The sequence below is a fragment of the Coregonus lavaretus genome, assembly GCF_964263955.1.
Source record: "Coregonus lavaretus genome assembly, chromosome: 1".
Classification (NCBI taxonomy): Eukaryota; Metazoa; Chordata; class Actinopteri; order Salmoniformes; family Salmonidae; genus Coregonus; species Coregonus lavaretus.
In genome coordinates this window covers 74,015,310-74,159,488 of record NC_139988.1, presented here as the reverse complement: position 1 = coordinate 74,159,488, position 144,179 = coordinate 74,015,310, and the positions used below count along the sequence as shown (strand labels likewise).

Below are 144,179 nucleotides of genomic sequence, written 5' to 3'. Positions count from 1 at the left end.
TCTAACTACGCCACAATCCAAATAAATGTGGTTAATATTGTGTCTATCAAAGTAATCAGACCAATTATTTGACTACATTTAACTTTGACTATATGTAACTGCTTTGCTTTAAACTTCTACCACAAAATTACGTTTAACCTTTTCACGCGTGAGTCCGAATATCTCTAACGGTGGCCCCAGCATTCGTTTTTTTAAGCGCGTGATGTCAGAATGCACTCACTGTTCCAAAATGTGATTGTTACGCAACAGGACAATTAACCCACCCTGCCCTCAAACCAAGGCATGCTGCCTACTAATTATCTATAGGCTATGTTTCAACGTATTAATTTCTAATTATTTCTAACCAGTTTTATTTTCTAACAACAGTTTGAAATGAGGTGTGTTCCGCCTCCTAATTAATTCACATAGAAGTAGCCCATTTCACTGTTGACGACAATTTACGTTTGAGGCATTACTGAGCTGGACAAACTTCTCTCTTTGACGAGAGCCCAAGCACTTATCCAGTGTTTCCCCAGATCAAGTATGCAGACATTTGCGCATCTCCAGTCAGAACAGAACTTCAGAACGTGATAGATTGTAATGTGTGTAAAATACTTTTTTGAAGGTTGTACTTATTACGATGAGCTAATGCTAAGCTAATTGCCAGCTATGTGTGGCGCCATGTTTGTTGACATCATACAATGTATTCTGGTTGACACATAAACGTCTGTCAGACCAAAGATGTTATAACAAAACAAGGTGAAGGGATGGTTCACTTGTCTTTCGAGTAAACTCTCAGAAGTGAATGATGGAAGTGAATGATGGTACAAGACATACTGCAAACAGACCCATCTCAACTCATAACCTCTTATCTTTGGTTGACACGAAAAAAACTAATTGACGGTGCGCACAAACTACTAATCGTCTGATTACTTTCGATTCTTAGAAAGTGTTTTACTCAATTATTTCGAACACTGGTGAGCTCACCCATGATGTGATGAATTGTAAATAGTCATTGCTATTAGCTAATTCATATTATGGTTTCTGTCAGCAGAGAGTTAGCTAAATATGACCACTTTGTGTTAGGTCACGCTTTCCTTAGTTAGCGCTATGACTAATGTAGCCTACATTTTCCTGTTTGGATGAGAATTGTGTTATGCTGTCGCTACTTATTTGAATGAATTGCATCCAAAAATAAACTGCTCACATTGAGGACATAACATTGTAAAGACTCTGTTTGTGCAAAATGTTTCTGTAAAAAAACAGTGTGGCCAGCTCAAATGCTGACTGTTGTGTCAATCATAACTGGATGTTCTAAATAAGTGTTCTAATCACACCAGTTTGAGCATACGCTGCAGGGACCACTGTAGAATGATCACACCCGTGTGTTTGTACGTGTGAAGGGGTTAAATAGTTAAAGCAAGTGCCACGAATTGTACTTAATGTACAATTGCCATGTAGTTATTATTATTATTTAGAACACTAATCCTCTAGAAAAACTGTTCAAACATAGAGACTGGTTGGGTCCAGTGTACTTACATACAACTTTTTAAATATATTTTATACTTTTTAAGTAATACTTTTTTTGTAAAAAAAATAATTGTGGATGACACTGTGGATTACATTATTTTCCTGCACAACAAAAAGCCACAGATGTCTCAAGTTTTGAGGGAGCTTTTGCCAGAGAATTTAATATTAATTTATCTTCAATAAGCCGCCTCCAACGTTGTTTTAGAGAACTTGGCAGTATGTCCAACCGGCCTAAACTGCAGACCACGTGTATGGTGTCGTGTGGACGAGCGGTTTGGGGATGTCAATGTTGTGAACAGAGTGCCCCATGGTGGCGGTGTGGTTATGGTATGGGGCAGGCATAAGCTACGAACAATGAACACAATTGCATTTTATTGATGGCAATCTGAATGCACAGAAACACCGTGACGAGATCCTGAGGCCCATTGTCATGCCATTCATCCACCGCCATCACCTCATGTTTCAGCAAGATAATGCACCGCCCCATGTCGCAAGGAACTGTAGACAATTCCTGGAAACTGAAAATGTCCCAGTTCTTCCATGGCCTGCATACTCACTAGACATGTCACCCATTGAGCATGTTCGGGATGCTTTGGATCGACGTGTACGACAGCGTGATCCAGTTCCTGCCAATATCCAGCAACTTCGCACAGCCATTGAAGAGGAGTGGGACAACATTCCACAGGCCACAATCAACAGCCTGATCAACTCTATGCGAAAGAGATGTGTCGCGCAGCATGAGGCAAATGGTGGACACACCAGATACTGACTGGTTTTCTGATCCACTCCCCTACTTTTTTTAAGGTATCTGTATTCCCAGTCATGTGAAATCCATAGATTAGGGCCTAATTTATTTATTTCAATTGACTGATTTCCTTATATGAACTGTAACTCAGTAAAATCTTTGAAATTGTTGCATGTTGCGTTTATATTTTTGTTCAGTGTATGTATATATACATATACACGACCAGTGAAAAGTTTGGACATACCTACTCATTCAAGGGTTTTTCTTTATTTTTAATGTTTTTTACATTGTAGAATAATATTGAAGACATCAAAACTATGAAATAACACATATGGAATCATGTTGTAACCCAAAAAGTGTAAATTTTTTTAAATGTAAATGTTCCAAAGGTCTGCATCAGTGGCTTGTAGGAAGCAATGAGATGCTAAATGTGTTTATGATAATTCGGTCAATTACCGTGAGACTGGCCATTATTTGCTTGACAATCACCGGCTGACAAAATGTCATGATCGCCACAGCCCTAACTGACACATACACTTACCCACCAGACATGCCACCAGGGGTCCTTTCACAGTCCCGAGGTCCAGAACAAATTCAAGGAAGCTTACAGTATTATACAGAGCCATGAGTGCATTGAACTCCCTTCCATCTTATATAGCGCAAGTGAACAGGAAACCTGGTTTCAAAAAACAAAGAAAGCAACACCTCATGGCGCAACACCTCATGGCACAACACCTCTCCCCCATGTGACCTACTTGTTGTGTGTATGTACAGACATGTATGTGTAACTGATAGATGCACACACACACACACACACACACACACACACACACACACACACACACACACACACACACACACACTACAAGCTAATGTTTTTAAATGTACACTACCAGACAAAAGTTTGGACACATCTACTCAATCAAGGGTTTTTCTTTCTTTTTTACATTTTTTTTACAATGTAGAATAATAGTGAAGACATCAAAACTATGAAATAACACATATGGAATCATGTAGTAACCAAAAAAGTGTTAAACAAATCAAAATATATTTGAGATTGAAGATTCTCCAAATAGCCACCCTTTGTCTTGATGACAGTTTTGCACACTCTTGGCATAGGTGTGTCCAAACTTTTGACTGGTAGTGTATATGTATATATACATATACTGAACAAAAATATAAACGCACCATGCAACAATTTCAAAGATTTTACTGAGTTACAGTTCATATAAGGAAATCAGTCAATTGAAATAAATAAATTAGGCCCTAATCTATGGATTTCACATGACAGCTACACTCAACCCCTCCCAACTATCTATGAAGACCATCCAGTTATGATTTCTAGCTGCCATATATTTTTCCACTGTGCTGTGATGTTTCACAAAAGTTCTGAACCTTTCTATTCTCATAGTTTCCACAGATTGCACATTTTCTACAGTTTCTACAGATTTGCTAAGAGTATTAATATATTATTGATCGATTGACTATGATTTATCAAATCACCCAGCAGTGCTATTTGCAGAGTTAGCTCCAAGTTAATGTTGGTTTTTTTCAGGCATTCCTGAACCTGCGACCAAAAACAAGCTGTATGGGCAGTACCAAAACAAATGATGTAATGATTCTGTCTCTTCGCAGCTAAATCTGCAGAGCTGGGATGGTTGTATCGCCCATATATATATATATATATATACATATATATATAACATTCTATTGGTTGCAAGAATTTTGTACAATACAGTACTTTGCGTCGTTCTGCGATTTCCTTTGGGAACTGAAGATCTTGCATATTTTAGAGCATGCAAGTCTTTTGCCAAAGCTTTTAACCATTATTTTATCTTTAAAGGATGCAAATTTGGCAACAATTGGGCGCTCATATCGCTGTCCATTCTGTCCGAAACGATGTATGCTTTCGAGTTTATACATTGTGACTCCTGTTTGCTACATCTTCAATTTAATCCTAGAAGACGGTGTGTGCAAAGGTCATTCCGCTACCCAGCAGAGCACCCTTTAATGGTTCAAACAGCCGACCAATCAGCCTGTTATTAGCAAACTTTTAGAAAAAACTGTGTTTGATCAAATATTTTACAGAAAACAAATTAACAACAGACTTTCAGCATGCTTATAGGGAAGGGCACTCAACATGCTCGGCACTGACACAAATAACTGATGAATAAATGTATAGTAAGAATATTGTAAGAGCTGTTTTGTTAGACTTCAGTGCAGCTTTTGATGTCATCCATCATAAACTATTGTTGAAAAATCGTAGGTGTTATGGATTTGCATCCACTGCCTTATTATGGATTGAGGGTTACCTATCTAATAGAACACAGAGGGTTTTTTGTTAATGGAAGCCTCTCTCATGCAAATTCAGTTGAGTGTGGTGTACCGCAGGGCAGCCGGCTAGGGCCATTATTGTTTTCTGTTTTTACAAATGACCTTCCACTGACCTTGAATAAGGCCTGTGTGTCTATGTATGCTGACGACTCAACAGTATGCACATCGGCTGCAACAGTAAAATAAATTAAAGAGACACTTAACATAGAGCTCCAGTCAGTTTTAGAATGGGTAACTATCAATAGGCTAGTGCTAAATATCTCAAAAACTAAAAGCATAATTTTTGGGACAAATCACTCGCTTAACGCTAAACATCATTTAGATCTATTATTGAATAATGTGGCTTTTGAGCAAGTTGAGGAGACTAAATTGCTGGGTTTAACCCTAGATAGCAAGCTTTCATGGTCAAAACATATAGACTCAATGGTTGTTAAAATGATAGGTCCTACAGGCCCTAGTTTTGTCGCACCTGGACTACTGCCCAGCTGTGTGGTCATGTGCGGCAAAGAAAGACATAGGTAAATTGCAGTTGGTCCGGAACAAAGCAGCACGTATCGTACTTAGATGTACACAGAGGGAAAGTGTCAGTAACATGCCTGTCAGTCTCTCCTGGCTCAAAGTTGAGGAGAGATTGACTGCATCATTATTGGTCTTTGTGCGAGGTATTGATGTGTTGAAGGTACCGAACTGCCTGTTCAAACAGTTGGTACACAGTTTAGACACTCATCGGTTTAATACATGCAACCAGAGGTCTCTTCACAGTCCCCAGGTCCAGAACAGAGGCTGGGAAACGCACAGTATTAAATAGAGCCATGACTACATGGAAATCTCTGCCACCCCAGGTAACTCAAGCTAGCAATAAAAACAGTTTCAAAAAACAGATAAAAGAACACTTTACTGCACAAAGGGGACTGTGAAGAGACACAGCCATTTTTATATATTGTATTGTAATTTGCACTGTACTATGTATTAGAGCTAGATATTGTGTGTATGTATTGATATTATGGCTATGTGTGACCTTTTAGGGATAGAACCCACCTAAAATGACATACCCAAATCTAACTTCCTGTAGCTCAGGACCTGATGTCACGATCGTATACGGAAGAGACGGACCAAGGCGCAGCGTGATAAGCGTACATATTTATTAGTACTTAACAAACGAACCAAAACAACAAACAAACGATACGTGAAGTCCTAGGTTACCAAAACAAACCTTAACGGAACAAGATCCCACACCGACTAGTGCCAAACAGGCTGCCTAAGTATGGTCCCCAATCAGAGACAACGAGATACAGCTGCCTCTGATTGGGAACCACCCTGGCCAACATAGATCCACACGATCTAGAAACTAACAATGAAAATATAACATAGAAACTCCACACCCTGGCTCAACATTTAAGAGTCCCCAGAGCCAGGGAGTGACACCTGAAGCAAGGATATGCATATTCTTGATACTATTTGAAAGGAAACACTTTGAAGTTTGTGGAGATGTGAAATTAATATAGGAGAATATAACACAATAGATCTGGTAAAAGATAAAACAAACAAAAAAGCATGTTTTCTATTTTTATTTTTGTTGCATAATCTTTGAAATGTAAAAGAAAGGCCATACATTGAGATAGGAAGCTGGGAATTTCCATGTTGTCCACAACAGGGTATCAGTCTGTGTGCAAAGTTTCAGACTGATACATTCAAGAATGAGAGAGCTACATAATATTTAGCATGAAGTCTCCCAGGTGTCCCTCACGAGTTTGCCCAAATTTACCCAAGTGGCATCCAAGTGGCCAAATTGGTCAATTGACACATGTTCAAGTACATAACTATAGAGAAAATACAAAAATGCTATGGTAATATTTTTTTTCGTTTACATACTCCCAGGAATGTCATACATGATGGATCATTAGCTTCCCTATATAAAAGGTACTAACAGGAGACGCGACAAGAACGCTGATCCAATGCCTCCCAACACAGAAGTGAACTATTTAAGATAAGGGCCAAGTTATCAGCCAACACTGATCTAATGTGAACACACCACAAACCACAAAGTGAGAAAAAAAACGATTTACACACTTTTTACAATTAGAGTATTTAGAACACCCACAGTCCTCTACAAAAGATTGTGCTGCGGTTGTCAAGTCCCATATCAGTCTCTTTCTGCTGTGAAGCAGAGGGTAACAGCACAACTGAATAAAATGAAGAAGAAACAACTCTATGAAACAAGGATGAATGACATAAAGCAGGGGTGTCAAACTCATTTTAGCTCAGGGGCCACATGGAGGAAAATCTATTCCCAAGTGGGCCGGACCGGAAAAATCATGGTATATATAACTTAAAAACAACAACTTCAGATTGTTTTCTTTGTTTTAATACGATCAACATACAACATAAAGCTGGAGCCTGAGGACAGTGTGTCCAAAATAGTACAAGCACTACATCACTATTAATCATAAAACACGTCAAGTTTATTTGAAAATTCTAAAGAAAAAGAACACACAAACACACAATGCCTCAGTGATTAACAGAACTGTTTCACAGATCACAGAACTATATCAGGGTGTCTCATGCAGCACTTTAAGTGGGGTTGCATAGTTTATTTGACTCCTGATACCTGGCATCTTTTAGCTTTCACCAGCGCATCAATATCAGGCGTCACATCCTGAGTGGCAGCCAACTTCAGGATGTGATTCAAGTGCTTGTGCGTGAGCCTTGAGCGCAGCTTTGTTTTAGTTATGCTCATTACAGAGAAAACTTGCTCACAAAGATATGTGGTTCCAAACATGCACAACAGTTTTGCAGCGAGGGCTGTCAAGTTGGGGTAACCTGGCAAGAGATTCTGATAAAATGTGTCCAAGCCAGCTGCGGCAAATTTGCCCTTCAAATCCGAGTCACACTGCAAGTCTATTATTTCAAGTTGGATGCTGACGGGCAGATCAGAGGGATTCACGGTGAATGGCGAGCAAAAAACGTTGAAGTCTTTCTCCAGTTCACCAAAAATCTGAAAGCGTTGCTCAAACTCCCGTAACAGTCCCGTTATTTTATCTTTGAACCGCTTCATGTCTGCCACATGTTGGGTCGCGCACACATTTTTCAGACAGGGGAAGTGAGCTGCATCACCACCGGCAAGTTGCGTCTCCCAAAATGACAGCTTCAACTTGAAAGAACGTATGCTGTCATAATACTGCGTGACAACTTTGTTGCGCCCTTGCAGTTGTTTGTTCAAGTTATTCAGGTGCTCTGTAACATCCACCATAAATGCAAGGTCCTGCATCCATTCTGCGGAATGAAATTCTAACACTGGTTTGCCCTTTTCTTCCATGAACTGTTCAATTTCTTCTCGTAAATCAAAGAAACGCCTCAGCACCTCGGCTTAACCATCTTACCTCAGTGTGGTATGGCAGGCCATAGATGTGGTCTTTCTCTCTGAGAAGGCTGTCAAACTGACGGTGATTTAGGCTTCTGGATCGGATGAAATTAACAGTTTGGATGACCACCTTCATGACGTTATCCATCTTTAATGACTTGCAACACAAAGCCTCCTGGTGCAAAATACAGTGAAAAGTCAAAAAATCACGTCCTCCATTTGCAGATTGCACTTTCTCTCTGAACTTTGTCACAACGCCTGCTTTTTTCCCGATCATTGAGGGCGCACCATCTGTAGCCAGGCTGACAGCGCGGGACCAGTCCACTCCGACCCTGTCCAGCGCGCCGACGAGTGCGGTAAAAATATCAGCTGCTGTCGTTGTATCTGTCATCGGCACCAACTCCACGAACTCCTCGGTGACGGTCAATGTGTCATCAACTCCGCGGATGAAAATGGCCAGTTGTGCAACATCTGTAATGTCCGTGCTTTCATCAATTGCAACCGAAAACGTAATAAATGACTTTACTTTTTGCTTCAACTGGCTGTCCAAATCCACTGAAAGATCGGATATCTTGTCTGCAACTGTGTTTCTTGTCAGGCTGATATTTACAAAAGCCTGACGCTTTTCAGGGCACACAATCTCCGCTGCCTTCATCATGCATGTTTTTACAAATTCACCCTCACTAAATGGTTTTGAAGCCACTGCGATTTCATTAGCAATGAGGTAGCTAGCTTGCACTGCAGCGTCACTGATGTCTCGGCTGTGAGTAAACACAGACTGCTGTTTCTTCAGACCCGCCAACAGTTCATTCACCTTCTCTCTTCTCCGCTGTCCATGAAAGTTGTCATATTTGTCGGCATGAAGACTCACATAGCGGCGACGAAGGTTATATTCTTTCAGCACTGCAACATGCTGTGAACACACCAAACATACAGCTTTCCCATTCAATTCCGTGAATAAATTGGAGGATGACCATTTTTCTTGGAACACTCTGCACTCTGCGTCCACTTTTCTCTTTTTTGACAGAGACATATTGGGGCAATGAGGGTGCCAAAGCACATAATGTTAAAAGTAGAAGCCGTAATAAATATCGCGGGCAAAACAAAGTAGCTCATTGGCTGAACGTGCTTGACCTACTTGCTCTGCCCTGGTATAAACAGTTTGCTTGCTTAACACAATTGCTATTGCGCCATCCAGTGGATGCAATTGGAACAGCAGTTTATTTTATTGAAAAATTGCAGCGCATTTTTATACTTTACAAAATCATCTCGCGGGCCAGATTAAACCCGTTTGCGGGCCTGATCCGGCCCATGGGCCGGACGTTTGACACCCCTGACATAAAGAATGATAGTAAAAAGCTTTGGAGACCTTAAATGACATTTTGGGACAAAAGGCAAACTCAGCTCCATCATTCATTGAATCAGATGGCTCATTCATCACAAAACCAACTGATATTGCCAACTACTTTGACAAGATTAGCAAACTGAGGCATGACATGCTAGCAACAATTGCTGACACTACACATCCAAGTATATCTGACCAAATTATGAAAGACAAGCATTGTAATTTTAAATTCCGTAAAGTGAGTGTGGATGAAATTATTGTTGTCTATTAACAATGACAAACCACCGGGGTCTGACAACTTGGATGGAAAATGGCTGAGGATAATAGCGAACGATATTGCCACTCCTATTTGCCATATTTTCAAATTAAGCCTACTAGAATGTGTGTGCCCCCAGGCTTGGATGGAAGCAAAAGTCATTCCGCTACCTAAGAATAGTAAAGCCCCCTTTACTTGCTCAAATAGCCAACCAATTAGCCTGTTACCAACCCTTAGTAAACTATTGGAAAATATTGTGTTTGACCAGATACAATGCTATTTTACTGTAAACAAATTGACAACAAACTTTCAGAATGCTTATAGAAAAGGACATTCAACAAGCACAGCACTTACACAAATGACTGATGATTGGCTGAGAGAAATTGATGATAAAAATATTTTAATAATTAAGCGCTGCTCTGCCTTCTTAACAACACTATCAACAAGGCAGGTCCTACAGGCCCTAGTTTTGTCGCACCTAGACTACTGTTCAGTAGTGTGGTCAGGTGCCACAAAGAGGGACTTGGGAAAATTGCGGTTGGCTCAGAACAGGGCAGCACGGCTGGCCCTTAAAAGTACACGGAGAGCTAACATTGATGACATGCATGTCAGTCTCTCCTGGCTCAGAGTGGAAGAGAGATTGACTTCATCACTGCTTGTTTTTGTGAAAGGTGTCAACGAGCTGAATGTACCGAGCTGTCTGTTTAGAATACTGGCACGCAGCTCGGACACCCATGCATACCCCACAAGACATGCCACCAGAGGAATCTTCACAGTCCCCAAGTCCAGAACGGACTATGGGATGTGCACAGTACTACATAGAGCCATGACTACATGGAACTCTATTCCACATCAGGTAACTTATGCAAGAATCAGATTAAAAAACAGGTAAAAATACACCTTGTGGAACAGCGGGGACTGTGCAGAGACACACACAGGTACATACACACATATACAGTGGGGGAAAAAAGTATTTAGTCAGCCAACAATTGTGCAAGTTCTCCCACTTAAAAAGATGAGAGAGGCCTGTAATTTTCATCATAGGTACACGTCAACTATGACAGACAAAATGAGAAAAAATATCCAGAAAATCACATTGTAGGATTTTTAATGAATTTATTTGCAAATTATGGTGGAAAATAAGTATTTGGTCAATAACAAAAGTTTCTCAATACTTTGTTATATACCCTTTGTTGGCAATGACACAGGTCAAACGTTTTCTGTAAGTCTTCACAAGGTTTTCACACACTGTTGCTGGTATTTTGGCCCATTCCTCCATGCAGATCTCCTCTAGAGCAGTGATGTTTTGGGGCTGTCGCTGGGCAACACGGACTTTCAACTCCCTCCAAAGATTTTCTATGGGGTTGAGATCTGGAGACTGGCTAGGCCACTCCAGGACCTTGAAATGCTTCTTACGAAGCCACTCCTTCGTTGCCCGGGCGGTGTGTTTGGGATCATTGTCATGCTGAAAGACCCAGCCACGTTTCATCTTCAATGCCCTTGCTGATGGAAGGAGGTTTTCACGAAAAATCTCACGATACATGGCCCCATTCATTCTTTCCTTTACACGGATCAGTCATCCTGGTCCCTTTGCAGAAAAACAGCCCCAAAGCATGATGTTTCCACCCCCATGCTTCACAGTAGGTATGGTGTTCTTTGGATGCAACTCAGCATTCTTTGTCCTCCAAACACGACGAGTTGAGTTTTTACCAAAAAGTTCTATTTTGGTTTCATCTGACCATATGACATTCTCCCAATCCTCTTCTGGATCATCCAAATGCACTCTAGCAAACTTCAGGCGGGCCTGGACATGTACTGGTTTAAGCAGGGGGACACGTCTTGCACTGCAGGATTTGAGTCCCTGGCGGCGTAGTGTGTTACTGATGGTAGGCTTTGTTACTTTGGTCCCAGCTCTCTGCAGGTCATTCACTAGGTCCCCCCGTGTGGTTCTGGGATTTTTGCTCACCGTTCTTGTGATCATTTTGACCCCACGGGGTGAGATCTTGCGTGGAGCCCCAGATCGAGGGAGATTATCAGTGGTCTTGTACGTCTTCCATTTCCTAATTATTGCTCCCACAGTTGATTTCTTCAAACCAAGCTGCTTACCTATTGCAGATTCAGTCTTCCCAGCCTGGTGCAGGTCTACAATTTTGTTTCTGGTGTCCTTTGACAGCTCTTTTGTCTTGGCCATAGTGGAGTTTGGAGTGTGACTGGTTGAGGTTGTGGACAGGTGTCTTCTATCATGATAACAAGTTCAAACAGGTGCCATTAATACAGGTAACGAGTGGAGGACAGAGGAGCCTCTTAAAGAAGAAGTTCCAGGTCTGTGAGAGCCAGAAATCTTGCTTGTTTGTAGGTGACCAAATACTTATTTTCCACCATAATTTGCAAATAAATTCATTAAAAATCCTACAATGTGATTTTCTAGATTTTTTTTTCTCAATTTGTTTGTCATAGTTGACGTGTACCTATGATGAAAATTACAGGCCTCTCTCATCTTTTTAAGTGGGAGAACTTGCACAATTGGTGGCTGACTAAATACATTTTTTCCCCATATATAGACACTCACTCTACACACACGTACACATGTTGTATTGTAAATATGTGATAGTGGAGTAGTGGCATGAGTGAACACACTAAATGTATAGGGTAAAGTGTTATGAAATATAATGTCATGAAATATTTTTAATTGTATATAACTGCCTTAATGTTGCAGGACCCCAGGAAGAGTAGCTGCTGCCTTGGCAGCAGCTAATGGGTATCCTTAATAAATAAAAATAAAAATACAAGTAGTGCAGGTGATGGGAGATTTCTTGTGGCACAGAGTACAATGACGCCTCCCTACTGTGCTCTTTTGGCCTGAGGCACATTCAGGTATGCAGTTATGTATTTTGGCCGGGCGGGGGTGAGTGTGGAGCCAGAGACTGCAGCAGGGGTCAGACTGGAGGAACCAGTTCCTACGTTTGAATGAGGGGGATGGAGGACTTGAATGTGGTCTCTTTGGAGTTGGCTCCCAGAGGTCATCTGAGTCTTTACCACTATTGAGGATTTTTTTTTAATCAGTTAGAACTCAAGTTTACTATTACTTATTTTATTTAACCTTTATTTTAGCAGGGGGTGAGCCCTGCATCAATACTTTTACGGATGAGCCCCGCATCAATAAAAAAATAATAATACACAACACATATCTATAAACATATACATTATACAGAGTATGGGGTACACAATCACTATAATGAAATATTTGGACCAATAGGCAATAAGACACTCAAACACCACAGCCACAGCATGTCATAGCCAACATATCATACACATAGGCTATGCTAATACATTGTATGCCTCAGGTCTATATACAGTGTCTTCGGAAAGTATTCAGATCCCTTTACTTTTTCCAAATTTTGCTACGTTACAGCTTTATTCTAAAATGGATTAAATAAATAAAAATCCTCAGAAATCTACACATAATACCCCATTATAACAAAGCAAAAACAGTTTGAGAATTGTTTGCAAATTTATTTAAAAAATATAAACATAAATACCTTAATTACATAAGCATTCAGACCTTTGCTATAAGACTCAAAATTGAGCTCAGCTGGATCCTGTTTCCATTGATCATCCTTGAGATGTTTCTACAACTTGATTGGAGTCCACCTGTGGTAAATTCAATTGATTGGACATTATTTGGAAAGGCACGCACCTGTCTATATAAGGTCCCACAGTTGATAGTGCATGTCAGAGCAAAAACGAAGCCATGACGTCGAAGGAATTGTCCGTAGAGCTCCAAGACAGGATTGTGTAGAGGCACAGAACAGGGGAAGGGTACCAAAAAACCTCTGCAGCATTGAAGGTCCCCAAGAACACAGTGGCATCCATCATTCTTAAATGGAAGAAGTTTGGAACCACCAAGACTCTTCCTAGAGCTGGCCGCCTGGCCAAACTGAGCAATCGGGGGAGAAGGGCCTTGGTCAGGGAGGTGACCAAGAACCTGATGGTCACTCTGACAGAGCTCTAGAGTTCCTTTGTGGAGATGAGCGAACCTTCCAGAAGGACAACCATCTCTGCAGCACTCCACCAATCAGGCCTTTATGGTAGAGTGGTCAGACGGAAGCCACTCCTCTGTAAAAGGCACATTACAGCCCGCTTGGAGTTTGCCAAATGGCACCTAAAGACTCTCAGACCATGAGAAACAAGATTCTCTGGTCTGATGAAACCAAGATTGAACTCTTTGGACTGAATACCAAGCGTCACATCTGGAGGAAACCTGGCACCATACCTATGGTGAAGCATGGTGGTGGCATCATCATGCTGTGGGGGTGTTTTTCAGCGGCAGGGACTGGGATACTAGTCAAGATCAAGGCAAAGATGAATGGAGCAAAGTACAGAGAGATCCTTGATGAAAACCTGCTCCAGAGCGCTTCGGACCTCAGACTGGGGCGAACGTTCACCTTCCAACAGGACAACGATCCTAAACACACAGCCAAGACAATGCAGGAGTGGCTTAGGGACAAGTCTCTGAATGACCTTGAGTGGCCCAGCCACAGCCCGTACTTGAACCCAATCGAATATCTCTGGAGAGACCTGAAAATAGCTGTGCAGCGACGCTCACCATTCAACCTGACAGAGCTTGAAAGGATCTGCAGAGAAGAATGGGCGAAACTCCCCAAATACAGGTGTACCAAGCTTGTAATGTCATACCCAAGAAGACTCGAGGCTGTAATTGCTGCCAAAGGTGCTACAACTGAGTAAATGTTCTTAATACGTATTTAAATGTGATATTTCAGTTTATATATTTTATGAAATTGCAAACATTTCTAAAAAACAGTTTTTGCTTTGTCATTATGGGGTACTGTGTGTAGATTGATGAGTGAATAAAACATTTAAATCAATTTTAGAATTAGGCTGTAACCTAACAAAATGTGGAAAAAGTCAAGCGGTCTGAATACTTTCCGAAGGCACTATATATATATATATATATATATATATATAGAAATCAATGAACAATATCTAACTGCATTAGCATGAGAAGCAAAAACGTATTTTACTTACTGATCTAAAAGTGGATATTTTCCTTACAAAAACATTTATTCCGCTCTGGAATCAAAACTGTGCTCACTCAGAGTTCTCATCCATTCGTTCTGTGTCACTCTCCGGTAAATTTCTGCAATAATCTCATCCAAATTTGTACACTTGGACTTCGATTAAGCTTTTCCACTCTTAGTAGCCATATTTTACTTTTTCAGTTTTGTGAAAAGTTTGTAGAAGAGAACGAACCGCTGCATAACGTAAACTACTGTGTGTCCTGGTTGCTTTCCCCTTGAGAATTAACACTGTTGCGCACAGCTCTAGCATGATGGCTGTTTGTGGTACAAAGAGCGTTCACATACTACTGTAAATGCCAGCTCATTGGCTATCTAGCTAGCTATGTTTCAAAACGATAGGTGGTCATTGGACCAATAAACTGTCAATCAAGTGAACACCGCTCGCGTCATTGGTGCGTAATGATGGCTGACCTTCATGGGCTAATTGACGTATTGTGTAGCCAATACGTAATGTAGAATGATGAAACAAGTTAGGTTGCCTTCTAGAGTGTCTGAGAATTGCACAGAAACCGAACTTGACTGGGTTCAATCAAATCAAATCTAATCTAATTTTATTGGCCACATGCGCAGACATTACAGTGAAATGCTTACATACAGCCCTTAACCAACAGTGCATTTATTTTTAACAAAAAAGTAAAAATAAAACAACAACAAAAAAAGTGTTGAGAAAAAAAGAGCAGAAGTAAAATAAAGTAGGGAGTAGGGAGGCTATATATACAGGGGTGTACCGGTGCAGAGTCAATGTGCTGGGGCACCGGCTAGGTGAGGTAGTTGAAGTAATATGTACATGTGGACAGAGTTAAAGTGACTGTGCATAAATAGCCATGATTAGCTGTTCAGGAGTCTTATGGCTTGGGGGTAGAAGCTGTTGAGAAGTCTTTTGGACCTAGACTTGGCACTCCGGTACCGCTTGACGTGCGGTAGCAGAGAGAACAGTCTATGACTAGGGTGGCTGGAGTCTTTGACAATGTTGAGGGCCTTCCTCTGACATCGCCTGGTATAGAGGTCCTGGATGGCAGGAAGCTTGGCCCCAGTGATGTACTGGGCCGTACGCACTACCCTATGTAGTGCCTTGCAGTCGGAGGCCAAGCAGTTGCCATACCAAGCGGTGATGCAACCAGTCAGGATGCTCTTGATGGTGCAGCTGTATAATTTTTTGAGGATCTGAGGACCCATGCCAAATCTTTTCAGTCTCCTGAGGGGGAATAGGCTTTGTCGTGCCCTCTTCACGACTGTCTTGGTGTGTTTGGACCATGATAGTTCGTTGGTGATGTGGACACCAAGGAACTTGAAGCTCTCAACCTGTTCCACTACAGCCCCGTCGATGAGAATGGGGGCGTGCTCAGTCCTCTTTTTTTTCCTGTAGTCCACAATCATCTCCTTTGTCTTGGTCACGTTGAGGGAGAGGTTGTTGTCCTGGCACCACACGGCCAGGTCTCTGACCTCCTCCCTATAGGCTGTCTCATCGTTTTCGGTGATCAGGCCTACCACTGTTGTGTCGTCGGCAAACTTAATGATGGTGTTGGAGTCGTGCCTGGCCATGCAGTCATGGGTGAACAGGGAGTACAGGAGGGAACTGAGAATGCACCCCTGAGGGGCCCCCGTGTTGAGGATCAGTGTGGCAGATGTGTTGTTACCTGCCCTTACCACCTGGGGGCAGCCCGTCAGGAAGTCCAGGATCCAGTTGCAGAGGGAGGTGTTTAGTCCCAGGATCCTTAGCTTAGTGATGAGCTTAGAGGGCACTATGGTGTTGAATGCTGAGCTGTAGTCAATGAATAGCATTCTCACGTAGGTGTTCCTCTTGTCCAGCTGGGAAAGGGCAGTGTGGAGTGCAATAGAGATTGCATCATCTGTGGATCTGTTGGGGCGGTATGCAAATTGGAGTGGGTCTAGGGTTTCTGGGATAATGCTGTTGATGTGAGCCATGACCAGCCTTTCAAAGCACTTCATGGCTACAGACGTCAGTGCTACGGGTCGGTAGTCATTTAGGCAGGTTATCTTAGAGTCCTTGGGCACGGGGACTATGGTGGTCTGCTTGAAACATGTTGGTATTACAGACTCAGTCAAGGACATGTTGAAAATGTCAGTGAAGACACTTGCCAGTTGGTCAGCACATGCTCGGAGTACACGTCCTGGTAATCCGTCTGGCCCTGCGGCCTTGTGAATGTTGGCCTGCTTAAAAGTCTTACTCACATCGGCTACGGAGAGCGTGATCACATAGTCATCCGGAACAGCTGGTGCTCTCATGCATGCTTCAGTGTTGCTTGCCTCGAAGCGAGCATAGAAGTGGTTTAGCTCGTCTGGAAGTCTTGTGTCACTGGGCAGCTCGCGGCTGTGCTTCCCTTTGTAGTCTGTAATAGTTTTCAAGCCCTGCCACATCCGACGAGCGTCAGAGCCAGTGTAGTACGATTCAATCTTAGTCCTGTATTGACTCTTTGCCTGTTTGATGGTTCGTCGGAGGGCATAGCGGGATTTCTTATAAGCGTCCGGGTTAGAGTCCCGCTCCTTGAAAGCGGCAGCTCTACCCTTTAGCTCAGTGCGGATGTTTCCTGTAATCCATGGCTTTTGGTTGGGGTATGTATGTACGGTCACTGTGGGGACGACATCATCGATGCACTTATTGATGAAGCCAGTGACTGATGTTGTGTACTCCTCAATGCTATCTGAAGAATCCCGGAACATGTTCCAGTCTGTGCTAGCAAAAAAGTCCTGTAGCTTAGCATCTGTGTCATCTGACCACTTTTTTATTAACCGAGTCACTGGTGCTTGCTGCTTTAGTTTTTGCTTATAAGCAGGAATCAGGAGGATAGAGTTTTGGTCAGATTTGCCAAATGGAGGGCGAGGGAGAGCTTTGTATGCGTCTCTGTGTGTGGAGTAAAGGTGGTCTAGAGTTTTTTTCCCTCTGGTTGCACATTTAACATGCTGGTAGAAATTAGGTAGAACGGATTTAAGTTTCCCTGCATTAAAGTCCCCGGCCACTAGGAGCGCTGCATCTGGATGAGCGTTTTCCTGTTGATTTATGGCCTTATACAGCTCATTCAGTGCAATCTCAATGCCAGCATTGGTTTGTGGTGGTAAATAGACAGCTATGAAAAATATAGATGAAAACTCTCTTGGTAAATTGTGTGGTCTACAGCTTATCATAAGATACTCTACCTCAGGCGAGCAAAACCTCGAGACTTCCTTAGTATTTGATTTTGTGCACCAGCTGTTGTTTACAAATATACACAGACCGCCACCCCTTGTCTTACCGGAGTCAGACGTTCTATCCTGCCGATGTAGCGTATAGCCCGCTAGCTGTATGTTATCCATGTCGTCGTTCAGCCACGACTCGGTGAAACATAATATATTACAGTTTTGAATGTCCCGTTGGTAGGATAACCGTAATCTTAGGTCATCCAATTTGTTCTCCAATGATTGAAGATTGGCTAATAGGATTGATGGGAGCGGCAGTTTACTCGCTCGCCGTCGGATCCTTACAAGGCACCCCGACCTACGTCCACGATATCTCCGTCTCTTCCTCATGCGAATGACAGGGATTTGGGCCTTGTCGGGTGTCTGTATGATATCCTTCGCGGCCGCCTCGTTGAAGAAAAAATAAGAGACGATGGCAGAAACATTATGTACAAAATAAATTACAAATAACGCGGAAAAACACACATAATAGTACAATTGGTTAGAGGGCTGTAAAACGGCAGCCATCTTCTCCGGCGCTGTTCTGTAAGCAAAGTGTTGCCGATTAGATTCATAAATTGTTTTGTTGAAAGAGTCAGAATTCATGCAAAATGCTGTGTAAAACATGGATTTTATCAAACAAAACTATGCTACATTTTATCTCTGGGACCCTCAGGATGAGAAATCAGAGCAAGATTACTGAATGTAAGTACATTATTTACCGTAAGAGGTGAATGTATCAAACCAGTTGCCTTGATAAAAGTGTTTTGTTGTTGTGCACTATCCTCAAACAATAGCATGGTATTTTTTTTCGCTATAATAGCTACTGTAAATTGTACACCACAGTTAGATTAACAATCATTTAAGCTTTCTGACGATAGAAGACATGTCTCGGAAAGATGGCTGTTGTTTACAACAATTACGCCATTCTAGTCAAATATCGCATATTGAGCAACAATTTATTAATCTGCTGGAAAACCAGTTTGGATTGAAGTACAACTTTTGTGTGACTGAAGCCTTTAGTGAAAGGTTCAATGCTTTAACATTTAATCGTTTCAGCCCTCCGAATTCATATTCATTACATAAATAGGCCCATTTAATTGTGTCTGGTTTGCCATTCTAAATAAAGTGGAATATTTTTTGACAATATAATTTAAAAAACAAGTTGTTCAGTGTAGGCAGGGCCATAAGTAAATAGGTAAACTGGTTCCCACCGTGAAGCATGGAGGAGGAGGCACACTTAACCAGCATGGCTACCACAGCATTCTGCAGCGATATGCCATCCCATCTGGTTTGCGCTTAGTGGGACTATCATTTGTTTTTCAACAGGACAATGACCCAACACACCTCCAGGCTGTGTAAGGGCTATTTTACCAAGAAGGAAAGTGATGGAGTGCTGCATCAGATGACCTGGCCACCACAATCACCCAACCTCTAACCTATTGAGATGGTTTGGGATGAGTTGGACCTCAGAGTCAAGGAAAAGCAGCCAACAAGTGCTCAGCATATGTTGGAAATCCTTCAAAACTGTTGGAAAAGCATTCCAGGTGAAGCTGGTTGAGAGAATGCCAAGAGTGTGCAAAGCTGTCATCAAGGCAGCTATCAAGGTGGCTATTTGAAGAATCTCAAATATAAAATATATTTTGATTTGTTTAACACTTTTTTGGTTACTACATGATTCTGTCACGCCCTGGCTCTGGGGACTATGTTATGTTGAGCCAGGGTGTGTAAGTCTATGTTTAATTTTCTATGTTGGTCTGAGTGACTCCCAATCAGAGGCAACGAGTGTCAGCTGGGTGTCTCTGATTGGGAGCCATATTTAACTGTTTGTCTTGCACTTTGTGTTTGGTGGTTTTTTGTTCCGTTTGGTTGTGTATCGAAGGACTTCACGTTTCGTTCTTTGTTTTGATCGTGTGATCTAGACAATAAATATAAATATGTTCACCCGCAACGCTGCGCCTTGGTCTCCCTCATTAGACGATCGTGACAGAAGAAACCACCTTAACCAGACCAAGCAGCGTGTTCAGGAGCCATCGCTGGCAGATCTCCGTGGCAACCTCGACTGGATCAAGCAGCGTGACGAGGAGAGAGGATGGACGTGGGAGGAGATGATTGCGAGTCTGGCAAGAGGGAGGAGAGACCCCCAGGAAATTTTTAGGGGGGGGCTCACGACGTCGGGGCAGCAGGTGTACGGGTTAGAGCGGTGCAAAGCGTTGGCAGAGAAGGCCGCCAGGTTAGGGGGGCCACTGGGCACAGAGGAGAGGGAAAGTGTTGAGGCACGGCGAGAGGTACTGGGGTGTGTTACCAGTCCGGTCCGGCCCGTTCCTGATCCCTGCGTGGGGCCAGTGGTGTGTGTCCCCAGTACGGTCCGGCCTGTTCCTGCCATTCCCACCAAGTCAGTGGTGCGCGTCGTCAGCCCAGCCCGGCCTGTTCCTGCCATTCCCACCAAGTCAGTGGTGCGCGTCGTCAGCCCAGCCCGGCCTGTTCCTGCCATTCCCACCAAGTCAGTGGTGCGCGTCGTCAGCCCGGCCCGGCCTGTTCCTGCCATTCCCACCAAGTCAGTGGTGCGCGTCGTCAGCCCAGCCCGGCCTGTTCCTGCCATTCCCACCAAGTCAGTGGTGTGCGTCGACAGCCCAGCCCGGCCTGTCCCTGCTCCACGCACAAAGGCTACGGTGTGCGTCGCCAGCCCAGCCCGGTCTATTCCTGCTCCCCGCACCAAACCTACGGTGTGCGTCGACAGCCCAGCCCGGCCCGTTCCTGCTCTCCGCACCAAGTCTGTGGTGCGCGTCGCCAGCCCAGTCCGGCCCATCCAAGCTTCCCGCACCAAGCCAGTGGTGTGCGTCGTCAGTCCGGCACGGCCCGTGCCTGCTCTCCGCACCAAGTCTATGGTGCGTTTCGTCAGCCCTGTCCGGCCCGTTCCTGCTCTCCGCACCAAGTCTGTGGTGCGGGTCGCCAGCCCGGTCCGGCCCGTCCAAGCTCCCCGCACCGGGTCAGTGGTGCGCGTCGTCAGCCCGGTCCGGCTCATTCCTGCTCCCCGCACCAAGTCAGGGGTGCGCTTCGTCAGCCCGGTCCGGCCTGTTCCTCCTCCACGCAGCAAGCCAGGGGTGTGCGTCGTCAGTCCAGCACAACCCGTGCCTGGGTCATGTCCGGAGCCGGATCCGCCGCCGAGGCGGAGTGCCCACCCGGTCCCTCCCCTGTTGTGGTTGTTTGGCGCGGCCGGAGTCCGCGCCTTTGGGGGGGGGTACTGTCACGCCCTGGCTCTGGGGACTATGTTATGTTGAGCCAGGGTGTGTAAGTCTATGTTTAATTTTCTATGTTGGTCTGAGTGACTCCCAATCAGAGGCAACGAGTGTCAGCTGGGTGTCTCTGATTGGGAGCCATATTTAACTGTTTGTCTTGCACTTTGTGTTTGGTGGTTTCTTGTTCCGTTTGGTTGTGTATCGAAGGACTTCACGTTTCGTTCTTTGTTTTGATCGTGTGATCTAGACAATAAATATAAATATGTTCACCCGCAACGCTGCGCCTTGGTCTCCCTCATTAGACGATCGTGACAGATTCCATATGTGCTATTTCATTATTTTGATGTCTTTACTATTATTCTACAATGTAGAAAATAGTACAAATAAAGAAAAACCCTTAAATGACCAGGTGTGTCCAAACTTTTAACTGGTACTGTACTGGTACTGATATGTGCGAGGACTACATGCGGTGTGCACGTGTTTGTGCGCATGTGTACGTCAAATCAAATCAAATTTTATTGGTCACATACACATATTTAGCAGATGTTATTGCGGGTGTAGCGAAATGCTTGTGTTCCTAGCTCCAACAGTGCAGTAATATCTAACAATTCACAACAATACACACAAATCTAAAAGTAAAAGAACGGAATTAAGAATTATAAAAATATTAGGACGAGCAGTGTCGGAGAGGCATTGACTTAAATACAGTAGAATACAGTAAATACAGTACATATGAAATGAGTAAAGCAGTATGTAAACATTATTAAAGTGACTAGTGTTCCATTATTAAAGTGACCAGTGATTCTATGTCTACGTACATAGGGCATGGAACAAGCGATCTTGCCAATGAGCAGTAGATGTTTTTCATCTGAAAATAAGACAAATAACAATATATAAATCTTTAACATTTTTTTTTTCATCATAATCTATTCTAGCTAATACATTTTGTAACCTGTCTTTAGGACAAATATAAGAACCCACCACACTCACAGCCAACTAAACTTCACTAATTGTTGAATGGAAAGCACTAACCATTGATGAGTTAATTCATCTGGTCATGTTTCTTATCTCCTCGGGGGTAAAGAGCAAATAGCAGGCTCTCCTTCGTTGGACTTGTAAGTGCACCTGAACATGCAAGCCTTTTCAATTTCTTGCCCAGCATCACTGACATATTTCCCCTCGACCGACTGAAGCACCGTAATTGACGGATCCACCATTAACGGGTGGTCTTCCTCGGTTGCCTCCTCATGGGGCTCGGCCTCGACTTCGGTGAGCTCGTCTGAGTCGGTGTCTGTGCCATTTGCGGAGTCGCTGATGACGATGCTCTCTGGCTCAGGTCAAAAAGTAGTCGCCAATAAGTTGACGCCACTGATCGTCTGAACAATGTCCCAGAACAACATCATTACTATTTAAAAATCTAGAGATTTCTTTGTCCCGGGAATCGATCGATGCAGTAGAAAGCTAAGCTAGCTAGCTAGCTACTAGCTAAAGTGTAGTCAGTAGTGACAGTGTGACTATGTTTGATGGGTTTGATGAGGTAAACTTTTAGTTTTTTCTGCAGATGATACGCTACAGTAACTTTGATTGGGCAAACAGGGAGATCCTCCAATTTAATAGCCTATTGTAGCTTGATTCAAAATATATAGCTAGCTGACGTAATGTGTTACAAGCTAGCATCCACCAAACCAATGTGAAAGTGCTCTGTTGCTATGTTTCATCCTACGTTTATATGAGTACAAAATATATTTATACTCTGAATTTGGCAATAATACATCCAGATTATGAAAGCAAACACATTGTTTTGTTAAAACCAGATGAAACCCCCCAAAATCTAAATTTGGACAAAAACACCATTTATATGCAAATTAGCCATTGCGACTTATCATGATAGGGCATGTCACAAATACATATGCCGATAGTGGACAACCTTGTTTCACTCCTCTCGACACTATTATTATTTACTATTTTACAACTGGGGTTACTATTTCAACTTTAACCCATTGTATAAAGCATTCCCAAAATTAAAATACTCCAGGAATGTATACATAAATTCTAGTCGTATTTTATCAAAGGCCTTTTCAAAATCAGCTATGAATACTAGGCCTGGTTTCCCAGATTGTTCATAGTCCTCTATTGTGTCCAGTACTTGTCTTATATTATCTCCTTGACTTTTTATAGACCCCTTGACTTCTTATAGACCCCTTGACTTTTTCCACATTTTGTTACCTTACAGCCATATTCTAAAATTGATTAACCTCTACGGGATCGGTGTCCCGTATACGGGACGGTTGAGCTAACGTGCGCTAATGTGATTAGCATGACTGTTGTAAGTAACAGCAAACTTTCCAGGACATGTGTGACGAGTACTGATATACGAAGAGGCAGGACGCAGACGCAGGAATTAACAAGGTCAAGGTTGACTTAATAATGATAAAGAGAATAACAAAGAGAGCGTAAATGACACAACGCTTAACAATCACACACAACACAATACTGAACAGTCCAGGCCTAAATGGGTTGGGTTTCCATTCCGGTGTTGCCAAGGTGGAGCGCTCAGACCGGTGGCTCAGTAGACCTGCGAATCAGAGAGCCGGAGGGGAGCAACGGGAGGAGACGTGACAACATAGACATGTCTTATATGGGCAGAAAGCTTAAATTATTGTTAATCTAACTGCACTGTCCAATTTACAGTAGCTATCACAGTGAAAAAATTACATGCTGTTGTTTGAGGAGAGTGCACAACAACAAAAAACTTATCACGGCAACTGGTTTGATACATTCACCTCTGAAGGTAAATAATGTACTTACATTCAGTAATCTTGCTCTGATTTGTCATCCCAGAGGTCCCAGAGATAAAATGTAGCATAGTTGTATTTAATAAAATAAATTGTTATATTCAAATGTAGGAACTGGGTTCTACAGTTTGAACCCCTGCTGTCCCTGACTCCAGACCGACCCCGCCCGGCCACCAAGATGTGTGAAAGTTAGTGTATAAGCTAATGATCCATCATATATGACATTCCTGGGAGTGTGTGAACTTACATTTTGTATTACCATATCATTTTTGTATGTTCTCTATAGTTTAGTACTTGAAAATGTATCAATTGACCAATTCGGCCCATTTGGGCAGACTTGATACAAAATAGTCCAGTATTGCAATGCTTCACTGGATCAATCTGAAACTTTGCACACACACTGTTGCCATCTAGTGGCCAAAATCTAAATTGCGCCTAAACTGCAATATTATATTGTGGCCTTTCACTTGAATTTCAAAGATAATGTAAAAAAAATAACAAAATAAAAAATAAAAAGGAAAGCACGTGTTTTTTGGTTGTATTATCTTTTACCAGATCTAATGTGTTATTCTCCTACATTAATTTCACATTTCCAAAAACTTCTAAGTGTTTCCTTTCAAATGGTATTAAGAAAATACATATCCTTCAGATCCTGAGCTACAGATTTGGGTATGTCATTTTAGGAGTAAATTGAAACAAAGGGTCCGATCATTAAGAGGTTAAATTGTTTTTTCCCCCCTCATCAATCTACACACAATACCCCATAATGACAAAGCAAAAACTGGTTTTTATAAATTTTTGCAAATGTATACAATTTAAAAAACGGGAATATCACATTTACATAAGTATTCAGACCATTTACTCAGTACTTTGTTGAAACACCTTTGGCAGCGATTACAGCCTCGAGTCTTCTTGACTATGACGCTACAAGCTTGGCACAACTGTATTTTGGGAGTTTCTCCCATTCTTCTCTGCAGATCTTCTCAAGCTTTGTCAGGCTGGATGGGGTGCGTTGCTGCACAGCTATTTTCAGGTCTCTCCAGAGATGTTCGATCGGGTTCAAGTCCGGGCTCTGGCTGGGCCACTCACGGACATTCAGCGACTTGTCAAGAAGCCACTCCTGTATTGTCTTGGCTGTGTGCTTAGGGTTGTTGTCCTGTTGGAAGGTGAATCTTCACCCCAGTCTGAGGTCCAGAGCGCTCTGGAGCAGGTTTTCATCAAGGATCTCTCTGTACTTTGCTCCGTTCATCTTTCCCTCGATCCTGACAAGTCTCCCAGTCCCTGCCGCTGAAAAACATCCCCACAGCATGATGCTGCCACAACCATGCTTCAACATAGGGATGGTGCCAGGTTTCCTCCATACGTGACGCTTGGCATTCAGGCCAAAGAGTTCAATCTTGGTTTCATCATCCCAGAGAATCTTTTTTCTCATGGTCTGAGAGTCTTTAGGTGCCTTTTGACAAACACATAGCGGGCTGTCATGTGCCTTTTACTGAGGAGTGGCTTCCGTCTGGCCACTCTGTCATAAAGGCCTAATTGGTGGAGTGCTGCAGAGATGGTTGTCCTTCTGGAAGGTTCTCCCATCTCCACAGAGGAACTGTAGAGCTCTATCAGAGTGACCATCGGGTTCTTAGTCACCTCCCTGACCAAGGCCCTTCTCCCCCGATTGCTCAGTTTTGCCGGGCTGCCAGCTCTAGGAAGAGTCTTGGTGGTTCCAAACTTCTTCCATTTAAGAATGATGGAGGCCACTGTGTTCTTGGGGACCTTCAATGCTGCAGAAATGTGTTTTTACCATTCCCCAGATCTGTGCTTTGACACAATCATGTCTTGGAGCTCTACTGACAATTCCTTCCACCTCATGGCTTTGTTTTTGCTCTGACATGCACTGTCAACTGTGGAACCTCATATAGACAGGTGTGTGCCTTTCCAAATCATGTCCAATCAATTGAATTTACCACAGGTGGACTCCAATCAAGTTGTAGAAACATCAAGGATGATAAATGGAAACAGGATGCACCTGAGCTCAATTTCTAGTCTCACAGCAAACGGGCTGTATACTTAGGTAAATAAGGTATTTCTATTATATGTTTTTAATACAATTGCAAAAAATTGCAAAAACCTGTTTTTGCTTTGTCATTATGGGGTATTGTCTGATTAGGATGAATAATATCCAACAATACTTTTTTAAGTCTATGCATTTTTTTCTCTTTTTTTCCTACGGTACAGTTTTTATTGATGTCTACCTGTACTGTTAGTTCCTCCATTTCCTTTGTTAATATGAACTCTTTTGACCTAAATTGTTTTTGTTTTAAAGATGAGTATTGAATTGCATGTTCTCTAAATGCACATTTGAAAGTGTCCGGTACAATAAGGGGATCTGCTGAACCTACACTACCAGTCAAAAGTTTGGACACACCTACTCATAAAATGGTTTTGCTTTATGTTTTATATTTTCTACATTGTAGAATAATAGTGAAGACATCAAAACTATGAAATAACACATATGGAATCATGTAGTAACCAAAAAAGTGTTAAACAAATCAAAATATATTTTATATTTGAGATTCTTCAAATAGCCACCCTTTGCCTTGATGACAGCTTTGCACACTCTCATCTGTTCCATCTATCACTGAATAACCAAGTAAAACTTTTTAGCAGACATAACATATGAGGGTGGTGGGCATTCCAAAGAATGGGAGGATCATAGTATAAATACATAGTTATTGTATACATTACATATATAGAGCGGGTAGGCCGGGAATCAGAGTTAAGACTTGATTCCTTTTTCCTCCAGTGACTGTCTGATCGGAATGAATTGCTGACGTTTTTTCCTCAGTCCAGCAGACATGGCCTGGACGAATCGAATGGACTGGCCCTGGACCTCCTTTCTCCCCTGTGCCCTCAGAATGTTGACTTTGGTCTGATTGTTCCACAGCTTAAAGATTACCATGCAAGGGTATTTAGCGTTATTCTGCTACAAGCCAATGGCATCGCTCCAGATCCGCCGGTGATATATCCACGCCAATCACCTCCGATATCAGCTTTTTCCTCGTCTTCCGGTAAGGACAATATTGTCATATTATTTTGTCTCTATCTGTTTTCTAGCTGATCCATTTAATCTTCTAAAGTTGGTGTCACGATCGTCGGATATAGAGGACCAAGGCGCAGCGTGGAAGGTGAACATACTTATTTATTAAATGATACACGAACAAAACAACAAATCGATACGTGACGTCCACAGGTGCAAAACACAAACCAACATGGAAAGAGATCCCACAAACACTGTGGGAAAACCACCTGACTAAATATGGTTCCCAATCAGAGACAACCAGCAACAGCTGATACTCGTTGCCTCTGATTGAGAACCACTCTGGCCAACATAGATATACAAAACTAGACTAGACACAACGAGCACAAAACATAAACTCTACACACCCTGGCTCAACTTAAAAGAGTCCCTAGAGCAGGGGTGTCAAACGTCCGGCCCGTGGGCCGGATCAGGCCCGCAAACGGGTTTAATCCGGCCCGCGAGATGATTTTGTAAAGTATAAAAATGCGCTGCAATTTTTCAATAAAATAAACTGTTGTTCCAATTGCATCCAATGGATGGCGCACTAGCAATTGTGTTAAGCAAGCAAACTGTTTATACCGGGGCAGAGCAAGTAGGTCAAGCACGTGCAGCCAGTCCGGATGAGCTACTTTGTTTTGCCCGCAATATTTATTACGGCTTCTACTTTTAACATTATGTGCTTTGGCACCCTCATTGCCCCAATATGTCTCTGTCAAAAAAGAGAAAAGTGGACGCAGAGTGCAGAGTGTTCCAAGAAAAATGGTCATCCTCCAATTTATTCACGGAATTGAATGGGAAAGCTGTATGTTTGGTGTGTTCACAGCATGTTGCAGTGCTGAAAGAATATAACCTTCGTCGCCACTATGTGAGTCTTCATGCCGACAAATATGACAACTTTCAAGGACAGCGGAGAAGAGAGAAGGTGAATGAACTGTTGGCGGGTCTGAAGAAACAGCAGTCTGTGTTTACTCACAGCCGAGACATCAGTGACGCTGTAGTGCAAGCTAGCTACCTCATTGCTAATGAAATCGCAGTGGCTTCAAAACCATTTAGTCAGGGTGAATTTGTAAAAACATGCATGATGACGGCAGCGGAGATTGTGTGCCCTGAAAAGCATCAGGCTTTTGTAAATATCAGTCTGACAAGAAACACAGTTGAAGACAGTATTTCCGATCTTTCAGTGGATTTGGGCAGCCAGTTGAAGCTAAAAGTAAAGTCATTTATTGTGTTTTCAGTTGCAATTGATGAAAGCACGGACATTACAGATGTTGCACAACTGGCCATTTTCATCCGCGGAGTTGATGACACATTGACCGTCACGAGGAGTTTATGGAGTTGGTGCCGATGACACATACAACGACAGCAACTGATATTTCAGCACTCGTCGGCGCGCTGGACAGGGTCGGAGTGGACTGGTCCCGCGCTGTCAGCCTGGCTACAGATGGTGCGCCCTCAATGATCGGGAAAAAAGCAGGCGTTGTGACAAAGTTCAGAGAGAAAGTGCAATCTGCAAATGGAGGACGTGATTTTTTGACTTTTCACTGTATTTTGCACCAGGAGGCTTTGTGTTGCAAGTCATTAAAGATGGATAACATCATGAAGGTGGTCATCCAAACTGTTAATTTCGTCCGATCCAGAAGCCTGAATCACCGTCAGTTTGACAGCCTTCTCAGAGAGAAAGACCACATCTATGGCCTGCCATACCACACTGAGGTAAGATGGTTAAGCCGAGGTGCTGTGCTGAGGCGTTTTTTTGATTTACGAGACGAAATTGAACAGTTCATGGAAGAAAAGGGCAAACCAGTGTTAGAATTTCATTCCGCAGAAGGATGCAGAACCTTGCATTTATGGTAGATGTTACAGAGCACCTGAATAACTTGAACAAACAGCTGCAAGGGCGCAACAAAGTTGTCACGCAGTATTATGACAGCATACGTTCTTTCAAGTTGAAGCTGTCATTGTGGGAGACGCAACTCGCCGGTGGTGATGCAGCTCACTTCCCCTGTCTGAAAAATGTGTGCGCAACCCAACATGTGGCAGACATGAAGCGGTTCAAAGATAAAATAACGGGACTGTTACGGGAGTTTGAGCAACGCTTTCAGATTTTTGGTGAACTGGAGAAAGACTTCAACGTTTTTTGCTCGCCATTCACCGTGAATCCCTCTTTTCTGCCCGTCAGCATCCAACTTGAAATAATAGACTTGCAGTGTGACTCGCAGCTGGCTTGGACACATTTTATCAGAATCTCTTGCCAGGTTACCCCAACTTGACAGCCCTCGCTGCAAAACTGTTGTGCATGTTTGGAACCACATATCTTTGTGAGCAAGTTTTCTCTGTAATGAGCATAAATAAAACAAAGCTGCGCTCAAGGCTCACGCACAAGCACTTGAATCACATCCTGAAGTTGGCTGCCACTTAGGATGTGACGCCTGATATTGATGCGCTGGTGAAAGCTAAAAGATGCCAGGTATCAGGAGTCAAATAATCTATGCAACCCCACTTAAAGTGCTGCATGAGACACCCTGATATAGTTCTGTGATCTGTGATATACTTCTGTGAATCACTGAGGCATTGTGTGTTTGTGTGTTCTTTGTCCTCAGAACTTTCAAATAACTTGAGGTGTTTTATGATTAATAGTGATGTTGTGCTTTTGGACACACTGTCCTCAGGCTCCAGCTTTATGTTTATATGTTTTTATGTTGATGTGCTATTGTTTTTAATTGATTTTATTTTATTTGTATATCTAACCTATTATTGACTCTGTGGTTCTTGCACTTGTTTGGGGAACAGGATTTCATTATTTTTATCTACATTTCTGCCTGAGAAATGACACCATGATATAGTTCTGTGATCTGTGATATACTTCTGTGAATCACTGAGGCATTGTGTGTTTGTGTGTTCTTTGTCCTCAGAACTTTCAAATAACTTGAGGTGTTTTATGATTAATAGTGATGTTGTGCTTTTGGACACACTGTCCTCAGGCTCCAGCTTTATGTTTATATGTTTTTATGTTGATGTGCTATTGTTTTTATTTTATTTGTATATTTAACCTATTCTTGACTCTGTGGTTCTTGCACTTGTTTGGGGAACAGGATTTCATTATTTTTTATCTACATTTCTGCCTGAGAAATGACACCCTGATATAGTTCTGTGATCTGTGAAACAGTTCTGTTAATCACTGAGGCATTGTGTGTTTGTGTGTTCTTTTTCTTTAGAATTTTCAAATAAACTTGACGTGTTTTATGATTAATAGTGATGTTGTGCTTGTACTATTTTGGACACACTGTCCTCAGGCTCCAGCTTTATGTTTTATGTTGATCGTATTAAAACAAAGAAAACAATCTGAAGTTGTTGTTTTTAAGTTATATATACCATGATTTTTCCAGTCCGGCCCACTTGGGAATATATTTTCCTCCATGTGGCCCCTGAGCTAAAATGAGTTTGACACCCTTGCCCTAGAGCCAGGGCGTGACAGTTGGCAGCTTTATTACCAGAAGGCCAATTTTGTTGTCTTGTTTGTCCATGCGCCTGCCCTGTATATGCATATTTGACACGATATAATTTACTTTGCTTTCAAGCAAATTGTAACAGATTGTTTGTTTTGGTGAGCATTTTAGCTAGGTTTTCCTGGATTTAGCTGTTTGATGCTCTCATTTGCATCTCCAAGTTATTCTGTCTTTTATTAAAATTTTATTAGAATTAATCGTCAGCGTGTAATACGATGGTAAATCTTACAATCTCTTCAGTCCATGTGCTCCAGCAATATCTTGTACTTCCTCATTGCAAGAGAACCCTCCCCAGCGCAATGGTGTCTACATGCTTGCTTGTTGTTTAATAAAAGCTCCCGATGAAAAGTTATTGTGCTGACGATGCTCCCAGAGGCAGTTTGGAACTCAGTAGTGAGTGTTGCAACCGAAGACAGACAATTTTTACGCGCTTCAGCACTCGACGGTCCCGTTCTGTGCACTTGTGTGGCCTACCACTTCGTGGCTGAGCCATTGTTGCTCCTAGACGTTTCCACTTCACAATAACAGCTCTTACAGTTGACCGGGGCAGCTCTAGCAGGGCAGGAATTTAATGAACTGACTTGTTGGAAAGGTGGCATCCTATGACTGGTCACGTTGAAAGTCACTGAGCTCTTCAGTAAGGCCATTCTACTGCCAATGTTTGTCTATGGAGATTGCATGGCTGTGTGCTCGATTGTATACAAAACGGGTTTGGCTGAAATAGCCAAATCCACTAATTTTAAAGGGGTGTCCTCATACTTTTGTGTGTATATATAGTGTATAAAATAGGAAAATGAAATAAAGGATGAAAGTAAGTACAGTGATGAAAAAAAGTATTTGATCCCCTGCTGATTTTGTACGTTTGCCCACAGACAAAGAAATGATCAGTCTATAATATTAATGGTATGTTTATTTATACAGCGAGAGACACAATAATCCAGAAAGATGCATGTCAAAAATGTTATAAATTGATTTGCATTTTAATGAGGGAAATAAGTATTTGACCCCCTCTCAATCAGAAAGATTTCTGGCTCCCAGGTGCCTTTTATATGGGTAACAAGCTGAGATTAGGAGCACACTCTTAAATGGAGTGCTCCTAATCTCAGCTTGTTACCTGTATAAAAGACACCTGTCCACAGAAGCAATCAATCAATCAGATTCCAAACTCTCCACCATGGCCAAGACCAAAGAGCTCTCCAAGCATGTCAGGGACAAGATTGTAGACCTACACAAGGCTGGAATGGGCTACAAGACCATCGCCAAGCAGCATGGTGAGAAGATGACAACAGTTGGTGCAATTATTCGCAAATGGAAGAAACACAAAATAACTGTCAATCTCCCTCGGCCTGGAGCTCCATGCAAGATCTCACCTCGTGGAGTTTCAATGATCATGAGAACGGTGAGGAATCAGCCCAGAACTACACGGGAGGATCTTGTCAATGATCTCAAGGCAGCTGGGACCATAGTCACCAAGAAAACAATTGGTAACACTACGCCGTGAAGGACTGAAATCCTGCAGCGCCCGCAAGGTCCCCCTGCTCAAGAAAGCACATCTACAGGCCCGTCTGAAGTTTGCCAATGAACATCTGAATGATTCAGAGGAGAACTGGGTGAAAGTGTTGTGGTCAGATGGAACCAAAATCGAGCTCTTTGGCATCAACTCAACTCGCCGTGTTTGGAGGAGGAATGCTGCCTATGACCCCAAGAACACCATCCCCACCGTCAAACATGGAGGTGTGATAGATTAATTATTAATGACTAATTATTACACCCTGAAACGGTGTGAAATGTGTTAGAATGTGTGAGTGTAGGACCAGTAAAGACTATGACATTGAGCTACTATTTAGCAATGTGAGTAAGAGTTAGACCAGACAACAAAGGACAAGGAGAACTGTCTACAGACAACTGAGAAACCAAGATAAAGGGGCCTCCCAATTTAGGGAGGAGAGAAACTGCTAGGCTTTTTAAGGAGTATGCAGGATATTGTGAGGACGGCGATAACTAAGGAATGCATGTGGGTGTGTGTGTATGTGTGTGTGTGTGTGTGTGTGTGTGTGTGTGTGTGTGTGTGTGTGTGTGTGTGTGTACTGATGGTCAGGAGAGCAGTTTTAAAGTGGAAAACTACAGCCCGCCTAAAGAGGGGAGGGAGTTTTGTATGACATGTGAGTATAAAAGATGGACTCTGAAATTGTGATGGCAGAATTCTCAATGAATAAATCTCTTACTATGCATTACCTTGATTTCGGGAGACACTGAAATAGTTTGTTAAATAATTCACATAACAGGGTATTTTTCTGCTAAGGGGATAGGACAACTTCACCGCATCAAAGGGACAATGGACGGGGCCATGTACCGTCAAATCTTGGGTGAGAACCTCCTTCCCTCAGCCATGTCATTGAAAATGGGTCGTGGATGGGTATTCCAGCATGACAATGACCCAAAACACACAGCCAAGGCAACAAAGGAGTGGCTCAGAAGAAGCTCATTAAGGTCCTGGAATGGCCTAGCCAGTCTCCAGACCTTAATCCCATAGAAAATCTGTGGAGGGAGCTGAAGGTTCGAGTTGCCAAACGTCAGGCTCGAAACCTTAATGACTTGGAGAAGATCTGCAAAGAGGAGTGGGACAAAATCCCTCCTGAGATGTGTGCAAACCTGGTGGCCAACTACAAGAAACGTCTGACCTCTGTGATTGCCAACAAGGGTTTTGCCACCAAGTACTAAGTAATGTTTTGCAGAGGGGTCAAATACTCATTTCCCTCATTAAAATGCAAATCAATTTATAACATTTTTGACATGCATTTTCCTGGATTTTTTTTGTTGTTATTCTGTCTCTCACTGTTCAAATAAACCTACCATTAAAATTATAGACTGATCATTTCTTTGTCAGTGGGCAAACGTACAAAATCAGCAGGGGATCAAATACTTTTTTCCCTCACTGTAAATGTACAAAGGTCTGTGTTCCTGTTTGCATTTTTTTTTTTGCTTATTGTAAATGGCATCCAGCTTTATTTTCTCTAGCGGCTGACGGTGTGGTCAACTCCCCTTTGACATCCCCCAGAGGTTGCTCACCAGCAAGACCTCCACGGGATAGACTCCCGTGATCAATGTCCATACAAAGGATGAGGCAGAGTTGGCATTTACAGTATAGGCCCAGCCAGCTTGTCATCAAACACCCGTCCCTGGATGGGTTTCAACCTATTTAAACATGGAAACATCTTTTTTTTTACCCCCTTTTTTCTCCCAATTTAAATTACAATCTTGTCTCATCGCTGCAACTCCCCAACTGTCACGCCCTGGCTCTGGGGACTCTTGAAAGTTGAGCCAGGGTGTGTAGTGTCTATGTTGTTTGTTCTATGTTCTTGTTCTAGTTCATGTGTTTCTATGTTGGCCGGGGTGGTTCCCAATCAGAGGCAGCTGTGGCTTGTTGTCTCTGATTGGGACCCATACTTAGGCAGCCTGTTTGCACTTGTCATTTGTGGGATATTGTTCTGTATAGGTTTGTGTTGGTGAACCTTTAGACTTCACGTTTCGTTTTGTTGTTTTGTTGTTCATTGTAATGTACGCATTAAAAGATGTACGCATATCACGCTGCGCCTTGGTCCGTTGCTTACGACGATCGTGACAGAGATCACCAATTAAGGACCAAGCAGCGTGTCCAGGAGCAAACGCTGGAGGTAACGCTAGTGGATGTCCTCCTCGGTTGGGGGAAGATCACCGAGGAGGAGGCCGTCCGCTACCGGAGGGCGATGAGGGAGGATGTCCAGGCAGGAGAGGAGAAGCGGCGCCAACCGGGCCGTCGTCGGACAGGCGAGAGGCAACCCCAATATTTTTTTTGGGGGGGGCACACGGCATGGACGACGGGGCTGCTGGAGGCAGCTACAGGGCGAGTTTGTGGACTAGGAGAGGAGGCCACCAGGTTATTGGTCAGGAGGGAGAAGGAGAGTGTGGAGGCACGGCGAGAGGAACTGAGTAGGCAGCAGAGGGAGCGGAGGTTTATGAGGAAACCCAGTCCCGCTCCTCGCACCAAGCAAGTGGTGTGTGTCACCAGTCCGGTCCGGCCCGTTCCTGATTCCCGCACAAGGCCAGTGGTGTGTGTTCCCAGTACAGTCAGGCCCGTTCCTGCTCCCCGCACTAAGTTAGTGGTGCGTGTTCCCAGTATGGCCCAACCCGTTCCTGCTCCCCGCACTAAGTTAGTGGTGCGTGTTCCCAGTCCGGCCCGGCCCATGCCTGCTCCCCGCACTAAGTTAGTGGTGCGTGTTCCCAGTCCGGCCCGGCCCGTTCCTGCTCCCCGCACTAAGTTAGTGGTGCGTGTTCCCAGTCCGGCCCGGCCCGTTCCTGCTCCCCGCACTAAGTTAGTGGTGCGTGTTCCCAGTACGGCCCAACCCGTTCCTACTCCCCGCACTAAGTTAGTGGTGCGTGTTCCCAGTATGGCCCAACCCGTTGCTGCTCCCCGCACTAAGTTAGTGGTCCGTGTTCCCAGTACGGCCCGACCCGTTCCTGCTCCCCGCACCAAGCCAGTGGTGCGCGACGCCAGCCTGGTCCGGCCTGTTCCTGCTCCCCGCACCAAGCCAGTGGTGCGCGTCGCCAGCCCAGTCCGGCCTGTTCCTGCTCCCCGCACCAAGCCAGTGGTGCGCGTCGCCAGCCCGGTCCGGCCTGTGCCTGCTCCCCGCACCAAGCCAGTGGTGCGCGTCGTCAGCCCGGTCCGGCCCGTTCCTGCTCCCTGCACCAAGCCAGTTGTGCGCGTCGCCAGCCCGGTCCGGCCCGTTCCTGCTCCCCGCACCAAGCCAGCGGGCTCGAGATAGACTAAGGTCGAGTCATGCGTCCTCCGAAACATGACCCGCCAAACCGCATTCCTTAACACCAGCCCGCTTAACCTGGAAGCCAGCTGCACCAATGTGTCGGAGGAAACACTGTTCAACTGACGACCAAAGTCAATCTGCAGGCGGCCGGCCTGCCACAAGGAGTCGCTAGAGCGCGGTGAGCCAAGTAAAGCCCCCCCAGGCTAAACCCTCCCCTAACCTGGACGACGCTGGACCAATTGTGCGCCACCCAATGGGACTCCTGGTCACGGCCGTTTGTGACACAGCCTGGGATCGAATCCGGGTCTGTAGTGACGCCTCGAGCACTGCGATGCAGTGCCTCAGACCGCTGCGCCACTCGGGAGGCCCACAGGGAGTTTTTTTTAACACATTTTCATCAAACAAAATATGCAAATAGAACATACATTAATAGTTTGAATGTCTGAAAATAGATGAATGTCCTTTTAAAGCCCATTACCTGATCTGAATCAGTCACAGGAACCGGAGAGAAAGGGGGGTGGCAGATGCAGGACTGGAGATTGTAGAGGTGGGTTGTGCAGGGCCAAGATGCAGCGCTGGAGAGGGCGGAGCTGGGCTGTGCAGAGCCAGACGCAGGGCTGGAGAGGGTAGAGCTGGGTTGTTCAGGGGAAGTCGCAGGGCTGGAGAGGGCGGAGCTAGGTAGTGCAGGAGAAGCCATTTTCGCCAGTTTCCTCTCATCTTTGAGGAGCCCAGGCACATCTATAACACATTGATTAGATTGAAGATAAGTGTAATAGAGAAATAACATATTTCAGAGGTGTGCTACAGCAGAAGTGAAAACCTTATAGTTTCTGTGAATATAAGACGAAACAGCCAACCTGGGTCAGCTCATTTACAGACACTGCAAACAGGCCTCACACAAGCATTACTAAAATAGTGAAATATGGCTGGTCATTGATGTTCAAAATGAAACGACTGACTGGTTTGTAGCATCACACAGACATCAAGCAGGTCCATACAAACAACACATGTGCGTGAGGAACAAGGTGTTCGGGGTGGGGTTACCTAGGGGTAAAACATTATTAGTAGCCATGGTATCACCTAGCTTTCAATACTGAATAAGGGGGGGGCAGCCTATTGCAAAAAACCCAGATAGCTGTTTTTTGCCTAGCAGATAAGACTATAGACTATTGCTCAGTATTACCTTGAAGAACCATCTCCTTCCATGTGTCATTCAGTTCGAAGTTCTCCTGTTTACGTTTGGAGATCTCCTGCTCCAATTCATCCACTCTGTTCATGAGCTTAATGCTGTCTGATGACCGGTACTGTTTAAGGAACTCTTCAGCTGATGTCTTCTTCGTCACCTTTGACTTCTGGGTATCATATGAATGACAGTACGGGTGAATGACAAATGCTGACAATCACTGTTCATTGAACACAAGAGGGACAATTTTGTAGCAGTAATAAAACCTACATGAGTAAATGAGCCTTACCTTTGGCTGCAAGGGGGTCGGGTTATCTATGTCAGTTGAGTCGTCTGACCTTTCTCCTAATTTTTGGGGTGGAACAGATGTCCTCTTGTTCTGCTTGGAAGCCTGGGGTTGGACATCATTATCACTGGCAAGTGATTTATCAAATTAAATCAAATGAAATCAAATTGTATTTGTCACATGCACCGAATACCTTACAGTGAAATGCTTACTTACAAGCCCTTAATCAACAATGCAGTTTTAAGAAAGAATACCCCAAAAAATCACAAAGAAATACAATATAAAATAATACGAAATAAAAGTAACAAATAATTAAAGAGCAGCAGTAAAAATAACAATAGCGAGGCTATATACAGGGGGTACCGGTACCGAGTCAATGTGCAGGGGCACCGGTTAGTCGAGGTAATTGGGGTAATATGTACAGTTGAAGTCGGAAGTTTACATACACTTAGGTTGGAGTCATTAAAACTAGTTTTTCAACCACTCCACAAATTTCTTATAAACAAACTATAGTTTTGTCAAGTCGGTTAGGACATCTACTTTGTGCATGACACAAGTAATTTTCCAACAATTGTTTACAGACAGATTAATTCACTGTATCACAATTCCAGTGGGTCAGAGGTTTAGATACACTAAGTTGACTGCGCCTTTAAACAGCTTGGAAAATTCCAGAAAATTATGTCATGGCTTTAGAAGTTCTGATAGGCTAATTGACATCATTTGAGTCATTTGGAGGTGTACCTGTGGATGTATTTCAAGGCCTACCTTCAAACTCAGTGACGCTTTGCTTGACATCATGGGAAAATCAAAATAAATCAGCCAAGACCTCAGACATTTTTTTGTAGACCTCCACAAGTCTGGTTCATCCTTGGGAGCAATTTCCAAACGCCTGAAAGTACCACGTTCATCTGTACAATCAATAATACGCAAGTATAAACACCATGGGACCACGGAGCCGTCATACCGCTCAGGAAGGAGATGCGTTCTGTCTCCTAGAGATGAACGTACTTTGGTGTGAAAAGTGCAAATCATCCCAGAACAACAGCAAAGGACCTTGTGAAGATGCTGGAGGAAACAGGTACAAAAGTATCTATGTCCACAGTAAAACGAGTCCTATATCGAAATAACCTGAAAGGCCGCTCAGCAAGGAAGAAGCCACTGCTCCAAAACCGGCATAAAAAAGCCAGACTATGGTTTGCAACTGCACAAAGATCGTACTTTTTGGAGAAATGTCCTCTGGTCTGATAAAACAAAAATAGAACTGTTTGGCAATAATGACCATCATTATGTTTGGAGGAAAAATGAGTTGGCTTGCAAGCCGAAGAACACCATCCCAACCGTGAAGCACAGGAGTGGCAGCATCATGCTGTGGGGGTTCTTTGCTGCAGGAAGGACTGGTGCACTTCACAAAATAGATGGCATCATGAGGAAGGAAAATTATGTGGATGTATTGAAGCAACATCTCAAGACATCAGTCAGGAAGTTAAAGCTTGGTCGCAAATGGGTCTTCCAAATGGACAATGACCCCAAGCATACTTCCAAAGTTGTGGCAAAATGGCGTAAGGACAACAAAGTCAAGGTATTGGAGTGGCCATCACAAAGCTCTGACCTCAACCCTATAGAAAAGTTGTGGGCAGAACTGAAAAAGCGTATGCGAGCAAGGAGGCCTACAAACCTTACTCAGTTACACCAGCTCTGTCAGGAGGAATGGGACAAAATTCACCCAACTTATTGTGGGAAGCTTGTGGAAGGCTACCCGAAACGTTTGACCCGAGTTAAACAATTTAAAGCCAATGCTACCAAATACTAATTGAGTGTATGTAAACTTCTGACCCACTGGGAATAAATCATTCTCTCTACTATTATTCTGACATTTCACATTCTTAAAATAAAGTTGTGATCCTAACAGACCTAAGACAGGGAATATTTACTAGGATTAAATATCAGGAATTGTGAAAAGCTGAGTTTAAATGTATTTGGCTAAGGTGTATGTAAACTTCCAACTTCAACTGTTCTTGGATGTGTAGTGTCAGCATTTGTTGCTGTCATGCCTAAGTTTGCTAATTTTGCAAATGAAAAAATCATTAAAGTAGTTGGCAATAAAAATCTAATCAAATGTATTGGTCACATACACATGGTTAGCAGATATTATTGCGAGCGTAGCTAAATGCTTGTGCTTCTAGTTCCGACAGTGCAGCAATATCTAGCAAGTAATATCTAACAGTTCCACAAGCAAAAATGTAATACATACAAATCTAAGTAAAGGAATGGAATAAGAATATATGATATATGGATGAGCAATGTCATTATCAAAGTGCCATAGGCTAAGATGCAGTAGATAGTATATAATACAGTATATACATATGAGATGGGTAATGCAAGATACGTAAACATGATTAAAGTGGAATTATTAAAGTGACTAATGTTCCCTTTATTAAAGTGGCCAGTGATTTTCAAGTCTGTATGTAGGCAGCTGTGCTAGTGATGGCTGTTTAACAGTCTGATGGCCTTGAGATAGAAGCTGCTTTCATGCACCTGTACTGTCCTCGCCTTCTGGATGATAGCGGGGTGAACAGGAAGTGGCTTGGGTGGTAGTTGTCCTTGATTCTTTTTTTGGCCTTCCTGTGCTGTAGGTGTCCTGAAGGGCAGGAAGTTTACCCCCGGTGATGCGTTGTGCAGACCGCACCACCCTCTGGAGAGACTTGCGGTTGTGGGCGGTGCAGTTGCCATACCAGGCGGTGATTCAGCACGCCAGGATGCTCTCAATTGTGCATCTGTAAAGGTTTGTCCACGCACTGTCTGTGTGGGTGGACCATGTCAGTTTGTCAGTAACACCACACTCCGAGAGCCCTCCTCCCTGTAGGCTGTCTCATCGTTGGTAATCAAGCCTACTACTGTTGTGTCGTCTGCAAACTTGATGATTGAGATGGAGGCGTGCATGGCTACACAGTCATGGGTGAACATGGAGTACAGGAGGGGGCTGAGCACACACCCTTGTGGGGCCCCAGTGTTGAGGATCAGCGAAGTGGACATGTTGTTTCCTACCTTCATCACTTGGAAGTCAGGAAGTCCAGGACCCAATTGCGCAGGGCGGGGTTGAGACCCAGGGCCTCAAGCTTGATGATGAGCTTGGAGGGTACTATGGTGTTGAATGATGAGCTATAGTCAATGAACAGCATTCTTACATACAGTTGAAGTCGGAAGTTTACATACACCTTAGCCAAATACATTTAAACTCAGTTTTTCACAATTCCTGACATTTAATCTTAATAACAATTCCCTGTCTTAGGTCAGTTAGGATCACCACTTTATTTTAAGAATGTGAAATGTCAGAATAATAGTAGAGAGAATGATTTATTTCAGCTTTTATTTCTTTCATCACATTCCCAGTGGGTCAGAAGTTTACATACACTCAATTAGTATTTGGTAGCATTGCCTTTAAATTGTTTAACTTGGGTCAAACGTTTCGGGTAGCCTTCCACAAGCTTCCTACAATAAGTTGGGTGAATTTTGTCCCATTCCTCCTGACAGAGCTGGTGTAACTGAGTAAGGTTTGTAGGCCTCCTTGCTCGCATACGCTTTTTCAGTTCTGCCCACGCATTTTCAATAGGATTGAGGTCAGGGCTTTGTGATGTCCTTAAGCCATTTTGCCACAACTTTGGAAGTATGCTTGGGGTCATTGTCCATTTGGAAGACCCATTTGCGACCAAGCTTTAGCTTCTACTGAACAACTATTGTTGCTTCAATACATCCACATAATTTCCTTCCTCATGATGCCATCTATTTTGTGAGGTGCACCAGTCCCTCCTGCAGCAAAGCACCCCAACAGCATGATGCTGCCACCCCTGTGCTTCACGGTTGGGATGATGTTCTTCGGCTTGCAAGGCACCCCCTTTTTCCTCCGAACATAACGATGGTCATTTTGGCCAAACAGTTCTATTTTTGTTTCATCAGACCAGAGGACATTTCTCCAAAAAGTACGATCTTTGTCCCCATGTGCAGTTGCAAACCGTAGGACTCGTTTTACTGTGGATAAAGATACTTTTGTACCTGTTTCCTCCAGTATCTTCACAAGGTCCTTTGCTGTTGTTCTGGGATTGATTTGCACTTTTCACACCAAAGTACGTTCATCTCTAGGAGACAGAACGCGTCTCCTTCCTAAGCGATATGACGGCTGCGTGGTCCCATGGTGTTTATAGTTGCATACTATTGTTTGTACAGATTAACGTGGTACCTTCAGGCATTTGGAAATTGCTCCCAAGGATTTTTCTGAGGTCTTGGATGATTTCTTTTGACTTTCCCATGATGTCAAGCAAAGAGGCACTGAGTTTGAAGGTAGGCCTTGAAATACATCCACAGGTACACCTCCAATTGACTCAAATTATGTCAATTAGCCTATCAGAAGCTTCTAAAGCCATGACATAATTTCCTGGAATTTTCCAAGCTGTTTAAAGGCACAGTCAACTGTGTATGTAAACTTCTGACCCACTGGAATTGTGATACAGTGAATTATAGGTGAAATAATCTGTCTGTAAACAATTGTTGGAAAAATTACTTGTGTCATGCACAAAGTAGATGTCCTAACCGACTTGCCAAAACTATAGTTAGTTAACAAGAAATTTGTGGAGTGGTTGAAAAACAAGTGTTAATGACTCCAACCTAAGTGTATGTAAACTTCCGACTTCAACTGTAGTTGTAACAAAGGCACTCCATGAATAAAATGGATTTCACACTTTTTTTTTTACATATAGCCTATTGTAACATAAACTAATGAAAATTATATTGTGTTATTTGAAATCAAATACAAATCGTATTCTATTGTCGCCAAGGCCTTCATAAACACAACCAAATGATTATTTTTGAGATAGCATATCTGACATATATTAATTACATTGTTAGAATGTTGGAATCAGAATAACTGCTCTTTAGATTGAAGGGGGGTCTATCGAGACACAGCGGTTCGAGTGATAAATGACATACATGTATTTATTTGACAACATTGTTTGTCTCCCTGAAATGAAACTATCACATTTTGTTGCAAAACAAGCTATATACGCCTCACTCTCAGAGCACTTTAGGCAACCATTTTGTGACGTTCTGGGGATGTCCTAATGACACATTTTTGTTTACAAGCCTATTGACTAGTAAAATGAAAGTCCTGAGAAGGTCCTAAAAAAGTCCTGACATGGTCCTCAGTGACATCCTGGTAACTTACAGGGAACTAGACAAAGGTCCCCCAGAGAACGTTCCCTTGGGACCATCACGCGAGGTCCCTTTGACCATCATGAGACGTCCCCTTGTGGTCATTGAATGTCCCATGGATACCGTCTTATCAGAACCAAACAGGAAACTTTTCGTAATGTTCCCTAATGGACATCAAAATACCTTATTATAGTGTTATACTGCGACCAAACCGGGACCTGTACTGAACGTCCCGTTATGGGACCTGTACTGAACGTTCTTAAAGGGACCTAATGGGAACATCACCTAATGTCCTTAGGACCGCCCCTGTTTGCTAGGTATAAACTTAATGCTCACCAACAAAACCATTCTGTAAAGATGTATTGTTCGATAACTATATGTATTGTTGGCTAATATTGTATATATTTGGCTCATTTTGACAGCTCTATATGTACCTTAAATATGTCAAATAAAATTAATTGAGTCATTCATATGTGAGTGCACATAATTTCCATGTTGAGTATGCAGTCATTGCCACTCACATGGTTGTGTCTGCAAGCTATGAGTAACTAATGAAACTGTCCAAGGCCATGCTCGTGATACATAAAAAAGAGAAGTGGTAATAATATAAATAGAATGAGTGGTAATCACCTCATAACACATGCATACAGAGTTGTTGTCGCATACCTTTTCAGAGCAAGTAAAATGCTATAAGGGAATTTGTGCCACATGTAATGTGAAGGATTATTAGGTTCTAAACAATAGTTAGAGATATATTCTATAGTTTTGGCCCACAGTGATTGAGGGCACTTCACTCTCGCTGGCTCTAGGGGTCTCTAGTCTTCATTCAGGCCACATGGTCCAGTTTAAGCCAGACCCATAGGGGTGTATAGGGAAGTTGCCTCTAGATACTGATCTTGCTTTAGTTTAGCAAAGTCTGTCCAAGATAAACAGACCATTTCTCCTATTTCTTTCACTTCCCCTATACTGTAGGTCCATTTGATTATTTTTCTGCCTAATAGTCCTTCCTTTTTTTAAAGTATGTCTGAGAAAACACAAGTATTAGTTTATAATGTCTATTCGTTTCTATTAGTTGATCATGTATTTTGATTCACTACTCTTGACTCTTTCCACATTGTGTTGTGTTACAGCAAGAAATTTAAATTGATTAAATTGCGATTTCATGTCACTGAGCTACAGACAATACCCAATAATGTCAAAGTGGAATTATGTTTTTAGAAATGTTTACAAATTAATTAACAATGAAATGCTGAAATTTCTTGAGTGGAGTGATTAATTACACTTTGGATGGTTTATCAATACACCCAGGCACTACAAAAATACAGGCGCTCTTTCTAAGTCAGTTGCCGGAAAGGAAGGAAACCGCTCTTGGATTTCACCATGAGGCCAATGGTGATTTTATAACAGTTACAGAGTTTAACTGCTGTGATAGGAGATAACTGAGGAAGGATCTACAACATTATAGTTACGCCACAATAGTAACAGAAATGACAGAATGAACAGAACGAAGCCTGTATAGAATGTTTGCTTTTTCACCATCACCCACTAATTAATTTGTCATTTTTTAAGATAAATAGTGTTAGAGCTAGTAATGTACAGTGTTGGAAAAAGTACTCAATTGTCATACTTGAGTAAAAGTAAAGATACCTTAATAGAAAATTACTCAAGTAAAAGTGAAAGTCACCAAGTAAAATACTAGTTGAGTAAAAGTCTAAAAGTATCTGTTTTTAAATGTACTTAAGTACAGTGGTGGAAAAAGTACTCAATCATCATGCTTGAGTAAAAGTAAAAAGTAAAGGTTATACATCAAATTCCTTATATTAAGCAGTGGTGGAAAAAGTACCCAAAAGCCATGCTTGAGTAAAAGTAAATATACCTTACTGGAAAATGACTCAAGTAAAAGTGAAAGTCACCCATTAGAATACTACTTGAGTCTTAAAGTACCTGATATTAAATAGCCGTAAGGAAAATGTACTTAAGTATCAAAAGTAAAAGTATGAAATGTAAGAGCCGTAAATCCAAAAAGCAAAACAGCCAGACCTTTTATTTGGTTTGAGCTTTTCTGAAAGGTAATAGTCTTACGGATACAAGAAGAGCTCAGATTTGTTTTTAAAGAACGTGGATTCTCAAATAAGCAACACTTCAAAATACATCTCTTACAGACAAAATAGAATTATGCCTTAATAATGAAGGAATATAGCCAGTAAACGTAATCACTTACAATCACAGTCAATTTGCTTTAGAAAAAACATCCTATAATAGAACCATATACATAAAAATATATTTTTTTTTATGAGCTTATCAAAAGTACATGAACTGCACACAACCTCACTGTAGGAATATGAGGACATCACCACTGATAGAACTGCATTAGAAATCAGTGTGTCAGGTCATGCCTTTGTAACAAGGACACCTATAACTTGTGAATTTTAAACATAAATCAACAAAACGGATAAGGCACCCGTGTCCTTGGGCTTGCTAGCATTAAGCTGTCATTACTTGAAGTTGAAGAATTTACGGTTCATCTAAAGTAAAAGCTGGTTTTCAACATTTCTGGAATCCAGCCTTGCTCTCCTGGGGCTGAAAACAAATCCTGCAATGCTGAACAGCCTTTCACATGCAGCTGATGCAGGTAAGGGTGTGTTTAGCCTCAGAGACAGCTTACAGACTGCCGGGAAGGACTTGAGCAACTCCATATGATCAGATGAACAGGCCAGGTATCCGTCCAGCTGTTTGGAGCTTTCTTGTGCTTGATACGTCTTCATGGCAGAGTAGAAGTCCTCCTCATCTGATGAACTGGTGCCATCACCTAGCTGCAGCAAGGGTTCTTCCAGGTGGTCCTTGATGTAGTCCATTCCTGAAATACAATAAAGATGACAATAGAAATCATACCGTTATGAGCCTACATTAATCCAACCCCATCCCCCATCTATATAAACCAAGCAACAGGGCTAATTAGGCTACCCATTTGACTGAACCACAAAGTCAGGATTGTAGTTTAAATGGGTGGTTCTCAAATCTATGAAGTACCAAAATGTACACTGTACACAGTTGTTTATGAATAATAAAATACTGTTAATTAGCCACGTTGTCTTACCCATTCTGATGGTGGCGTCATCCTTTGTCCACGTTGTTTTGAATTTGGGGAGAAGGATTGCAGCTGCGATCTGCTCAGGGTCGTGAAACATGTGGCTGAAGAGCTTCTTCAGTCTCAGTTGTAGCGCATCCACCAGAGGCTTACACCACTTCAGGGACAACTTGATTCGGTCAAGTTTCGTGTTTCAGGAGGTTGATAGTTGGAAGTAGCCATGTTGACGGCCTTTGCAACTGGGCTCATGGTGGCAGCATACTCTGTGAGGAAGGCGAGTTCAGCTGGATTGAACCTATGAAAAAAAATTAAATAATACTGTTTCTTAACCCTACACAAAGGAGACCACTAATCATTTCACCTGATTTAACTACAGTAATCAATGGCTGGATAAGTAGTTGACTAAATGGATCAATGATAGTGTATGGCTACAACAGTTATTAGTCCCCAAGCAAAGGGTCAGGAAACACTGCAACAGATTTAAACAACATTCATAATCCTTACTTACATTGGAACCACGAAGTCTGTGCAGAGAACTCTGACGACCGCCTCTCCTTTGTCTTTAACAATCCTCAGGAGTCTTTCTACAGCCATGAACCAGGAGATCCACCTTGTAGCATTCGGGCGCAGCAGCTGGAGGTTGCAAGCATCTTCAACCGTTTCGGCTGCAAGTGTGGATCTTCAGCATTTGTTCCAAACGGGACACTTATTTGTAAGCCTCACTGGATGTTGCTTTCAGGGCATCGACTGTAGATACTAAGTTGAGTAGGTGGCAAGCACAACGCTGGTGCTTCGGCAGCTGGTACTCAAAACCATCATCTTCATTCATCGTTGCCACATCAACAAACTCCACTTCTTCACTCTCCTCTTGTTCCTCTTCACCATCTTCTTGTCCTGGCTGAGCTGCTTCACCACCCACTGCCTCGTTGTTTTAATTTTCTCCAAAAACTTCGAAAGCTTTCAAGAAGTTAGAGCCGTTGTCTGTTGTTCTCACAATCTTACCTCTGATTTCAAACTCAGAATGGATGTCATTTAGGGCGCCTGCCAACACATCAAAGGTATGCGATCCTCTCAATCGTTTACAGGCCAGGGCTGCACAGCATCTGTTGAGACTGTCAGGGTCTATCCAGTGGTCTGTAACACCAAGGAAGCTCTGTCTTCTTGCAGACCAGCAGTCGGTGGTGGTGGCGGCAATGTGGTCAACTCCTCTTATGGACTCAGTCACCTTCTTCTTCATTTCCGTGGAGGCTACATCAATCCTGGAGCACAGTGTGGGCCTTGATAAGATCTTTGAGTTAGGCTGCAGATCCTGGACAAACTCTCTGAATGGCTCTTGTTCTACAACATCGAATGGTTGGAGCCCTTGGACCACATACTTCACCACAGCTTTGTCGATGGATTTTTGAGACACGATCTTCAGTAATGTGCTCTGCTTGATGGTGGAGGGAGTCTTAGGGGCATGTTTTCTCTTCAGTGTGTCATACTTCTTTAGATGGTGTACATGCTTTCTCTGAAATAAGAAGAAAAGGAAAAGACAGTTACTTAGCTACAGTTGAAGTCGGAAGTTTATATACACCTTAGCCCAGGGGTGTCAAACGTCCGGCCCGCGGGCCGGATCAGGCCCGCAAACGGGTTTAATCCGGCCCGCGAAATGATTTTGTAAAGTATAAAAATGCGCTGCAATATTTCAATAAAATAAACTGTTGTTCCAATTGCATCCACTGGATGGCGCAATAGCAATTGTGTTAAGCAAGCAAACTGTTTATACCGGGGCAGAGCAAGTAGGTCAAGCGCGTGCAGCCAGTCCGGATGAGCTACTTTGTTTTGCCTGCGATATTTATTACGGCTTCTACTTTTAACATTATGTGCTTTGGCATCCTCATTGCCCCAATATGTCTCTGTCAAAAAAGAGAAAAGTGGACGCAGAGTGGAGAGTGTTCCAAGAAAAATGGTCATCCTCCAATTTATTCACGGAATTGAATGGGAAAGCTGTATGTTTGGTGTGTTCACAGCATGTTGCAGTGCTGAAAGAATATAACCTTCGTCGCCACTATGTGAGTCTTCATGCCGACAAATATGACAACTTTCAAGGACAGCGGAGAAGAGAGAAGGTGAATGAACTGTTGGCGGGTCTGAAGAAACAGCAGTCTGTGTTTACTCACAGCCGAGACATCAGTGACACTGCAGTGCAAGCTAGCTACCTCATTGCTAATGAAATCGCAGTGGCTTCAAAACCATTTAGTGAGGGTGAATTTGTAAAAACATGCATAATGAAGGCAGCGGAGATTGTGTGCCCTGAAAAGCGTCAGGCTTTTGTAAATATCAGTCTGACAAGAAACACAGTTGCAGACAGGATTTCCGATCTTTCAGTGGATTTGGACAGCCAGTTGAAGCAAAAAGTAAAGTCATTTATTGCGTTTTCAGTTGCAATTGATGAAAGCACGGACATTACAGATGTTGCACAACTGGCCATTTTCATCCGCGGAGTTGATGACACATTGACCGTCACTGAGGAGTTTGTGGAGTTGGTGCCGATGACACATACAACGACAGCAACTAATATTTTTACCGCACTCGTCGGCGCGCTGGACAGGGTCGGAGTGGACTGGTCCCGCGCTGTCAGCCTGGCTACAGATGGTGCGCCCTCAATGATCGGGAAAAAAGCAGGCGTTGTGACAAAGTTCAGAGAGAAAGTGCAATCTGCAAATGGAGGACGTGATTTTTTGACTTTTCACTGTATTTTGCACCAGGAGGCTTTGTGTTGCAAGTCATTAAAGATGGATAATGTCATGAAGGTGGTCATCCAAACTGTTAATTTCATCCGATCCAGAAGCCTGAATCACTGTCAGTTTGACAGCCTTCTCAGAGAGAAAGACCACATCTATGGCCTGCCATACCACACTGAGGTAAGATGGTTAAGCCGAGGTGCTGTGCTGAGGCGTTTCTTTGATTTACGAGACGAAATTGAACAGTTCATGGAAGAAAAGGGCAAACCAGTGTTAGAATTTCATTCCGCAGAAGGATGCAGGACCTTGCATTTATGGTGGATGTTACAGAGCACCTGAATAACTTGAACAAACAGCTGCAAGGGCGCAACAAAGTTGTCACGCAGTATTATGACAGCATACGTTCTTTCAAGTTGAAGCTGTCATTGTGGGAGACGCAACTCGCCGGTGGTGATGCAGCTCACTTCCCCTGTCTGAAAAATGTGTGCGCGACCCAACATGTGGCAGACATGAAGCGGTTCAAAGATAAAATAACGGGACTGTTACGGGAGTTTGAGCAACGCTTTCAGATTTTTGGTGAACTGGAGAAAGACTTCAATGTTTTTTGCTCGCCATTCACCGTGAATCCCTCTTTTCTGCCCGTCAGCATCCAACTTGAAATAATAAACTTGCAGTGTGACTCGGATTTGAAGGGGAAATTTGCCGCAGCTGGCTTGGAGACATTTTATCAGAATCTCTTGCCAGGTTACCCCAACTTGACAACCCTCGCTGCAAAACTGTTGTGCATGTTTGGAACCACATATCTTTGTGAGCAAGTTTTCTCTGTAATGAGCATAAATAAAACAAAGCTGCGCTCAAGACTCACGCACAAGCACTTGAATCACATCCTGAAGTTGGCTGCCACTCAGGATGTGACGCCTGATATTGATGCGCTGGTGAAAGCTAAAAGATGCCAGGTATCAGGAGTCAAATAAACTATGCAACCCCACTTAAAGTGCTGCATGAGACACCCTGATATAGTTCTGTGATCTGTGATATACTTCTGTGAATCACTGAGGCATTGTGTGTTTGTGTGTTCTTTGTCCTCAGAACTTTCAAATAACTTGAGGTGTTTTATGATTAATAGTGATGTTGTGCTTTTGGACACACTGTCCTCAGGCTCCAGCTTTATGTTTATATGTTTTTATGTTGATGTGCTATTGTTTTTAATTGATTTTATTTTATTTGTATATTTAACCTATTCTTGACTCTGTGGTTCTTGCACTTGTTTGGGGAACAGGATGTCATTATTTTTATCTACATTTCTGCCTGAGAAATGACACCCTGATATAGTTCTGTGATCTGTGATAAACTTCTGTGAATCACTGAGGCATTGTGTTTTTGTGTGTTCTTTGTCCTCAGAACATTCAAATAACTTGAGGTGTTTTATGATTAATAGTGATATTGTGCTTTTGGAAACACAGTCCTCAGGCTCCAGCTTTATGTTTATATGTTTTTATGTTGATGTGCTATTGTTTTTAATTTATTTTATTTGTATATTTAACCTATTCTTGTCTCTGTGGTTCTTGCACTTGTTTGGGGAACAGGATGTCATTATTTTTATCTACATTTCTTCCTGAGAAATGACACCCTGATATAGTTCTGTGATCTGTGAAACAGTTCTGTTAATCACTGAGGCATTGTGTGTTTGTGTGTTCTTTTTCTTTAGAATTTTCAAATAAACTTGACGTGTTTTATGATTAATAGTGATGTTGTGCTTGTACTATTTTGGACACACTGTCCTCAGGCTCCAGCTTTATGTTTTATGTTGATCGTATTAAAACAAAGAAAACAATCTGAAGTTGTTGTTTTTAAGTTATATATACCATGATTTTTCCGGTCCGGCCCACTTGGGAATATATTTTCCTCCATGTGGCCCCTGAGCTAAAATGAGTTTGACACCCCTGTTCTATGTTGGCCGGTGTGGTTCCCAATCAGAGGCAGCTGTCGCTCGTTGTCTCTGATTGGGGACCATACTTAGGCAGCCTATTGGCACTGTCTAGTTGTGGGATCTTGTTCCGTGTAAGGTATGTTGTGTGTGCTACCTTGGACTTCACGTTTAGTTTCCTTTGTTGTTTTCGTCGTGTGTTTATCAGTTCAATAAACATGTACGCATATCACGCTGCGCCTTGGTCTGACCCGTCCTTCAACGAACGTGACACACGCAGATGTGACAGATCAGGAATAGGCCTACCTCTCATCGGTCAGCATGCGAAGCAGCGCACAATTTGACAATGCTACTGACATTGCTTTGGGTTGTTCGGCATTCAAAATTACTTGTAGATCAATGACTCCCAACATAATTAAGATATAATTTATAAGTCCACGCGAGATAGAAATGTGTCTTCTTCTTTTATCCAACTCCCAATATACACACACATTAGGTTAGAGAGGTTGGAGCAGAGCACATTACCCAATGAGCAGTTTAGGGGGTTAAGTTCCTTGCTCAAGGGAACATCGGCAGTAGGTGGCACCTGAGATATTGACGCCAGCAACCATCCCTGACAGAATTTTTCCCCTGTCAGCACTGGGATTCGATCCGGCAAAACTCCGATTGCTGGCCACTTCTCTAATCGCGAAGATACCGCTGGCCCCCTGCTTAGTTCGACTTAGTTCGGTTAGTTCGACACTGAAGGAGAGGACGCAGTTGTCCGAAAAGATTAGAGGTAATTCTTAACATTCAAATTTATTTTCTGACCGATGCATGCATTTGGATTGGTTTGGGGTCCTGTGCCGGGGACCAATGCATTGGTGAATCATTACATCCCTATCATTAACACATGAGAAATGTCTCACCCAGTTTTGACATGATAACTACACTTTGCTCTCATGTTGCGTTGAAGTTACATGCTCTTATTTACAGTGTTTAATTGATATGGTCTTTATATGACTAATCATGCAAGTTAAAACGCATATATAACTGATTAACTTTTTAAGTCCTAAATACCACATTGTGAGGCACATGTTGAAATTGCATGAGATATAAAAGGACAAAAATGAGAAAGCTCATGCTGCAATCAGCAGAACTTTGAGTAGGTCTGATTCTCAACTCCGTGTTGCCTCTTTTCAGGAAGTCAACAGTCTATTGCAGTGCCTCAGTCTCCGACACATTGGCCGTGTGTAATTGTTGGTTACACCTCAGCAAACGCACTGCAGGTTTACATGCTAAACGACGTACAGCCCTAAAGATGTGTGACATGAGCTGTCATATCACATTATGACTTGCCCCAGCATTTGGCCAACATTTGGCATTTGACAGCTGCAGCCCACTTTTACTCTCACAGTGAACACACAAGGCCTTCAGATTTCCTTCATACACCACACACCATCTAAAGGAGATGAGATGTGTCAAAACCAAACCGTGAGTAAACCTCACAATCAACATATATATTGGATCAGAAATTGAAACAAACTCGAGGTGAGACAAGTACAATGTTTTCATGCATGTACAACATTTGCCAAGACAACCACCTGATCCCGCCCTGCCAAGCAAAGGCCATAGAAGGTCAAGAAAAGGTCAAGGATCATCACACAGTGTTGCCATGTCTGGATTGGATTTCTAAGAGCAGGTTAGCCGGGGTTAACTTCCTGGATTGCTCTTTCAGAACGTTCTCACTGGTGGAACTCTATGAACTCACAGCTGGTTAGCTGGTTACACTTTATATTAATTTAGCTGGTTACACTTTATAATAGCTTAACCAGTTACAGTTTATAATAACTTTCATTAATTAGGAATTATACATGTTTATGAATATTTATTAATGTTTAAATGCTTCTTCATTCATTATAAATGTTATACATGCTTATGAATTGTAATGCTGATAAATGTTTACAAATAATGAAATACTTATTTACTCATAGTGTATACATGCAAAATAAAGCAGGCTGATTGTGAGAGTTGACTCAGGATTTCAGATGTAGGAAAAGGAATCTCATTTGAATAGACAGTACTAAAGTAGAATCACTCCCGATTCAAACTGTAGTAGGAGAATTCCTACATGCGGTTTCCATCTTTAGAAAAGATGCAAAAAAAGAAACCTTGGTAACACTTTACTTAAAGTCAACAGGTATAATGCATTACGATGTGGTTTTTATACCTTGTACGTCTTGTCACAAGTATGTCCGTTGAAAACTTGCTATATAGGCAGACATAAAACCTTTTCACTCAAGGCCCTTGATTCCCTATCCCTGATGTAGTTTTATTCCAACCTGAATATTTGTCTACATTTATTCCCCAACCCTCTCATCCCATGGCCTCTCAGCTCTTTTCCCCTCTCTTCCATTGATTTTGTAAGGAAACTCATGGAGAAAAAGGTGTAGATTCACGCGCAGAACGTGGCAGGTGTTTATTTCGCCTTCGCAGAAGGCAGGAAACGTGGTCACAGGCAGGCAATGGTCATACACATGTAGGCAAACAGGCAAGTGAATCAAAACTAGGACTGAAGGCTATAACTAGTTCTCACAAACGAGCTAGGAAAAGGCTTAGTAGAGTAAAAACGAACAATACCTCACAAGGCACAAACAGAATGAACTGAACTAAATAAGAAGCTAATGAGACCACGTGAGTAACTAACACAGGTGAAATCAATGAACAAAAATGAAAGACAGGGCTACGTTCAAAAACACAAAGAAACAGGGCTACGTTCAAGAACACAAGGTGAACTAAGAAAATGAATACAGAACCTTACAGATTTTGCTTCATATTCCCCTCTTTTTACTCCTATATGGTCCTGTGTGGCTCAGTAGGTAGAGCATGGCTTTTGCAATGTAATGATGATCACCATATGGAAATGCGTGCTCGCACTACTGTAAGTTGCTTTAGATAAAACTGTCTGCTAAATGGCATATCATATTATTTAATGTGCACCCACTTATTTGTTCTCCTCACCATCCTTCTCTCCCTCTCACCATCTCCTGCTCATCGCCCATCGATTCACTCTTTGCCCTTTCCCCAATAGCATGGGACGCCTAGCTGCGTTACTCCAGCACGTTTTCTTTAATGTCACCGCCCTTCTCCGGTTGCTTGCCATTCTTTTTTTAGCCGGCGACTGAAATGTGAGGGGTCACAATGGGAGGATAAAAAGTGTCCCATTCGGGCCAGGAGGTTGTCGAGAACTTTAATCGAATCTTCTCCCCTCTCTTCTCCCAGCTCTCCTCCAACCCTCCAAGGTAAATTAATCAAATCATATCTTAATAAGAGGGAAATTAATTATTTATTTTCCAACACTTATATCGAGCTAATATATTTATCATATCTTAATTTTAAAAAAATCAGTATTTATTTTTTTAAATCTAGGATAGCAAATGTTAGTAAGGCTCTGGTTGCTTGTACTTTATATATTTGTATATTGCTCATGTAGTATGTGTGTGATATAGAATTGAAAGAGCACTGCAAACATTGTATGCTGGCATTACAAAACTTCTATGAGACTGCAAGAGCAAATGCATGAGTACAATTTTCAGAAGCAATGTTGTTATTATACGATCAATGGTGCATCAATGCTAATCAAAATGTTATGCATGCATTAGATACATCTCTATGCTAAAAACATTAATACAAGATTAATCTCTTAAATGCTCACTCAAGCTAGCATACCACAATGTTGCTTTGCTACATTAGGTATCATTGTTTCTTTGCTTTACGCTAGCCTCCTTAGACCAAAAAGTGGAAATAACTCACTTATTGCTTTTACTCATGCTGCACACTTTTAACTTGGCCTATACTGTACTTAACTGTACTATACTACAGCTACTGCACATAATGTTCTCAACAGAGGCATACCACCACACTGAGTTAGCGACTGAAAGAGGCTGCACACATGCACACACAGTACCCTTCTACATAACCACTCTGAGAGAAACACGAGGTGCTTTGGTAACAGCTGCCATGTTCCGATGTTTATATTTAGTTTGACCTATTGGATTGAGTGGTACTGTGACAAGACGGGGTTGGATAAAGGAGGTGTAGTGTGAGTAGTGGAGGGGAGAGGAGGGGGGAGCAGCCAACAGAAAGGTCAGGGTTAAGAGAGACTAGAAAATGGAAACGGTCATTCACATGCCTATCATGGCTGTGGGGGTGGCTGCTGCAACAGATTCCAGAGCTTAACATGCAGTAGGCAGGCATGCAGCTTATAGACAGAAAGACAGACAACAACAGTCACACAGCAATCTCAAATGGACAGACAGACAGACAACCATAGCTACACAGCACCCTCAAACAGACCTACAGTAAGAAAACAACAGTCATATAGCTCTCTCAAACTGACAGACAGAGAAACAGAAACAGATTATGGGGCATGTTAAGCCTATATATTACAAGAGAGGAAGACAGACAAAAAGAGTAACACTCGAATGACACACAGACAATCACCCATATAGACAGACGCAAATACTTGCCACTTCCTGCATCCATAGCTTACTTCCCTTTTCTTTGAACCTTTTCACATACTGTAATTTTACGGTGAAAGTAGTCTACACTCTTTTCACGTCACTGACTGCTTTTCATGAAATATACCTTTGTTTAAGTCTACCTTTGTTTATTTGCTACTTATCTATTTCTGTATGCGTTCTGTGTATCTCAAGCCCTCTCTCTCCACTCAGAATGTTAACCAGTGTCTCCCCCCTCTTTCTCTTCCTCACTGGTCAGAGTCAAAATGCCTCACGCATTCCCCTTCCTCACTCCTGACCAGAAGAAGGAGCTCAGTGACATCGCTCTCAAGATCGTCGCCAAGGGCAAGGGAATCCTCGCCGCTGACGAGTCTACCGGTACGCAAAGCTGGCCAACACAAACTGGTTGCACACACAATGTTAACACACACACACAGACACACACCTATGGAAAGAAAAGGCACAAATATTGTATGACATGCAAAGACATACTCATAATCAGAACAACTACATTGTCACAATGTATACAATGAGTGTTTTTTCACCTTATTATAACTTCTCCAAAACACCTTATGAGAACCAATAAGGAATACCACACTTCAGCTTGAAATGCTACTTCCAATAAGCCACCATTTCATAGTTCAGTTCAAGTTCATTTTATTTCATTCAGATGGCTAAGGACAATTGGACTACTGAATTGTGTAAATTCGGAATTCAGTTTAACCATAGAGATATAACATAATATTTGTTCTATTTCATTCTGTGAGTCTAACCCTCACTCCCTATCACTCTTTCCCCCCAACAGGCAGCGTTGCCAAGCGCTTCCAGAGCATCAATGCTGAGAACACTGAGGAAAACAGGAGGCTGTACCGTCAGCTCCTCTTCACCGCCGACGAGCGCGCCGGTCCTTGCATTGGTGGCGTCATCTTCTTCCACGAGACCCTGTACCAGAAGACCGATGCCGGCAAGACCTTCCCCGAGCACGTCAAGTCCAGAGGCTGGGTTGTAGGCATCAAGGTTGACAAAGGTGTCGTCCCCCTCGCCGGAACCAACGGAGAGACCACCACCCAGGGTAAGGAGGAAGAATAGGAAGAATCAATGGCATTCCCAACTAATGGGCATACAGACATACAGTACAACAACATACAATCATTTGTATATAAGTTCAAAAATGGTTTTTATATTATTCCAACCTAGATTAAATACTTAGTAGCCTTGGCTTGTGTGAGCCAGAACCAATTTTCTCTCCCTGCCTCAATACATTTCTTTGTCAGGTCTGGATGGCCTGTATGAGCGTTGCGCCCAGTACAAGAAGGACGGTTGTGACTTTGCCAAGTGGCGTTGTGTGCTGAAGATCACCTCCACCACCCCCTCCCGCCTGGCCATCATGGAGAATTGTAATGTCTTGGCTCGTTATGCCAGTATCTGCCAGATGGTAAGAATCACACAACAAATACCCTTTCTTAAGGCCTCAGTGGTCTTGTTAGTTCATTAGCTCAGGTAGTTAAAGCACAGTGCCAACAATGGCAAAGTTGTGGGTTCAATTATCCTATGGCCCTCAAGTTACCTTAGAATCATTGACTCTCTTGAAACAAATGGGTTACACTTTATATAAACTTTCATGAAATAAGCAATTATAAATCTATTAAATGCTTATAAATTCCTCAGAAATTATTAAACTTTTTTTTAAATCACAGTATCAGAAAACACTTTATTTATTTATTTTTTAGATAAGTGTAGAGCAGGGATGGGCAACTGGCGGCCCCCGGCAGTCAGGGTTTCAACTTACTCTTGCGAGTTAGAATAGTAAAATACACTAAGTGTATTTGGTTGTGAATCAGCAGTTTTTCTCTTGTTACGTCAGTCACCGATAGTCAATTAGCCCATGTCAGCATTTATTTTTTTGATTGCTAAGTTAATTTAGCGGCCAGCTATTTAAACTTGTTATCATGGTTGAATTACCGGCCGGGGGGGCCCTGTTGATTTTGGTAGTCAGTCTCACTCATATATCATATTAAAAATGGCAAAATCTTCTCTCTGCTCCATGGCTAAATGTGTAGAATTGCAGCAAACTTTAAAACTAAAACTAAATAAATGTCTCTCCATTGTCAAGAGGGGGGCCACCCACCCCCATCAAAGTTGCCCAACCCTGCTGTAGAGGGATAGAGAGGAAAGATAGGAAGAGAGCCACCCACCACTAACGTTTCACAGTTCGGACTGTTAACTGTCATGGTCAACAACATGCTCCATTGGCTAAAAGTGTCTTTTAGTACTCATGACCTCTCCTCTCTTCTAGCACGGCATTGTCCCGATTGTTGAGCCCGAGATCCTCCCCGACGGTGACCATGACCTGAAGCGCACCCAGTATGTGACTGAGAAGGTCCTGGCCGCAATGTACAAGGCTCTGTCCGACCACCACGTCTACCTGGAGGGTACCCTCCTGAAGCCCAACATGGTCACTGCCGGACACTCCTGCTCACACAAGTACACCCACCAGGAGATCGCCATGGCCACAGTCACCGCCCTGCGCCGCACCGTGCCCCCAGCAGTTCCTGGTGAGCGGCCAACAACACACTGAATACAGCACAATATACAGCACGATACACATATACATTTCTAAACATCCACCTTCACCCTCTCACACTCGATGTTATGACACGTTTTCACAAACACAAACACACTCTCCATGAAAATGGCACTTTCACATGCAGTATGTAGTTACATTATTATATGTTTTATATTATAGTGTATATTTCACATACAATTGTGTTGTATGTGAAGTATACAATGTGTTGTTGTATATTCTTTAAGTAGGTTTTTACAATAAAATAACCTCTCTTCTTCCCCTCTTCACCCACAGGCATCACCTTCCTGTCCGGTGGCCAGTCTGAGGAGGAGGCATCCATCAACCTGAACGTCATGAACCAGTGTCCCCTGCACAGGCCATGGGCATTAACTTTTTCCTATGGCCGTGCCCTCCAGGCATCCGCCCTGAAGGCATGGGGTGGAAAGCCTGCGAACGGCAAGGCTGCACAGGAGGAATTCATCAAGAGAGCTCTGGTACAAATAACCAAATATATTTTTCAAATGTATTTGAATAGATTTGGCATATATTTCATATATGATTGTCATATATTTGGCATTATATATAAAAAAAAGTATATATTTCATATATTTTGCTCATATTTCATATGCGATTATTTATGGCTGGACAGAGGCCACATGTTTATATTATGGACATATAGGAAGCCACAATGTAAATTCCACACTTAGAAAATATCAGCAGAAAACAAGTTTATGTTGTTCTTATGTTGTTCTTCTTTCCTTCCACAGGCCAACAGCCTGGCCTGCCAAGGCAAGTACGTCGCTTCCGGAGACAGCGCCGCCGCTGGAGAATCACTGTTCGTGGCCAACCACGCTTATTAAGCATGGACACTCACCAGTATCCCTCTCCTAACCCTCCCCCCACCTCCCTGTCCCCTCCACCCACCTCCCTGTCCCCTCCACCCTCCCCCACATGGGGAGTGCCATGTCTTATCCGGCACCTCCTAAGAAGCCGTCTCTACAAGACCCTTTGCAACATCACTCATTCGGTACCTCAGTACGGAGAAAGAGAGAGAAACGGAAACCTTTCTTTGGGCTCTTGCTTCAGAGAGAAGATTACAAAAAAATTTGTTCTGCCTCCATACCCTCTCCCTACCATTTTACACATTTTTTAGGTGAAGAGATTCCCATCGTCATGTTTTTACACAACATGTAATATTACTCCTGGGTCTGTGACACCTAACTCAGTATAATGTTTGTACTGGAGCTACGGAATAAACAATATGTTGCTTTTCCTTCCTTATTTTATTTCATATTAACTGACAATTTACACAACATAATTGAACTGCCTGCTTGGCGCAATGACTACTTCCTATTTATTTAGAATGTACTGTTAGACGCCAGTAAGTATTACCATAGAAAAAAAAAACAAGAAGAGTGGAGACTGTTTAATGTCGACATTCCAGCTCAAAGGCTTTTCTCAACACCAGTCTCACTGGACAATGCACTTTAGCAAACAAGAAGGCACATCAGTAACAAAGAGGCATAGTGGAGACACACCTCTCTTTGAGACAATTAATAAGAATAAGGCATTTGTAAGAAATTATAATAGTAATAATAGAAATTAAGGTAAATATTATCAAGAATATCCACCGGGTGATACGAGCAGTTAACAGCAAATAGATGGCACAGCAGTTGAGCTCAACATAGGGCTGTTATGAAAGCACAAGTGAGTCTGTAAAAAGAAGGTTGTATATTCTGTTGATTACATACATTCATTGGGCAAGAATGTGCATACAAAAGTATCCAAATAAAAGTGCTTAATCATAATCATCTTCATAATAATAATCATCATCATCATGATCCTCAAACTTGTAAACCTTTACCACAACAGATAAAGAGTAGCAAAACAGATATATTGACAAAACAAGAAGGCCAATTGAGCTATAGTAGATTACAACATTGCCATCTTTAGCGAGGGGGGGGGGGGGGTGTTGACAAAGAGAGACAAAGACAGACAGAAAGTGAGAGAAAGAGAGGGATGTTAAATGGCAGGGGTCCCCAATTACTTTCAGCCGTCGCCCAAATTTTCCTTGAGCGGATGGTTGTACACTGCAAATTGACCCAAAAATATATATTATTTGGCAAAACAGAATAATTTCAAACCTTGATTACATTGAGATACCATCACATATGCCTCTCTATTTATGCGTGGGAATACTTTTTCTTGGTTTCTTGGTGATTTTACAGTATTTTATGTAAAAAAAACAAAAAACAAAAACATTTGTTATTGTTTTTTCCCCAAATAAAATCACCTGCGAGCCGAATTTGGCCCGCGGGCCGCCTATTGGGGAATCGTGTTATATGGCAAGAGAAAGGTGGAAAGCCAAATGGCGAGAGAGTGGAAAACATTGGATTAAATATTGGAGGCCTTTCACTCCATCAGTTCAGCTGCTACTTGGAAATGTGTAACCGAAGCCATTTCCTCTTTTTCAAGTTCCTCTTCTCAAACTGACACAACTATAAGACCTCAGAACTCAGACCTCTCCTTCCATTCGCGGTCCATGGGAGCATGACAATGGATTGGATAATACCCCTTTCATTCTACTTATCAGGTAGGCAAAATATATTTACTGTAACATTGCTGGAAAAAATAACGTTCAGTTTTACTTGTCCATAGTCTGCCAATATTTTACTTTTCTAGTCATTTTGTGTATCATCCAATGACATAAAACATGCACATTTGGAAAGAAGTTGGGAAAATAAATCAGGGAAGCTTCTTTAAGTGCAAATGCATAGCAATTGGTTGCTAATCCCAGATGATTGATTGTCTTACCATACATAAATGCTTGATAGAGACTTTTATACATTTACACAGAACTTACTATTTATATATTTACAGTCTTGATTTTGCATCTCCACAGACTACATTTGTGACTTTTATGGATCCGTTTTTGCAGATCCATTGATACATTTTAGACATCCTCAGTTCTCACTTGTCATTCTTCCTCCTCGTACAAAACTACTATTACTGCTACTACTACTACTACTAGTACTACTACTACAGTAGTGACTTTGGGCTTGCTGCACTATTACTAAAGCCCTGTTTCCATAGAAATCTATCTCCATATAATGTGAGGGTGTGAGTAAATGCAAGCTTACGTTTTATGTTGAAACCTTGTGGTAGGAAACTTTATGAAGCCACAGGTTATTGCCTTCCTCTGACCATGTTGGGTTCTCTAGTTCTTTAATAGAGGGCCATACCAGTATTATTGAAAGTGTAGCATGCTTACAGCTATGAAAATGTTTCTAAGCTTTTACACATGAAACTTACTTAGTGTAATTATGAACCTGTCCATGATGCATAAACATCAGCCCCTTTATTCACACTCATAATGTATTACAAGACTTGCTACAGTATAAGCATTAATAACACTATAAGTGCTTGTTATATACACTGAACAACAATATAAACACAAAAGTATTGGTCCCATGTTTCATGAGCTGAAATAAAAGATCCCTGAAAGTTTCCATATGCACAAAAAGCATATTTCTCTCAAATTTGTTTACATCCCTGTTAATGAGCATTTATTATTTGCCAAGATAATCCATCCACCTGACAGGTGTGGCATATCAAGAAGCTGATTAAACAGCATGATCATTACACAGGTGCACATTGTGCTGGGGACAATGGTCCTCTGTAGCTCAACTGGTAGAGCACGGCGATTGTAACGCCAAGGTAGTGGGTTCGATCCCCGGAACCACCCATACACAAAAATGTATGCACGCATGACTGTAAGTCGCTTTGGATAAAAGCGTCTGCTAAATGGCATATTATTATTATATATTATAATAAAAGGCCACTCTAAAATTTACAGTTCTCTCACACAACACAATGCCACAGATGTCTTAAGTTTGAGGGAGCGTGCATTTGGCATGCTGACTGCAGGAATGTCCACCAGAGATGTTGCCAGAGAATTACAGTAAATGTTAATTTATCTACCATAAGCCGCCTCCAACGTCGTTGTAGAGAATTTGGCAGTATGTGCAACAGGCCTCACAACCGCATTGTGTGGGCGAGCAGTTTGCTGATGTCAACATTGTAAACAGAGTGCCCCGTGGTGGAGGTGGGGTTATGGTGTGGGCAGGCATAAGCTATGGACAACGAGATGTGTCACGCTGCATGAGGCAAATGGTGGTCACACCAAATGCTGACTGGTTTACTGATCCACGCCCCCACCCTTTTTTAAGGTATCTGTGACCAACAGATGCATTTCTGTATTCCCAGTCATGTGAAATCCAGTTTAAGGCCTAATGAATTTATTTCAATTGACTGATTTCTTTTTATAAACTGTAACTCAGTAAAATCTTTGAAATTGTTGCATGTTGCGTTTATATTTTTGTTCAGTATATTTTGCCAAATGGTTTAGTGTGTGTGCGTACTGTGTTGCAACATGTCATCAAGAGGTCATCAATTCATGCACGTACAGTGGCTTGAGAAAGTATTCACCCTCCTTGGCATTTTACCTATTTTGTTGCCTTACAACCTGGAATTAAAATATATTTGGGGAGTTTGTATCATTTGATTTACCCAACATGCCTACCACTTTGAAGATGCAAAATATATTTTTTTGTGAAACAAACAAGAAAAAAAAACAGAAAACTTGAGCGTGCATAACTATTCACCCCCCTAAAGGCAATACTTTTGTAGAGCCACCTTTTGCAGCAATTACAGCTGCAAGTCTCTTGGGGTATGTCTCTATAAGCTTGGCACTTCTAGCCACTGGGATTTCTGCCCATTCTTCAAGGCAAAACTGCTCCAGCTCCTTCAAGATGGATGGGTTCCGCTGATGTACAGCAATCTTTAAGTCATACCACAGATTCTCAATTGGATTGAGGTCTGGGCTTTGACTAGGCCATTCCAAGACATTTAAATGTTTCCCCTTAAACCACTCGAGTGTTGCTTTAGCAGTATGCTTAGGGTCATTGTCCTGCTGGAAGGTGAACCTCCGTCCCAGTCACAAATCTCTGGAAGACTGAAACAGGTTTCCCTCAAGAATTTCCCTGTATTTAGTGCCATCCATCATTCCTTCAATTCTGACCAGTTTCCCAGTCCCTGACGAAGAAAAACATCCCCACAGCATGATGCTGCCACCACCATGCTTCACTGTGGGGATGGTATTCTCGGGGTGATAAGAGGTATTGGGTTTGCTTCAGACATACGTTTTCCTTGATGGCCAAAAAGCTCACTTTTAGTCTCATCTGACCAGAGTACCTTCTTCCATATGTTCAATTTTAGTGTTTGTTTGGGGAGTCTCCCACATGCCTTTTGGCGAACACCAAACGTGTTTGCTTCTGTTTTTCTTTAAGCAATGGCTTTTTTCTCGCCACTCTTCCGTATAGCCCAGCTCTGTGGAGTGTACGGCTTAAAGTGGTCATATGGACAGATACTCCAATCTCCGCTGTGGAGCTTTGCAGCTCCTTCAGGGTTATCTTTGGTCTCTTTGTTGCCTCTCTGATTAATGCCCTACTTGCCTGGTCCGTGAGTTTTGGTGGGCGGCCCTCTCTTGGCAGGTTTGTTGTGGTGCCATATTCTTTTAATTTTTTAATAATGGATTTAATGGTGCTCCGTGGGATGTTCAAAGTTTCTGATACTTTTTTATTACTCAACCCTGATCTGTACTTCTCCACAACTTTGTCCCTGACCTGTTTGGGACTCTTGGTGGTGGCTCTTGCTTAGTGGTGTTTCAGACTCTGAGGCCTTTCAGAACAGGTGTATATATACTGAGATCATGTGACACTTAGATTGCAACCAGGTGGACTTTACTTAACTAATTATGTGACTTCTGAAGGTAATTGGTTGCACCAGATCTCATTTACCGATTCAAGACGAAGACTGGGAGGGGGTCAAGGGGTCCGAGACCTTCATTGTAATTTTGTCAAATCACCAACATAAAAAGAGTTCAAAATGTCCAGTATTTCTGTGATCATATTTTAGAAGAACATATAGATTCTTTAGAAATTCAGAATGGTGAAAAAATGCATGCTCAGGGCAAATAGAGCCACTCTACAAAATATTACTAACCCAAACACAGTGGGGAACAATGTGGGCCTTCTACGCTTTCAGAGAAAGGCTAAGGATTTATAAAAAATAACATTAATAATTATTATATTATTCTTTTCAATTATGTTCTGATTTAATCTCTTCAGTTTTTTGTTAGAAAGGAAAGAGAAGAGAAAAAAGGATCCAATCAGAATTTTTATTTAGTGTTCTATGGAGAGATAAATCTAGCTAGCTAAGTAAGCCATTGGCTAGGCCTTCAGAAGCTTGATAGAAGGCATCTACCATTCAAATGTATTAGGGCAAAATGTTGGAGTGACAGTGGAATCAACCAATCACATTAACTTCACATTAACAAAAGCTAGCTAGCTAGACCATGGGAAAACATATGGAAGGCCAACAAGTCACTGTGCAATTGCTAGCTAGCTTTTGTTGTAGGCTAGTTTGCAGCGGCTGCAGGAGGTATTATCGAAGTGGATGATGTTGCTAATTTGTTAGCTTCTCCCTTTTCAAGAATAACTTTCAACAAGAAGTTAAGTTAAAAAGTATCATCATCTGGTGAGTGGAACTGTGATTTGTTATTGCAGCTGGCATGCTGTTTTTAGCCATCTCTTTGAAAATAACTTGTGAGTGAAACATATGTTGCATTTAAACTTTAGATCACCTGTTACTTTGTGTGCTAATCGTGAAATGTTTTTTTTTGCAATGGGAAGTAATAGTTGTACATTTCGATTGGGAAATGCTTAGCCTAATGGCTGTGTTTTTGTATTCTTATGATTGGGACCTAATGCTGCTCCATGCAACAACCAGTTGAGAGCTGCGCGCTCTTGCTGCCTACAGATGGTATTCCGCTGAAACTAGGCTATGTCTGCTGCACACGTGAATATTTCATAATAATATGTAATATTATGAAAGATAATATTAAATATTATTTAATAATATTTCATGTGCTTTGTGATTGTGTAGGCTACTTTGTGCATGATTTTGAGAACGGTGATCAGCAATAGCCAATGAGAGCTGGCCAGAGAAGAAGCCAGTGAGATGACATTGTTTTGCATCACCCAGAATGTGTAGACTCTCGAGCAGGAGCAATGACTACTACCAGAGCAAAGTTGGCTATTCTCGGACGCTATTTACGTGAAATAGTATGCGTCTGCATTTGCCTTTAACAAGAGCCAAAGTTTCAAATCTTTACAGCTCTGAAGTTCACCAGCAACGTTATTCAATTCAAAATGTTGGCTAGATATTTCAACTCTGTATGGCAAGTTTGAATGTCTGATTGAAAATGTTTATGAGGCTGTTTTAAGACACAGCTCGTTGAATCTACATTAAATCTAATCACATCATTATTTTCGCAAGACAACATAGCTACTTGAACTAACGCGTTAGTAAACCCGCTAACATTACAATCATGCAGTACAGTTAGTCAGGAAGCAGTTTAGCAGTTACACTGGCGAGCCCCGGTGGCAATAAATTAATAAAACCAAAAGCTTACCTTGACTTGGAAGAGTTCCAGTGTTGGATAGCCATAGCCAGCTAGCGAACATAGCATCCCCCTCTGTTTGAGCCGGGTGTTTGAGTAGGCCAAACTAGCTAGCTGCATTGGCTAGCTAAGTAAGTGATAGTGAAAGTAAACATTTTTTTAAAGAATAAATGAATTTCTTCAAAACTGTTCAACTATTTTCTTGCTCTCACTTTGAGTCAACTACTCGCCACATTTGATGCACTGCAGTGCTAGCTAGCTAGCTGTAGCTTATGCTTTCAGTACTAGATTCATTCTCTGATCTTTTGAATGGGTGGACAACATGTCAGTTCATAATGCAAGAGCTCTGATAGGTTGGAGGACGTCTTCCGGAAGTTGTCATAATTGCTGTGTAAGTCTATGGAACGGGTGAGAACCAGGAGCCTCCTAGGTTTTGTATTGAAGTCAAAGTACCCAGAGGAGGATGGGAACTACAGTGAGGGAAAAAGTATTTGATCCCCTGCTGATTTTGTACATTTGCCCACTGACAAAGAAATGATCAGTCTATAATTTTAATGCTAGGTTTATTTGAACAGTGAGAGACAGAATAATAACAATCCAGAAAAACGCATGTCAAAAAATGTTATAAATTGATTTGCATTTTAATGAGGGAAATAAGTATTTGACCCCCTCTCAATCAGAAAAGTTCCTGGCTCCCAGGTGTCTTTTATACAGGTAACAAGCTGAGATTAGGAACACACTGTTAAAGGGAGTGCTCCTAATCTCAGCTTGTTACCTGTATAAAAGACACCTGTCCACAGAAGCAATCAACAATCAGATTCCAAACTCTCCACCATGGCCAAGACCAAAGAGCTCTCCAAGGATGTCAGGGACAAGATTGTAGACCTACACAAGGCTGGAATGGGCTACAAGACCATCGCCAAGCAGCTTGGTGAGAAGGTGACAACAGTTGGTGCGATTAATCGCAAATGGAAGAAACACAAAAGAACTGTCAATCTCCCTCGGCCTGGGGCTCCATGCTAGATCTCACCTCGTGGAGTTGCAATGATCATGAGAACGGTGAGGAATCAGCCCAGAACTACACGGGAGGATCTTGTCACTGATCTCAAGGCAGCTGGGACCATAGTCACCAAGAAAACAATTGGTAACACACTACGCCGTGAAGGACTGAAATCCTGCAGCGCCCGCAAGGTCCCCCTGCTCAAGAAAGCACATATCCATGCCCGTCTGAAGTTTGTCAATGAACATCTGAATGATTCAGAGGAGAACTGGGTGAAAGAGTTGTGGTCAGATGAGACCAAAATCGAGCTCTTTGGCATCAACTCAACTTGCCGTGTTTGGAGGAGGAGGAATGCTGCCTATGACCCCAAGAACACCATCCCACCGTCAAACATGGAGGTGGAAACATTATGCTTTGGGGGTGTTTTTCTGCTAAGGGGACAGGAAAACTTCACCGCATCAAAGGGACGATGGACGGGGCCATGTACCGTCAAATCTTGGGTGAGAACCTCCTTCCCTCAGCCAGGGCATTGAAAATGGGTTGTGGATGGGTATTCCAACATGACAATGACCCAAACCACATGGCCTAGGCAACAAAGGAGTGGCTCAAGAAGAAGCACATGAAGGTCCTGGAGAGGCCTAGCCAGTCTCCAGACCTTAATCCCATAGAAAATCTGTGGAGGGAGCTGAAGGTTCGAGTTGCCAAACGTCAGCCTCGAAATCTTAATGACTTGGAGAAGATCTGTAAAGAGGAGTAGGACAAAATCCCTCCTGAGATGTGTGCAAACCTGGTGGCCAACTACAAGAAACGTCTGACCTCTGTGATTGCTAACAAGGGTTTTGCCACCAAGTACTAAATCATGTTTTGCAGAGGGGTCAAATAATTATTTCCCTCATTAAAATGCAAATCAATTTATTACATTTTTGACATGCGTTTTTCTGGATTTTTTTTTTGTAATTCTGTCTCTCACTGTTCAAATAAACCTACCATTAAAATTATAGACTGATCATGTCTTTGTCAGTGGGCAAACGTACAAAATCAGCAGGGGATCAAATACTTTTCTCCCCTCACTGTAGCTGTCCTCCAGCTACAACATGGTGCTACCCTACAGAGTGCTGTTGAGGCTACTGTAGAACTTCATTGCAAAACAGTGTGTTTTATTCAATTATTTGGTGACGTGAATATATTTAGTATAGTTTATCTAAAAATGAAAACTTTTTTAATGTTTTACTTTTTATTTTTATAAAATTCACTGAGGAGAATGGTCCTCCCCTTCCTCCTCTGAGGAGCCTCCACTGCCTCCACTACACCACTGGCCCTTTGTGTTTGACAAAAAGTGCACTCTCCTACATGAGTGCGCTGGTATTACGGTTGCTGTCCTTTCAGCATCACGAGCCTGTCACACACTGAAGGTCCAATAGGTTTGCCACTGCTCAAACATGTCTATAATAGATATAAAGACTTTTACAATTTTCCCCTGGCTCCCCTTACTAATAGTGAGCGCACAACTTTCCAACAATTTCCCCCACTCTTCCCTACCAGGGAGTCAAGGAAATTCTGACAAAGTTTGAGGATATCTTTCAATGAAAGTAAAGGACAGTAATGTTATGAGTAAAGTAGGAATCCCAGGTTTCAATAGGCGATAAGATATTAATGTTTCTAGTAAGGAGTGTATATATTTGGCCTGGTGAAGCGGTTTTATACGCTGACTGAATTAAGCTGATAATTATGGGTTTTTACTCCGCTGGTCTCAGGAAGAAATTAGGAGTCTTCACCAATGTTTCCTCTTAGCTGCATGTGTGCACGGGCACGCAGCTCCGCTTGGACTGCTGTGCAGAATAAATATCAGACCGCGCAGAGAAGCACGAAATTGAACTTAACTCAACTTTCTAGTTTTCACCTTTAGTTAACACTATCAACATTTCCCTCTACTGTGGGAATTGCGAACATTAGCCACTTTCAATGCAACATACCGAAACAAAACGAACTATGCAAGAGATTTTCTTGTAGGCAGAACACACAGGAGTAGGATTCTGTTGCATTGACACCTACTCTAAAGACCGGTACGGCATAACCAATCAGAGCTGCAGTATCCCTATATGCAAGTAGACCATTGCCATATATGGATCTGTGCCATTCCTTTGAACTGGATTGTGTTTCCAGCATGAGTGGTTGCGAATAGATGCGCTTGTTTTGAGATCAAAGCGAGAGCTGCATGTAGCCACTTGTGCACATTTATTAATATTTTTTGCTAGTAAGTCAGTTATTAGCCCAGTTATAGCTAATTTCTAGTCAGCAATGGGGGAGTGGTTGCTTATTATAAGAGCACAAAACGTATGCATTTCTAGCCATCTTTGAAAAGGTAAAGAGCATTTTTTTCTGTCTTAAAGAGGCAGTGTTGTATTTTGAGAAAGGCTTGAATAAGCTAAGTAGCCAATAGGCAGAGGGTAGCATAATTTGTCTGATTCTCTGTAATAATGGGATGGGAATAATAATGAAGTTTATTTTGTAAAGTGGTTTCTTGCATCAAACAACACCTTTTCAGTCACCTCCTTGTCTGAAGGACAAGTGGATAAACAGTCTCACGGAATGTAGGCCTACAATGAACACCACACATTGGCTGCTACTGTAGGCTGAATGATAGAACAGCTATTTCCATGTTAAAATGTTACTGGATGCATTTTCTCCATTGATTTTGATGATAGACCATTCTGATAGGCCTACATTATGATCAGAAAGCCACAGTAGACTACTTGGCCACTGTTATAACTGTAACTTAAAGTGGGTATAGCCTCATTGTTCACAATAAACACATGCCAGAAATTGCACAGAATTTTCATAACGTTCAAGTTTGCGCTCAGCAGACCTGAAATTTGCTCAGTGCCAAAAAAAATTAGAGGGAACATTGGTCCTCACTGTCCAAGACCGATTTAAGACTGAGTAAAAATGTATCCGACACCAAGACATGACCAAGACACTCGATATGTGGTCTTGAGACCAGACTCGTACTACAACACTGTGAGACATACATGCACAAATGGTATGTTACTAGTTTTGTCTCTTACATTTTGCATGTAACACTGAGTCAGACAGCATGAGGACATAAGTTGAGGATTTACATTTAATCGAGACCTGTCATCACACTCACAAAACATCAAAACTGTTTCAATATCTTACACTCTTCAATACATTCTCATGCATGTTTTGAAAGAAAAAGTGGAATGTTTGGGTTGTGGTAATGCTGTTTCTGGTATATTTTCTCCTCCGCTTAGTGCCTCAAGGTGCTTTGGCTTTTAACATTGACCCTGATGCTTGGATGTACGTCAGCAAACCTGCTGCTGCTGGGTTTGGGTACAAGGTGGTACAGAAGAGCCAAACAAGGTAAGAGAAAGCATAGAACTCATGGAGGTAAGCCTAGTGACTTGGTTAGACTTTTTAAATTTTTATTATGTGATTTTTCCTCAGTGGACAGTTTATTAGGTTTGTAGAGGCTTGCTATATAAAGCAGGCAGACAGGCATCGAGGTACTCAGTTACTGTTCGATTGAACGTTAGAATGGGCAAATCAAGTGACCTAAGCGACTTTGAGCATGGTATGATCGTCGATGCCAGGCGTACCGGTTCAAGTATCTCAGAAACGTCCAGCCTCCTGTGCTTTTTTCGCACAACAGTGTCTAGGATTTAGCGAGAACGGTGTGACAAACAAAAAAACATCCAGTCAGCGGCAGTCCTGTGGGAAAAAACAGCTAATTGATGAGAGGTTGAAGGAGAATGGCAAGAATCACGCAAGCTAACAGGAGGGCCACAAACAGGCAAATAACAGCGCAGTACAACAGTGGTGTGCAGAACTGCATCTCAGAACTCACAACTTGTCGGTCCTTGTCATGGATGGGCTATTGCAGCAGATGACCACATAGCTAAAAACAAGAAGTGGAGCTAGTGGGCACGCGATCACCAACACTGGACAATTGAGGAGTGGAAAAACATTGCCTGGTCCGACGAATCCCGGTTCCTGTTGCGTCATGTTGATGGCAGAGTCAGGATTTTGGCGTAAGCAGAATGAGTCTATCGCCACAGTGGTGTAATGGTGTGGGGAATGTTTTCTTGGCACACGTTAGGTCCCTTGATACCTATTGAACGTTTCATGCCTGAAGAAATCAGGCTGTTCTGAAGGCAAAGGGGAGTCCGACCCGGATCTAGATGGGTGTACCTAATAAACTGTCTGTGAGTGTATATTTCTACACTATGATGTTGGAATAATACTGTGAAATTGTGAAAATTATGATGCCCTTTTAGTGTAAGAGCTGTTTGAAAAGGCTGTCTGAAATTTCAGCCTGTTTTGGTGGGATGGATTTTTGGGTAAAAGACCAATAAGAAAGAGCGTTCCAAACCTCTCTGCTAATAACAGCTAGTTTTCAGTTTTCCCCTCCTAACTCAGACCACTCCCAGACAGTCCTAGCAACATTTTGGCTTGAGAAATTGCTTTTGGCTAAGAAGCTTTTTTTTCAAAAATATTATTCTTGAAAACAATCACAGTAAGGTACTTAAATGTTACCCAGAAATGATTTGATATTGAGGGAAGAAAATGGCTGGATTGGACCTTTCACATGTTTGCTTGGGCTTTTTAGTACAAAGGTATTTGAATACTTTTTTTAATTGTAAGATACAAAAGTAATAGTTATGCTTTTTTTCTTAATTTCAAACGTACATAAAAAAGAACCCTTCTGATGAACCAAACTAGTAAGATATAAAAGTAATAGTTAAGCTTTTGTCTTAATTTCAAATGTAAATATGAACCCTTCTGATAAATCAAACTACCTAGCCCAGTTCAGATACAACAGCCAACATAAGACAAGATAAGACAAAACTAGTCAGTTTTAAAATAGATGCAATGGAATGCAGACCGTGGGGGATAGAAAAAGGACTCCGGATTGGCGCACATTCAACAAATCTTATCTAACAAAGTGGATATTCCGCCATGATTAATGTATTGTAACAGGCCCACAATGTGGTCACTTAACTCTTGTGTGGTGTTCGGGTCTGTGGGACCCATTTTCAATGTTTACTAAAATAAAAATTATACAATTAATACTTTTTTCAACCTGAGACTCATTGGCCTTGGCTCATTTTCTGTGAAGAACGTGTAAAATAACATATTTTCATTTATATTACATATGTGGTGTTCGGGTCCACTGGACCCAAGGGTAATAAAAGTGTGGAAAAGTGTGTAGGTGAAAACAAGTAAAAATGAAACAAAAAGGTTTGCTGTGTGCCTTCACTCTGTCTTCCTCCTCCCTAGGCCTGCTGTTTCAACATAGCACCAAGAACCTGTCTGTCTCCCTGCCTGTCTCCCACTTTTCTCGCACTCTTTACCCTTTGTAGTGTGTGAAACTACACAATGTCTTGCGGGAACCTGCACAATGTTATTACAATACATTATTTCAATACATTATTTCGATATATTGTAAAAATGCAGTATTTTCCCACACTCTACCCCAGCCAGGTGCAAATTGGGGGAGGGACACAACAAATATATAGCTTTGCATGTGTGGCTCTTTACCACAATCAATCAGTTTGGCAAAAAAAATCTCTGCTCAGAGGGCCTTAGACATTTTTTTTGCAGAGAGAGAAGCTAGTGTGGAAGAAGCGTCTTCCACTTTGGAAGATGAAGAATTTTCAGAATATGAGGATCATGTCTCTGGACCGCCTTGCCTTGTTTCACAACCCTGGGCCCAACGTTACTGTTGATGAGCAGCTTATGCCATTTAGGGGCCGCTGCCCCTTCAGGCAGTACATACCGTCTAAACCCACAAATAATGGAATCAAGATCTGGGCTGCCTGTGATGCTGCTTCATCATATGCGGGGAACTTGCAAGTGTATACTGGGAAGCCAGATGGAGGAGCCCCTGAGATGGGTTGTCCTAGACATGACACAGGGACTCCGTGGCCACAACATCACATGCAATAACTTTTTTACTTCGCACAAGCTGGGACAGGAGCTCCTCAAGAGGAAGCTGACGATGGTAGGAACAGTATGAAAAAACAAACCAGAGCTCCCACCTCAGCTGTTGAATACACGGAACAGGCCTATCAATTCCTCTAAGTTTGTGTTCACGGCCAACACGTCCCTAGTGTCCTACGTGCCAAAGAAAGGCAAAAATGTGGTACTCATGAGTATGCTGCATAGGGATGGGAGAATCTGTGGCCAGGAACATCAAAAACCAGACATCATAATGGATTACAATGCCACAAAAGGAGGGGTGGACAATTTAGACAAGCTGGTGACTGGCTACAGCTGCAAAAGAAGAACCCTACGCTGGCCACTTGTGATATTCATCAACAACTTGGACATCTCGACATGTATTGGGGTTGACATCCATACAACCATTATACCCTGATTTTTACCTCAACATAGTGTGAAATACACATATAAATAATAGCCTAAATGTAGACACATTTTGCTGGGTGGCAATGAGGAGATTCGGGATCTTTCCCCCACGGCATCTTTCCCCCACTCGTTTCCATGGCATTTCCATTGTTTTGGTCGAGTTCCATTGACCTCTTTACCGCATCTATGTTGTGTTGTAGAACAGCTGACTGAAGACCGGGCATTCAGATCAAACAGATGAGACGTGTAGTTGAGACCGTTTCCATGGTAACGGTGCCTCTTTACAATGACGTGATGAAACTTTGAAACAAAGTTGCCACTTGTTGTAGCAAGGTGTTGTAGCAAACGAGTATCATGAAATACATGCACCAGAAACAGGCCAAAATGTGTGACTTGTCAGAGAAATATTAGCAAGGCTAAGCAAGGCTAGCTATAGCTGCAGCAAAATAGCTAGCTAGCCATCTGCTTGGCTAGTTAGCCAGCTGCTTGGCTAAAACAGAATGTTGGCACATTGTTCTCTGATTGGCTAAACGGATCAGTCTCATCGCAAAACTTTAGCTCAAGATTTGACATGTTGAATCTTGGAAACTCCAGCAGCCGACCTGAGACGTTCTAAAACTAGACCGTTCAGATCAAGTAAACTTAGTTCTAAATCTGCATAAAAATGTCTCGTCCTGTCGTATGTATCTGAACTTGGTTTTATAGTTTTTGGTGTTGTATTTTAGTCTACTACAGACATTTCATAAATGTTGGTAAATTAATATAACATAAACATACCTCTGACCTCTCTCACAAGCTTGCTCATAAGTGCCCCCCTAGAGCAGTATGAGGAAAATGAGAGGGGAAAAGTTTACCAATATCTGGTCGGAAAATCATCTTGCACACCATTGTTAATACAAGGTATGTATGGTAGAATATATTACGCAAATATGCATGTTCATTAGCAATGGGACATTTCTTGATTACTGTTGAGCCTACCTGTGCTGTCGGATGAAAACCTTGTAATTCTATTGTTGCTAATTTTCCTAATTTTCTTTCCATGTATTGAAAGGAGTCACTTCCCTCAATGTACTATAAACATTATATGACTCTAGGACCAAGAAAATGTAATCAAAATAGCTTTTGAAGTTTCATAATTGTATGTTCGTTAACACTAAAATATGGCAGTTTTTTTTTCCATTTCCTGAAGAGTTTCTCTTTTGGAGATATGAGATTTTCATCTGACAACGACGATAGACTTCTGTAGAATAAGAGATGAGTTGAGAGATGATACTTGACTAATCTCTAACAAGAAAATCGAATAATATTGTTTTTATTTATTTATTTTTGGGGGGGGGGGGGGAATCTAATAATACAAATACACATCTAAAATACTATATTTCAGTAATCCAGATGTTTATACCTCAAATTCTCCCCTGTTGTGTTTTAAAGTGCCCAGTCATGGGACCAATATGTCTCTTGGTTTGTCAATGACAATGGATCCAGTGTCACTAAAGACAATGGTGAGTGGAATGTGTGTTCACTTCTTAGCCATATTGATAATAACATTGGTGCATTGCTTTTCATGATTATTATCATATTGTTCATCATCTTCCCACCTTATGTTCCTTATAGGTATGCGGGCCAACCATCCCAAGAGAGTGTAAAACCATCACCACCTACAATGGGATGTGCTTTGAAATTGACCCAAGTCTTAATGTGAGACAACCTGTGCCTTCATTTCTGGAAGGTAATCCAAGGTTGTAATAAGGTAGTAGGGTTGGTTGAGTAAACATAGCTTTCATAAACAGACTTTCAAATCTCAAATATATAAAAATAAAATAGACCTATTGTGGTACAGATGCTGTCTTTTTTGTGTGCGTCCCGCCACAGCATGCCACATAATTATGGCGGGTTATCAGCGCCAATTCTTCAAATGCAATGCTTAAATGCTAAATTGGAATGCAAAAATGATAAATACAATGCTTAAATGCTCAATTGCAATGTGACAATGACAAACGCAATGCCTTAATATTACATTGCATTTAAGCATTTACATTAAGCACTTACGGTGGGGGTCTCTACCATTTGACTTCACATTATTTTTGCTCTCTTTTGCTTGTTTTCTGTACATTTTGACCAGAATGCCCTGGACAAACAGACATAGCCTTTCTATTGGATGGATCAGGAAGTGTTATCAGAACGGATTTTAACCAAATGAAAGCCTTCGTGAAAAATCTGATCAGGGAATTTTTGGGAAGGGATACTAAGGTAAGAACTACTTTTACATGTTATTATAGAAAGAAGAGCTAAAAGCTGCACTGTTTTAATTGCATTCTTTGGTGAATACTCAAAATATCATTGGTGATCAGGGTTGAGGTCGGGAAAAAAATATAATATTTTCAATGATTTCTCAATAAACTGAAAAGGAGGAGCTATTTATCATCCTTTTGTTTTATTCAAATCACTCTGAATTGAGTGGCTTCAATTAGAATTGACCCCAACCCTGATATTGCTCAACATGACAATATTTACTCAAATATGCCACATGTAGTTATTAGTTTATGTAGACGAGATCAACAATAAAAATGTCACTGAAATATTCATATGACTAAGCTTCTTGTTGGTATTTTGAGTGTCTCCATTATACTGATAGATACAGTCACGACCAAAATTGGCACCCTTGATAAAGATGAGCAAAAAATACTATAAAATAAATAATACAAAGAGTGAGCTATATTGTATGCCAAAACAAAAAGGTAAATTATATTATACTAATACAATTGAACTTTACCCAGTACCAGGACATTATAGCCAAAAACCTGGTTGCCTCTTCCAGGAGGCTGTAACTTGGCCACAAGTGGATCTTCCAGCAAGACCATAACCCCAAGCACATATCAAATCCACAAAGAAATGGTTAATTGACCACAAAATCTAAATTTTACAATGGCCATCTCTGTCTCCAGACTTGAACCCCATTGAAAACCTGTGATTTGAATTGAAGAGGGAAGTCCATAAGCGTAGACAAAGGATTTTACAAGGATCTGGAAATATTCTGTACATAAGAATGATTTAAGATCCCTCCCAATCTGTTCTGAAATCTCATAAAATATTTTCGAAAAATGCTCAGTGCCATTATCCTCGCAAGGGGAGGGTGCCGGAGTATTGAAAACAGGGGTGGCAAAAATCATGACCTCTATCTTTTTGAGAAAATAAAGATTACTTGTTTAACAAAATATTTTTTTCTGAGCAATTGTATAAGTATAAAGTATAAAGTATAAAATAATATGTTTTATTTATTTCTCTGAGCATACAATATAGCTCAGTATTTCTATTATTTATTTTATACAGTATTTTTTGCTCATCTTTATCAAGGGTGTCAATAATTTTGGTAATGACTGTATGTTTGTGAATTAAGACCCTGTTCTCTTTCTTTTTACAGTTTGCAGTTGCCCAATATTCAAAAGAATGCACTATACATTTTGACTTAAATGGTTTTGATGTCAGAATTTGGGAAAATCAAGTTAATAGTATTAATCAACTAGGTGGAGGGACTTACACGGCAGCAGCCATAAAAAAAGTTGTGTAAGTGCATAATATTTATATGGACATAGTACAGTATATTTCCTCATAGAGTCATCATACAGTATATTACAAGAAAACATGTTAAAAAGCTAATCTACAACCTTTTCTGATCAAAAAGCCGAAATGTATTTTCAACGAGTGGAGGATCCAGACCAAAGGCGAAGAAGATCTTGATAGTCATTACAGACGGACAATCAAATGACGAACGGCAACTGGAGAATGCAGCCTCTGAGGCTGAAACCAAAAACATTATTCGATTTGCCATCGGGGTAAGATGTTTGCGTCACTGTGTTGTTTTTGTACACCATATTATGCAAAATAATATACTTATTCTTAAAAAAAAAAGAAATGATGAATTGATCAATGCTTCTTTTGTATTTGAGTTTTTGTGTCACAGGTCACGATAACATAGTTTTACATGACAACTTAGTTGTCCTGTGCAGTCACCTTTTTATTACATTGAAATAGACTTCATAGACTTAAAATCACAGTATTTGGATTTTTTGTTCATTCATATATAATGCCACTACTCAGAAACTATGATTTTGAATGCACAGGGACTTTAAGTACCAGTGTCTATTTCTGGATTTCCTCAGGTGGGCACAGCCTTTTCTTTGTACACAGCAAGAAGGGAGTTAGAAAAAATTGCCTCCTCTCCACCAAGCAACCACATGTTTCAAGTGGGCAGCTTCCAAGCACTTGACCAAATCAAGGATACATTACAGAGCAGCATTTTTCCTATTGAAGGTATGGTTACTTTTCTTGATTTGTCTGTCAACCCAGTCTAGTGTGAATGAGGTGTTTACCCATCTTGAATATCTGTCCTGCTAATGCTTGTATGTGTCTACCTCTTCATTAGTTGATTATTTTCAATAACATAATATGTAACCTACAGGACATACTGCATAATACTCACGCATGTGAATGTTGATAGGAATCAGTGCATCTCACACTGTTAAACCACTTACGTGAATGTGATATCTCAGACTGCCATGTTTGTTGACTAGTTTTTCTGTCTTTCTTTGGTATTGCAGGATCTCAGACTGCTGGGGAATCTATTAAGATGGAAATGGCCCAGGAGGGATTCAGTGCAGCATACATGCCTGGGGTAGGAAATACTCCCTTGTCCACAAATGGCTTAAGTCCTGCATGCTTTCTTATTGACTGGCTTGGCTTGCATGCCAGGCACTAATCCTGTTTTCTGGTCACTAATTCAAAAATAATTGCATGTAATATAAGTAAAATAATATTATAGTCTTCAATGAGTAGTACATTTGCCCATCGTTGCCAGGGAGGATTCCAGATGGGATCTGTTGGAGCCTTCCAATGGAGGGGGGCTTACCAGGAATACACAGGGAGCACTTTAAATCCTACACCACAACAGAGTCAGAACATGGAACCAGATAGTTATATGGGTGAGAAAATCTACAGAAAAACACCTAAAAATACACTCTTATGATTGGCTCTGACCCTGTGAATTTCCCACCTTAGGGTACTCCATGGCAGTTGCTAGGACACACACTCGCCAGTTTACCATTTTAGGTGCTCCGAGATTTAAACACACTGGACGAGTGGTGGTGTTTCCGTCCAGAGACACAGACAAGCCGATAGAATTTTCGGGACAGGTTTGTACACAACTGAAACAATGAGATTGTTGTTGACTGAAAATAATGTTGAATAATGTTGAATATCATAACTTTCCTTCTCCAAAACATTGTGTGGGTAGCAGCACATCTACGGGTGAATCCTGAACCAGATAGCAACATGAAAATGAAAATTACAACACAGAGTGATGCTACATGATTATTATAGATTATGGATTCACCTGAGAATTGTTGTCCAATAAATTAATACTTTGCATGAACACATTTTGAACAACATTTTAGTTTGTTTGAGATTTGGTAATGTGAAAGCTAACTGGCCCAAATGACCAAAAAACTAACAATTGGACTCGATGACCTAATAGTGGTGAGAATGAGCAACCTAGCCTATTGCCACAAGCCACGGTAAATGGTTGAGACATTTTCCCATGGGCAGTGGTGTAGTGGTGCCTGGAGAACTGGGTGTACTCTAATTTTGCAAAAGAAATGCCCAAATGGCCCTCCTAGCGAAGGAAAGGTGCCCTGTGTGAAAATTGCTATGTTTTCCTGTATTTTTTTCAGATTTTCACCCTCAAAATCACACCTTTTTATAGAAAAACGACAACAATATGATGTTCTACAGTGGGGAGAACAAGTATTTGATACACTGCCGATTTTGCAGGTTTTCCTACTTACAAAGCATGTAGAGGTCTGTAATTTTTATCATAGGTACACTTCAACTGTGAGAGACGGAATCTAAAACAAAAATCCAGAAAATCACATTGTATGATTTTTAGGTAATTAATTTGCATTTTATTGCATGACATAAGTATTTGATCACCTACCAACCAGTAAGAATTCCGGCTCTCACAGACCTGTTCGTTTTTCTTTAAGAAGCCCTCCTGTTCTCCACTCATTACCTGTAGTAACTGAACCTGTTTGAACTCGTTACCTGTATAAAAGACACCTGTCCACACACTCAATCAAACAGACTCCAACCTCTCCACAATGGCCAAGACCAGAGAGCTGTGTAAGGACATCAGGGATAAAATTGTAGACCTGCAAAAGGCTGGGATGGGCTACAGAACAATAGGCAAGCACCTTGGTGAGAAGGCAACAACTGTTGGCGCAATTTTTTGAAAATGGAAGAAGTTCAAGATGACGGTCAATCAACCTCGGTCTGGGGCTCCATGCAAGATCTCACCTTGTGGGGCATCAATGATCATGAGGAAGGTGAGGGATCAGCCCAGAACTACATGGCAGGACCTGGTCAATGACCTGAAGAGAGCTGGGACCACAGTCTCAAAGAAAACCATTACTAACACACTACGCCGCCATAGATTAAAATCCTGCAGCGCATGCAAGGTGCCCCTGCTCAAGCCAGCCCAAGTCCAGGCCCGTCTGAAGTTTGCCAATGACCATCTGGATGATCCAGAGGAGGAATGGGAGAAGGTCATGTGGTCTGATGAGACAAAAATAGAGCTTTTTGGTCTAAACTCCACTCGCCGTGTTTGGAGGAAGAAGAAGGATGAGTACAACCCCAAGAACACCATCCCAACCGTGAAGCATGAAGGTGGAAAGGGGACAGGACGACTGCACCGTATTGAGGGGAGGATGGATGGGGCCATGTATCGCGAGATCTTGGCCAACAACCTCCTTCCCTCAGTAAGAGCATTGAAGATGGGTCGTGGCTGGGTCTTCCAGCATGACAACGACCCGAAACACACAGCCAGGGCAACTAAGGAGTGGCTCCGTAAGAAGCATCTCAAGGTCTTGGAGTGGCCTAGCCAGTCTCCAGACCTGAACCCAATAGAAAATCTTTGGAGGGAGCTGAAAGTCTGTATTGCCCAGCGACAGCCCGGAACCTGAAGGATCTGGAGAAGGTCTGTATGGAGGAGTGGGCCAAAATCCCTGCTGCAGTGTGTGCAAACTTGGTCAAGACCTACAGGAAACGTATGATCTCTGTAATTGCAAACAAAGGTTTTTGTACCAAATATTAAGTTCTGCTTTTCTGATGTATCAAATACTTATGTCATGCAATAAAATGCAAATTAATTACTTAAAAATCATACAATGTGATTTTCTGGATTTTTGTTCTAGATTCCGTCTCTCACAGTTGAAGTGTACCTATGATAAAAATTACAGACCTCTACATGCTTTGTAAGTAGGAAAACCTGCAAAATCGGCAGTGTATCAAGTACTTGTTCTCCCCACTGTATGTCTACAACAATGCCTAAACCATATCAAGAGACAGTTCAGTGTGACAGGGTATAGGACTGCCGATTAAGTACCACTAGGTGCGGTCATAGGCTCCGAAAAAGTTCTGCCCGTGTCAGATTTATTTTGCCTTTTATTGTGGCTGGTGTTACGAGCCGATCCTGGTGACTAACCAATAGTAACACAACCAGCACTGAACATGCAGTCAGAGCAAAAACAGGTTTTTAGAAATGTGTAAAACAAAAAAATCTTATTTACATTAGTATTCAGACCCTTTGCTATGAGACTCGAAATTGAGCGAAGGTGCATCCTGTTTCCATTGATCATCCTTGAGATGTTTCTAAAACTTGATTGGAGTCCACCTGTGGTAACTTAAATTGATTGGACATGATTTGGAAAGGCACACATCTGTCTATATAAGGTCCCACAGTTGACAATGCATGTCAAAGCAAAACCAAACCATGAGGTCGAAAGCATTGTCCGTAGAGCTCCGAGACAGGATTGTGTCGAGGCACAGATCTGGGGAAAGGTACCAAAACATTTCTGCAGCATTGAAGGTCCCCAAGAATACAGTGGCCTCCATCATTCTTAAATGCAATAAGTTTGTACCTACCAAGACTCTTCCTAGAGCTGCCGCCCAGCCAAACTGAGCAATCAGGGGAGAAGGGTCTTGGTTAGGGAGGTGACCAAGAACCCGATGGTCACACTGACAGAAATCCAGAGTTCCTCTGTGGAGATGGGAGAACCTTCCAGAAGGTCAACCATCTCTGCAGTACTCCATCATTCAGGCCTTTAAGGTAGAGTGGCCAGAAGGAAGCCACTCCTCAGTAAAAGGCACATGACAGCCCGCTTGGAGTTTGCCACAATTCACCTAAAGACTCCCAGACCATGAGAAACAGGATTTTCTGGTCTGATGAAACAAAGATTGAACGTCTGGAGGAAACATGGCACCATCCCTAAGGTGAAGGATGGTGGTGGCAGCATCATGCTGTGGGAATGTTTTTCAGCGGCAGGGACTGGGAGACTAGTCAGGGTTGAGGGAAAGATGAACGGAGCAAAGTACAGAGAGATCCTTGATGAAAACCTGCTCCAGAGAGCTCAGGACCTCAGACTGGGGTGAAGGTTCATCTTCCAACAGGACAACGACCCTAAGGACACAGCGAAGACAACGCAGGAGTGGCTTCGGGACAAGTCTCTGAATGAATGACCATGGCCAGACCCCGGACTTGAACCTGATCGAACATCTCTGGAGAGACCTGGAAATAGCTGTGCAGCAACTCTCCCCATCCAACTCCCCAAATACAGGTGTACCAAGCTTGTAGCGTCATACCCAAGAAGACTTGAGGCTGTAATCGCTGCCAAAGTTGCTTCAACAAAGTACTGAGAAAAGGGTCTGAAATCTTATGTAAATTAATTATTCTGTTTTTTCTTTTTAATACATTTGCAAACATTTCTTTAAAAAACTGTTTTTGAGGGGGAAAAAACTATTTAATCCACGCTAGAGTAGTGCTGTAATATAACAAAATGAGGAAAAAGTCAAGGGGTCTGAATACTTTCCGAATGCAGTACCAGTCAAAAGTTTGGCCACACCTACTCATTTAAGGGGTTTTCTTAATTTCTACTATTTTCTACATTGTAGAATAGTAGTGAAACATCAAAACTATTAAATAACACATATGGAATCATGTAGTAACCAACAAAGTGATAAACAAATCAAAAAATATTTTATTTTTGAATTTCTTGATGTAGACACCCTTTGCCTTGATGACGGCTTTGCACACTCTTCACATTCTCTCAATCAGATTCATGAGGTAGTCACCTGGAATGCATTTCAATTAATAGGTGTGCCTTCTTAAAAGTTAATTTGTGGAATTTCTTTCCTTTTTAATGCGTTGAGCCAATCAGTTGTGACAAAGTAGGAACATTTCAAGAACTTTGAACGTTTCTTCAAGTGCAGTCGCAAAAACCATCAAGCGCTATGATGAAACTGGCTCTCATGAGGACCGCCACAGGAAAGGAAGACCCAGAGTTACCTCTGCTGCAGAGGATAAGTTCATTAGAGTTACCAGCCTCAGAAATTGCAGCCCAAATAAATGCTTCACAGAGTTCAAGTAACAGACACATCTCAACATCAACTGTTCAGAGGAGACTGCGTGAATCAGGCCTTCATGGTCAAATTGCTGCAAAGAAACCACTACTAAAGGACACCAATAATAAGAAGAGACCCGCTTGGTCCAAGAAATATGAGCAATGGACATTAGACCGGTGGAAATCTGTTCTTTGGTCTGGAGTCCAAATTTGAGATTTGTGGTTTCAACCGCCGTGTCTTTGTGAGACGCAGTGTAGGTGAACGGATGATCTCTGCATGTGTAGTTCCCACAGTGAAGCATGGAGGAGGAGGTGTGATGGTGTGGGGGTGCTTTGCTGGTTACACTGTCTGTGATCTATTTAGAATTCAAGGTACACTTAACCAGCATGGCTACCACAGCATTCTGCAGCGATATGCCATCCCATCTGCTTTGCGCTTAGTGGGACTATCATTTGTTTTTCAACAGGACAATGACCCAACACACCTCCAGGCTGTGTAAGGGCTATTTTACCAAGAAGGAAAGTGATGGAGTGCTGCATCAGATGACCTGGCCACCACAATCACCCAACCTCTAACCTATTGAGATGGTTTGGGATGAGTTGGACTGCAGAGTGAAGGAAAAGCAGCCAACAAGTGCTCAGCATATGTTGGAAATCCTTCAAGACTGTTGGAAAAGCAATCCAGGTGAAGCTGGTTGAGAGAATGCCAAGAGTGCAAAGCTGTCATCAAGGCAGCAATCAAGGTGGCTATTTGAAGAATCTCAAATCTAAAATATATTTTGATTTGTTTAACACTTTTTTGGTTACTACATGATTCCATATGTGTTATTTCATAGTTTTGATGTCTTCACTATTATTTTACAATGTAAAAAATAGTAAAAATAAAGAAAAATCCTTGAGTAGGTGTGTCCAAACTTTTGACTGGTAGTGTACCTCCGTCACGTATCCCTGCACACGTGAATATGGTATTGGATCTGACTTTTTAAATATTTCCTGTATAAAGTATGCTTGCTTACAGTGGCTTGCGAAAGGATTCACCCCCCTTGGCATTTTTCCTATTTTGTTGCCTTACAACCTGGAATTAAAATAGATTTTTGGGGGGTTGTATCATTTGATTTACACAACATGCCTACCACTTTGAAGATGCAAAATATTTTTTATTGTGAAACAAATAAAAAAATAGACAAAAATAAGACAAAAAAACAGAACTTGAGCGTGCATAACTATTAACCCCCCCAAAGTCATTACTTTGTAGAGCCTCCTTTTGCAGCAATTACAGCTGCAAGTCTCTTGGTGTATGTCTCTATAAGCTTGCCACATCTAGCCATTGGGATTTTTGCCCCAAAACTGCTCCAGTGTACAACAATCTTTAAGTCATACCACAGATTCTCAATTGGATTGAGATCTGGGCTTTGACTAGGCCATTCCAAGACATTTAAATGTTTCCCCTTAAACCACTCGAGTGTTGCTTTAGCAGTATGCCTAGGGTCATTGTCCTGCTGGAAGGTGAACCTCCGTCCCAGTCTCAAATGTCTGGAAGGCTGAAACAGGTTTCCCTCAAGAATTTCCCTGTATTTAGCACCATCCATCATTCCTTCCATTCTGACCAGTTTCCCAATCCCTACCGATGGTATTCTCGGGGTGATGAGAGGTGTTGGGTTTGCGCCAGATATACGTTTTCATTGATGGCCAAAAAGCTCAATTTTAGTGTTTGTTTGGGAGTCTCCCACATGCATTTAGGCGGACACCAAACGTGTTTGCTTATTTTTTCTTTAAGCAATTGCTTTTTTTCTGGCCACTCTTCCGTAAAGCCCAGCTCTGTGGAGTGTACGTCTTAAAGTGGTCATATGTACAGATACTCCAATCTCCGCTGTGGAGCTTTGCAGGTCCTTCAGGGTTATCTTTGGTGTCTTTGTTGCCTCTCTGATTAATGCCCTCCTTGCCTGGTCCATGAGTTTTGGTGGGCGGCCCTCCCTTGGCAGGTTTGTTGTGGTGCCATATTCTTTCAATTTTTTAATAATGGATTTAATGGTGCTCCGTGGGATGTTCAAAGTTTCTGATATTTTTTTATAACGCAACCCTGATCTGTACTTCTCCACAACTGTTTGGAGAGCTCCTTGGTCTTCATGGTGCCGCTTGCTTGGTGGTACCCCTTGCTTAGTGGTGTTGCAGACTCTGGGGCCTTTCAGAACAGGTATATATGTACTGAGATCATGTGACAGATCATGTGACACCTAGATTGCACACAGGTGGACTTTATGTATCTAATTATGTGACTTCTGAAGGTAATTGGTTGCACAAGATCTTATTTAGGGGCTTCATAGCAAAAGGGGTGAATACATACAGTGAGGGAAAAAAAGTATTTGATCCCCTGCTGATTTTGTACGTTTGCCCACTGACAAAGAAATGATCAGTCTATAATTTTAATGGTAGGTTTATTTGAACAGTGAGAGACAGAATAACAACAAAAAAATCAAGAAAAACGCATGCCAAAAATGTTATAAATTGATTTGCATTTTAATGAGGGATATAAGTATTTCACCCCTCTGCAAAACATGACTTAGTACTTGGTGGCAAAACCATTGTTGACAATTACAGAGTTCAGGCGTTTCTTGTAGTTGTCCACCAGGTTTGCACACACTCTTTGCAGATCTTCTCCAAGTCATTCAGGTTTCGAGGCTGACGTTTGTCAACTCGAACCTTCAGCTCCCTCCACAGATTTTCTATGGGATTAAGGTCCAGAGATTGGCTAGGCCACTCCAGGACCTTAATGTGCTTCTTCTTGAGCCACTCCTTTGTTGCCTTGCCGTGTGTTTTGGGTCTTTGTCATGCTGGAATACCCATCCACTACCCATTTTCAATGCCCTGGCTGAGGGAAGGAGGTTCTCACCCAAATTTTGACGGTACATGGCCCCGTCCATCGTCCCTGTGATGCGGTGAAGTTGTCCTGTCCCCTTAGCAGAAAAACACCCCCAAAGCATAATGTTTCCACCTCCATGTTTGACGGTGGGGATGATGTTCTTGGGGTCATAGGCAGCATTCCTCCTCCTCCAAACACGGCGAGTTGAGTTGATGGCAAAGAGCTCGATTTTGGTCTCATCTGACAACAACACTTTCACCCAGTTCACCTCTGAATCATTCAGATGTTGATTGGCAAACTTCAGACGGGCATGTATATGTGCTTTCTTGAGCAAGGAGACCTTGCGGGCGCTGCAGGATTTCAGTCCTTCACGGCGTAGTGTGTTACCAATTGTTTTTTTGGTGACTATGGTCCCAGCTGTCTTGAGATCATTGACAAGATCCTCCCGTGTAGTTCTGGGCTGATTCCTCATTGTTCTCATGATCATTGCAACTCCACGTGGTGAGATCTTGCATGGAGCCCCAGGCCGAGGGAGATTGACAGTTATTTTTTGTTTCTTCCATTAGCGAATAATCACACCAACTGTTGTCACCTTCTCAACAAGCTGCTTGGCGAGGGTCTTGTAGCCCATTCCAGCCTTGTGTAGGTCTACAATATTGTCCCTGACATCCTTGGAGAGCTCTTTGGTCTTGGCCATGGTGGAGAGTTTGGAATCTGATTGATTGATTGCTTCTGTGGACAGATGTCTTTTATAAAGGTAACAAGCTGAGATTAGGAGCGCTTTCTGATTGAGAGGTGGTCAAATAGTTATTTCCCTCATTAAAATGCTAATCAATTTATAACATTTTTGGCATGCGTTTTTCTGCATTTTTTTGTTGTTATTCTGTCTCTCACTGTTCAAATAAACCTACCATTAAAATTATAGACTGATCATTTCTTTGTCAGTGGGCAAACGTACAAAATCAGCAGGGGATCAAATACTTTTTTCCCTCACTGTACGCACCACTTTTCCGTTATTTATTTGTATAATTTTTTGAAACAAGTTATGTTTTTCATTTCAATTCACGAATTTGGACTATTTTGTGTATGTCCATTACATAAAATCCAAATAAAAATCAATTTAAATTAGAGGTTGTAATGCAACAAAATATGAAAAATGCCAAGGGGGGTGAATACTTTTGCAAGGAACTGTATTACTTTATTGTGTTTTTCATCAAATAAAATAATAATATATTATGCCATTTAGCAGACGCTTTTATCCAAAGCGACTTACAGTCATGTGTGCATACATTTTCACGTATGGGTGGTCCTGGGGATCGAACCAACTACCCTGGCGTTACAAGCGCCATGCTCTACCAATTGAGCTACAGAGGACCACACAATCAAACTTTATTTGTCACATACCCGTGTTTAGCAGATGTTATAGCGGGTGTAGCGAAATGCTTGTGCTTCTAGCTCCACAGTGCAGTAATATCTAACAATTTCACAACATATACCCAATACACACAAAACTAGTAAGGAATGGGATTTAAGAATATATACATATATGGACAAGCAATGACAGAGCGGCATGGACTAAGATACATAATAATATTATAGAATAGAATGCAGTATATACATATGAGATGAGTAGTGCAAGATATGTAAACATTATTAAAGTGACTAGTGTCAGCCTCTAATGTGCTAGTGATGGCTATTTAACAGTCTGATGGCCTTGAGATAGAAGCTGTTTTTCATTCTCTCTGTCCCAGCTTTGATGCACCTGTACTGACCTCGCCTTCTAGATGATAGCGGGGTGAACAGGCAGTGGCTCGGGTGGTTGATGTCCTTGATGATCTTTTTGGCCTTCCTGTGACATCGGGTGCTGTATGTGTCTTGGAGGGCGGGTAGTTTGCCCACGGTGATGCGTTCGGCAGACCGCACCACCCTCTGGAGAGCCCTGTGGTTGTGGGCGGTGCAGTTGCCGTACCAGGCGGTGATACAGCCCGACAGAATGCTCTCAATTGTCCATCTGTAAAAGTTTGTGAGGGTTTTATGTGATAAGACACATTTATTCAGCCTCCTGAGGTTGAAGAGGCTCTGTGGTGCATTTTTCACCACACTGTCTGCGTGGGTGGACCATTTCAGTTTGTCAGTGATGTGTATGCCAAGGAACTTGAAGCTTTCCACCTTCTCCACTGCGGTCCCGTCGATATGGATAGTGGGGTGCACCCTCTGCTGTTTCCTGAAGTCCACGATCATCTCCTTTGTTTTGTTGATGCTGAGTGAGAGGTTATTTTCCTGGCACCACACTCCCAGAGCCCTCACCTCCTCCCTGTATGAACAGCATTCTTAGATAGGTATTCCTCTTGTACAGATGGGATAGGGCAGTGTGCAGTATGATGGCAATTGCATCGTCTGTGGATTTATTGGGGCGGTAAGCAAATTGAAGTGGGTCTACGGTGACAGGTAAAGTAGAGGTGATATGATCCTTGACTAGTCTCTCAAAGCACTTCATGATGACAGAGGTGAGTGCTACAGGGCGATAGTCATTTTGTTCAGTTACCTTTGCTTTCTTGTGTACAGGAACAATGGTGGCCATCTTTAAGCATGTGGGAACAACAGACTGGGAAAGGGAGAGATTGAATATGTCCATGAACACACAAGCCAGCTGGTCTGCGCATGCTCTGAGGACGCGGCTAGGGATGCCGTCTGGGCCGGCAGCCTTGTGGGGGTTAACATGCTTAAATGTCTTAATCATGTCGGCCACGGAGAAGGAGAGGCCACAGTCCTTGGTAGTGGGCCTCGTCAGTGGCACTGTGTTATCCTCAAAGTGGGTGAAGAAGGTGTTTTGCTTGTCTGGAAGCGAGACGTCGGTGTCAGCGACGTGGCTGGTTTTCTTTTTGTAGTCCGTGATTGTCTGTAGACCCCGCCACATACGTCTCGTGTCTGAGCCGTTGAATTGCGACTTCATTTTGTCTCTATACTGATGTTTTGCCAGTTTAATTGCCTTGCGGAGTGAGTAGCTACACTGTTTGTATTCTGCCATATTCCTAGTCACCTTGCCATGGTTGAATGCGGTGGTTCGCGCTTTCAGATTTGCGCGAATGCTGCCATCTATCCACGGTTTCTGGTTAGGGTAGGTTGAAATAGTCACAGTGGGCACAACATCACCTATACACTTCCTGATAAACTCAGTCACCGTTTCAGTGTATATGTCAAAATTATTTTCGGAAGCTACCCGGAACATATCCCAGTCCGCGTGATCAAAACAATCTTGAAGTGTGGATTCCGATTGGTAAGACCAGCGTTGAATAGTCCTTAAAACGGGTACTTCCCGTTTGAGTTTCTGCCTATAGGAAGGGAGAAGCAAAATGGAGTTGTGGTCAGATTTGCCAAAAGGAGGGCTGGGGAGGGCCTTATAACCATCCCGGAAGTTTGAATAGCAATGGTCGAGGATTTTAGCAGCGCAAGTACAACAGTCAATATGTTGATAGAACTTCGGCAACCTAGTCCTCAAATTTGCTTTGTTAAAATCCCCAGCTACAATAAATGCAGCCTCAGGATATGTGGTTTCCAGTTTGCATAAGGTCCAGTGAAGTTCTTTGAGGGCCGTCGTGGTATCGGCTTGAAGGGGGATATACGGCCGTGACTATAACCGAAGAAAATTCTCTTGGGAGATAATACTGTCGGCATTTAATTGTGAGATATTCTAGGTCGGGTGAACAGAAGGACTCGAGTTCCTCTATGTTACTACAATTACACCACGAGTCATTAATCATGAAACACACACCTCCGCCCTTCTGCTTATTTATTTATATTTATTCCTTTCCGCGCGATGAACTGAGAACACATCTGGCTGGACCGATTTCGACAGAATATCCCAAGAGAGCCATGTTTCCGTGATACAGAGTATGTTAGAGGCCTTGATGTCTCTCTGGAAATAAATCATTGCCCGTAGGTTATCGACTTTGTTAATCAAAGATTGAACATTAGCGAGTAGAATACTTGGAAGCGGTGGGTGGTCTGCGCGCCTCCTAAGTCGGACCAGCAGGCCGTTCCAAGTGCCTCTCCTCCGCCGGCGATGTTTTGGGTCAGCCGCTGGAATCAGTTCAGTTGCCCTGGGGAGAGCAAACAAAGGATCTGCTTCGGGAAAGTCGTATTCCTGGTCGTAATGCTGGTGAGTTACCGCCGCTTTGATATCCAATAGTTTTTCCCGGCTGTATGTAAAGATGCAAAACAATTTCTGAGCTAATAATGTAAAAAGATTATACATAAAAAAAACAAAATACTGCAAAGTTTCCTAAGAGCTAGGCGCAAGGCCACCATCTTCATCATGTTTCCTTTTCTTATGTGTGTTTAAGTAATACATTTACATTTTAGCAGACGCTCTTATCTAGAGCGACTTACAGTTAGCAAGTGAATACATTATTATTTATATATACTGGCCCCCTGTGGGAATCGAACCCACAACCCTGTCATTGCAAACACCATGCTCTACCAACTGAGCTACATCCCTGCCGGACATTCCCTCCCCTACCCTGGACCAATTGTGTGCCGCCCCATGGGTTTCTCGGTCGTGGCCAGCTACGACAGAGCCTGGATTCAAACCAGGATCTCTAGTGGCACAGCGATGCAGTGCCTTAGACCACTGTGCCACTCGGGAGTTAATACATTGTTATTGATTATTGCATTGTTGGGTTTTGAGTTTGCAAGAAAGGCATTTCACTGTACTTGTGCATGTGACATTAAAACTTGAAACAAGTGTCAACAAATTTTGCATAGTCAAAACAGTTGCTTTGTGAGAAGGTGTTAACCATGTAAGGTCTTAAAAAACACATTTGCATTACACACTTCTGTGTAACAGGACAAATATAAGCATCCCCAAAGTATTATTATTATTATTATTATTATTATTATTATTATTATTATTATTATTATTATTATTATACTGAACAAAAATATAAATGCAACATGCAAAGTGTTGGTCACATGATTCATGAGCTGAAATAAAATATCCCAGGAATGTTCCATACCCACAAAAAGCTTATTTCTCTCTAATTCTGTGCACAAATGTGTTTACATTCCTGTTAGTGAGCATTTCTCCTTTGCCAAGAAGCAATGATTAAACAACATGAACATTAAACAGGTGAACCTTGTGCTGGGGACAATAAAAGGCCACTCTAAAATGTGCACTTTTGCCACAGATGTCTTACGTTTTGAGGGAGCGTGAAATTGGCATGCTGACTGCAGAAATGTCCACCAGAGCTGTTGCCAAGGAATAGAATGTTACTTTCTCTACCATAAGCCTCCAATGTCATTTTAGAGAATTTGGCAGTACGTCCAACCGGCCTCACAACCGCAGACCACGTGTAACCACACCAGCCCAGCACCTCCACATCCGGCTTCTTCACCTGCAGGATCGTCTGAGGGGGAAGGGTGCGGGTGCTGAGGAGTATTTCTGTCTGTAATAAAGCCCTTTTGTTGGGAGAAAGTAATTGTGGTTGGGCCTGGCTCCCAAGTGGGTGGGCGTATTAGGCCCACCCATGGCTGCACCCTTGCCCAGTCATGTGAAATCCATAGATTAGGCCCTAATGAATTTATATCAATTGACTGATTTCCTTATATGAACTGTAACTCAGTAAAAATGTTGAAATTGTTGCATGTTGCGTTAATATTTTTGTTCAGTGTATTATTAAGTTCGCAGTTAACCATTGTTTTATTAATGTATCTCAGAAAAATTCCACTATCCCCCAAGTCTGGGTAGGTTCATGGCCCAGGATGTTTTGACTTTTTGACCAAACACTGCTGCAAAGCCTGACATTGGAATGGCACCAATAATATGGGCATGTATGTCAGTGCATGATTTAATTAATTGAGAAATAATTGTAATTGTGATTCTCTCATTCGTTCAGATTGGCGCTTATTTTGGGGCAGAGGTCTGTGCGATGGACGTGAATAAAGACTCATATAGCGACCTAGTCCTCATATCTGCTCCGATGTTCACAGACAGAGACAGAGAGGGCAGGGTATATGTCTGTACCATCAACGACAGGGTAATTGGTAGATATTTTTGACTCACCTCAAATTTGACTAATCGGACCACAAATGTGATTAAAACATGTTTCAGCCTGATCGCTTTTATTGATTGCCTGTTTTTCTCCCAGTCTGGGGTGGCCTGTCAATTAGTTGCTGAGATGACACTGGAGGGGGATGCAGGACAGATGGGCAGGTTTGGAACTTCTCTTGCCCCACTGCCTGACCTGAATGTGGATGGATTTAACGATTTAGCTGTCGGAGCACCTCTAGAGAACGATGGTCAAGGAAGTGTCTACATATTCCATGGGACAAGTAGTGGAATCAGCAAAATCAAATCTCAGGTATGTGGGAGAAAGAATGAAATCGAATGAGGGTGGAGGATATGAGCATAAAGAGAGAAAGATATTGTTTCCATTCTTTAAACTAAAGTGTAAATTCACTAGAGAAACACAGGAGAGATGATTGAAGGTGTAATTGAAAATTCTATCAAGATACCTGTATCTTTTCCTCTTCCTTTCCATCTCTTGATAGAGAATTTCAGGCTCGGATGTACAGTCTGGATTAAAGTATTTTGGACTGTCCATCAGCCAGACTTCTCTGGACATGAGTTCGGACTCTCTACCAGACTTGACCGTGGGATCTAAGGGGACTGTTCTCTTACTCAGGTATCTCCAAATAATATTTTAAGCCTTGTTTCCATTGGCATTTAAATTCAAGTCAGGTCGGGCTGGCCTTGACGGGCACAGCTCTAATTGCATATCCATTGCCTCTAGAATTTAGAAAGGATGACATGTTGTTGCTTATGAATTAGCCAAAGTAGCTAACACAGCTAGCTGGACAAATGTTGCTAGCTAACTAGAATTTGTAGAAGTCCTTGCTGATGACTACATGATCACAACTAGATAACTAGCTAACAAAATGATGAAGAACGATTTTAATTCACTTTCCATTACCCCATAGTGATAGTGCCAGCTTGCCAATTATTTTCGCTTGCTAGTTAGCTAGCCAAGTTTTTAGCTTGTTACCTAGCTAAACGGTTACCATCATAATTCGTTAACTCAATGAATAGGCAAGCTAGCTAGCTAAATTCGTACCTTGCTTACCATGGCATCGGCTACTAGCTAGCTAGCTAATATATATACAGTGGGGAGAACAAGTATTTGATACACTGCCGATTTTGCAGGTTTTCCTACTTACAAAGCATGTATAGGTCTGTAATTTTTATCATAGGTACACTTGAACTGTGAGAGACGGAATCTAAACCAAAAATCCAGAAAATCACATTGTATGATTTTTAAGTCATTAATTTGCATTTTATTGCATGACATAAGTATTTGATCACCTACCAACCAGTAAGAATTCCGGCTCTCACAGACTTGTTAGTTTTTCTTTAAGAAGCCCTCCTGTTCTCCACTCATTACCTGTATTAACTGCACCTGTTTGAACTCGTTACCTGTATAAAAGACACCTGTCCACACACTCAATCAAACAGACTCAACCTCTCCACAATGGCCAAGACCAGAGAGCTGTGTATGGACATCAGGGATAACATTGTAGACCTGCACAAGGCTGGGATGGGCTACAGGACAATAGGCAAGCAGCTTGGTGAGAAGGCAACAACTGTTGGCGCAATTATTAGAAAATGGAAGAAGTTCAAGATGACGGTCAATCCCCCTCGGTCTGGGGCTCCATGCAAGATCTCACCTCGTGGGGCATCAATGATCATGAGGAAGGTGAGGGATCAGCCCAGAACTACACGGCAGGACCTGGTCAATGACCTGAAGAGAGCTGGGACCACAGTCTCAAAGAAAACCATTAGTAACACACTACGCCGTCATGGATTAAAATCCTGCAGCGCACGCAAGGTCCCCCTGCTCAAGCCAGCGCATGTCCAGGCACATCTGAAGTTTGCCAATGACCATCTGGATGATCCAGAGGAAGAATGGGAGAAGGTCATGTGGTCTGATGAGACAAAAATAGAGCTTTTTGGTCTAAACTCCACTCGCCGTGTTTGGAGGAAGAAGAAGGATGAGTACAACCCCAAGAACACCATCCCAACCGTGAAGCATGGAGGTGGAAACATCATTCTTTGGGGACAGGACGACTGCACCGTATTGAGGGGAGGATGGATGGGGCCATGTATCGCGAGATCTTGGCCAACAACCTCCTTCCCTCAGTAAGAGCATTGAAGATGGGTCGTGGCTGGGTCTTTCAGCATGACAACGACCCGAAACACACAGCCAGAGCAACTAAGGAGTAGCTCCGTAAGAAGCATCTCAAGGTCCTGGAGTGGACTAGCCAGTCTCCAGACCTGAACCCAATAGAAAATCTTTGGAGGGAGCTGAAAGTCTGTATTGCCCAGCGACAGCCCCAAAACCTGAAGGATCTGGAGAAGGTCTGTATGGAGGAGTGGGCCAAAATCCCTGCTGCAGTGTGTGCAAACCTGGTCAAGACCTACAGGAAACGTATGATCTCTGTAATTGCAAACAAAGGTTTCTGTACCAAATATTAAGTTCTGCTTTTCTGATGTATTAAATACTTATGTCATGCAATAAAATGCAAATTAATTACTTAAAAATCATACAATGTGATTTTCTGGATTTTTGTTTTAGATTCCGTCTCTCGCAGTTGAAGTGTACCTATGATAAAAAAATACAGACCTCTACATGCTTTGTAAGTAGGAAAAACTGCAAAATCGGCAGTGTATCAAATACTTGTTCTCTCCACTGTATACATATTTTAAAGACACATTTGATAAGATGTATCTAGCTAGCTTTCAATGTATCAATATGACCTGGCTAGCTAAAATCCATGATAGCTAACGTTGTCTAACTAGCTCCCCAGCAAACAGGGGACGTCCTAAGGATCCGTCATTTTATTAGTGATTAGGACGTCACATGATGGTCCTCTGGGAACATTCTCTCAGGGACCTTTGTCTAGTTCCCTGTCAGTTTCCAGGACCATGTCAGGACGTTTTCAAGATGTTTTCAGGACATTTGTTTACCAGTCATCAGGACGGTGTCCCAAAACATTATAAGTAAAGTCATAAAATGTGATGAGAATTTTAAGGTAAGTGGGACCCTGTATATGTGGGCAGTTCAGGAATACTTCATTTTCCCCTTTTGATAAGAAATGACCATACTGTATTAAGCCAAGTTTTTATTAATGGATTACCTGAATTGGAAATGAAAAGTAAGTAAACCAACACAAGCTTTACATTCATAAAATGTGTAGTGTAAATTGCCACAGTAGATTCTCTGTGGGAAATACCTAATTTCAGTTGTACAGAATGATTGTCAAATAGTTAAATCTGTGCTTAGGTTTAATTTATTCTGAAGATAAATAGTCTTGAACAATGTTGCCAGTAATCAGGACTTCCCAAGCGAATTTTTTAAAAATATATTACAAGTATACTAAAATATAGTTAAATATACAAAAAAATCTAATAATGTACTTCAAATATGAGATCATTACACTTCAATACACTTATTAAAAGTGTACTTCAATTTCAAACGCTTTAATTGTTTCAAAATATATGTGGAGTTGTTTTTAAGTTGAAGCATTGATTCTTTTTATGAAACAGCTTGTGAGTGATCAACTACACTATAAGTATACAGTGCCTTGCAAAAGTATTCATACCCCTTGTATTTCTTCAAATGTTAATGTGTTACAAAGTGGGATTAAAATGTATTGAATTGTCATTTGTTGTCCACAATGAACTCAAAATACTCTGTAATGTCAAAGTGGAAGAAAAAATGGATAACTAAAATATAGTCGTTGCATAAGTGTTCAGTCCCTTTGTTTAGTCAAGCCTAAATTAGTTTATGAGTAAAATGTGGCTTAACAAATCACTGAGTATGTTACATGGACTCTGTGTGAAATAATAGTGGTTGACATGATTTTTTTATTACCAACTCTTCCTCTGTCCCCCATACATACAACATATGAAAGGTCCCTCAGTCAAGTGTTGAATTTCAAGCACAGATTCAACTACACTGAACAAAAATATAAACGCAACATGTAAAGTGTTGGTCATGAGCTGAAATAAAAGATCCCAGAAATTTTCCATACACACCAAAAGCTTATTTCTCTCATATTTTGTGCACAAATTTGTTTACATCCCTGTTAGTGAGCATTTCTCCTTTGACAAGATAATCCATCCACCTGACAGGTGTGGCATATCAAGAAGCTGATTAAACAGCATGATCATTACACAGGTGCACCTTGTGCTGGGGACAATAAAAGGCCACTCTAAAATGTGCAGTTTTGTCACACAACACAATGCCACAGATGTCTCAAGTTTTGAGGGAGCATGCAATTGACTGCAGGTAGGTCCACCAGAGCTGTTAATAGATAATTTAATGTTCATTTCTCTACCATAAGCTGCCTCCAACGTCGTTTTAGAGAATTTGGCAGTACGTCCAACTGGCCTCACAACTGCAGACTGTGTGTAACCATGCCAGCCCAGGACCTCTACATCCAGCTTCTTCACCTGCGGGATCGTCTGAGACCAATCACCCAGACAGCTGATGAAACTGTGGGTTTGCACAACCGAATAATTTCGGAAGCTCATCTGCGTGCTCGTCGTCCTCACCAGGGTCTTGACCTGACTGCAGTTCGGTGTTGTAACTGACTTCAGTGGGCAAATGCTCACCTTCGATGGCCACTGGAATGCTGGAGAAGTGTGCTCTTCATGGATGAATCCCGGTTTCAGCTGTACCGGGCAGATGGCAGACAGCGTCGTGTGGGCGAGCGGTTTGCTGATGTCAACGTTGTGAACAGAGTGCCCCATGGTGGTGGTGTGGTTATGGTATGGGCAGGCATAAGTTACGGACAACGAACACAATTGCATTTTATCAATGGCAATTTGAATGCACAGAGATACTGTGACGAGATCCGGAGGCCCATTGTCTTGCCATTCATCTGCCACCATCACCTTATGTTTCAGCATGATAATGCACGGCCCCATGTTGCAAGGATCTGTACACAATTCATGGAAGCTGAAAATGTCCCAGTTCTTCCATGGCCTGCATATTCACCAGACATGTCACCCATTGAGCATGTTTAGGATGCTCTGGGTTGACGTGTACAACAGCGTGTTCCAGTTCCCGCCAATATCCAGCAACTTCGCACAGACATTGAAGAGGAGTGGGAAAACATTCCACAGGCCACAATCAACAGCCTGATCAACTCTATGCGAAGGAGATGTGTCGCACTGCATAAGGCAAATGGTGGTCACACCAGATACTGACTGGTTTTCTGATCCACGCCCCTATTTTTTAAAAAGTTATCTGTGACCAACAGATGCATATTTGTATTCCCAGTCATGTGAAATCCATAGATTAGGGCCTAATGAATTAATTTCAATTGACTGATTTCCTTATATGAACTGTAAAAAAAAATCTGTAAAATCTTTGAAATTGTTGCATGTTGCATTTATATCTTGGTTCAGTGTAAAACCATCTCCCCTCTCAATGATGACATATTGCTTTAACATATGAAACTGTTTCAAATGTTATATTCCCCTCCAGAAATGATCCCAAAAACATATTAAAGTAATATCTTTAGGGCCTGTACATGAACCATTTTGCAGGCAGGTGTGCTATTTTAGCAATAAGCATTATCACCTATAGTCTGGTGCATGGCTGAAGCATGGGGTTGCTCATCTGCATTGTGTACCCCAATGGGCAAATCAATAGCTAGATCACAGACTCTAAATATGAGCCTGTTGCTTGTTAAATGCCCCCCAAAAAACTTCCAATGGCATTAGAGCCTAAAAATAATAATGGTTGCAATTGAGATCAGCTGTGCTTAGCTCATATTGATGGTTTACTGAGAGATCACCTCGTGGTGTGGCAGTGCTCACTGTTGGTTGCAATTGACACAGTATGTCCTGAGAACGTTCTAAAAACATCCTGACCTGTTCCTCAATGATGTCCCAGGAACATAGAGGGAACTAGACAAAAGTCTCCCAGAAAACGTTCCTTGTGACCATCGCATGACATCCCGATGACAGGAAAAAATAATATATTGGGAACGTCCTAAAAACATCTTTAGGGACATCCCCAGAACAATCTGGGAACTAGACAAAAACCTCCAGGGGACCATGACAGAAAGTGCTAAGAAGGCCCTATACATGTCCTTGGGGGACGTCCCCTGAACAAACTGGGTACTAGACAAAAACCTCCAGGGAACCATGACAGAACATTCTAAGAGGGTCCTATAAACATCCTTCGGGACATCCACCGAACAAACCGGGAACTAGACAAAAACCGACACAGGACCATGACACAACGTCCTCAAATCATCTTGGCGACGTCCCCGGAACAAACCAGGAACTAAACAAAACCTCCATGGGACCAAGACACAACATCTTGGGAACGTCCTAAAATCATCCTTGGGTACGTCCCCGGAAAAAGCTGGGAACTAGTCAAAACCTCCACAGGACCACGACACAATGTCCTGATTACTTTAGGGAGCATTTCATGACATTCGAGGGATGTCCTAATGACTCATTTTTGTTTGCAGGGTCGTTTCAACTCTGATTTGCAAGCTAACATTAGCTAGCTAGCATTCGAGGGCTGCTAACCAAAAACAACATGCCTGACTCTGTTCTAACAAAAGGTTATTGTTCAGCAGCCTGGTCTCATAGACTGGATGTAATATAGTAAATGTAAATCCAGGACACTCAAATTAGTATGTATGTTACATTTGGTATGGTTGCATAAGATAGAAGGTTGCGTAAGGCAAAAATTAAAGGAGGGTGGGGATATAAGACGAACGTGTATCAACCCAAAGGTTGCGTGTTCAAATCTCATCATGGACAACTTTAGCATTTTAGCTAATTAGCAACATTTCAACTACTTACAACTTTTTAGCTACTTTGCAATTACTTAGCATTTTAGCTAACCCTAACCATAACCCTTTCAGCTAACCTTAACCCTAACCTTAACCCTTTTAGCTAACCCTGACCTTAATCCTTTAACCTAACTCCTATCCTTAACCCTAACCCCTAGTCTAGCTAACGTTAGCCACCTAGTTAAAATTAGCAACAAAAAATTGGAACATCATACGAATTGTAATTTGTAACATATAATACGAAATGGATGATGGGAATCCACAAATGAATACATACCATACAAACATAACATATCATACTAAGTGGAGTGTCATGTCTGACTATTGCAGTACCTCAGCTAATTAGCTAGCTAGCAGCAACAAATTCAAAGCCAAACGTATCAGCAAGTGATCAGCTAGCTGGTGGTTGCATTGTAACGGCGTCATCGGCCTGAACCTAATCCAGCCAGCACCAGTTGTGAATCTGGGCTGCGTTGGCCCGGGCCTCCCTGACCCAGCTCAAATTTGAACATTCTAAATCGAGCCAGCTCGAATTTGGCCCTAATTTAGGTGTAAATGGAAATTGGGCTTTAGAGGCCGATAACTCACCCTTCATTGTGGAATATTCGTATACTTTGAGCATCATACTGATACACTGTTAATGTATTTCTTTTCCAGGTCCAGGCCTATAGTAACATTGACGGCACAAGTTTCCTTCAACCCATCCAAAATCCCCACCAACCAGTCAGACTGCAATACACCCCTGATAAACATTGCTAAAGTCTGTTTCACCATGACCAGACAGACAACAGACACAAAAGGTTTCTTGAACTCAACATTGTTCTTATCTACATATGCATGCGAGTAGCGTATCCTTTTCATTAAATGCAATCTCTTTTGCTCCAGATCTTGAAGCAAAGATTAACTATACTTTAACACTGGACGTGACCCGCCAAGCTCCTAACTATCGTGCTTATATCAGTCCAAAGATACGGGAGGAAACGAAAACTGTTACATTGAGACTTCAAGAGAAATGCTTCAATCATAACTTCTTCATTGAGGTAGGTCTGAAACTTCGCCGTCCATTTGGGTTTGCCAAAAAGTTCTCAATGACCCAAATAGACAGTATTAGTATAATCTCATCCCCAAGGACACAGTGCTCATAAACTTGGTACACCAACGACTCGAATCTGGCATTCATGTGAGTGAACTTAGTTAGTAAAGTATTTTCATTTGTCATTATTTGAGCTTGGCTCTGAATCAGAAAGAAATGCATAGGCAGGAAAATCGACAGATTATCAATTTTTTTCTCATTCTGATGATATCTAGTGGGCTATGAGGGGCATAACACGGCTATGAGGGGCATAGCACTTTATAGGGAAAATCTCTATGTTTATGTTCACAGGAATGGGAATATCTCAAAATCTCAATTTAGCCCTTTGGGGACATTTCTCTCATCATTAGTTGAGCACTTGTCTCAATCTTTTCGCCCCAGTTTGACATGTTCAATGCCTGTGCATGGTAGGGATGAGACAGGTTGAAAGTGTGCCACAAAGTGTCTTGCAACAGGTGATTCAGCCACCATTCTCCTGATGGTACTCTTGTGCTCACTGATTCTAGTCTTCAGGGGACTGCTGGTTTTCCAAACATAACCCAAGCCACAGGGGCAGGTGAGCATGTACAGTGCCTTCAGAAAGTATTGATACCCCTTGACCTATTCGACATTTTATTGTGTTACAGCCTGAATTGAACAACAAAAAATCACCCATCTACACACAATACCACATAATGACAAAGTGAAAACATGTTTTTAGAAATATTTGCACATTTCTTGAAAATGAAATACAGAATTATCTCATTTACATACACTACCGTTAAAAAGTTTGGGGTCACTTAGAAATGTCCTTGTTTTCGAAAGAAAAGCAATTTTTTTGTCCATTAAAATAACATCAAATTTATCAGAAATACAGTGTAGACATTGTTAATGTTGTAAATGACTATTGTAGCTGGAAACGGCTGATTTTATATGGAATATCTACATAGGCGTACAGAGGCCCATTATCAGCAACCATCAGTCCTGTGTTCCAATGGCACGTTGTGTTTGCTAATCCAAGTTTATCATTTTAAAAGGCTAATTGATAATTGGAAAACCCTTTTGCAATGATGTTAGCACAGCTGAAAACTGATGTGCTAATTAAAGAAAAAAACTGGCCTTCTTGAGACAAGTTGAGTATCTGGAGCATCAGCAATTGTGGGTTCGATTACAGGCACAAAATGGCCAGAAACAAAGAACATTCTTCTGAAACTCGTCGGTCTATTCTTGTTCTGAGAAATGAAGGCTATTCCAGTCATCCACCGTAGGAGCCTTGGTCTGACTCTGATGCCACGGTGCCAGAACCAGTTGATAACCTAAAACACATTGAAATGGCATTAGGTTATTGGAGGAATGACGGAGAGAGTTCTGGGCATATTCGGCCCATGGCAAGAACACCGACCACTCCCCCGGCCGGTCCTGGCAGTGGGACCCCAGGAACCTACCCACATCCTGATTCACCCGTTCCACGTGCCCATTAGAGTCGGGGTGAAAACCAGAGGTCAGGCTGACCGAGACCCCCAGACGTTCCATGAATGCCTTCCAGACCTTGGATGTGAACTGGGGACCCCGGTCAGACACTATGTCCTCTGGTACCCCGTAGTGCCGGAAGATGTGTGTAAACAGGGCCTCCGCAGTCTGCAGGGCCGTGGGGAGACCGGGCAGAGGAAGGAGGCGGCAGGCATTGGAAAAGCGGTCCACAACGACCAGGATGGTGGTGTTACCTTGAGAGAGGGGAAGATCAGTAAGGAAATCAATACTCAAGTGGGAGCATGGCCGTTGTGGAACTGGTAAGGGTTGTAACTTACCCGCTGCGAGGTGCCTAGGTGCCTTACTCCGAGCAGGAGGAGACATAAACCCTCACGTCCTTAGCCAAGGTAGGCCACCACCCATGCTTTCCGGTCAGGCAGCGCACTGTATGACCGATATCTGGGTGACCAGAGGAGGGGGACGTGTATGCCCAATAGATCAGACGGTCACAGACAAGAGCAGGCACGTACTGCAGCCCAGCTGGACACTGAGGTGGAGATGGCTCTGTGCGTAACGCCTGCTCTATATCCGCGTCCATCACCCATACTACCGGCGCCACAATGCAGGTGGCCGGGAGTATGGGGGTGTTGTCTCTGGGCCTCTCCTCTGTGTCGTACAGCCGTGACAATATGTCTGCCTTCACGTTCTTTATACCCGGGATGTATGATAGTGTAAAATCAAACCGGGTGAAGAATAGGGCCCACCTGGCCGGATGTACTCCAGGTTACGGTGGTCCATCCAGATGAGGAAAGGGTGTTTCACCCCTCGAGCCAGTGCCTCCACTCGGTCAGGGCTCGGAAAACAGCCAACAGCTCCCGATCACCAACGTCGTAGTTCTGCTCCGCCGGGCTGAGCTTCATGGAGAAGAAGGCACAGGGGCGGAGCTTGGGTAGCGTGCCCGAGCGTTGAGATAGGACCGCGCCTGTCTCTACCTCGGACGCATCCACCTCCACTACGAACGGTAGTGATGGATCGGGGTGGGCCAGTACCGGGTCTGAGGTGAACAGACCCCTCAGGTTACTGAAGGCCCTGTTAGCCTCAACAGACCAGCAGAGCCGGGACGGCCCACCCTTCAACAGAGATGTGATTTGAGCTGCGACCTTGCCAAAGCCCCGGATAAACCTCCGATAGTAGTTGGCAAAGCCAATAAAGCGCTGGTCTTAGGTCAGTTAGGATCACCACTTTATTTTAAGAATGTGAAATGTCAGAATAATAGTAGAGAGAATGATTTATTTCAGCTTTTATTTCTTTCATCACATTCCCAGTGGGTCAGAAGTTTACATACACTCAATTACTATTTGGTAGCATTTCCTTTAAATTGTTTAACTTGGGTCAAACGTTTCGGGTAGCCTTCCACAAGCTTCCCACAATAAGTTGGGTGAAATTTGGCCCATTCCTCCTGACAGAGCTGGTGTAACTGAGTCAGGTTTGTAGGCCTCCTTGCTCGCACACGCTTTTTCAGTTCTGCCCACAAATGTTCTATAGGATTGAGGTCAGGTCTTTGTGATGGTCACTCCAATACCTTGACTTTGTTGTCCGTAAGCCATTTTGCCACAACTTTGGAAGTATGCTTGCGGTCATTGTCTATTTGGAAGACCCATTTGCGACCAAGCTTTAACTTCCTGACTGATGTCTTGAGATGTTGCTTCAATATATCCACATAATTTTCCTTCCTCATGATGCCATCGATTTTGTGAAGTGCACCAGTCCCTCCTTCAGCAAAGCACCCCCACAGCATGATGCTGCCACCCCCGTGCTTCACGGTTTGGATGGTGTTCTTCGGCTTGCAAGCAACCCCCTTTTTCCTCCAAACATAACGATGGTCATTATGGCCAAACAGTTCAATTTTTGTTTCATCAGACCATTTACATTTTAGTCATTTCGCAGAGGCTCTTACCCAGAGCGACTTATAGTTAGTGAGTGCGTACATTTTCATACTGGGCCCCCGTGGGAAACGAACCCACAACCCTGGCGTTGCAAGCACCATGCTCTACCAACTGAGCTACAGAGGACATGTCTCCAAAGAGTACGATCTTTGTCCCAATGTGCAGTTGCAAACCGTAGTCTGGCTTTTTTATGGCGGTTTTGGAGCAGTGGCTACTTCCTTGCTGAGCGGCCTTTCAGGTTATGTCGATAAAGGACTCGTTTTACTGTGGATATAGATACTTTTGTACCTGTTTCCTCCAACATCTTCACAGGGTCCTTTGCTGTTGTTCTGGGATTGATTTAGAACGTATCTCCTTCCTGAGCGGTATGACGACTGCGTGGTCCAATGGTGTTTATACTTGCGTACTATTGTTCGTACAGATGAACGTGGTACCTTCAGGCGTTTAGAAATTACTCCCAAGGATGAACCAGACTTGTGGAGGTCTACAATTATTTTTCTGAGGTCTTGGCTGATTTCTTTTGATTTTCCCATGATGTCAAGCAAAGAGGCACTGTTTGAAGGTAGGCCTTGAAATACACCCACAGGTACACCGCCAATTGACTCAAATGATGTCAATTAGCCTATCAGAAGCTTCTAAAGCCATGACATCATTTTCTGGAATTTTCCAAGCTGTTTAAAGGCATAGTCAACTTAGTGTATGTAAACTTCTGACCCACTGGAATTGTGATACAGTGAATTATAAGTGAAATAATCTGTCTATAAACAATTGTTGGAAAAATTACTTGTGTCATGCACAAAGTAGATGTCCTAACGGACTTGCCAAAACTATAGTTTGTTAACAAGGAATTTGTGGAGTGGTTGAAAAACAAGTTTTAATGACTCCAACCTAAGTGTATGTAAACTTCCGACTTCAATTGTATGTCTCCATAGCCTCCGTTTCAGCCTGCGACAGGGGATACACATGACTCCTGGGAGGCACAGCGTCTACCCGGAGGTTTATCGCGCAATCCCCTGCCCGATGAGGTGGTAATTTGGTCGCTTGAATTTTAGAAAACGTATGCGCCAAATCGAGGTATTCGGGGGGAATGCGCACGGTGGATGTACCGTCTGGACCGACTGTCTTTCCACCGTGGTTGCACCAACGGAAACACCTAGACACCTACCCTGACAATCTCTCGACCACCCCGTGAGAACACTCTGCAGCCATGAATAGGTGGGGTTGTGGAGAGCTAACCAGGGAAGCCCTAACACAACAGGGAAATCAGGAGACTCAATAATAACAAAAGTGACTTGCTCTTGATGAGTCTTGTGCGTAACCATACTGACTGGTACTGTAACCTCCCTAACGAACCCATACCCTTATGGTTGACTGTCAAGTGCTCTGATGGGGAGTGGAATGGATAGGGGAACCAATGTAATGCCTAGACTATGTGAAGATGACCTGTCCATAAAGTTCCCAGCTGAGCCTGAATCTACCAGCGCCTTACACTGGGGACCTACAGTGTAATCAGGAAAGTAGATGGGTAGGGTACAGTGCGCATCAGAGGGCTCTGAATGAGTGTGGGTGTTCGATACCTGGGGTGACACGAGAGTGCCCTGCCTGTCGCCTCCAGACCCAAAATAACGCTGACGACAGCGTGCAGTGGAATATTTTCTCGTGCCACCAGAGTGACACTGGCGCTGTCGTCCTCCGCTCTCCCGGATCGCCGCTCCATCAGCTCGTGATCCGGGTTGGGGGGGGGGGGGGGGTGGAACGGGCAGGCCCCCTCCTTGATGTCCTCAGGTTGTCCAACCCGAATGGCCATGTCCACCATTTGAGTGAAAGACAAAAGGCTAGCTCCCTTCGGATGTCCTCCCGTAGATGGCACCGGAAGTGGTCGATGAGGTCCCGCTCGTTCCACCCGGACCCAGCTGCTAGAGTCCGGAACTCCAGGGCGAAGTCCTGTGCGGTCCTGGTCCCCTCCCTCAGACGAGGGCGGACACCTTCTCCCGCTCCGATGGGGCTGGGCTGATTTTGGAATAGTATAGCTCCAGTTGGAGGAGGAATCCCTGGCAGAGAGCAGCTGTCCCATCGAAATCCCGTGGTAGGGATATATGGATCCCTCTGGGTGCTGGGGTGTGGGTGGCTGGATCCAGTCGCCCAGCTGGTCCCGACAGATCGGGTCCTCTCCTCTCCAGGTGTTGGACAACATTTGCCCATTATTATTTTTTAATTTCTTCAAGCTCTGTCAAATTGGTTGTTGATCATTGCTAGACATCCATTTTCAGGTCTTAACATAGATTGTCAAGTAGATTTACAGTACCAGTCAAAGGTTTGGACACACCTACTCATTCAAGGGTTTTTCTTTATTTTTTACTATTTTCTACATTGTAGAATAATAGTGAAGACATCAAAACTATGAAAAAACACATATGGAATCATATAGTAACCAAAACGTGTATATTAGAGATTCATAAAATAGCCACCCTTTCCCTTTATGACAGCTTTGCATACACTTGGGATTCTCTCAACCAGCATCGCCTGGAATGCTTTTCCAACAGTCTTGAAGGAGTTCCCACATATGCTGAGCACTTGTTGGCTGCTTTTCCTTCACTCTGTTGTCCGACTCATCCCAAACCATCTCAATTGGGTTGAGGTTAGGGGATTGTGGAGGCCAGGTCATCTGATGCAGCACTCCATCACTCTCCTTCTTGGTAAAATAGCCCTTACACTGCCTGGAGGTGTTGGGTCATTGTCCTGTCGAAAAACAAATGATAGTCCCACTAAGCCCAAACCAGATGGGATGGCGTATCATTGCAGAATGCTGTGGTAGCCATGCTGGTTAAGTGTGCCTTGAATTCTAAATAAATCACAGACAGTGTCACCAGCAAAGCACCCCCACACCATAACACCTCCTCCTCCATGCTTTACGGTGGGAACTACACTTGCGGAGATAATCCATTCACCCACACCGCGTCTCACAAAGACACAGCGATTGGAACCAAAAATCTTCAATTTAGACTCCAGACCAAAGGACACATTTCCACTGGTCTAATGTCCATTGCTCGTGTTTCTTGGCCCAAGCAGGTCTCTTCTCATTATTTGTGTCCTTTAGTAGTGCTTTCTTTGCAGCAATTCAACCATGAAGGCCTGATTCACACAGTCCCCTCTGAACAGTTGATGTTGAGATGTGTCTGTGACTTGAACTCTGTGAAGCATTTATTTGGGCTGCAATTTCTGAGGCTGGTAACTCTAATGAACTTATCCTCTGCAGCAGAGGTAACTCTGGGTCTTTCATTCCTGTGGCGGTCCTCATGTGAGCCAGTTTCATCATAGCGCTTGATGGTTTTTACGACTGCACTTGAAGAAACTTTCAAAGTTCTTGAAATGTTCCAAATTGACTGACCTTCATGTCTTAAAGTAATGATGGCCTGTTGCTTCTCTTTGCTTATTTGAGCTGTTCTTGCCATGATATGGACTTGGTCTTTTACCAAATCGGGCTATCTTCTGTATACCCCCCCTACCTTGTCACAACACAACTGATTGGCTCAAACACATTAAGAAGGAAATAAATTCCACAAATTAACTTTTAACAAGACACACCTGTCAATCTAAATGCATTCCAGGTGACTACCTCATGAAACTGGTTGAGAGAATGCCAAGAGTGTGCAAATGGTGGCTATTTGAAGATTCTCAAATATAAAATATATTTTGATTTGTTTAACACTTTTTTGGTTACTATATGATTCCATATGTGTTATTTCATAGTTTTGATGTCTTCACTATTATTCTACAATGTATAAAAAAAATTAAAAAAAATAAGAAAATCCCTTGAATAAGTAGGTGTGTCCAAACTTTTGAATGGTAGTGTAAGTCAAAACTGTAACTCAGCCACTCAGGAACATTCATAGCAACCAACTCGTGTAGATTTGTGTTTTAGGTTATTGTCCTGCTGAGGTCAGTGTCTGGTGGAAAGCAGCCTGAACCAGGTTTCCTCTAGGATTTTGCCTGTGCTTAGCTCCATTCCGTTTATTTTTTATCTTTACACCACTGCAATTCCGCTTAGTACAACTGTATGATTCAGTGCAATATGCCGATCACATTATTTAAAATATCAGAATTTGTTAAAAAAGGTTATACATGCCAACATATTAGGCATATTGGGCAGCAGGTAGCCTAGTGGTTAGAGCGTTCCGCCAGTAACCGAAAGGTTGCTAGTTCGAAGAGCCGACAAGGTGAAAAATCAATTGATCTGCCCTTGAGCAAGGTACTTAACCCTAATTACTTCAGGGTTGCTATCAATAATGTCTGATCCCTGCCCGTGATCCCAATCTCAGGGGGAGTTGGGATATGCAAAAAAAAACGAATTTCTACCTCACACTTGTACATGTAGTGAAACAGGACAAATATACAGTGTACGCACCTCCGATTTGAACTTTGAAGAATTAAGAGTAGGCAAAATGGTTTCATACTCGCGAAGTACCTATAGGCCTACAACGCCCGATCTCTTATTTAATTGGACCCACTTTACAGTAGTAAATAGATAAACTATCCAGAGCACAGTTTAACGGTAGAACAGACGGTTCACTTTTTCCATTTACGTTTTTTTAGGCTACTGTGTATATGTCTGAATAGCCTACAGTAATTTAAAACGTCTCAAGTAAACAATATTTAATTTATATACATAATACATAGTTTCATAACATTGCAGAATAAATTCCTGGCCACCTTTTCTGTCCATGATGGGTTCATATGCCCGAAGAAGCTTTAGCCTACAACAAATTTAATTGGGACTATTAGATAGGCTATAATTTCAAGTATTTTGTTCAATGCATCCGAAAGGGAGCACGGTTTATAATATACAGTATAATTTTTTTTTGAAGTGTGTAGGCTACCACTGTAGTTAAACAAAATGTTTGAGTAGACTAGACAATGTTTCAAAATTCACGGGCAGTGCAGCATATTTCGGTTGGGGAAAAAGTTGATGCAAAACATTATTGAATTCAAATGATATGTTTGCAATAGTTTTTTTTATTCCAGAAACTGTCAGACACAGCAAATGTTACTGTAAACGTTTAAAAAAGTATATGGTCAGCCACCAATTGTGCAAGATCTCCCACTTAAAAAGATGAGAGAGGCATGTAATTTTCATCATAGGTACACGTCAACTATGACAGACAAATTGAGATTTTTTTTCTCCAGAAAATCACATTGTAGGATTTCTAATGAATTTATTTGCAAATTATGGTGGAAAATAAGTATTTGGTCACCTACAAACAAGCAAGATTTCTGGCTCTCACAGACCTGTAACTTCTTCTTTAAGAGGCTCCTCTGTCCTCCACTCGTTACCTGTATTAATGGCACCTGTTTGAACTTGTTATCAGTATAAAAGACACCTGTCCACAACCTCAAACAGTCACACTCCAAACTCCACTATGGCCAAGACCAAAGAGCTGTCAAAGGACACCAGAAACAAAATTGTAGACCTGCACCAGGCTGGGAAGACTGAATCTGCAATAGGTAAGCAGCTTGGTTTGAAGAAATCAACTGTGGGAGCAATTATTAGGAAATGGAAGACATACAAGACCACTGATAATCTCCCTCGATCTGGGGCTCCACGCAAGATCTCACCCTGTGGGGTCAAAATGATCACAAGAACGGTGAGCAAAAATCCCAGAACCACACGGGGGGACCTAGTGAATGACCTGCAGAGAGCTGGGACCAAAGTAACAAAGCCTACCATCAGTAACACACTACACCGCCAGGGACTCAAATCCTGCAGTGCCAGACGTGTCCCCCTGCTTAAGTCAGTACATGTCCAGGCCCGTCTGAAGTTTGCTAGAGTGCATTTGGATGATCCAGAAGAGGATTGGGAGAATGTCATATGGTCAGATGAAACCAAAATAGAACTTTTTGGTAAAAACTTAACTCGTCGTGTTTGGAGGACAAAGAATGCTGAGTTGCATCCAAAGAACACCATACCTACTGTGAAGAATGGGGGTGGAAACATCATGCTTTGGGGCTGTTTTTCTGCAAAGGGACCAGGACGACTGATCCGTGTAAAGGAAAGAATGAATGGGGCCATGTATCGTGAGATTTTGAGTGAAAACCTTCATCAGCAAGGGCATTGAAGATGAAACGTGGCTGGGTCTTTCAGCATGACAATGATCCCAAACACACCGCCCTGGCAACGAAGGAGTGGCTTCGTAAGAAGCATTTCAAGGTCCTGGAGTGGCCTAGCCAGTCTCCAGATCTCAACCCCATAGAAAATCTTTGGAGGGAGTTGAAAGTCTGTGTTGCCCAGCGACAGCCCCAAAACATCACTGCTCTAGAGGAGATCTGCATGGAGGAATGGGCCAAAATACCAGCAACAGTGTGTGAAAACCTTGTGAAGACTTACAGAAAACGTTTGACCTGTGTCATTGCCAACAAAGGGTATATAACAAAGTATTGAGAAACTTTTGTTATTGACCAAATACTTATTTTCCACCATAATTTGCAAATAATTTCATAAAAAATCCTACAATGTGATTTTCTGGATTTTCCTCATTTTGTCTGTCATAGTTGACGTGTACCTATGATGAAAATTACAGGCCTCTCTCATCTTTTTAAGTGGGAGAACTTGCACAATTGGTGGCTGACTAAATACTTTTTTCCCCCAGTGTATTTCCTTGTTCACCAACTACCTTATCCTAATTCCAATTCTTCCAAAGTATACAGCAAACAAGGTTGTTATTGTCACCATAAAAGGTGAATGATGGGCGTTTTTCAGGCGGAGTTTTAATGCTCTAAGCAGTCAAAAGTATTTTTCGGGGTCCAATGAGAGAATAGCAGCTGAAACTTTGGAATGACTTACTGCACCTATTATGTGGAGAACACATCAAATTGTATCAGCCTTTAGTCTGGGCTTTATGGCTGTCATATGTCGACAACGTCAGAAGTGTATGCTCATTGGTTTCTCCCCTCTGTTATTACTATACACTCTAAAGGATACAGCCATACAGCCTTTACATTTCAAAGTTAACAATATCACAGTAAACCACTTTTTAGAGGAGTTTGAATGATGAAAAATGTCTCTGAAGATTATACTTTTTATAGGCTTGCCCAGAGGACGCCCTCAATGAACTGTCCAATGAACTTGACTTCACATTTGAAGGGTTGCCAACGACATCTTCTGGTGGCCTCAGCTCTAGCCTTTCCCCGCAGTCTCCGACTACAACGTATCATCCCGTATGTTTCTTCTCTTAACTTTTGACAATAAAAGCTGTGTCAATATTAGTTTGAAATCCCCTAAAAAAGGCCTTTGAGTGTGTGTGTGGAGGGGGGGGGGGGGTCAAGATACATTTATATTCTAGTCATTATAAAGAAGGAAACGTGTAAAGTGAACATCTTTCTTAATCCCACAGTTTGGTTTTGAGATCAACTGTGGTGCTGATAACAACTGCATTGACAACCTCAAAGTGGATTTTAATTTCACCAGGTAAGATCACTAGCACTGGCTCAGAGCCTTTCTGTTTTTCTACTAGGTAAGATGACATTTACATTTTAGTCATTTAGCAGACGCTCTTATCCAGAGCAACTTTACAGTTAGTGAGTGCATACATTATTTTTTTCATACTGGCCCCCCGTGGGAATCGAACCCACAACCCTGGCATTGCAAGCGCCATGCTCTACCAACTGAGCTACACGGGGCCCACAGCAGAAAAATATTTAAGCAGGATGATTAGAATGTTGATTAGAGCGTTACAGCAGCTGACGAGTAAAATTGATGAAGATGAAAATGATGATGAAGATGGATAGGATGATGATGTCAATGGTAGTTAAAGGTTGAGGAAAACAAGCATGATGGTAATGACAATGAGAATATTTGTTGTATTACTTTCGCTCTCTCTTTCTCACTTCTCTCAGGTGTTCAGAGGTGAGGGTTGGCATAGATGATGTGCTAAATGTGACAGTGTCAGTCGAGAGCAGGGGAGAGAACTCTTACAACAGCCACGTCATTCTCACATACCCTGCAGGACTTTCATTCAGGAGGTTCACCATACTCCAGGTAAGAGTACATACAAGGAAGGAGAGGGAGTGAGTAGCTATAGACTCAGTGTTTGAGGGGCAGGAAGGATTTAGATTATTTAAGTGATAGTTCAGTCATTTCTGTAGGTCCAGTATGTACATTTCCAGCCTTTCATTGGTAATTTCAGTTAACGACTGCCTGAAGTTGAGGTTAATTGTCAGTGTCCTATCATTGCTCTCCAGGGAAGAGTGGAGTGTAACTCATCAGACAGTGTGGACAATGTAAAGTGGGGACAAAGTGACTGCACCATTGACAAGCCAATCTTCAAAAGCAATTCTAAGGTCTGTCTCACTTACAACATATGTTCATCATTACAAAAACAGTAATACGAGACTGTATTGTAATAACATCCCTATTACTTATTAAATAAAAAATCCTATTGAACTGTATAAGCTATCTGTACTCCCTGCAAACATAAATGTGTCATTAGGACGTCCACGGAAAGTCAGGAAATGGTTGCCTAAAGATGTCAGGAAGTTGTGTCATGGTCCTGTGGAGGTTTTGTCTAGTTCCCGGCTTGTTCCGGGGACATTCCCAAAGACATTTATAGGACGTTCTTTGAACGATCTGTGATGGTCCCCTGGAGGTTATTGTCTAGTTCCCGGCTTGTTCCGGGGATGTCCCTAAAGAAGTTTTTAGGACATTCTCAAGACATAATTTGTTCCTGTCATCAGGACGTTGTGTGATGGTCACAAAGGAATGTTCTCTAGGAGACTTTTGTCTAGTTCCCTCCATGTTCCTGGGATGTCATTGAAGATCAGGTCAGGATGTTTTAAGAATGTTCTCAGGACATTCAGTGTTATCAGTCATCAGGACGTCGCATGATAGTCCCCAAAAAAGAAACTTTATACCCACCTACCTGGGGATTCACACACTCGTTTCATTACACATCACCCCTTGTTACTGTTGCCGAGCCCATCAAGGCCCTGATAGGTGAACTACTGATCTATTCACAGCTCTTTGTCTGTTGGTAAGTTTAGGGACACCTACACACAAACAGTGCTTTTAACATACAGTGTTTTCAACATATTTGACACACTTTGACATACATGAATACATTGTGCATGTTCATTTATACAGTAAGTATTATTCAACATGTCCTCACCTGGGATTTTAACTCACAACCTCTTGGTTCACGGCATTCTGATTGTCCTGCTACGCCACCATGTCTGTGTCAATGCCTGATTTCACCTGTATCACTACAGTTTGCACTTCAAAGTAAATCTAAGCTTTGTTAAAAATACACTCAAGAAAAACTATTTGATTTATCATAGTGGTTCAGGAGTTATATTAAAACAGAGTAATATGCCCCACTAACATTAGACAACTATACAGAAAAGCCACAAATTGCAAAAATAGGTCAATCAAATCGATGAGAGAATAGTCAGATTAACTGATAACTGAAATACCAGTGCCAATGGCACTCTTTTGCTAAGTGCAGAGATGTGTTATAGGTAATAAATGTTAGGGAACTTCTGAGAATGCTACAGACCTTGTGGGGCAGCAGAAAGATCAGTATATTCAAAATCCAGAGGTTGTGAGTTCAAATCCCAGATGGGGTCATATTGAAATGTAAGTACTGTAAAAGTGGTCATGTAATCTTATTGTCATTGATAAAACATTTTTTACATTATTTTATCTGAACAGAGTCCCACTTAGCTCAAAACACCTCTCCCATTTCATTACTTTACTTATAAAACAAATGTCCTGAGAATGTCTTGAAGATATTCTTACATTGTCCTCAACAATGTCCTGGTAATTTACAGGGAACTAGACAAAGGTCCCCCGGAGAACGTTCCCTTGGGACCATCACAAAAAGTCCTAATGACTAGTAAAATGTATGTCCTGAGAATGTAAAAAAGAAAATCCTGATATAGTCCTCAGTGACGTACTGGTACCTTACAGGGAACTAGACAAAGGTCCCCCAGAGAACATTCCTTTGGGACCATCAAAACATTTCCTAATGACTAGTAAAATAAACATCCTGAGAACGTCCTAACAGGAGTACTGACATGGTCCTCAATGACGTCCCAGAGGGAACTAGACAAAAGTATCCTAGAGAATGTTACCTTGTGATAATCACACAACGTATGTATTGAGATTGTACTAAAAACGTCTTTAGGCTTGTTCTAGTCCCCAGAATAAGCCGGGAACTAGACAAAAACCTCCAGGGAACCATGACAGTACATTCTAAGAGCGTCCTTTAACCATCCTTGGGGAAGTCAACGGAACAAACCATGTATTAGACAAAAATATCCATGGGACCATGACAGAACGTTTTAAGAACGTCCTAAAATCGTCCTTGGGGACGTCCCCAGAACAAACTGGGAACTAGACAAAACCTCCACAGGACCATGACACAACATCCTTTTCTCCATTTTGTGACATTCTGGGGACTTCCTAACAACTACCTGCCTGAAACATCTCCTTGCGATCATTGAATGCCCCAAGGATAACGTCCTTTCAGAACCAAAATAGGAACCTATTTGTAAAGCTCCCTAGTGGTCACCAAAACATCCATTGTTTGCTGGGCTTCCACAGGAGTCTAAAGTAATCTTTTAAATACACATTGTATTCTCCTTCCCTTCATCTCAGGCTCTCTTAGTAATTTCCTATGGGATAGATAGAAACACTCAATATGGCCAAATGATGGCCTTCACTGCAAATGCCTCAAGGTATGTGCGGTACACACTCAGATAAAGTTATCATGTGTTATGATGTTTTTTCTAGCAATATGTGTTGTAACTGCATAACCCCGTCTTATCCTGTTTAGTGGAAATGCACACTCAGCAGACAGTGAACTTTTCAAAATGAAAGAGATTGGTGTGAAATACAGCATTTTTGTTGTGATTAAAAGGTATGTGCTATATATTTTTCATACTTCCATATTTTCCTATATGTAGGTCGTTCTCGTTCCACAAATAGAGTGCCTTTTATGTCCCTCAGACATTATGTATGTACATTTTTATAAAACACAAAATGTAGCAGTTGGATCACATACATCAATGCGCTAACTCAAGTTTGTCAAACTCTGTGAGCTGCATGAGGTCTGGAGGGCCGCACTGAAAATGTGTTATATTTCCTCACTGTCAAAATTTGTAAAAGATAGTCTTCTATCCATCGTTTTTGGAATTTTCAATACGCCCTGACTGTCTAGCTATAATTTCAAGGATTATTAGTGAGATGCACACAGTCAATAAACTGTATAAATAAAAGGAGGTTGGTGGCACATTAATTGGGGAGGACGGGCTCGTGGTAATGACTGGAGCAGAATGAGTGGAATGGTATCAAACACATCGTTTCTATGTGTTTGATGCTATTCCATTCACTCCATTCCAGCCATTATTATGAGCCGTCCTCCCCTCAGCAGCCTCCACTGGTATAAATGCATTTCTACACAGTTTCAATTTGGGTTTAGTCATTTTAAAGTGTACAGTGCATTCGGAAAGTATTCAGACCCCTTGACTTTTTTCAGATTTTGTTACGTTAAAGCCTTATTCTAAAATTAATTACAAATATATACACTGTTCAAAAAAATAAAGGGAACACTAAAATAACACATCCTAGATCTGAATGAATGAAATAATCTTATTAAATACTTTTTTCTTTACATAGTTGAATGTGCTGACAACAAAATCACACAAAAATTATTAATGGAAATCAAATTTATCAACCCATGGAGGTCTGGATTTGGAGTCACCCTCAAAATTAAAGTGGAAAACCACACTACAGGCTGATCCAACTTTGATGTAATGTCCTTAAAACAAGTCAAAATGAGGCTCAGTAGTGTGTGTGGCCTCCACGTGCCTGTATGACCTCCCTACAACGCCTGGGCATGCTCCTGATGAGGTGGCGGATGGTCTCTTGAGGGATCTCCTCCCAGACCTGGACTAAAGCATCCGCCAACTCCTGGACAGTCTGTGGTGCAACGTGGCGTTGGTGGATGGAGCGAGACATGATGTCCCAGATGTGCTCAATTGGATTCAGGTCTGGGGAACGGGCGGGCCAGTCCATAGCATCAATGCCTTCCTCTTGCAGGAACTGCTGACAGATTCCAGCCACATGAGGTCTAGCATTGTCTTGCATTAGCAGCAGAACGTTCTCCACGGCGTCTCCAGACTCTGTCACGTCTGTCACGTGCTCAGTGTGAACCTGCTTTCATCTGTGAAGAGCACAGGGCGCCAGTGGCGAATTTGCCAATCTTGGTGTTCTCTGGCAAATGTCAAATGTCCTGCACGGTGTTGGGCTGTAAGCACAACCCCCACCTGTGGACGTCGGGCCCTCATACCACCCTCATGGAGTCTGTTTCTGACCGTTTGAGCAGACACATGCACATTTGTTGCCTGCTGGAGGTCATTTTGCAGGGCTCTGGCAGTGCTCCTCCTGCTCCTCCTTGCACAAAGGCGGAGGTAGCAGTCCTGCTGCTGGGTTGTTGCCCTCCTACGGCCTCCTCCACGTCTCCTGATGTACTGGCCTGTCTCCTGGTAGCGCCTCCATGCTCTGGACACTACGCTGACAGACACGGCAAACCTTCTTGCCACAGCTTGCATTGATGTGCCATCCTGGATGAGCTGCACTAGCTGAGCCACTTGTGTGGGTTGTAGACTGTGTCTCATGCTACCACTAGAGTGAAAGCACCGCCAGCATTCAAAAGTGACCAAAACATCAGCCAGGAAGCATAGGAACTGAGAAGTGGTCTGTGGTCACCACCTGCAAAACCAGTCCTTTATTGGGGTTGTCTTGCTAATTGTCTATAATTTCCACCTGCTGTCTATTCCATTTGCACAACAGCATGTGAAATTTATTGTCAATCAGTGTTGCTTCCTAAGTGGACAGTTTGATTTCACAGAAGTGTGATTGACATGGAGTTACATTGTGTTGTTTAAGTGTTCCCTTTATTTTATTGAGCAGTGTATATATACACTACCAGTCAAAAGTTTGAACACACCTATATCAAAACTATGAAATAACACATATGGAATCATGTAGTAACCAAAAAAGTGTTAAACAAATCTAAATATATTTTATATTTGAGATTCTTCAAATAGCCACCCTTTGGCCTTGATGACAACTTTGCACACTCTTGGCATTCTCTCAACCAGCTTCATGAGATAGTCACCTGGAATGCATTTCAATTAACAGGTGTGCCTTCTTAAAACTTAATTTGCGGAATTTCAATCTCAAATATAAAATATACAGTGAGGGAAAGAAGTATTTGATCCACCTGCTGATTTTGTACGTTTGCCCACTGACAAAGAAATTATCAGTCTATAATTTTAATGGTAGGTTTATTTGAACAGTGAGAGACAGAATAACAACTAAAAAATCCAGAAAAACGCATGTCAAAAATGTTATAAATTGATTTGCATTTGAATGAGGGAAATAAGTATTTGATCCCCTCTCAATCAGAAAGATTTCTGGCTCCCAGGTGTCTTTTATACAGGTAACGAGCTGAGATTAGGAGCACACTCTTAAAGGGAGTGCTCCTAATCTCAACTTGTTACCTGTATAAAAGACACCTGTCCACAGAAGCAATCAATCAATCAAATTCCAAACTCTCCACCATGGCCAAGAACAAAGAGCTCTCCAAGGATGTCAGGGACAAGATTGTAGACCTACACAAGGCTTGAATGGGCTACAAGACCATCGCCAAGCTGCTTGGTGAGAAGGTGACAACAGTTGGTGCGATTAATCACAAATGGAAGAAACACAAAAGAACTGTCAATCTCCCTCGGCCTGGGGCTCCATGCAAGATCTCACCTCGTGGAGTTGCAATGATCATGAGAACGGTGAGGAATCAGCCCAGAACTACACAGGAGGATCTTGTCAATGATCTCAAGGCAGCTGGGACCATAGTCACCAAAAAAACAATTGGTAACACACTACGCCGTGAAGGACCGAAATCCTGCAGTGCCCGCAAGATCCCCCTGCTCAAGAAAACAAATATACAGGGCCGTCTGAAGTTTGCCAATGAACATCTGAATGATTCAGAGGAGAACTGGGTGAAAGTGTTGTGGTCAGATGAGACCAAAATCGAGCTCTTTGGCATCAACTCAACTCGCCGTGTTTGGAGGAGGAGGAATGCTGCCTATGACCCCAAGAACACCATCCCCACCATCAAACATGGAGGTGGAAACATTATGCTTTGGGAGTGTGTTTCTGCTAAGGGGACAGGACAACTTCACCGCATCAAAGGGACGATGGACAGGGCCATGTACCATCAAATCTTGGGTGAGAAACTCCTTCCCTCAGCCAGGGCATTGAAAATGGGTCGTGGATGGGTATTCCAGCATGACAATGACCCAAAACACACGGCCAAGGCAACAAAGGAGTGGCTCAAGAAGAAGTACATTAAGGTCCTGGAGTGGCCTAGCCAGTCTCCAGACCTTAATCCCATAGAAAATCTGTGGAGGGAGCTGAAGGTTTGAGTTGCCAAACGTCAGCCTCGAAACCTTAATGACTTGGAGAAGATCTGCAAAGAGGAGTGGAACAAAATCCCTCCTGAGATGTGTGCAAACCTGGTGGCCAACTACAAGAAACGTCTGACCTCTGTGATTGCCAACAAGGGTTTTGCCACCAAGTACTAAGTCATGTTTTTGCAGAGGGGTCAAATACTTATTTCCCTCATTAAAATGCAAATCAATTTATAACATTTTTGACATGCGTTTTTCTGGATTTTTCTGTTGTTATTCTGTCTCTCACTGTTCAAATAAACCTACCATTAAAATTATAGGCTGATCATGTCTTTGTCAGTGGGCAAACGTACAAAATCAGCAGGGGATGAAATACTTTTTTCCCTCACTGTATTTAGATTTGTTTAACACTTTTTTGGTTACTACATGATTCCATATGTGTTATTTCATAGTTTTGATGTCTTCACTATTATTCTACAATGTAAAGAATAGTAAAAATAAAGAAAAACTCTTGAACGAGTAGGTGTGTCCAAACTTTTGACTTGTATTGTATATCAATCTACACACAATACCCCATAATGACGAAGCAAAAACAGGTTTTTTAGACTTCTTTGCAAATGTATAAAAAAAAACGTTAATATTACATTTACATAAGTATTCACATGTATTTGGGAAGTTTCTCCCATTATTCTCTGCAGATCCTTTCATGCTCTGTCAGGTTGGATGGGGAGCGTCGCTGCACAGCTATTTTCAGGTCTCTCCAGAGATGTTCGATCGGGTTCAAGTCCGGGCTCTGGCTAGGCCACTTAAGGACATTCAGAAACTTGTCCCGAAGCCACTCCTGCGTTGTCTTGGCTGTGTGCTTAGGGTCGTTGTCCTGTTGGAAGGTGAACCTTCGCCCCAGTCTGAGGTCCTGAGCGCTCTGGAGCATGTTTTCATCAAGGATCTCTCTGTACTTTGCTCCATTCATCTTTCCCTCTATCCTGACTAGTCTCCCAGTCCCTGCCATTGAAAAACATCCCCACAGCATGATGTTGCCACCACCATGCTTCACCGTAGGGATGGTGCCTGGTTTCCTCCAGACGTGATGCTTGGCATTCAGTTCAATCTTGGTTTCATCAGACCTTGGGCTATGGCGGTCCCGAAATTTCGTCAGCGGGTGATTGTCAAGCAAATAACTGTCAGTTTCACGGTAATTGACAGTTAATTAACATAAACACATTTAGCATCTCCTGACACATAGCCTACAAGCCACTGATGCAGACCTTTGGAACGTCTACATTTGAAAAAGTCTAATAAATCCATGTAATATAGCCTACACCTTCACAATAAATCCATTATTTATTTTAGACAGGTCTACTCTTGAGTTGTCCTTATTTTAGGTCCTGATCTTGCTATTCCAAATGGCTGTGGGCTTCACTAGTTCATTCAGCAGACAAGATTTGCTTAGAATTCCGTGGCATTATTTTACATTATTTTGTAGTGTGAAGAATACAATTGAATAAAGCTCAATAAAATAGAAAGGATATTTTCTCCAAACAATTTGAGGGATTGCGCACATGCAGCAATCCTGTGTTGAGCGGTTAACCTCTTAATCACTAGGCACCTGGCTAAAGTGCCTGCCTCGAAAATGCATGCCCAAATTGAATAGAGTATATCTCCAAAACAAGGGCTATAAACATAATCTTGGTAGCAAAACAAAGGTAACACATGTGAGATGTATCTTGAAGTGAAATAATTAATGTGGCGCAGTGGTCTAAGGTACTGCATCGCAGTGCTAGCTGTGCCACTAGAGATCCTGGTTTGAATCCAGGCTCTGTCGTAGCCGGCCGCGACGGGGAGACCCATGGGGCGGCGCACAATTCGTCCAGGGTAGGGGAGGGAATGGCTGGCAGGGATGTAGCTCAGAGCATGGCGTTTGCAACGCCAGGGTTGTGGGTTCGATTCCCACGGGGGGCCAGTATAAAAAAATAATAAATAAAAAAATCTAGAAAATTATAATGTATGCACTCACTAACTGTAAGTTGCTCTGGATAAGAGCGTCTGCTAAATGACTAAAATGTATTACTGTGTCAGAGTACATGAAGCTAGAACACAGCATAAATCGGGAGGTTTTGATTCCGCCTGAAAGTAGCTTCAGGTTTTATAGGGAATGCTTTATTGGACTTATGCATCTGCAGCCCCTAAACACTATGGGACCATAGCCCAATATCTGATGAGTACTTATGTGAAATTTGATGCCAATAAAGTAAGGTAAACCAAAGTTGTAAGGGTTTTAGTTGAAGTATGTTTAGGCTGATTACCAAATGGAGATTTTTGGGTAGATTTGGGCACCATCAGTGCCATTTGACTTTTATCAGGTACCAGACAGCAAAAGTCATTTAATTTCAATAACATATCACTATATGTGTACATTCCATCAACATACAACTGTTTTGAAGTTGTTTCCAATGTTTTCCCAGACCTCTATACGTGTTCCCATTAAAATAAACCATTCATGGAAAGGTTTGACTCCAAACTGAGCAGATTTATTAGAAACTATAAACAACAAATTAAAAAACAAAAAGTCCACACATCCCAAAACTATAAACAATGATATGGAGTCCTTGGGTGGGTTGTCACACAAAATGTAGACCCTTTTTACCCTAAAACTTGCTGTCGTGCCAATCCTTGAAACAGTTACGCTTTGATGTAAGGCACAAAGGGACTTGGCACTTCCTGCAGTACACAGGTGTTTTCACTTTGGGGATGCCAACATCCAGACATCTCCTACAGTTCTTCCTGTCTTTGCTGGCATCATCACCATAGTATTCTGGCATGCAGGATGTTGGTGGTGGTCATGGTGGAGGTTGTGGTTCAGACTGTTTAGCAAAGCTCACCATTTCTGTGAGTAGCTTTTCCCTGAACTTCTTCTGTGTGTACGGCTTAGTGGGGTTGTTCTTATGGAGTTCTTTGTGAAGTAGGAAACTATTTACAACAGCAATATCAACAAAATGAAAAATAAAAGTCTTATACCATTTCATTGTCTTGTGGTGAACACTGTAGTATCCAATGAATGCGTCGGATAAATCCACTCCACCCATGCTCCGGTTGTAGTCGGCTACCGCATCTGGGATGGGCACAGTTTTAGTCTGCCATACACCACCCTCTTTTACCTTCCTTTTGACAGTTTGTCCACTAAATGCTTCATGTACAGTAGAGCACATGGTTACCTCACGTGTGTCCATCCATTTTACAAATAATACATTTCCTTTGCATATCCACCGCAAATCTCCCCTTTCTGCTTTTTTTGTGGGAAACCAATCCTGTTCGTTCTTATTGTCCTACAGGCACCAGTGTTTCTTCTACGTAGTTCCTCAAAAAGGGCAGGGCTAGAATATAAATTGTCTACAAAAAGTGTATAGCCCCCACCAAGTAGAGGAAATGGCATCAAGTCCATAACTGAAGTGTAGCTTAGTCCCTGGCCTGGTGTGAACACACTCTTGCCTTCATAAACAAAATAATTCCACGTATAAGCAGTATGAGAGTCAGCCAGTACAAATAATTTATACCCCCACTTAGTGGGCTTTGCTTTCATATATTGCCGCATACTTATTCTCGCCTTGGATGCCACCATCCTTTCGTCTATGGAGATGTTTTGGTATGGCTGGAAATGTGATTTGCAGGCATTGTTAAGCTCAGTGTACAGGGGCTTGATCTTGAAAAGTCTATCATATTCTGCAGTGCCTTTTTTAGTGTTGTTGGCTTCATCGTCTTCTGGTTTGCTCAAGTGCAGTGACCACATGATTGCTTCAAAACGGTCTCGTGTCATAGTGTCTCCAGGGAAGCGGAAATTATATGGCCATTCCTTCCTCCAGTAGGTGCCCCTCTCGTGTACAGAGACAAGCCCTGAGTATTGCAGAATTGCCAGGAAAATGTAAAAATCTCTCATCGTTATTGGTATCCAAGCGAATTTCAGTCCGGACTGCAGTCTTTTGGCAGCATTTGCATTAGTGTTGCAAATTATTGTGCGGACAACCAAAGTGCTAAAAAACCGTTTAAAGAGTGAAAGGGGAGACCATGACGCAGTGGTGTCGATTGTGGGGCCTGGGACTCTGGTGGGCATAAACCGGATTGGGTCTGGTCGTTCATCATTCTCTTCTCTATTATGCCACCTATCTTCTTCTTCCTCTTCTTCCTCCCCAACTCTTGGAGTGGCAGGCCTACCTCCACCACGCTTAGTTGGATGCGCTGACTTTGAGAAAGCTTTCCCTTTTCTTTTGGGTTGAGGGCTCTTTACAGGGGACTCAGTGTCCGATGAAGACCGTGGCCGAGGGAGGGGAGCAGAAGTGCGTTGTCTAGACAAGCGGCCAGGCTGAGGAAGAGGAGGATCTGCCTGAGGAAGGGGAAGCTGTGGCTGAGGAGGCAGATGCTCTGGCTGTGGCTCATCACCCCTATAATCCTCACTGTGCAAACAAGACAAAAGAGAAAAGAAAATCATGACTAAAACACACTTGTATTAATTCATTGACAAATCTGACTCAAAACAGTCAGATATATAAAATAAATAGTTAGAACTATGAGAATGTTTACTAAAGTGATAATTCAGTGACAAGAAATAATACACATAGCATTCTATTGTAAGTAAAGTTGCGTGTGGGCCTCTAAGCTAAGCTAGCGCTAACTTACGTTGAGCTTCAGTTACTAAAATAGATATTTTAGAATGTATGTTTTGTACTCATACAATAAATTAGTAGTAGTAGTATTAGAAGTAATAAATAACAATGGGATTACATACTCTTCTGATGCTTGAGTAGGGCCCTGGACACGATAACCTTTGTTCTCGTCATTCATGTACAGTAGAGCACATGGTTCGTCCGGTCTCGTTCGTCCGGTCTAAGCAGGTCCTCATCGTCCGATTCAGAGTCAATGGGGATACATGGAGTCCAACTTTCATCTCTTACAATTAATAACGCCTCTGTAACTGTATATTTGATACTAGAGCCTGACATATTTTTATAAACTTTGCGTTTTACCTCCGAAATTCAAGTGCTGTTGTGAGCTCTGCGTAACCGTCCGTAATGCAGCAAGTCAACTAATATGATACAATGAGGTGCGCACTTGGATATTTCAACAACCGGTTGGTCGATTTTGACATGTGACCCCTCCATCGAAAGCTCTGGATCAGTAGAATTAAATGAGCACAGCCACTGGGATTGCATCATATATCCAGAAGATGGCAACAAAACAGTGCCTGTTGTGATTGAAACAAACTACTGACTTCATCTTCAAACACATTGTTGGCCATGTAAAACGATGGAAACTCATTGAAATCGACTCGGAATGAGAGAGCGACACTAGAGTATCTTTTCAAGTGGTTTTATTCGATCAGACACAACTTTTGGTAACAAAAACAACAAAGGTAAGATACGTTATCTGTCTACGAATATACGGGCATGCACGGTTTCAAAATACAGTACTGGTTTTGCTATATGCTTATATATTTGCTTGGAGTCTGAATATTATTTCATTTGGGCAACAACAGTTTAGCTAGTTTCACAGTTGAGACGGTTCTCGTTCCAGTAGTGTATAACATTCAGGTATTCACACGTTTAAAAACCGTACTACGTCATTGTTTGCGATTGCGGGAGGAGTACCCCGGATATGTGGAACCTTGTGATGAAGAGGTTAACAAAGACATAGGTACTCCTATATGCTTAATTTAGAGTTATTCATGTAACTTTAGTTGTTCTACAAACGTTGGGATTTATGTTTTGATTTTTTATACATTGTAAGGCTGCATGATACGACTCTAATGATGATTTGAAAAAAGTCGCTTGAAAAGGCATGAGCTCCTTCTTTCTTTTTGCAAAGGCAGTGTACACTTCATCAGTCTCTCATTCACAATTTAACAAGCACTTGATAATGCCTCGAATTTCCCAGCGGCACCCCCTTTTTGGGGCCTTAATGCACCCTAAGAAAATCCATGCCTTTTTACGGCCAGTTGAGCCCTTGGCCCGGAGTGCTGCGTTGTGCCCTTCTCCCTGAGTGCTGCGTGCCCCGAAGCACGTCTCACTCACATGGCTCTCCATCATGTGATCGGGTCTTTCTCACAGGCTGCAAGTGAAGACAGACACATCGGGGACGCAACTGTGCACGTCCTTATCCAATTCCGAGGTGCATATTGAAGATATTGGAAGAACTATCCACATTTACTTTTCGTCAGCGAACAAGATGAGTAGGCCTAACGAACAGCAAAAGCACTAGCCTATGTCAATCTACTATCCCCCATAGAACAAAAGTTGACATTCTATTCTGTGCAGTAAATAAATATTCCAAACATAGTCTGGGACAGTTGTGGGATGCAATAGATCCCAAATTAATACAACCACTAGCATCAAAAAACCTTTTTTACACAATGTGGCTGACGCAACATATCAGAACCGTTTAGCTTAAAATGTTGATAAACTATTAGGCTATTTTTTCACATTATAAGCACAGCGATGCGCACATGGCAGAAGGCTACAAGCTCGAATGTTCCATTAGCGGGAAAACACTAACATTATCAAAAGTGACCACAAATGTGATTATGCATGTAAGGCTTTTATTATAAAGGTGCATTTTTATGGTGTCACGATCGTTGAGAGATGGGTCAGACCAAGGTGCAGCGTGAAAAGCGTACATGTTTATTAATTAAATAAACATACAACAAAACAAGAAACAACGTAACGTGAAGTCCTCCGGCTATACACATACAAGCCTAAACGGAACAAGATCCCACAACTAAGGTAGGCAACCAGGCTACCTAAGTATGATCCCCAATCAGAGACAACGAGCGACAGCTGTCTCTGATTGGGAATCACACCCGGCCAAACATAGAAACACAACCTAATTCTACCACCTAGAAATACACTAACATAGATCTCAACAGAAAACTCACACCCTGACCCAACCAACGAGAGTTCTCTCGATCAGGGCGTGACAGTACCCCCCCCCCCCCCACCGGAGTGGAGCCGCTGACCGGAGCTGGATTTGGCACCGGTGGAGCGGACTACTCTGGCTCCGGAGTGGAACCACTGACCGGAGCTGGATTGGGAACCGGTGGAGCGGACTTCTCTGGCTCCGGAGTGGAGCCGCTGACTGGAGCGGGACTGGGCACCGGTGGAGCGGACTGCTCTGGCTCCGGAATGGAGCCGCTGACCGGAGCTGGACTGGGCACCGGTGGAGCGGACTATTCTGTCTCCGGAATGGAGCTGCTGACCTGAGCTGGACTGGGCACCGGTGGAGAAGACTGCTCTGACTCCGGAATGGAGTCGCTGACCGGAGCTGGACTGGGCACCGGTGGAGCGGACTGCTCTGGCTCTGTAGTGGAGCCGCTGAACGGAGCTGGACTGGGCACCGGTGGAGCGGACTGCTCTGACTCCGGAGTGGAGTAGCTGACCGGTGCTGGACCAGGCACCGGTGGAACACGCACCACTGCCTTGGTGCGAGGAGCAGGCACGGGCCGGGCCGGACTGGGGACACGCACCATTGATCTGGTGCGGGTAGCAGGTTCGGGGCTTACCGGGCTGGCGACACGCACCACTGGTTTGGTGCGGGGAGCAGGTACGGGCCGTACTGGACTGGATACACGCACCACTGGTTTGGTGCGAGGAGCAGGTACGGGGCATACCGGGCTGGTGACATGCACCACTGGTTTGGTGCGGGGAGCAGGTACGGGCCGGACTGGACTGGGAGCACGCACCACTAGCTTGGTGTGAAGCGCAGCCACAGGCCGTACCAGGCTGGATACACGCACCACTGGTTTGGTGCGAGGAGCAGGCACGGGCCGTGCCGGACTGGATACAGGCACTACTGGTTTGGTGCGGGGAGCTGGCACAACCCGTCCTGGCCGGATGCCCACTTTCGCACGGCACGTGCGGGCGCTGGCACAGGACGCACTGGGCTGTGAACGCGCACTGGCGACACAGTGCGTAGGACTGGCACAGGATATACTGGACCGTGGAGGCGCACTGGAGACCAGGAGCGTTGAGCCGGCACAACCCATCCTGGCTGGATGCCCACTTTCGCACGACACGTACGGAGCGCTGGCACAGGACGCACTGGGCTGTGAATGCGCACTAGCGACACAGTGCGTATCTCCGCATACCTAGGTTCCTCAATGAACAGGCCGCTCCACCGGTGCTCAGTCCAGCTCCGGTCAGCGGCTCCACTTCGGAGTCATAGCATTCCGCTCCATCGGGGTCCAGTCCAGCTCCGGTCAGCGGCTCCACTCCGGAGCCAGAGCAATCCGCTCCACCAGTGCCTGATCCAGCTCCGGTCAGCTGCTACACTCCGGAAACAGAGCAGTCCACTCCACCGGTGTCTAGTCCAGCTCCGGTCAGCGGCTCCACTCCGGAGCCAGAGCAGTCCGCTCCACCAGTGCCCAGTCCCACCGGTGCCCAGTGATAATACACTGCTCAAAAAAATAAAGGGAACACTTAAACAACACAATGTAACTCCAAGTCAATCACACTTCTGTGAAATCAAACTGTCCACTAAGGAAGCAACACTGATTGACAATAAATTTCACATGCTGTTGTGCAAATGGAATAGACAACAGGTGGAAATTATAGGCAATTAGCAAGACACCCCCAATAAAGAAGTGGTTCTACAGGTGGTGACCACAGACCACTTCTCAGTTCCTATGCTTCCTGGCTGATGTTTTGGTCACTTTTGAATGCTGGCGGTGCTTTCACTCTAGTGGTAGCATGAGACGGAGTCTACAACCCACACAAGTGGCTCAGGTAGTGCAGCTCATCCAGGATGGCACATCAATGCGAGCTGTGGCAAGAAGGTTTGCTGTGTCAGTCAGCGTAGTGTCCAGAGCATGGAGGCGCTACGAGGAGACAGGCCAGTACATCAGGAGACGTGGAGGAGGCCGTAGGAGGGCAACAACCCAGCAGCAGGACCGCTACCTCCGCCTTTGTGCAAGGAGGAGCAGGAGGAGCACTGCCAGAGCCCTGCAAAATGACCTCCAGCAGGCCACAAATGTGCATGTGTCTGCTCAAACGGTCAGAAACAGACTCCATGAGGGTGGTATGAGGGCCCGACGTCCACAGGTGGGGGTTGTGCTTACAGCCCAACACCGTGCAGAACGTTTGGCATTTGCCAGAGAACACCAAGATTGGCAAATTCGCCACTGGCGCCCTGTGCTCTTCACAGATGAAAGCAGGTTCACACTGAGCACATGTGACAGACGTGACAGAGTCTGGAGACGCCGTGGAGAACATTCTGCTCCCTGCAACATCCTCCAGCATGACCGGTTTGGCGGTGGGTCAGTCATGGTGTGGGGTGGCATTTATTTGGGGGGCCGCACAGCCCTCCATGTGCTCGCCAGAGGTAGCCTGACTGCCATTAGGTACCGAGATGAGATCCTCAGACCCCTTGTGAGACCATATGCTAGTGCGGTTGGCCCTGGGTTCCTCCTAATGCAAGACAATGCTAGACCTCATGTGGCTGGAGTGTGTCAGCAGTTCCTGCAAGAGGAAGGCATTGATGCTATGGACTGGCCCGCCCGTTCCCCAGACCTGAATCCAATTGAGCACATCTGGGACATCATGTCTCGCTCCATCCACCAACGCCACGTTGCACCACAGACTGTCCAGGAGTTGGCGGATGCTTAAGTCCAGGTCTGGGAGGAGATCCCTCAGGAGACCATCCGCCACCTCATCAGGAGCATGCCCAGGCGTTGTAGGGAGGTCATACAGGCACGTGGAGGCCACACACACTACTGAGCCTCATTTTGACTTGTTTTAAGGACATTACATCAAAGTTGGATCAGCCTGTAGTGTGGTTTTCCACTTTAATTTTGAGGGTGACTCCAAATCCAGACCTCCATGGGTTGATAAATTTGATTTCCATTGATAATTATTGTGTGATTTTGTTGTCAGCACATTCAACTATGTAAAGAAAAAAGTATTTAATAAGATTATTTCATTCATTCAGCTCTAGGATGTGTTGTTTAAGTGTTCCCTTTATTTTTTTGAGCAGTGTATATCATTCACAAATGGTAGGCTAATATAGTCACCCATCAGACTATTCTTGATTTAATCTTGTCTTTACATATACTAAATAATACATCTGTGACGTTTTTTGATTTAGAATGGACCATTATCATGAAAAAATAAATGTCATCTATGCACTGAAATAGCGAATGGAGGACGCTTTTCCCGTGGTTCATTTTCATGCCAGGCAGGTAGGCTATACTCCTGTTGTAACGATAAGCAATGTGCTTAATATTAGGAAAGTTAAGAAATAAATATAGTAGGCCTAGCCTATAGAAAGCTGATGGGATCCTCCTCTTTTTAATAGAGGCCATCATTCTGTTTTCTCGCGCAATTGCATAGCCTATATACAGTAAATATTGCACAACTTGAGCTCATGGGCTCTCATGAAGTGTTTAATTAGATTTCCGATTACATTTGCTTTGATGTCAGAGTGATTAGAGGGACAATAGAGTGCTGAGTACCAGGCAGTTAGCAAGTTTGGTAGGCTACTAATGACCATCAGCAGCATCAGAGCTTGGAGAAGCCTAATTACCGTGACTAAACGGTCACGTGGAATTTGACTGCCTTCATGATTTGTGACTGCCGGTGTGGCGGTAATACGGTCATCGCAACAGTCCTAATCAGACCAGAGAATCTTGTTTTTCTGAGAGTCCTTTAGGTGCCTTTTGGCAAACTCCAGGTGGGCTGTCATGTGCCTTTTACTGAGGAGTGGCTTCCGTCTGGCCACTCTACCATAAAGGCCTGATTGGTGGAGTGCTGCAGAGATGGTTGTCCTTCTGGAAGGTTCTCCCATCTCCACAGAGGAACTCTGGAGCTCTTTCAGTGACCATTGGGGTCTTGATCACCTCCCTGACCAAGGCCCTTCTCCCCCGATTGCTCAGTTTGGCCGGGCGGCCAGCTATAGGATGAATCTTGGTGTTTCCAAACATCTTCCATTTAAGAATAATGGAGGCCACTATGTTCTTGGGGACCTTCAATGCTGCAGCGATTTTATGGTACCCTTCCCCAGATCTGTGCCTCGACACAATCCTGTCTCGGAGCTCTACAGACAATTCCTTCGACCTCATGGCTTGGTTTTTGCTCAGACATGCACTGTCAACTGTGCGACCTTATATAGACAGGTGTGTGCCTTTCCAAATCATTCCCAATCAATTGAATTAACCACATGTGGACTCCAATCAAGTTGTGGAAACATCTCTTGGATGGTCAATGGAAACAGGATGCTCCTGAGCTCAATTTCGAGTCTCATAGCAATACTTATGCAAAATGTTCTAAAAACCTGTTTTTGCTTTGTCTTTATGGAGTATTGTGTGTAGATTTATGAGTCAAAGGCTGTAACGTAACAAAATATGGAAAAAGGGACGGGTTCTGAATACTTTCCGAATGCACTGTATATGACTCAGGGTTAACCTAGCCCAGCTATTCAGAATATTTGTCTCCACTAAATCTCCCTCCATTTATTTAGAAATGAGGATTCAACCAGGTACATTAATTTCACTGCCGGGAAAAATGATTTGCAGAAACATGTGAAACAATCCTTTGAGGTAAGGATAATATACATTATTTATGTGTCATTGACTTCATATGTCTGAATTGTGTAGCTTAAGTTAAAAATACCCCCTTCTTTCTCAGGTTGAAAATTATGACAGAAGCTTCAATCTTACTGTGATAATCAAGGTGCCAATGAAGCTTGGTGACAAAGACATCTGGGCTGATCCAAACGGTATACAGGTGAGAAAAGTGGAAACTATTTTTTGAATCACAACACCTTCCACCCTATGCTACTGATAGAAAAGAGGAGAATTGAAGCTTTCTGGTATTGTAAACTTAGTCTAATCTCTCAATATTAAGCAAACTACACCCTGATAAAATGGGAGTAAGCTGTGAACAGTGATATTGATGAGACATTTGCAGTCCTTCATTTAGCAAATTACATTGCGCAAGCAATAGTTTTTGTAGCTTAGTTAGAAAAATATATATATTTGGTTTAGCTGCCCAGTGTGCTAGCTGGCTCTAGGTTGTCTTAATATTCACTGTCTCAAACTTTGAAAATGCCTGGGATAGATGGATAAATATATGAAGAGTTTCATTCCAAAACACTATACATTCATTTTCAGAAATGTTGGTGAATTAGCTTTTATTGTTTAAAGAATTTATGAAAGAGATTGGTGTTTTTTTCCCCAACCTAATCATGCATGGGGTTATTAAATGATAGACATGTATTTGTTTGAAATCTATCACCAGATAGTTTCATTTCAGAGAGACAAATAATCATGTTTTGTTGCAAAATGCTATATATCCGCCTCACTTTCAGGGAAAAAAGTAGTATTGCTAGGTTTTACAGTCAAATGTATTTAATAATTACATTTTTAATAAAGAACAAGCAATCATTTCTGATGCAAATGTGAACATTTGGTAGTATAGTGTTTTGGAACTAAACTTCAAGGACAGGATATCAAGTTTCAAGTTTTAATGTCACAGGTACAGTGAAATGCCTTTCTTGCAAGCTCTAAAACCAACAATGCAGTAATCAATATCAATGTAGTACAAAAAATAACATAAGTTAAAACAAAAACACACAAGAAATAAAAATAAGAAATAAGAAGAACACGAGAAAGTAAGAAGCTACTGTATTTACAATATGCAGGGATACTGGAGTGATAGAGCTAGATATGTATAGGGGTAAGGTGACTAGGCATCAGGATATGTGATAAACAGAATAGCAGCAGCATATATGACGATTGTATGTGAGTTTGTGTGCATGTGTGTAGAGTGTGTGTGTGTGTGTGTGTGTGTGTGTGTGTGTGTGTGTGTGTGTGTGTGTGTGTGTGTGTGTGTGTGTGTGTGTGTGTGTGTGTGTGTGTGTGTGTGTGTGTGTGTGTGTGTGTGTGTGTGCGTGAATGTGTAGAGTCCTGTGAGCTTACAAAAATAAAAAATAAAATACAAGGGTCAACTCAGATAGCCCATGTAGCCATTTTGTCAACTTTTAAGCAGTCTTATGGCTTAAAGGAGCCTGTTGGTGTCAGACTTGATGTACCGGTACCGTTTGCCATGCGGAGGCAGAGAGAACAGTCTATGGCTTGGGTGGCTGGAGTCACCCTCTGTAGCGACATGCGATCTGTGGCGGTGCTGTTGCAATACCAAGCAGTGATGCAGACAGTCAAGATGCTCTCAATGTTGCAGCTGTAGAACCTTTTGAGGATTTGAGGGCCCATGCGAAACCTTTTCAACCTCCTGAGGGGGAAGATGTGCTGTCGCCCCATTCTCACGACTGTGAGCGTGGACCATTTTAAGTCCTTAGGCCTATATTCCGACCCGAGTTCAGTGTACCAGGTCAAACCTGGAGCCTGGCGCACGGTTCACGACAACTGGACCGTTGTCATACAGTTCCATGATTAGTGAGAATTAGGGTAGATTTTTTAAATCCTTGTTCAACCCCTATTGTACACTTTTTTCCACCTTCCAATATTTCATGGATTGAACTTGAATATGACAACTTGCAGGACGAATCAAATCATTGTATTTTTTATTCATCAATATACAGTATTACGTGTGTAAAGGCTCTCCAAACCATTTTTTAAAAAAAATATTCGTACATACTTTCCTAACCATAAAATGTGCCTTAATAATCTACTAGATTAGAGTATTTTTAAATCCACCAGTTGGTGCTGAAATGGAGGTGAATATGCATAGATGGCTTCCATTCATTGATCCCTATATTCTGAACCAGTTCTCTCTGTATTCTATTGAGTCTGTCGATAAAATTCTAAATAAAGTCACCGTATTTAAAGGAATGGCTTAAGATAAATGTACTGAAAACCCAATTGAATGAAAACACCACGAGAAAATCTGTTGGCCAGCAAGTGGGAGGGTTTTCAGCCATTTAATGACATTTATTCAGAGCGAGCAAGGTAGCCACACCTGCAGAGCGCATTACGCGACTAAATAAGGTACAGTTGAAGTCGGAAGTTTACATACACTTAGGTTGGAGTCATTAAAACCCGTTTTTCAACCACTTCACAAATTTCTTGTTAACAAACTATACTTTTGGCATGCCTGTTAGGACATCTACTGTCTGCATGACACAAGTAATTTTTCCAACAATTGTTTATAGACAGATTATTTCACTTATAATTCACTGTATCACAATTCCAGTGGGTCAGAAGTTTACATACACTAAGTTGACTGTGCCTTTAAACAGCTTGGAAAATTCCAGAAAATGATGTCATGGCTTTAGAAGCTTCTGATAGGCTAATTGACATAATTTGAGTCAATTGGAGGTGTACCTGTGGATGTATTTCAAGGCCTACCTTCAAACGCAGTGCCTCTTTGCTTGACATCATGGGAAAATCAAAATAAATCAGCCAAGACCTCGGAAAAAAATTGCAGACCTCCACAAGTCTGGTTCATCCTTGGGAGCAATTTCCAAACACCTGAAGGTACCACGTTCATCTGTACAAACAATAGTATGCAAGTATAAACACCATGGGACCATGCAGCCGTCATACTGCTCAGGAAGGAGAAGTGTTCTGTCTCCTAGAGATGAACGTACTTTGGTATGAAAAATACAAATAAATCCCAGAACAACAGCAAAGGACCTTGTGAAGATGCTGGAGGAAATAGGTACAAAAGTATCTATATCCACAGTAAAACGAGTCCTATATCGACATAACCTGAAAGGCCGCTCAGCAAGGAAGAAGCCACTAATCCAAAACCGCCATAAAAAAACCAGACTACGGTTTGCAACTGCACATGGGGACAAAGACCATACTTTTTGGAGAAATGTCCTCTGGTCTGATGAAACAAAAATAGAACTGTTTGGCAATAATGACCATCGTTATGTTTTGAGGATAAAGGGGGTCGCTTGCATGCCGAAGAACCATCCTAATCGTGAAGCATGGGGGTGGTAGCATCACGCTGTGGGGGTGCTTTGCTGCAGGAGGGACTGGTGCACCTCACAAAATAGATGGCATCATGAGGAAGGAAAATGATGTGGATATATTGAAGCAACATCTCAAGACATCAGTCAGGAAGTTAAAGCTTGGTCGCAAATGGGTCTTCCAAATGGACACTGACCCCAAGCATACTTCCAATGTTGTGGCAAAATGTCTTAAGGAAAACAAAGTCAAGGTATTGGAGTGGCCATCACAAAGCCCTGACCTCAATCCTATAGAAAATCTGTCGGCAGAACTGAAAATGCGTGTGCGAGCAAGGAGGCCTACAAACCTGACTCAGTTACATCAGCTCTGTCAGGAGGATGAGCCAAAATTCACCCAACTTATTGTGGGAAGCTTGTGGAAGGCTCCCCGAAACGTTTGACCCAAGTTAAACAATTTAAAAGCAATGCTACGAAATACTAATTGAGTGTATGTAAACTTCTGACCCACTGGGAATGTGATGAAAGAAATAACATCTGAAATAAATCATTCTCTCTACTATTATTCTGACATTTCACATTCTTAAAATAAAGTGGTGATCCTAACTGACCTAAGACAGGGAATTTTTACTAGGATTAAATGTCGGGAATTGTGAAAAACTGAGTTTAAATGTATTTGGCTAAGGTGTATGTAAACTTCCGACTTCAACTGTAAGTCTGAATACCAAATACTGAGAATTGCATAGGAAAGGCATAAATTCCTAACTCGGCATCGGTCCCATTGTGATTTGGACGCCGAGGAACTTGAAGCTCTCGAGTATTTCTCCAGCATCAGGCCGGAGCCCGGGTGCGGGAGAAGGTATCCGTCCTCGTTTCCTGCCTTTGTGGGAGAGCCCTGGAGTGGGCCAACGCGGTATGGAACGAGGGAGGTACCACGTTGGAGAACTACAGGGAGTTTGCTCGCTTCTTTCGGGCCATTTTTGATCACCCGCCTGAGGGTCGAGAGGCGGGTGAACGACTGGTTCATCTAAGGCAGGGGACGAGGACCGCTCAGGACTACGCGCTGGCATTCCGGACGCTGGCAGCGGGGTCTGGGTGGAACGAGCGGGCCCTGATAGACCATTTCCGGTGCCACCTAAGGGAGGACGTCCGACAGGAGCTAGCCTGCCGGGATGCCACGCTATCGTTCTCCCAACTGGTGGACATGGCCATCCAGCTGGACAATCTGCTAGCAGCCAGAGGACGTCCTGGTAGGGGTCTGCCCGTTCACACTCCGGACGACTCTGACCCCGAGCAGATGGAGCTGGGGGGAGCCGCCGGTCGAGAGAGCGCAGGAGGACAGTGACAGTGCCACTCTGGTGGCACGAAGGGACAATCCACCTCACGTCGCAGTCAACATCCTTTTGGGTCTGGAGGTGGTAGGCAGGGTACTCACGCATCACCCCAAGTAACGAACACCCAAACGTGTTCAGAGCCCTTTGTGGCGCACTGTACTTTATCTATCTCCTTTCCAGAACACTTGGTAGGTTCCCAGTGTAAGGCGCTAGTCGATTCAGGCGCAGCTGGGAATTTTATGGACAGGGCATTTGCACACTGTCAAGGCATTTCATTGGTTCTAACCTAACCATTCCACTCCCCATCAGAGCACTAGATAGTCGACCATTAGGGTCCTGCTTGGTTAAGGAAGTTACTGTACCAGTCACCATGATTACGCAGGAGACACATGTTGAGCAGATCACCTTTATGATTATTGAGTCTCCTGCTTACCCTGTAGTCTTGGGTATCCCCTTCACAACCCCAATTTCTCATGGCCGCAGAGGGTTCTGACGGGGTGGTCGCTTGAGTGTCCAGGTAGGTGTCTAGGTGTTTCCCTTGGTGCGACCACGGTGGAAAGTCCAGACGGTACCCCCACCGTGCGCATTCCCCCCCGAATACCATGATCTGGCGCTCGCGTTTTCCAAGACGCAAGCGACTAAATTACCACGGGAGGGGGAGTGCGCGATAAACCTTCGGGTAGACGCTGTACCTCCCAGGAGTCATGTGCATCCCCTGTCGCAGGCTGAAACAGAGGCTATGGAAATATAGGTCACCTAGTCCCTGCGCCAGGGGTATATACGTCCCTCCACTTCACCTGACTCCTCGAGTTTCTTCTTTGTGAAGAAGAAAGATGGCGGTTTACTCACGTGCATTGATTATCGACCACTGAATAATGTGACGGTACGATTTAGTTATCATCTTCCCCTCATTCCTTCAGTGATTGAGTCAATGCATGGGGCCCGTTTTTTTACCAAATTAGACCTCAGGAGTGCCTACAACCTGGTGCGTATTCGGGAAGGGGATGAGTGGAAAACAGCATTCAGCACAACCTCGGGGCATTATGAATACCTGGTGATGCCCTACGGTTTGATGAATGCTCCATCCGTTTTCCAGTCCTTTGTGAACAAGGTGTTTCGGGACATGCTTGGTCGTGGTGTGGTGGTCTACATCGATGACATCCTGGTGTATTCCGCTACGCGCGCCGAGCATGTGTCCCTGGTTCGCAAAGTACTGGTCCGAGCAGTCAATCTCCTTCCTCGGATATCGCATTCCCACCACAGGTGTGGAGATGGAGGGAGACCGCATTGCAGCCGTGCGTAATTGGCCGACTCCAACCACAGTTAAGGAGGTGCAGCGCTTCCTTGGCTTTGCCAACTACTATCAAAGGTTTATTCGGGGTTTTGTCAAGATCGTAGCTCCCATTACCTCCTTGTTGAAGGGTGGGCCGTCCCGGCACCGCTGGTCTGCTGAGGCTGATTTGGCATTCAGTAGATTGCGGGGTCTGTTCACCTCCGCCCCGGTACTGGCTCACCCCGATCCATCACTACTGTTCGTAGTGGAGGTGGATGCGTCCGAGGTAGGGATAGGAGCTGTCTTATCCCAATGCTCGGGCACGCCACCCAAGCTCCGCCCCTGTGCCTTCTTTTCTAAGAAGCTCAGCTCGGCGGAGCAGAACTACGGCGTTGGTGATCGGGAGCTGTTGGCTGTTGTCCGAGCTTTGACGGTGTTGAGACATTGGCTCGAAGGGGCGAAACACCCTTTCCTCGTCTGGACAGACCACCATAACCTGGAGTACATTCGGGCAGCAAAGAGGCTGAATCCTCGCCAGGCCAGGTGGGCCCTCTTCTTCACACGGTTTGATTTCACACTCTCATACATTCCGGGTACGAAGAACGTCTCGGCTGTATGACACAGAGGAGAGGCCCAGAGACAACAACCCCATACTCCCGGCCTCATGCATTGTGGCGCCAGTAGTATGGGCGATGGACGCAGACATTACGCACAGATCCATCTCCACCGCAGTGTCCAGCTGGGCTGCAGTACGTGCCTGCGCTTATCCGTGATCGTCTGATCTACTGGGCACACACGTCACCCTCCTCTGGTCATCCAGGTATCGGTCGTGAAATGCGCTTTCTGACCAAGAAGTACTGGTGGCCTACCTTGGCGAAGGATGTGAGGGTGTATGTTTCCTCATGCTCAGTGTGCGCCCAGAGTAAGGCACCTAGGCACCTCCCAGCGGGTAAGCTACAACCTTTACCAGTTCCACAAAGACCATGGTCTCACCTGAGTATTGATTTTCTCACTGATCTTCCCCCCTCCCAAGGTAACACCACGATCCTGGTCGTTGTGGACCGCTTGTCAAAGTCCTGCCACCTCCTTCCTCTGCCCGGTCTCCCCACAGCCCTACAAACTGCGGAGGCTCTGTTTACTCACGTCTTCCAGCACTATGGGGTACCAGAGGATATAGTGTCCGACTGAGGTCCCCAGTTCACGTCTAGAGTCTGGAAGGCGTTCATGGAACGTCTGGGGGTCTCGGTCAGCCTGACCTCTGGTTTTCACCTCGAGAGCAATGGGCAGGTGGAAAGGGTGAATCAAGATGTGGGTAGGTTCCTGCAGACCTACTGTCAGGACCGGCCTGTGGAGTGGTCGTTGTTCCTGCCATGGGCAGAATATGCTCAGAACTCTCTCCGCCACTCCTCCACTAACCTAACCCCCTTCCAATGTGTTTTGAGTTACCAACCGGTCCTGGCACCATGGCACCAGAGCCAGACCGAGGCTCCCGCAGTGGATGACTGGTTTCGGCGCGAGAAGGAGACTTGGGATGCTGCCCACGTTCGCCTCCAGTCTGTCGTCAGAAGGCCAACGCTGACCGCCACCGCAGGGAGGCCCCGGTGTTCCTACCGGGGGATCGGGTCTGGCTCTCGACCCGGAATCTGCCCCTCCACCTGCCCTGCCAGAAGCTGAGCCCGCGGTTTGTGGGGCCGTTTAAAGTCCTGAGGAGAATAAACGAGGTGACATACAGGTTGTTACTCCCCCTGATTACCGTATTAACCCCTCGTTTCATGTGTCTCTCCTCAGGCCGGTGGTAGCTGGTCCGCACCAGGAGTCTGAGGTACGGGAGGTTCCTCCACCTCCTCTGGACATTGTGGGGGCTCCGGCGTACTCGGTCCGTTCCATTCTGGATTCGAGGCGTCGGGTGGGGGGCCTTCAGTATCTCGTGGAGTGGGAGGGGTACGGTCCGGAGGAACGGTGCTGGGTCCCAAGGCGGGACATCCTCGATTCCTCCCTGTTGAGGGATTTCCACCGTCGCCATCCGACTCGCCCTGCTCCACGTCCTTCTGGCCGTCCCCGAGGCCGGGGTCGTCGCACTGCTGGAGCCGCGCGTCAGGGGGGGCTATTGTAATGACTTCCGCCGAGGCTGCTCCCCCTCCTGGTTCGGGCAGGCTTCGGCGTTCGTCGTCACCGGAGTACTAGCTACTGCTGATCCCATTCTCATCACTCCACTTGTCATGTCTTGTCAATCATACACACCTGGTGCTCATTCCCCTAATTAGTATGTGTATAAGTGTTCCCTCTGTTCCCCTTGTCTTTGTGAGTGATTGTTTTGTTGTGAGAGCGTGTAGCTCGGTTGAGCTACATTTCACTGTGTTATTTGCCAAGGTGGATGTTTTCCCTTGTACAGTGTCGTTTGAAGCTTGGGGCGTTTGATTTATGCAAATAACTTAAACTCTGGTCTTTGGTATTTTACCTCCTGCGCACCTTCTTTCACACCTCATCACATCAGCTTAAGACGTGTGGCGATTACAGACTGGATAGTTTGAAGATGACCATGAATATGCCTGCCAGCTGTTCTGCACATGCTCTACAAACGTGCCCTGGAATACCATCCAGCCTTGTGAGTCATGACCTGATTAAATACCTTACTCACGGCGGCCTTAGAGTACCAGATCACCCAGTCCTCTTGGATGGTGGGGGCCCTCATGCACGGCATGGTGTTGTTACTGTCGAAACGTGCATAAAATGCATTGAGTTCGTCTGGTAGAGAGGCATCGTTGGGCAGATCACGGCTGGGTCTTTGTATTCCATAATGGACTGTAGCAGCTGCCACATTTGTTGGGCATCTGAGCCTGTGTAATATGATTCCACCTTTTTCCTATATTGTCATTTTGCTCGTTTGATGACTCTGCGGAGGTCGTAGTGGGACATCTTTTACTTGTTCCTGTCCTCAGGCGTAGCCTCAGGTTTGTCTGTGATAGCCCTGTGTGCGGTAGCTCTGTCCTTTATTTTAGCGAAAAACCTCTGTGTTAATCCAGGGCTTTTGATTGGGGATGCAGCGAACCTTCACTGTTGGGAAAACTTCGCCGATGTATTTCCCAATGAAGCCGGTGACGGAGGTGGTTAGCTCGTCGACGTTATCAGCGGAGTCTCTGAACATTTTCCAATCAGTGCTAACAAAGCAGTTCTGTAGCATAATCTCTGATTCTGATGACCATTGCTCAACGGAGTGAGTCACAGGTACTTCCTGTTTGAGCTTCTGCTTGTAAACAGGAAGCAGGAGTACGGAGTCATGATCTGATTTGCCGAATGGGGAATGAGGGAGGGCCTTGTATGCTTTCTTGTGAGTAGAGGAACAGTGAATCTAGGACTTTATCGCCCCTAGTGGCGAAAGAGACGTGTTGATGGAAGTTGGGCATCCTGTGTCTTAATGACGCAGAATTAAAATATACATAGAACAAAAATATAAACGCAATATGCAACAATTTCTAAGAGGAAATCAGTCAATTGAAATCAATTCATTAGGCCCTAATCTATGGATTTCACATGAATGGGAATACAGATATGCATCTGTTGGTCACAGATATATTTTTTTTAATGTAGGTGCGTGGATCAGAAAACCAGTCAGTATCTGGTATGACCACCATTAGCCTCATGCAGAGCGACAGATCTCCTTCACATAGAGGTGATCAGGCTGTTGATTGTTGCCTGTGGAATGTTGTCCCACTCCTCTTCAATGGCTGTGCGAAGTTGCTGGATATTGGCGGGAACTGGAACACTCTGTCGTACACGTCGATCCAGAGCATCCCTAACATGCTCAATGAGTGACATTTCTGGTGAGGATGCAGCCATGGAAGAACTGGGAAATATTCAGCTTCCAGGAATTGTGTACAGATTCTTGCAACATGGGGCCGTGCATTATCATACTAAAACATGAGGTAATGGCGACGGATGAATGGCACGACAATGGGTCTTAGGATCTCGTCACAGTATATCTGCATTAAAATTGACATCGATAAAATGCAGTTGTGTTCGTTGTCTGTAGCTTATGCCTGCCCATACCTTAACCCCACTGCCACCATCGGGCACTCTGTTCACAACATTGACATCAGCAAACCGCTCGCCCACACGACGCAATACATGCTGTCTGCCATCTGCCCGCTACAGTTGAAACCGGGATTCATCCATGAAGAGCACACTTTTTGCTTTTTTTGCATATGTAACATTTCTGGGATCTTTTATTTCAGCTCATGAAACATGAGCACACTTCACATGTTGTGTTTATATTTTTGTTCAGTGTATAAATACATTAGAAATGATAAATGCACAAATAGCACAAATATAAAGTAAAGTAAGCAACATGTTCAATCCGAAGAAATAAAGTGGATATTGCAGGTTTTATTTTAGTTTTGTGTTGTTCGGAATTGACAGGAAACTTTTGTGTTACAGATTCAAGGTTGTCAAAGAGTCAAGGATGAGGAACCCACTGCCACAGAGTTTGTGGACAAGCTGCAGAAAAATCCTGTTGTGGTGAATACTGCTAGCCCATTTCTGTTTTATAATGCCATCCACTTCTATTTCCTTTGAAATAATATTTCTCAACAACTTCCTGGTATTGCAGTTACACCAACTTGCCTTGAGTGTCACGAACAGTAGTAATGACAGGTTTTCTGCTAATAGATTGTTTATTTAATTACATGTCTCAACACATAATCTAATGTGAAAATATGTATTCTAGAATTCTTTACATGTTGAAGCCAAGTGTTGTTACGGGTGTTGTTACAGATTCGCTGTGTCTAGAAATGCTGTTAAATGTAAACAGAATTACATTTAGGTAGTTGCCTGATTCTGTATAAAGGCAAACGTAAGAAAAGGTATTCACACCTCCTTATAATTATGTTTTTGTGGCTTTTAAAATGTATAATTTGGTTTACACTTTATAACTTTCATGAATATCCCATTATGTTCATAAATGAGTATGAATGCTTTATAAATGACAATGGATGTTATAAATGCTTAAGAACTATAATGCATATATAAATAGTTGTAATGCTTATTCATGGGTTAACAGTAAATAATGTATTCTATTATATTAATGTGTTAGATTGTTATTAGTTCAAAAGTGATCACAATCAATTTATCTTCCCCATCCCACAGGACTGCTCTGTCGCAAATTGTGGGGTGTTCATGTGCAATAGCTTCATCAGAAATTTGTATCGTAACTCTTACAATATCACTGGTAACCTCAGCTCTGGATGGATAGAACAGGTAATAAATGAAAGGATGGGGGTATGGATAATTGTATACAGTATTTTACCCCCCCCCCCCCCCCCCCCCCCCACACACACACACACACACTGCTAACAGTGCTAATTTACAGTACATATCTCTCTACTAATCTTTCTCACTCTTTCTCTCTGCTCTCAGATTGGTCTTGAGTCTGCCCAGTTCATCTTGGTCAGCAGTGCCACTCTAGATTACGACAGAAACCAATACATCTATTATTCTTCGGACTCCAAAAATAACCCACCTGTACAAAAGGTAGCCTTTTAGATGTTATCTCCCCATACCTCCCATCAGGGTTGGGGTCAATTCGAATTGAAATCAGTCAATTGAATTTAAAATCCAAATATGGAAAAACGTTTGGCATAAATAGCTTCTCCTTTTCAGCTTATTGCAAATTAATGAAAAATTGTATTAAAATGTTTTATTTATTGAATTGGAATTTCAGTTTACTTCCTGAAATGACTGCCTTCTATTCGAATTGACTCCAACCCTTATTACATTTACATTTACGTCATATGCCCAGTAAGATTGTTAACTTAATTTAGCTTCAGTTGAAATTGCATGCATTTGTCATCCGCAGATTGAAACTCAGGTGGAGGTGTATTCTGAGGTTGACTTCACAAAGGGGATCATTGGGGGTGTTGTGGGAGGTCTGCTGCTGTTAGCTTTGATCACAGCTGGGCTTTATAAGGTAATATTAATTACATATTTGGTATAATCAATTTCACTTACTTATGTTAAATATCTATACTCAAAGGTTTTAATTAACAGCACCATTTTTTATTAAGTAGTTCTAAAACCAGGGTAGTTTTCATATCCATGTAATGTACCATGTACAGCATACAGTGCCTTCAGAAAGTATTCATACCCCTTGACTTATTCCACATTTTGTTGTGTTACTGCCTGAATTCAAAATGGATTAAATAAATAAAAATCTCACCCATCTACACACAATACCCCATAAGTGCAAACATGTTTTTAGATTTTTTTGCAAATGTAATGAAAATGAAATACAGAAATATATAATTTACTTAAGTATTCACACCCCTGAGTCAATACTTTGTAGAAGCACCTTTGGCAGCGATTACAGCTGTGTCTTTCTGGGTACGTCTCTAAGAGTTTTCCACACCTGGATTGTGCAACCTTTGCCCATTATTATTTTTCAAGCTCTGTCAAATTGGTTGTTGATCATTGCTAGACAACCATTTATAGGTCTTGCCATAGATTTACAAGTAGATTTAAGTCAAAACTGAAACTCGGCCACTCAGGAACATTTACTGTCTTCTTACTAAGCAACTCGTGTAGATTTGGCCTTGTGTTTTAGGTTATTGTCCTGCTGAAAGGTGAAGTTATCTCCCAGTGTCTGGTGGAAAGCAGCCTGAACCAGATTTCCTCTAGGACTTTGCCTGTGCTTAGCTCCATTCCGTTTATTTTTTATCCTGAAAAAATCCTCAGTCCTTAATGATTACAAGCATACCCATAACATGATGCAGCCACCACTATGCATGAAAATATCTGGAGTGGTACTCAGTAATGTGTTGTATTGGATTTGCCCTAAACATAACACTTTGTATTCAGGACAACAAGTTAATTGCTTTGCCAAATGCATGTACAGGCTTTCTTCTTTTCACTCTGTCATTTAGGCTAGTATTGTGGAGTAACTACAATGTTGTTGACCCATCCTCAGTTTTCTCCTATCACAGCCATTAAACTCTGTAACTGTTTTAAAGTCACCATTGGCCTCATGGTGAAATCCCTGAGTGGTTTTCTTCATTCCTGGGTGCATTGATACACCATCCAAAGTGTAATTAATAACTTCACCATGCTCAAAGGGATATTCAATGTCTGCTTTTTTATGTTCACCCATCTACCAATAGGTGCCCTTCTTTGTGAGGCATTGGAACACCTCCCTGGTCTTTGTGGTTGAATCTGTGCTTGAAATTCAATGTTTGACTGAGGGACCTTACAGATAATTGTATATGTGGGGTACAGAGATGAGGTAGTCATGACTACCTCAAAAATCATGTTAAACAATGGTATTGCACACAGAGTGAGTCCATGCAACTTATTATGTGACTTGTGAAGCACATTTTTACTCCTGAACGTATTTAGCTTGCCACAACAAAGGGGTTGAATACGTATTGACTCAAGACATTTCAGCTTTTCATTTTTTATTAATTTGTTTAAAAAATTGAAAAACATAATTCCACTTTGACATTATGGGGTATTGTGTGTAGGCCAGTGACAATGTAATACATGTTTTATTCAGGCTGTAACACAACAAAATGTGGAAAAAGTCAATGGGTGTGAATACTTTCTGAAGGCACAGTATATAGTAGAGTCCTGCACAAGTCAGTTCTTTGGAGCCGCACCCGCCCCACGCCTGCCACATCAATTGCAATACCCACCCGACACCAGAACAGATTGTTCTCCACGAACTGACCCACCTGCATTAAATCGTTCCCGAGAGCTGATCTGTGAACCCGCCAAATTACATCAATTTATTTAATATTTTTTTGGAGTCCAGACAGTAGGCCTATTTATTTTCCTAATTTGTCTGCATGTCTAATTAACAGTTGGATAAAGGAAACCATGCCATGAATGATATATTTTTATTTTCACAATGTGGCACATTGATAACTCAAATCGCTTTGAAAAATAGCCTCTTATATAGTGAAAGGCTTAGCTGCTCTATCCAGCATATCTCCTCCTCATCAAATATCAGAGACACCGGCCAGCCAGCAACACGAAGAGCGTCACTGTTTTTGTTTTTATGTTGCGTTATCGTCGTCCTGTCCTCTGTTAGTTGTGTTACCAAGTTCAGCCTAGTAGCTAGGTCTACTAACCTACTATATTTATGTTATTTATTTATTTATTTATTTTCTGAACAATTCTAAAAAGCCGTTCACTTGTGGGGAAAATAAAGTTATTCAGTCTATAACAACGCAAAACCTTTGCATGCAATATTGTTTTGATGATCAAATAATTTAATTGAAACTTAAATAAAGATGGCTAGCGTATGGTGAATGAAAGTTTCAGTTGCGAAAGCCTCTGCACGTGTACAAATTAGAATGTTTCAGCACCAATATAGGACAGTTCCCTACTCCACATTGTCTCACTGCGTGGCTTGGTCTGTCTGCCTCACCACTCACAGAATGAAATGTGCAACACAATACAACAAGATGCTTGGTTTTGTAAAAAAATTAAATGTAGTAGCATGATACACAACGTTTCTAACAAGCATATTGTTGTATTGAGAGTCGACCCACGGGTTCAAGGAATGTTTTAATTTCACTGCCAGCTGATTTTTTTTGGGTCAACTGCAGGGAATCGTGGTTACCCGGCCCGATACAGGAATCAAATATATAGTACACATTCTTATACCCTTACTATGTAATACATTTGCCAACAAACTCAGCAAACTGTTAAATATCGCAATTGAATATTGGTTTTGTCTACATCTCTCTCTACACCTGTCTCTTTCTCTCAGGCTGGGTTTTTCAACAGCCAGTACAAGCAGATGATGGAGGATGCATCAAAAGAACCAGGGGATGATGGAGAAGCTGCCTTGCCTGAATAACAACAAACAATTGGACTTGCTCACTGAATGCGTACAAATATTAAAGGGGAAGTTCAGGATTTTACAACTTCATGTCACCGAAAAAGTAGTCTATGGGTCAGGAGAAACTGTAATCCATGGTTCGGTTTTCTTTAAATCTACTACTTCAGCTAACTTGAGCCACTGCTAGCAAAACAACAATGGTAGTGATAGATTCAATCGTGCAATTCAAAAATTTTATCGGCCAAAAATGACAATGCACCTCCTCTGTGTGGCTCCCTTTCCCATGCACATAACTAGTTAAGACCTAGTTATTCATTTGCTCCACAAATTATTCTCATAAAACAATAATATTTACATTTCTCCTTCACAAAAAAAAAGATAACATATGGCCAAGATAACATACAACTTTATTTACATATGCATGGTTAATACAATTATTTTCTATATGTGTAATATTATAATATTTATAATATCCATTACCTAAATATATAATAGGGCTGGAATGAATAATTATTTCAAGAAAACATATTTTCAGAAAGTGTGAAGGAATAAAATAATACAATTATATTTCAAACACCTCATTTGTTTTACAAAACCCAATTTTTCATGATATTAGTAGTTGCAGAGTATTACCGTTGTCGCACAGTGTTTCCATATGGCAACATACCGTTAAATAACATTGTTCTATATTTGTTTAGTTTAGGCCATTTGAAGTGATTTGGACATTGTAAATCATTTGCACGATTGCCCCTATCACTTCCATTGATTGTTAGCTAACAGTGGCTAAAGTTAGCTGAAGTTTGTAGTGTGTGTTTTTAGGTTACTGTAGGTTCACAAAATCTTTCTGATGACAACATACTTTATGGGTATCTTACTGAGAAAAAAAACATTATCTGCTGTGAGCACGCTTGGGACTCAGTCTCACCGGGGATTTGAACTCCCAGTCTCTTGGTTGGCAGCGACCTGACCTTACTGCTACAGCATCAGGTCAGTAGGCATGACAGAGATTGGCCACACTAAGTTACTGTGAATTTAATAATAAATTACTTTCAACCAGCTGACAGTAGGGTCGACCCATATGAATTCAGTCACTATTTGACTGCACCCCTTTTGATTTGAACAAATCGTTCCATACATGTTTGCCCATCGTAGAAGTGGTCAGAAACTACATTTTGGACCTGAATCGAAAAACATTCTGGAGATGCTTAAAGTTGCCACATTTTTCATACCCCACCCTACAATGAGACATCCTTATCTTCATCACTGAAAAATATAAACGGTTGAGTTTGATATAATTTGGAAGCATACAAATAGGGTTATAAAACTAGTGTTTTTAATTAAAATGATGTAATTTTTTATGTCAACTATTTTTTTTTAGATCCTTAAACTAAAATGTTTTTCTCACGTAATTTGCAGCTTAGAACCTATTGTACATCAATCATCATCTGAGGTGTTTAAGTTGTGCCCACCATCGGTTGAGAGACAGCATACTGTTGAATACAGTGTAGGTTTCATTTCAATCATATAAATAGTATTCATAGAATGGGCCTATGCCTTTAGACCACTGCATTTTAGCTGGTACACCATTGACATTTTAATTGAATTAACATTTTAACTTCACATTATTACCACAAAGATGGCCACCGGTCCACCCCCTGTTGAATGTTAACTTGAATGGGAATGGCTATTCTATTATCTATATTTCTGTGATTTCAATAGGTTTCCTATGGAAGATTGACCACAGAATTTAGAACAATGGATATTCCCATTCAAGTCAACATTCTCTGATGGGTGGACCTAAAACCATCTTTGTGGTACAATTTGAAAGATACAATTTTAATTGTATTCACATTTTAGTAAAGTTATCAGACAAACCATGACACCCACACTGTATTCAAGAGTATGCTGTGTCTCAACTAAAGGCGGGAACAACACAAACAACTCAGATGATGTACAATGGGGTCTAAGCCACAACATACTGTATGTGAAATTTGTATTATATAATTGACGTTTAATGTTAAAAAAAATGATATTTTGGGGGGGAAATAATTAAAAAGTTTGTAAGCTTTGTAATGATA

At 42.7% G+C, this 144,179-nt stretch overlaps 2 protein-coding genes across 2 annotated transcripts; both read left to right on the top strand.

Annotated features, from left to right (window-relative positions):
- Positions 1-52,877: 52,877 nt before the first annotated feature.
- Positions 52,878-57,569, top strand: LOC311149205 (fructose-bisphosphate aldolase A; the record flags this gene model as incomplete). The annotated part of the gene is made up of 7 exons (XM_084186290.1): positions 52,878-52,925; positions 54,403-54,521; positions 54,949-55,215; positions 55,418-55,578; positions 56,440-56,698; positions 57,004-57,203; positions 57,477-57,569. The coding sequence occupies exons 2-7, from the start codon at positions 54,410-54,412 to the stop codon at positions 57,567-57,569; spliced, it is 1,092 nt and encodes a 363-aa protein (XP_084042416.1). The 5' UTR covers positions 52,878-52,925; positions 54,403-54,409.
- Positions 57,570-59,244: 1,675 nt separating this feature from the next.
- On the top strand, positions 59,245-142,469 carry LOC311129575 (integrin alpha-M-like). Its single transcript, XM_084161915.1, has 30 exons — positions 59,245-59,302; positions 68,504-68,612; positions 72,415-72,518; positions 73,050-73,120; positions 73,233-73,347; positions 73,741-73,868; positions 75,040-75,182; positions 75,301-75,451; positions 75,779-75,929; positions 76,217-76,290; positions 76,474-76,597; positions 76,674-76,807; positions 89,822-89,962; positions 90,074-90,286; positions 90,477-90,610; positions 97,461-97,603; positions 97,689-97,843; positions 108,372-108,503; positions 108,680-108,753; positions 109,182-109,323; positions 109,527-109,625; positions 111,940-112,019; positions 112,118-112,201; positions 127,251-127,329; positions 127,418-127,516; positions 137,703-137,783; positions 138,411-138,521; positions 138,681-138,794; positions 139,120-139,230; positions 142,030-142,469. The coding sequence occupies exons 1-30, from the start codon at positions 59,260-59,262 to the stop codon at positions 142,117-142,119; spliced, it is 3,429 nt and encodes a 1,142-aa protein (XP_084018041.1). The 5' UTR covers positions 59,245-59,259; the 3' UTR covers positions 142,120-142,469.
- Positions 142,470-144,179: the final 1,710 nt, after the last annotated feature.

Bases quoted from the DNA above. Each gene is read 5' to 3' on its own strand.
- LOC311129575 (XM_084161915.1), top strand. From the start codon at position 59,260: ATGACAATGGATTGGATAATACCCCTTTCATTCTACTTATCAG. The intron at 59,303-68,503 runs GTAGGCAAAATA...TCCTCCGCTTAG, and splicing joins CCTTTCATTCTACTTATCAG to TGCCTCAAGGTGCTTTGGCT. The intron at 139,231-142,029 runs GTAATATTAATT...TCTTTCTCTCAG, and splicing joins TCACAGCTGGGCTTTATAAG to GCTGGGTTTTTCAACAGCCA.